General features: G+C 41.0%; 4 protein-coding genes across 9 annotated transcripts in view; 1 reads left to right on the forward strand and 3 right to left on the reverse strand.

The window, feature by feature from the left end:
- eno4 (enolase family member 4) overlaps positions 1-9,832 on the forward strand; it is a 13,499-nt gene extending 3,667 nt beyond the window's left edge. The window contains exons 3-13 of one of the 4 annotated variants that reach the window (XM_023963698.1): positions 957-1,138; positions 1,983-2,113; positions 3,333-3,493; positions 3,563-3,691; positions 3,861-3,926; positions 4,367-4,531; positions 4,640-4,765; positions 4,879-5,044; positions 7,223-7,284; positions 8,616-8,778; positions 9,220-9,832. In XM_023963698.1, the coding sequence (XP_023819466.1) occupies positions 957-1,138; positions 1,983-2,113; positions 3,333-3,493; positions 3,563-3,691; positions 3,861-3,926; positions 4,367-4,531; positions 4,640-4,765; positions 4,879-5,044; positions 7,223-7,284; positions 8,616-8,778; positions 9,220-9,287 (1,419 nt within the window). In that variant the 3' untranslated portion in view covers positions 9,288-9,832. The other 3 variants (XM_023963696.1, XM_023963695.1, XM_023963697.1) reach the window with 3 other exon arrangements.
- Positions 9,833-15,638: 5,806 nt separating this feature from the next.
- Positions 15,639-59,394, reverse strand: shtn1 (shootin 1). Of its 3 annotated transcripts, none has more exons than XM_011484069.3 (16): positions 59,268-59,389; positions 56,711-56,763; positions 54,256-54,316; positions 41,873-41,967; positions 34,646-34,805; positions 30,434-30,531; positions 30,073-30,154; positions 29,302-29,396; positions 29,034-29,180; positions 26,577-26,730; positions 26,045-26,165; positions 25,707-25,789; positions 23,133-23,236; positions 17,601-17,651; positions 17,187-17,313; positions 15,639-16,337 (listed from the first exon to the last, which is right to left on the reverse strand). In XM_011484069.3, exons 1-15 carry the CDS (start codon positions 59,320-59,322, stop codon positions 17,197-17,199), a joined length of 1,476 nt encoding a protein of 491 aa, XP_011482371.1. In that variant the 5' UTR covers positions 59,323-59,389; the 3' UTR covers positions 15,639-16,337; positions 17,187-17,196. The 3 variants fall into 3 exon arrangements, 2 of the variants coding, with proteins under 2 accessions (XP_011482371.1, XP_011482372.1); XM_011484070.3 differs by lacking the exon at positions 59,268-59,389 and adding an exon at positions 57,375-57,501; XR_002874798.1 differs by lacking the exon at positions 15,639-16,337 and adding an exon at positions 18,142-18,210 and having other exon boundaries at positions 17,295-17,313; positions 59,268-59,394.
- Positions 59,395-61,636: 2,242 nt separating this feature from the next.
- Positions 61,637-101,009, reverse strand: atp6v1ba (V-type proton ATPase subunit B, brain isoform-like; the record flags this gene model as incomplete). Its single annotated transcript, NM_001278849.1, is given in 15 exon segments — positions 61,637-61,805; positions 65,400-65,529; positions 65,604-65,708; positions 65,978-66,060; positions 67,179-67,329; positions 67,626-67,749; positions 67,994-68,091; positions 70,725-70,826; positions 73,239-73,378; positions 74,784-74,861; positions 75,566-75,659; positions 78,226-78,324; positions 78,412-78,467; positions 100,891-100,998; positions 101,001-101,009. Coding segments are annotated over 14 exon segments (1,511 nt in total), but the record flags the coding sequence as incomplete, so codon positions are not given.
- A 12,540-nt stretch (positions 101,010-113,549) lies between these two features.
- Positions 113,550-121,327, reverse strand: vax1 (ventral anterior homeobox 1). Its single transcript, XM_023963630.1, has 3 exons — positions 119,969-121,327; positions 118,532-118,719; positions 113,550-116,407 (listed from the first exon to the last, which is right to left on the reverse strand). The coding sequence occupies exons 1-3, from the start codon at positions 120,180-120,182 to the stop codon at positions 115,871-115,873; spliced, it is 939 nt and encodes a 312-aa protein (XP_023819398.1). The 5' UTR covers positions 120,183-121,327; the 3' UTR covers positions 113,550-115,870.
- Between the last annotated feature and the right edge of the window lie 12,654 nt (positions 121,328-133,981).

The following is a 133,981-nucleotide window of genomic DNA, read 5'->3' on the forward strand; positions in this document are numbered from 1 at the left end:
CCAGTGCCGCTTGCTGCTGCAATATAGCCTACATTATAACGCAATTCAAAGCATTTTTCACATTCTTATCAATATCTTTTGGTGTGTAATTGTATGAAACAGCAGGGTCTGGTACACACATCCATTTTTGTCCAAAAAGTGTTGATGTGGAACCAAAAATATGTCACTTTCCACAGTTTCTTCATTGCTAAAGAGAAACTTGTGAGAATAGAGACTGTCAGTCAGAGTCATTTGTGCCCCCCCCCCACCCGCTTGTGTCAAGCTCTTCACTCATGCAAGACACGCGAGAAAGAGGAGGGGATCGAGGGCGGAGCTCCTCAACTCAGCGCCAATGGCCACGCCCATGTGGAGGAGATTTTGGAAAACGAGGCTTTTAGATAAACATGAAATATGGCTTTTTGAGACATTTAGGTTGTGGAATTTTGGTTAGAAACTTGAGAATCATAAATGAAACACCTCTGGGAACCTTTTTATATAAAAAAATGTCATAGGGGGACTCTAGGTAGTCTGGGGCCTTTTCAAAGGTTTTCTAAAATCTGCCAATACTTGATATCTATATTTTTAGTACAACACCAACTTTTATTGTTTATAGATATTTTTCAATATTTTACACAATAATTTCACAACCTGAAACTGCACAAAAAAGTTTGTGTAAATGTGATGATTTTTTCACTGTAAGACACTGTAAACTGTTTCTGTTTTAAAAATAGGTAAAGACTAAATAAAAGATGCTTGCCACTGTTGAATTTCCTTTGGCATAAATAAAGACTTTTTTTTTTTTTCGTCTTCTTCTTTGTGAGGATCTCAAGAAGGTCAAAATGAGACACTTCATCTCTCAGAACCTGCTCGTTCTTTATCAAACGTGTGGTCAGAATGGTTTCTGGATTGTGAGTCGTTGTGCGGCCTAAAATCTTGACATCTACTTTTTGAAGAAGCTCCTCCGTCTGTGTGTTTAGAGCATTTCTTCAGCTGCTGTCTCCTGCTGTCTGGATCCAGAGAGGACTTCATCTGACACTGATGATGAGGAGGAGAGGACTGAGCACGTGAGGACTGCAGCACAGTGCATCAACGGCCCTCTCAGCAACATGCTGAAGGACAGAAACCCGTGTGACCAGTCAGAGGTCGACAAAATGCTCAGGTAGATTTTGCATGAAGTCAAAGTGGAGACTTTCAGATCAATTCAAAAACGTAATAATAAAACCTGTATTTATCCATGTTCAGATGTTACACTTCACTGTGTCACAAAGCGTCTCTCATAATCTATGACCAACTGAAAGTTTCCATTAGACTTTAGAATTTTAGAAAATTATGTTGTTAACATGTTCTTGTGGCATTTTTTTTCCAATAATAAAGAACATTTATTAAGAAAATTAAGATCAAAATGACATTTCTGAGGATGTTGTAATTCAAATTGTGGTGAATCAGGAACAGATAAAAAAATGCAGTTTATCTGAGATGTAGACGCTTGTCAGGAACGAGAGATGGAGGACGCAAAATGCAGAAGACCAGGCTTGGTGTCAGAAAATAAAACAATAACAATAAAAAAACTGAAACATGAGGAAACCATGGGAGCATTCTGATCATCCAGTCAGACAAATACATCCATGAAATTTTGTTTTCCTGATCTGAGCTGGAATCTGGATCTAAACTATACGACCTGAAAGCTCCAATTTTGCTTTGCCATTTTTGTTGTACTGATGATGGGTGGGGGGTGTGAGCTCTAAGCTAGTAGGAGAGAACATAAACTGATGGGTGACGGCTAGTGGAGACGGGGTTGCTCCACGCCAGCGGTCCCGCCCACAACTCAAGATGAATTTTTGCTGAAAATTTTGGAAGAAAATATTGTCCTTGGAAAACTAAAAACACCATAATAATGGCTAAAAGACCACTAGAAACAATTTGACAACAGGTCAAAGTTAATCGGAAGGTGACTTTAAGAGTCTGAAACCTGTTTTGTGTTGTAATATTGTGCAAATATGTAGTCATTTCTTCATGACTCGCTGCCTGGAGGAGATGGAGGTGAAGAAGAAGGTCCATTCACCCAGGATGGATGAAGAGTCCAGCCCTTTACCTCCACCTACACAAGACAAAGACAAGAAGATCAGAGATAAAGGTAGGAGGACAATGTTAATGTTGGGTCACAAGGTTTTGTCTTCAGGAATTACCACAGTTCATCACCTTTGTCTTGACTGCAAACAGAGCCCACATGCTCACCCCTCCACCACCATGCTTACCAATGGTTGAAGGTGTGTCTGTGTTCATTCTGGGTTTAGTTTTAGTCAAACACCCTGTTGTGATGTAACTCTGACAAATCTCCACTTGTGTTTTTTTCCAGTTGCCGTTTTGTGAAAGTCAGTCATGCTGCAGTCTTTTTTAGACAAAGGAGACTTTTTCTTGCCAAAAGTATTCTTTTAATTGTGCTGCCATGCATTTAAATGATTAACTCACTTGACGAGGCCTGCAAAGTCTGCAGCTTTTGTTTTTGTCTAAGCTTGAGTTTAATGATGGGTTTTTCCATTTTTCTTTTGGGTTCAAGTCAAGAAAAAACCTGTGTGTGAAACAATTTTAGATGTTTTTATTTGTCAAAACATATTTTTCCTGTTAAACATGTCTTTAGAAGGTTTTTGGAAGGAAACGTGACATAAAGCAGCCTTTTTTAAAAAGTTATTTTCTACTTCAGGTGGAGAGTGCTTCCATCAGAACTCCCGTTTCCTGCTGAGACTAACACCTGTCATCCTTTCTCTGCCAACTCTAATGTAATAAATAAATACTTGTCTGTATTATTTATACAATCTATATTAACTAAAAGGTATTAATCATTGGGCGGCACGGTGGAGCAGTGGTCAGCACTCTTTTCTCACAGCAGGAAGACCCTGGTTTAATCCTTGTGCTATCTTAGATGACCCCCCCCCTTCCATTGACGTGTTCTCCCTACCATGACAAAGGTGGATAAAGGTGGAAAGATTTCATGTAATCCATGGACACCAGTAAAGATCACAAATCATTGAAGAAAAAAGGTTCAGAGCACTGTCTAGTGGGTCTAGATGACCCAACTCCCAATGGTAAAGTGCCTAGGATAGCCCAAGGGTTACATCACAGCTGGGTTCTGTCTGTATGGAGATCTCCTCATGGATGTGTGAGATTTCCTCCCACAATCCAAAGACATGCTCTATAGGTGAAGTGATGACTCGAAGGTGTGGTTGTGTGGTCCTGCAACAGACCTGTTCAGGGTGCACCCGCCTTCGTCCAACATTAGCTGGGTTCTTAAAATGCACAGACGGATGATTTCAAGTATTCCTGACGTGGGTATCTTTTAAAAATGTGTTTTATAGGCAAAAAGAACAACATTGTAGAAACCCCAGCGGAGCCACTGGAGCCAGTTCTGCATGGGAGCACAGCTATTGGTTCAGTGTCGCTGGCTGTAGCCAAAGCTGGGGCTGAACTTCAGCAAATCCCCCTCTATCATCACATCGCAGCCTTGAAGAGCTGTCAGGTGTGGAGCTATTCTCATTAAGGCAGCATTAATGGGTAGTTCTCAACGCTTGCTTCCTGCTTTCTTAAGGACCAGGATAGGTTCCACATCCCCGTCTCCTTAGTAACCCTGATCTGCTGTGGGAGGACTTCTCCAGGAAAACTCAACCTCCTGGAAGAAGTCATCCTTGTCCCCAAACCAGGACAGGGAGTCAAACAAGTAATCATAAGTAGATCTGAGTTTCTTCTTGTTTTTTGTTTTATGTGTGCACTGCTGCTATGCTCATGGTTTCTGTGCCTGTCTCTGCTGTTGTGGGACCTTCTACATTTTAATAGTTTCAGCATTAAAACAAAAAAACAAAGTAAAGTGTGGATTTTTTTCCCATCAGATCGTCACCACGACCCTCAAGCTACAGAAGGAGATGATGAGAATAATGATGACAATGAAAGCTGGGGTGAGGGACACTGCTGCTCAATGGAGCTGAAATGTATATGTTGCTTAGATTTCTTAACTAATGGCTGTATTGTAAAAACTATCAGTGGATTTTGCTTCTATAGAGGAACGCTGAATGCCTGATCGTGGCAGATGAATGCTCCTATAAAAGCAGTCAGCACTTGCCCTTCGTCACCCTCATCTTCTTTCTGCTGATCATAAAAACTCATCTGGGTCATTGTCCTCCAGAATAAGCATAAATGACATGAAAATGTGTCACATTTAGCTTCTAAACATGCTGCAATGGCCTCATCACATTTTTAATAAAGACATACTTAGTATTGTTGTTTAAGTAAAGTCTAGAGTTGTTTTCAATAGATCCGTTTAGGGACATTTATCATGGTGGAATGAGTAAAATAACATGGCAGAAATGTTGATAAGAGGAGCTGTGTTTGCTTCAAGGCTGTCCAGGCTATTGAATGTGACAGAGGAGCGCCGGCCGTGAGCTTCGAGCGCCCTGAGCAGCCTCTGGATCTCATCACAGAGGCCTGCTCAAACCTTCAGCTCCAGCTGGGGACAGACGCTCATTTAGCTCTCAACTGTGCAGCGCACAAGCTCCTGGACCATGTAAGGCGAGGAAAACACTCTCAGGGTTACATGGCTTCAGCTGCAGGATGTGGACTCACAGACAGAATGCTGACAGAGCAGCAGAAGAGTTCACGCTGTTTCTCTCAGTCCAAAGGGAAGTATGAAGTCGCAGCAGGAGTTTTGAAGTCTCCAGATGAGTTAGTGGACTTGTACCAAACCCTCCTCCACAAACATCCAGCTGTGGTGACTTTAATTGACCCATTTAGGGGGGAGGTAAGTTCAGAGACATTTATGCAGCTTTCCAATAAGTTAGGATGTAAAATAATATTGTGAAATAACGCATACTTCATTCTCTGAGTATATATGAAGGCTGTTCTGTTTGATAGGACAAGGAGCAGTGGCAGAAGCTCAGCAATGCAGTTGGAAACAAATGTTCTCTGCTCTCTGAGGTCACAAACGTGTCCCAGCTTCCTGCAGGAGGGAAAAGACACATTTTGAAGCTCGTCAATGAAACCACAATCAGCGACCTGATCCGCATCGCATCACATCCTGGTACGAGAACCCAACAGTTTTTCTGAGATTCTTCTTCTCCTTTGCAGCTTTCAGATCCTGCAGAGCAAGCAGCTAAGTAAAGGAGGAGGGACGTGTGCTTGATCAGTGTAAAACCAGGAAATGTTTCAAGTCAATACAATCTGTTAGAGTCCCACTCTGATCATATTTTAAACTATTGCCAAAGCATTCCCAGTGGTCTCTTCATTCTGATTATGCCGTTTTTTTAGAAAAAATCCAAACATATGTGTCTCTTCCTAGGACATAGTTTCTGCAGAGCAGCAGGAGTTCAGCAGAAATTCACCTCTGAGTTGTGGGCTGTACTCTAGGCATAAAGCAACCCTGCCACAGCTTCCCATCACCTATCTTTTTGCCCTCTCTCCTGCTTGCTTACAAGCCCTTACACTCCCAAACTAACGTTAGCGCTGCAACTAAAATGGCGAGCAATATTGTTACCATCCATCGGTTCTGTTTAGATCCAGATTCCAGCTCAAATGAGGAAAACAAAGCCATATATGGATCAATTTGTCTGACAGTGGATGATCAGAATGGAGCAGAGCAGGGAGCTTGTGGCTCATCCAGTGTATTTTTTACATAAAAAAAAGCTCTTTTTTTAAATGACATATTTTGTCTGCTCCTGATTCAGAAATATCTGAATAAATAAATATTCAGGAATTCAGTTTTAAGCTTTATTTTCTTTACATATGTCCATCATCGTCAGAAAAATGCCATAAGAACATCTTAAAAACAACAAAAACACCATTTTCATTGGAGTGGTTCTTTAAGGGAGTGTTAGTCTGGTTTTAGACCACATTATTAAATATTTTACATTTCTATTGCTGTGTTAACCCTTGTGCTATCTTAGATGACCCCACCCTCACATTGCCGTGTTCTCCCTACCATGACAAAGGTGGATAAAGGTGGAAAGATTTCATGTAATCCATGGACACCAGTGAAGATCACAAATCATTGAAGAAAAAAGGTTCAGAGCTCTGTCTAGTGGGTCTAGATGACCCAATTCCCAATGGTAAAGGGCCTAGGATAGCACAAGGGTTACACTAAAAAGCCCCCACCATCAGGAAAACACGTGTTACCCTTGTGCTATCCCAGGCACTTTAACATTGGGAGTTGGGTTCTTTCCCCACTACTTACATTTGTAATGTATTGCATGGCGGTGCAAAGTCACTAACTCCACATCCGAATCATTTGATTCTAAGTCGATCGTATAAACGGTTAAGGAGTTACACTTCAAAGAGCGTTGTTAGTTAGGTGATGTTGGTAAAAGAGTACATTTTGGAAAATATCTCTGATGTACTAGATGAGCTACTGAACATATAATAGATAAAGTTTAACCACAAATTCTTTCTTATTGCCTCACGCCCCTTTTTTTTCACAGCAGATTGTTTACAACCCTGCTTAGCACCCCCGTCTGACTGTATCAGAGAACTGGAGTGATGTCAGACAGAACATGGTTTACTTCTGGTTCCAATGAAATAAAGTCGAATCAGTCGCCATTTCTTTAATGATGTGGATGCCGCCATAGAGCCAGATTACGTCAGTAAGCAGCGATTGGTCTAAATTAGTCAGTCATTGTTTCTATGGCAACCACTTTTATCAATCAGTAGTGAGCTTGTTGGAAGTCCACACCCCTTTCGCTGAAAGTGGGCCATACGAAATCTGTCTTTCAAACATTTCGAATGCTGGGCGTGGTGGCCAGTGGGGACCACCTACTTTCATTGAGGCATCTGATTGGTCAGTCTATAGCTTGAATAACTTTCACAACAGAAAAAATATCATGAAAATTAGATCATCAAGAAGATGTTAAAAAGGCGTCAGATCAAGAATGGTTGTTCTGACCAGTAGAATGACTGAGTAACAGCTGTTTATTTCTCTATAGATGTCTGTGGGTTTTGGTTTCTTGAACCAAGCAAGAACTTCCTGTTTGGAATGCCAGAGGGAGGGGTCACTCAGTCCAGTTCTTATACACAGCCCCAACAGAGCATGTCTGAAAGAGTGCTGTTTTTGACCACGCCCATTTTAATGCAGTAGTGGCATCATTCAACGTGCTTAAAGATCTCTGTTTTCACAGCTGCAGTGAGGCCTCAGCAGCCGTCTTAAGTCTGTGCCTCAGACAACTTTTTAATGTGTGTGTTTGTGTGTGTGTGTGTGTGTGTCTTGCAGGTTCAGTGATGCTGGGGGTGACAGAGAGTGAGCCCTGCAGTGACGCCTCTCTGTCAGATTTGGTAAATTTTGCATCTTTTGTTTCTTTACTGATTTTTTTGACTCGTGGTGAAGGTAGAGCGGTCAACCCATGATCGGAACATCGCAGGTTCAGTTCCCGCTTTGTGTTGAAGTGTCCTTGGGCAAGACACTGAACCCCACCTTGCCTCAGGTGGAAGGTTGAGGCCAGTGTTAGTCAGCAGGAACCTCCAGTAGCGTGTGTAATGTGTGTGTGAGTGGGTGAACGGGGCTGCGACTGAAAAACGCTTTGGACCTTCAAAAAGATAGAAAATTGCTAAATAATAAAAAAAATACCACTTTGAAATGTTTACAGTGAGGAAAAGTGTGTCATGTTTGAGCTCAGTGTCATCTCATCTCTAGATCAGTGTTTTTCAACCTTTTCTGAGCCACGGCACACTTTAACCTTAAAAAAAATCCCGCGGCACACCAGCATCCAAAAATTAAAAAAAAAGGAGAAACTCATAGTCTGTATTGATCTACAGCCCCTCCACAATCTCACATGCATTTTTGAGATAATTGTTACAGAAAAAGCTGGAAACTGCAGCTGTTTTTTTCTCTAAAAGATGCAATAAAAGATAAGTTAGAAGATTTAAAAACAGTTTGTGTGTTCGTTGGATTCAAGACGTTTAACAACAGATCTCCTTGTGCGCTGTCACTCTCACAACCCAATGCATCATGGGAGATGTAGTGCATAAAACGGCCGGAGATCGGTTTTCGGAGCTTCAGTGTTTTGTTCACTTGTTCCACGGTCTGATACCGGATTCTGTGGAAAGCTACACCGCTAAAGACGAGCTTTAGCTGGTATTTTTGTTGGAACTGAGAGACTTTACGAGCTAAATCGGGACAAGGAAGTGAAGACTTTAACCACTTCTGATTGGTCAGACTGATGACATGTGATTAAGCCTTCAAGAATGATTGGTGGAGACAGTTAAAGGGGCGGGACTTTTCCAAAATACAGCCGAAGGTGCAGCTGAATCGCGGTACCGTCATTCTTATCAAAATGTCTTTAATAAAATAAAATAAACGCAAAGAAAAAGTATTTTATGATCTTTTATATTCCTAACTCCTCAGTGTTTTATCAGGGCCTGTTTGGATGAACAGAGAGCTGAAATCATGGAGATGGTAATTGCTTTTAGATCAGTTAATGAGGGCAATTTCCCACGGCACACTTGTGTGCCGCGGCACACTGGTTGAAAAACACTGCTCTAGAGGATGTGAAGAATTGAAGCAGGAAGTGAAGCTCTCCATCTTGAGGGGAGTGAAAGTTGTTGCACCTTGGCCCGACAGGAATCATGACAGTTTTTATGGGGTTGCTGTTCGGTTTCGTTAACAGAGATTCAGTGGAGACACAGGTTCACAGCTGCTTTCCCCCCCTCAGGCTGTGGGTCTGGGCCTGGACTACATCAAACTGGGAGGTCTGCACGGTGCTGAGAGAATGACCAAATACAACCGACTGATTTCATTAGAAGAAGAGCTGGCCCAACGGGGAATCCTCGGTGGGTTTTTCTTCCTCTCTCTTCCTTCTTTTTCTAGCTGCCCAGAGAAAGAGCGGGCAGACAAAGCCAGGGGGAGAGAGGCAGGACGGTGGGCGCTTGAAAGCACACATCTCTCCCTGAGAGCTGCATTTGAAAGGAGGCTGTGTAAGAAATCATACAAATGTGTATTTGCCTGTGAGCACATAAGAATGAAAACCCCCTACCTTGAATCTGTTAATTGGCTGCCTAATTACACACAAGGACAAATGCTTCTCCATCCCTGGTTTCTATAGAGGCGGGCAGGCAGGGACAGGAGAGTCGATGAGAGATGAGCGCATGTCTGCCTTCAGGCGGCGGCCACGCTCACCCTGCATGTGCATCCCTTCCCATCTTCATGGTGACAGTTTTTCAGCGGAATAGTCTTTCACTGCAGCTTTTTTTTTTTTTCTGTCTTACCGACAGCGAACAAGGACAAACACTCGCCTCCATTCCCAGGAGCCGTCCTCCACAGCGGAGACACTCCAGTCTGAGGAAATCCTGGAACATCTTTCAGCATTTGGTCCTTTTTTGTCACATTAAGAGGCGATCTACATTGCTTTAAATTCTTTGTTATAATATAACATGGTAAAAATATAATTTGAGATAAAATAAATGAACCTGAAACCATTCAGAGGGAGGCTGTGGCCAAACACGGCCCTCAGAAGAATTTCCACTTCACCTTTGCAGCATAAAGCTCATATTGTGAGCTGCTGTGCTTTCTTATGCAAAAACAGAGCTGCTCTTATGTCGGAATTACTCACCTCCGCAAATGTTCTCCACACACAGACGCTCTTGTGAACCTTTGTGATCCTGTGCAGAGCAAAGTACAATGAAGATGCAGGGCTGGAGGTCGGCTCTGCTGCGTGTGACCGCAGCTCTTCAGAGCACGCTCCGTTCTGCAAGTTCTCTTGGTGTTTTTTTTTATTTTTATCAAAGAACATGTTTCAAGGAACATACTATTTCATTTCATTTAAATGGCAGGCTGCTTCTGTATTGTAGAATAAAAAATGAATAAAAAAATGCAGATTATGTGCAACTCTTGGTTCTCCTTTGTGACAGCAAGCTAAAATCCAATGAAAAGAACAACCAGATCGTATAGATTCAGTAACGAATGCATTCAAAACATTTAAGTGATGGAAGAAAGAATATGAATAAATATACCCTCTGCCAGGCAGGGCTTTACGGGAGTCAGGGACGAACAAACCGGCCCCTGACGGGCTGAACGTCATGACTGGTCAGCCCCACCCCCTGACCCCTATCATGACATCTCAGAGAAAGTTTAAAGTTTAAAAAAATGGTTCCAGAAGAGCTCCTCCTGCTGGGCTGAGGCTGCAACCAGAACCTCAGTAAACCAATACTGGCTTTAGACACTCATCCATACGTGAAAAGATGCATTTTCAAAATAAAGCTGAGCATTTTCTGTTTTTAGAGTCATTTATTTGGTGCAACAGAGAGAAACCTAAGGAAGGTCTTCAGGAATAATCCTTCTGAAGTGTTACAGATTTTCTGACAGAAGAGAAGGAGTTATTTGATAAAACAATAACATTTCACTTCTAGATATGAGTTTTGCTAAGTTAAGGACTTCAACAGCAAAGCAAAGTTTGGGCTGTTATTCTATATATGTTTAAAGAAAAAAGCTGTTCTGTGATTTTGCAGCATTAGATGTTTTAACAAAAACACATTTTTGCTCAAATTGAAGAAAGGAGATGAAAAAGGAAAGTAAGAAAATAACCAAAACCCTCTTCAACATCTGGAGAAGCAAAACTGTGATTAGTGTCAGCAGGATTCAGTTTCTTATATAATAACAGCTGTACCCATCAGCACAGGGCAGAGTTTTTTACACGAGAACTTATTCATACTTGGATTTATGTTCATTGTGTTTATGTCATTTCACATTTACTGTGAAATGACGTTTCTTCATCTTCTCGGAAGCTCTTCATGCTTTTGTTTCAAAAGCATCCGTTTGATGAAAACAGACTGAGATGTAGATTTCCTCCTTAAATGAGCAGGATGAGAAGTTCCTCCTTAACCCTTGTTCTATCCTAGGCACTTTACCATTGGGAGTTGGGTCATCTAGACCCACTAGACAGTGCTCTGAACCTTTTTTCTTCAATGATTTGTGATCTTCACTGGTGTCCATGGATTACATGAAATCTTTCCACCTTTATCCACCTTTGTCATGGTGGGGAGAACATGTCAATGGAAGGGGGGGTCATCTAAGATAGCACAAGGGTTAAATTAGCAGGAGGAAAGCTGGAGTGGAGCAGAAAGGAAACGGAGGTCAGCGTACGGTTTGGTGTTATTGTTTTAAGGATGTTCCACAAAAAGTAGCTAGAAGAAAGGAGAAGAAAAAGAACTGAAGCTTCAAGAATTCTGCACTGCAGAAAAGTCATAAGTCAAACTTTTTTACTCCATTGACAGATTTTCTTTAAAAAGACAAAAAAAAATCTGAATGAGGTAAGAAATGTTCTCTTACCAAGAATTCTCATTTTAAGGAAAGCATTCTGCCAAGAACTAAGATTATTTTGCTATTGAAAAACTTTCTTATGAGATTATTTTTCTTGCAAGACAGAAAATAAGACACTTTTTCTTAAAAGACGGATCTTTTATGCTATTCTCAGGGTTCAGTTTTTTCAGTGTGTAGGTTTTTCTTTATATCAGGCTGTCTTAGGTTTTCTTGCTTCCTCATTTGAGGAGCTTACTGGCCTTTTCTCGTTTTAGGAAAAGAGGTCAGAAGAGGGAAAATAGCCAAAAACCTTGGCGATGAAACTTTTGGAGGGTTAAGCAAATGCGCATTAAAACACATTCAAGACAAAAATGAAAGACATAACAATGCTTTCAATTACTGAATTGTGATCTACGAAGCATAGCTCTCATTTAGAAATACTAACTTTCATGACTTCTTGGCAAAAAAAAGAAAAGCTTAAGCGGAAACCTGGGCTTCTGCCTTCCATGCATCAGCTGCTGAGACAGAGAGTGAATAACTGTGATTTTCCCGTGAAGGTTCTGCAACTCCTGTTCTTCTACAGCTTAGGTCCCAAGGTTAAATCTACACACAATCGACTCTTCTGTTCAGTTCAGGCTGATTCAGTCACAGGAAAACTATTTGGTCAAAGACAAAAATGACAGCAATAATTGAAGTTTTCTCTTGGATTTGTTGTCTGGTGTGTGTCTACACGCGTGTGTTTGTATGTTCATGCTTTAACACATGAGATGACACATTAAGAGTCACTTTTCCCCACAATTCAGTTCAAATCTTGATCATGCTTTTATTTATTTTGGTTCTATATGTGATTTGTGTTTTACAACAAAATCAAAATCCTTTTTCTTTAAATTTGCTTACAAGCAAAGAAGAATAAAAATGAACCTTTTAGTTGGTTTTTTCCAAACGTGAAAAAAACAAAATAATAAATTCTTCTTGAACTTAGCTCAACACTTGTGTTGGAAACTCTCAACATTAACACATGTTTACCGTAGGGATGCAACGATTCCTTATGTTCAGCATTCAGCTCAATGGTGAAACAAACATTTTTGTTTCAGTCTAGTATTTTGGCATCCCTACTTTAAATCAGCTCAGGTTTTACAAAACATCCGCCCCTCTGAAAGAGATGAACACATTTTCACCTTTAACAGTGTGAGGCTTTTTGATTCATTTCATTCAAAAGTCAAACTCCTGGTTAACTGATAGAACTGATTTAAAGCGCTGTGGCTGTGTGCCGGTCCTAAGATATCTTCACAGACTTTTATTAAATTTTATTTTCAGAGTGGAAAATGTTGGTTTATTTTAAATATACATTTTTACCTCATTTAGATGCTTTTTTTCTCAAAAATTGTCTGTTTTTATTTATTTTTTGACACAGGCAGCTGCTTCCATGTGCACATCAATGGCCCCTTGTTGAATTCTGTATCTGCATGCTCACGACAAACGCATTTTTTTTTTTAAAGTCCAACAGAACAGCATCATCAATGACAGATTCTCCATTCTTTTTCCTCAAATGTCTTTTTTCAGACAAGAGAAATACTGAGTTTAAGAAATCAGGGGGGCCAGAGTAATCTGATGACTTTTTTTTTTAGAAATAATCTTGTTAGCTTAATGTCCTTCAAACAGCTCCAGAGGACTGCTCACTTTTTGGATGAAGTCAAACGGAAGTGCTTCAAACAGGAAGCCGCACACATGCTGCTACACACAGACATGTCTTAGGTCAACACCTGGTTTTTCCAGGCACAACCGTTTTAGTGAGCGCCTCACAATTTCAACAAGATGCCCTTTTACCATGGCTGATGGTTAAACAGTTGTTTCCTTTTAAACGGGAGTCCTGTGTCCTTAAACATCCGAACAAATGTCGACTGTCCGCTTGCTAATTCCTCCCGTAGCGTTTGCCTTCTCGTCTGCTGTTGGCGTAAAATGTCAGCGAGCGAAGACAACCTTTAATCAATGAAACGCGTGAAGACAAATGGAGGCTGGACACAAAGCAGCGGTGCCCCTGCGGCCCCCCAACGAGCAATTACAGCGACGGAGAAAATAAATAAAATGACTAACAAAACAGGTCGAATGAAGTGTTTCCTCCACACACCCAAAGGACCTCACTAATTGCTGGTCCCTGGTGGGGCAAAAACACAAAAATAACAAAACCTGACATTGTGCTGGGCGGCTGAGACGGAGGCTGAGGGTGGAGGAGAGGTCTGGAGAAGAAAGGGGCTCAACATGGTTTGTGTAATTGTGTTTTGCCTCGATCATGACAAGTGTACCATCTGATAATTAGAGTCAGTGAGTCTGGCCGCCTCAGCAGAGCCGAGGAAGGAATAAGAAAGAGAAAATCCAGAGGCGACCGATTATTGAGCTGCACTCCGACGGCCTTGGTGAGAAGAGCCTGATTAGACATGGAGGATATGAGGAGGCAGCGGCACAAATCAATACAAAGGCTTTCTGCCGTCCTCTTCCTCTGACTGTAGACGGACACCATATCATCCCGGACAAACCCCCACATCACCATGCTGCTGCTGCCGTGAAAATGCTCCTCGCCTGCGATTAGTGAACACAATCTGCCTCTAAATGAGTTTAGTGCGGCTTCCTCTGCAGCTCCAGGAAGGAAGCACCGGCTGGAAGAAGTCCTAAAGGCTGCTGCCGTAAACCCGCTTCAGAGCTCAGACTGAGTCCCTCTGACATTTCCTCTGATGTGAGGGAGGGGGGGGTAGGTGGAAATTGCACCTCAGTGCTAAATGAAGCATAAAGCTTTAATTAACAGAGCCACACAATGGGTGACAGACATCGGCCACAGTTCACAGCTCTCACGTTTCACTGCTCGGCGTGAGGAAGTGTCTGGGAAATGTGGGCAGGTGTCGGGACAACAAAACAACACAAAGGATGGCCGCCATTCTGGTTCAATCAGCAGCACATGAAAAGGCGCAGGCTGATCCTCGGCTCCTCACCTACAAGAACCACCCCTGAGCGTGGCTTTGGGGCAAATTCAGCTGCAGACAGTGACACTGTAACCAAACAGCTTGGCGGAGCTGCTCTTTGGACTCACTAAAATACTTGAAATCTGCAAAGTCTCCATCTGCCCTGATGTAAAATCATTAATTGTTTTACTAGTGATAAAACTACCAGAATGAGGAGAGGGAAATTTAATTCATTGAAATAAAGGTGCAGAAATGCAACACAACGGTGTGCATGCATCACATCAACATGAATCAGGGCTTGACAAACCTGTTGGTGGCTGAATGTTTGTTGCTGAGGCCACATCTGGAGCCGAAATGACGCCGTGATTGAAGAGCAAACAGGGTTCAGCAGGAATTCCCTTTCCCAGTTTGATGCCCGCCGCGCGTCCTGCAGTGAAGGTTAGAGGAGACGCCGCCGTCTGCAATCTGTCATTTGTGTAAACACTTGCTGCTCTGTGATTCTCTGTTGACATTTTCAAATCTCAACTATGGTGCCTGGAAAGAGCGCGGAAGTGCACCTCACCCTCATTCTTAGCTCCTCTAGAATGTCAGACATTTTGGCTTTAATGAGAAGATTTAAAGTGCTGTGCATTCAATCAGAGAAATCCCTTTTAAAAAGCAGCACATTTATCATGAGCTTAAGGTGGAAATGAGATCAACCATCAGTTACATCGCTGAGGATGAGGAAGAGGAGGCAGCAAGCTTAAAGTTTTGGTCTGCTTCTGCACTGGTTTGTACGGCGGCCCGGAAGTCACGCCACTCAATGCCAAAACACAATAAAGACCACAACAATTAAAAAAGCATAACAAATGATTAGGAAGTAACATGACCCTTTTTGGGGTCTTATTGTGTTTCTGTCCTGTTTCATTTTTTAACATTTCATTTCTGGAAATTACTTTGGTTTAACTAAATGTTTAATTTTGTATTTCATACCATTTTTCTTTACCAAAATTGTGTTTTGGTTTAAAGAATTTTGCTTTGATTTTGAAAATGTCACGTTTATATATTTTAATTTTAAAGTTATCATGATCTTTAAATTGTTTTTGAGTTGATTTGTTTGGTGTTCTTTCCCTTCAGGGCCACCATAGTTTTGGCTGAGCAGTCGGCACCAACCGCGCACCGCTGTTTGTCAAAGGCCACACTATAAAAAAACCCTCAAGCAAACAGAACATCACTTTCCTCAGAGGTGCAACCTAAAACATCCCTCTGGCTCTCCTGGTTAAGGTTTTAAGTCTGGTGTGAGGAATGCAACCATAGGCAGTCATCTACTCAATAACTGCATTTGTTAGCAAAAAATAAACCCTAATGGTGGTTTTGAGTCTGGAGCCTCTGAAGATCTGAGAATGTTACAACATGTGCACAAACATCCTGGACAATACCGCTCAGTTGCTCTGCAACACAATGATGACACAATTGTATCTTTATTTAAAGACTGACAGGTATAGATACCTGATGAGGCTGCACTGCTGTTGCATTATTGCTCATTAATAATAATAAAAATCTTCCAGTCACAAAGAAAAAAAAAAATCAAGCAGAGTTTGTTTGAATCAGTTCATAATTATTATTAATAATATCAGTAAAACTTTATGTGTCCGTGATTTCATTACATAGCATTATGAATTACTGAAAGAAACAAAAAATGCAGAAAAAAAATAGAGAGAGGCAGATACCACGGCTGGATGTTTCCTTTATTTTCTGACAGCAAACTGGTTCAATGTGAATGTGTTGAACCCAGAAAATGAAGGATTGTTGCTGTCGGAATGGCATGTCACCTGCTGGATTTTGGTTCATTTCTTAATTTGGTATCGTAAGAACTCTTGATTAAAACATTTAGAATAAACTTCAATTTTCAGGAAGTTAGTAACAATCTAAATAAAAAGAATAGCCAATAAGTCTCCATCATCGGATGATCAGCGTGGAGGCCTTGGTTTCCCTTCATATCCACAAGCATTAAAATCTCTTTTTACTAATTTTTCTGAAATTATATTACAAATTATTCCTAACCCACGGATATATAACTGGAATAAAAGTATGAAAGGATTTCTAGATTGTTGGAAAATTACTTCCAGCCGGAGGACATCTGCTACGCCGGAGGTGTAGATCTGCAAAATGACAGTTTCAGGTTAGTATCTCAGAAGGTTCTGGTAGGTATAGAAATATCTGTTCTGCTGCTAAGAAGACAACATTCTCAGTATGGGTTTCTCTGTAAAGCTACGTTCATATCAGCAGTACGGACATTTGTGTAAATGCGCATTTTGGGCTTCCGGGTTCGAAACTCTCATATTCATGAGTAGCTACACAACTTGCTATGACCGCGTGGCCTTAGATGCGTGATGAAAGACAAACCAGATGAACTTTAACCAATCAGGAATTCAGATTGCGTCCTATTTAATTCATGGAAGTGCCAACCGTTTGCAAACTACTTCAATGAAGTTCATTGTGTCTTGTGTTAAGAACGTCTTGGTTCTTCTGTTGTCAGTCACAGTTGTGTTTTTCACATACCTGACATGTTTCGACAGACGTCTTCCGTTTTCTTCACTCTGACAAAGACGGAAGACGTCCATCGAAACATGTCAGGTATGTGAAAAACACAACCGTGTCTGATAACAGAAGAGCATTTAAAAACTGATCATAACAGAGAACTGAATAATTATGGTTTATGCTCCGTTGTAATTATACAAGTCTTTCATGTATCAGAATAAAGCTGTGAAAGAAAAACCCAGAACAAGAATCACTAGATTTGTACCGCTTTGACATTTCACACCAATCCTCTTCTAACTGTACCTACATGCAATAGTTTTGGGTACTGACAATCAAGTGTGAACATATTATACCAAAACCACCTTCAACAACCCGTGTTCAGCGTGTCACGTTCCTGGTATGTACGTCGCATAGGAAACAACCACAAACCTGCAGATGTCCATGCAGAAAGGGAGGAATGTGGAACTTACTGGCACTTGGTCAGGATTCCAGAGCATCTCGTCTTCTTAGCAGGATTTTATACAATTCTTCTTCATCATTTGAGGAAGACTGAACAGGCTTTGGCCCAGGGATGTTTGGGCTTTTACTAAAGTTCTCCTGGTAGAGCAAAACAGCACAGACAGGATATCAAACACCTGCAGAGGAGGTCGCTCCTCTTCACTTCATAACTAAAACTGAGCATCCTCTTCCTTCGTATTCATCCGCCATCTTTTTATATGTTAAAAACAGATGTTAAAAGTCCAGAGTCTCACTAACTTCACATTCAAAGTGATCACATTATTTGAATAAATCCATTTGTGTGTTCAGAGAACATCAAAAAGTCTGTTGACATGAAAGAACGGAGAAAGTTGAAATAGTAAAACATGGCTTGAAAGTCCCATTACCATGATTCCTTTAAGTTCCTGAATGGCAGAATTAGAGGGCAGCTTCTCCATCTGATAAGAGCAAAATAGAAGGAGAAAATGGGTTTGGTAAATAAACAGCAATATGACACATTATACTTATTTTCCCTCAATCAGCACTTAAGGGATAAACTGCCCCTCTCCCCACAAAGAAGTGGTATTGTAGTCAAGCACGAGGATGTATGCTTTCCACAAGAGGCAAATATGTTAACACACAATCATTCTGCATCAAGTCAATTTTTCCATTCTCATTATTTGTAATTACGCTGCAGAGCAGGCCCTAATGCTATCTAATTTAGCAGAGCTGTTAGGGCGGAGGAACACGCAGACTAAAAGACGTCTTGACCACATGTTATGTTTTATCAACATAAGAAGCTCTTAGATAATCTCACACACTGATGGATTCAAAAGTACACCAGTGTTCCTGCTGAAAAGAGTACACTAAAAATACCGTAAGCATCAGACTACCAGGAGTACAACTGTGTTGGTAAAAAGTTTCACAAAACATACACACAACATTTACCTCTTAAAGTTAACTCTGGATTCTACATCTTTATCCACGTGTGACAGGGGTGGTGGACCTTTCCTGCAGCTAACAAAACAATAACCGGACAAAGCAGCAGGATAGATGTTTAATCACAGCCAGTATGACCGTTCCACAGATGAAGACTTGATGTTCACCTGATCCAAAGGCTAAATGGTTCTCTTTGAAGGCCCACTCCGATAATAATAATTCTTTTTTTCATGATGGAGGACATTCTGTGTTTAAGGAAAATGAAACTTATAATTGCATTTTTGAGTATTTCTTTATTTGAAAGAAAGAAACATTTTCCATTGGTTATATAGAAAATACGATGGGTGGCCAACAGCCTCCCTGCTTGGCCTCATTCTGATCATCCAATGTCAGACAAATAGATTCACAAATGTCTTTGTTTTCCTCCTCTGAGCTGGAGTCTGGATCAAAGCTGTACAGCTGCATAGCTCCAACATTCACCATTCGCCATTTTTGTTGCACTGCTAATGTTAGGCTACGTTCACACTGCAGGCTGAAACGACCCAAATCTGATTTTCTTGCCCCTATGCGACCTGTGTCTGATTTTTTCATGACAGTCTGAACTTGGGTATGTGGTCCTGAATCTGATACGTATCTGATCTTTTGAAATGCGACCTCCGTCTGAACGACCAGGCCACATGAATCCGACTCGTACGTCATTGATACGCTTACAAAAGTCATGATTCTGAAGTAGGCGGGAACGAGAACATAAACATCAACCATGGTGGACGATGCTGCTGAGACCAGTCAGTGGAAGGGAAGCAAAGTCACCGATTGAATTAATATTTGGGGTGACAGCTCTATTCAGGCCAAACTTGAGGCCTCTTATTGCAACCGGGCGGTTTTTGATAAAACTTCCAGCGAAATGGCCGAGCGTGGTGCTGAACCTTCCCCGCGATTACTTTTTCCCTTTCCGACATTGGTCAGAAGCGCGGGGGACAGAAGGCTGATCCTCCTCCGGGGTTCACTTCCCCATTCGGACCCTCAGATTCTCCAGAGCGGGTTAATAAAGAGTCCATAGCATTTAATCTGGGGGAAGCCTTCTTTTATTACCGTCCTCCTTCCTCCTTAACACAGAACAGGAATGCGTGCCCACACTGCCACCCTCATTCCCTACTGCGCTGCACGCTCTCTCCTATCTTTTAGACACACACGGGTGCAGCCCGAGCACATACACATCCCCATTCCACAACAGTGGGTACAGACGATCTCGGCTCCGATGCCTTCTTAAAATGAGAAGATTGTAATTAAGCTGGCTCCTTTGTGAAAATAAATGTAATAATGCAAAAAGAGCTCCGCTGTTGACAACACTGTTGACATCCATTGTCAACGTTAGCTACTTCTGCAAACAACGAGTGACATCATTCACTGTTGAGTACTCTTCTGCGCATGCCGGTCACTTCTGGGTCATTTCACGTTCACACAGGAGATCACAAAAGTTTACATTTAATTGGAAATGTAAACGGCCTTGCAAGAAAAAAAATCGGAATTTTTCAAAAAAATCGGAATTGAGCATTAAGCCCTGCAGTGTGAACGTAGCCTTAGGCTGGGGTTGTGAGGGGCTGTGATCTGACGTTTCTGAAGATGCAATTAACATCATTTTTTTTTAACCTTGGGTCACCTCAATTTTGTCAATATGAACTTAATTGACCAGAGCTCTCCAAGGGGCGGTGCCTGGACTTGCTCCAGGGGGGGGCGGCGCTTTCTGGTTTCTCTCTTTCTCTGTGGGGTGGGTGGTGTGGGGCCTGGGGGGTCGGAGTTTCGGGGTATGGGACCCCTGGGCTGAGGAGACCTGGGCCCTATGTTGGGGGCCGGCTGTCTGACCACCGGGGGACAGTCTACCAGCTGTCCCCGAGTTACCCTCTTCCTCATATAATCTTTTGTTAGGGTGATGGGGGGGAAGGGTTTGGCCTGTGATGCGCCTTGGGGGGAGGAGCTACTTGGCAGTGGTCCCCCTCCCATGGCTGCCGTATGGAATAGCCCCCCGGTTCCAATTGCACCTTAGACATGTAGGACTCTTGGTGGTGGTGGTGGTGGGGGGGGGGGGTGTGGACATCACCGCTAGCAAGCAGCAGATGTCCTTTTAGCGCACTACCCGCTAAATTTTAACTGCACCTTAGTCATTTACGGCCCCTTGGTGGGGAGGCTGCTTGGACATCACTGTGAGTAATCAGGAGATGCCCTTTCAGTGCCCTACCAGCCAATTTTAACTGCACCCCCTTAGAACACACACCTTTTACCCCTCAAAATATACACTCCAACACAAACACACATACATGCACACACACCCTCACAAACACACACACATGCATTTCACAAGGAAGGTGGAACCTCGGACCATCTGTCCCCTACCCCATCCCTGGTAGGGGGTACCAGGTCCTTGGCATGTTCCCTGAGCCCGGCAGCCCTCTCTCCACGCAGGGAGAGGAATCCCTGAGTTCTCTGGCAAGACCAGGAGCCGGGGATCCCATCACATCTGAGCCTGGGGGTGTCCGTGTCCCTGTGGTGGGGGTTCTGGTCCTTGCCCCTGAGCGCTGGGCCTCGCCAAATTTCCAACTGTGGGCGAGCCTGGTCGGGCCATGTTTACAACCTTCCTGGACCCACCGTAGGCCGGGTGGGTGGCTGCCTGGAGTGCGGGGTGGCTCGTCCCTGTTGTTGGGGCAGGAGGATGCCCAGAACTCCTGAGTGGTGGGGTGCTCGTCTGGGGCTGTGGGCGCTCCTCTGGGGCGGGACCCCACGTTGGGCCCTCTTGGTGCGGCGGTTGGCCCCCGTGGCGGTCCTGCTGGCCATGGCCTGGGTGGCGGATGTGATCACCCGGGGGGCGGTTGTTCTCTATCTGCTTCGTGCGGGTGTTGGGGGGTTCTGGCTCCCGCTGCTGCTACGGTGGGGGTCTTGCTGTGGGGATCGTTGGGTACTTTCCCTCCTTTTTACATCCCATTATCCATTTTAGAAGAACATAAACACTCACTTGAGCACAGCTGTTAGCTCACCTTTGCACAAATACTTTGCGTGATTGAATGAAATATTTCATACTAGTTGGTTTGAATGAATAGGTATGCGTGTGTGAACATTGTTTGTATTGTGTACATGTTGACATGTGAACATTTTTGGAGCCAACAGGTATGTTTATAACATTTGAGTGTGTGTGTGGACAGGCCCCGCCCTTATAGACTTGTGTTGCATCTAAACCTGGCTGTAATGATTATAACCTTCCAGCAACTTGTTGCTCTATGCTGCTTCAATATAATAAATCCTGTGGCGTAACTGTTGTTGTGAAGCAGCTCTACTACAGGATGATGTCAACAGAGGCTAATGTAGTAAATGGTAAAGTTGATCGAAAGCCACAGAGAACACTAAATACAGATACGTGTCGTCGATCTAGGCTTGGAAGTCTAAGTTGGATAAAATGTTAACAAAGGAAAAATATACTTTCTGTAAAGGAGACAGTAGTTGAGTTGGTGATCCATCCATCCATCCATCCATCCATCCATCCATGCATCCATCCATCCATCCATCCATCCATCCATCCATCCATCCATCCATCCATCCATCCATCCATCCATCCATCCATCCATCCATCCATCACTGTGGCTGAAATAACTTAGACAGGACTTCAGAGCTGAGCGAGGACTTCGTGGAGTTCCTGTAAGGACTGGTTCTTGCTTAGTAAACTGGTTTGGTGGTTTGTAGAAGGTGAGTTTCATCTACAAGCTGATGACATACAGCTTCATCATAGCCATGCTCTCCTTTAGTGGTGTTCTTTTGCAGTGCTTCTACAAATGCTGTTTATTAGGCAGTAATAAATGACAACTCTTTTTGTTTATTTAATCAGCTATTTAGCTCCATCAATACAAATACGTTTGAAACTGAGACTTACATTTCTGTTGCTAAGCAACATAAAACCAAGGGCAGACTCCTGCACATTAGCTTAACTACACAGAACAGCAAGATGCGCATGACAAACAGGGCGGGACAACCAGAAAATAATCACAGCTCTAAAAAAACCAGGAGTGAAGAGCACTGAACTTTGTACATCTGCGTTTGTTTGTCTATCAAAAGGAAATTGGAGAGGCTGTGAAGCAAATTGACACAGAGATATACAAGTATGGGTACATGTTGCAGTTTTGACACTCTGACATTGTGTTGCAGAAGGACACATCAAGGCTGGACACGCCAATCATGAAGGCTGCTCTTTAGTCAGCGTGAACCTGGACTCTCTGATGACAGTGGCAGGGAGGGGGACATTAAACCTGGACGTTCTGGACCAAGACAGTCACTCCATGCACACCATCATCAGCAACTAGAGGAGCCTTTACTGCAAAAGGCTGCTTCTGCTCAGGATGAGTACAGACTAAGTCACTCTTATGTGTCATCAAACTTTCCAAAGGAGAAGAGTTCCAAGTAGTTTTATATGTATCTGTTCTGTTTTTTTCTTTTTAACTTTGCCGTCTGTTTTCAAGATTCTAGAAATTGGATTTCCCTGAAAGAGTCACCCAAAGGAATTATTACATTTGATCTAAGTCTTTGTTGCACATCGGGAGGCTTTTTGAGTTCGCCGCAGTTTGAAATGACCTGGCAGTCTTATTTATTCTTGGTTTGCCCACAGGTGAAGTAGAGAAGATAAATGAAAAGATAAGGTGGAATAAGCTGAGATCTGTAAAATATATAAACCTTTAGCTTTACAACGTGCCATTTTATATCAACAGTGACATGCATGCATGTGTGTCATGACATGCTGTTTGTGGTGGTGAAACTTATAGAAATAGGAGAAAGTTTCCCCCAAACAGACCAGGTAGATGCTGGTTCCTTCACCTGGCCTGCCCTGGTGACTAGTCTGAGCTGTCCTCACATTCAACCAATTATAAAACTAAAAGTTTATGCAAACGTTTTGCAGTACAAACTACATTTTTGACTAAAATCATATCAAGACACCCCATGGATTAAAACATTTATACAAGTACCTGTCTCCTGGCTCTGCAAGGTGATTGGCGGACAGGTCGAAGTTGAACTCCTTTTTTTATCCTTTGCATCATTTCATCCACTGCCTGCTGCCTGATGTCCACTTCTAAAAATGACATCAACAAGAGCAAAGATTACATTTTAGAAAGCTCAACAAACAGGTTTTCAGTCCTTTATTCTTCTGCAGGACTTAGTGTGCTTCTGTATAGTCGGTTTTATGTCTTCAAACTTTTTGTTTTTTCATGTTTGCTATATAATGACCTTTGGAAAAAGTACCGAACAGCACAGGCGTACTTAGCACAGCAGTGATGGTGGTGCACTTCTTTTGACTCCTTTGAAAAGTCTTTTGACGGATTAAAATTAGTCAGATTCATTCAACTTAAACCCTGATCTTGACACACAGAGCTGAGGCGCATCTCCGTCCTCAAACAGGAGTTGGAGAAGGAGACTTCAGCTAGTAAAAGAATTCTTCTTTAGTGTGTGTGAAACGAACAGTAGTTCTTTAAATGTCTTCATCTAACTAGAAGTATATCTTTAACAAATTAGGCATTATGATTGATTAATGAAGGTTTTGTTAGACGTCACTAGGCTTTGCTCTTCTCATTACTGCTACTTTTGGCCTTAGTCAGAGAACAGCTAATAATTACTGCTATGGGCAGTAATTTTGCTGGAAAAAGTTCAGACTTTTTTTCTAACATGCAAAGCTCTCAAAATGGTTCAGGAATGACTCCTTTTATGTAAAGAGCCACACACCATTCATCAGTTTTTCATCCAAAGGTCTTTCAAGGAGAGTTTGAGAATGATGTGAACAAAAACATAATCCAGCAATAATGCTGCTTATTCACCGAGAAATGTGAATATTTAATTTTCCGACAGAGAACATTCAAGGGCTTGCACAATGGCATGTTTGCCACAATGAATTCTTTAAAATGTCTGACAAAAAGCGCTTTATTGCTGGAGTAAGGGTCAAATATTTCCTTTGATGCTTAAAAAGAAGCTATTATTTTGGCATCTAATAAGAAGATCCTTGGGTGGCAACCATTCATTCCTGCATGTTATTAAAGCACATACTATGTGCGTAGTGCCCAATTCAATCACTAACAAAATGAGGCTGCAGTGAGACCTGTTCAGTCAACGGGGACATCCTACCTGTTGGAACAAGTCAAGGCTTCCCTTTGTTTGATTGAAATTAAAGAATTTACATTCTGTCTTCCATTGCTTGATGTGAACATCTAGCATCATTATCGCCCATCGGCAGCAGTTGTCCACTACGAAGCTTTAATTTTTAAAGGAAAAAGTTCACATAATATAAACTTCAAAAAGGTTAGAATGGAAAACAAGTTGAAGTTAAAGGGAATAAAAAAAGCAAGCAGAAGAGCAGAACACGATGAAAAAAAGAACAGAAAAATGAGCACATTGCTTGCAAATGTTCAGGTTATAGGTTATAAACTTTTGCAGGGCTTCTTTTTTACACGAAAAAATGTAAAAACTAAAATTTTAGATGCAGACAAACATCTAAAGAAAACTGAGGAACAGAAACTGATTTATGTTTTTTTTGGTTAAAACAGACAAGTATTAAACCACATTTTATAGTTAAATGTTATAATGTTTCACCATTTTGTTCCTCCAAGTCCTCCTTGTATCTTATAACCTTTTCCTAATGGCTTGATATCTCCATGACAATCAGATGTACTTTAGCTCATTACAGAACAGCAGGAATTGTTCATTCTAGGTGTTGTCACTCTGTTGCTCCTCGTTGGTCCCAAAGACCAGATAAACTCTGACATCACCCCATCATCCATTAGTTGTCTCTTACTGTATACCACCCACCTGTCAATCAGAAAACCACGCCCGACAAGGCGGCCATTTTCAGAAATCAATGGAGCATCAGATATGAAATAAATATTCAATAATAGTAAATATTCATTCAGGTTAAGGTTGATGACCAGAAGGGGAGACAGAGCTCTGACTTCTGATATAGGTATGTGACCGGAAATTCTTTTTTTAGGTGTCCATTATCACTTTTTAATGGACACCCTACGGCCAATCAGAATGCAGCGTTCGCCTGGACCATGGTATAAGCCCACATTTGTAGAGGCCTGTTCTGACTTAAAGGATTAAAAAGTCTATTTCATATGCTTAGAGAGCATGAAGTGTTGATGATGTTTTGTTTGTAGAAAGCAGACCACTAAATTGTTTCACTAAAGAGGCATAAACGTCTTTTCTCCTTCAGTCTCAGCTTTTTCTGCTCGCATAAAAAAAAGTGAATCCCCTTTCTGTTGTATAATTTTTTGACAATAATTCAGGTGATTTTACTAATGTTAAAGTTCAGTTTACTTGAGCAATCCTGTTCTGACACACACCACTGGGGGATGAGATTCTCTGCTAACAATGAGTGTGCGGTGTTCCATCAAACGCTAACAGAAGAGTTTGACAAAGGGACACTATTCTCTCTGCTTTCATTCTTTCTTTTTGGAAAATTGAAGGAAAAAAACGTATGGGTGGTAGACTTCAAGCATCTGTCCTTGTTTGATCTGCATGCTCCCTCAATCCCAACATCGCTCCATCTGGTGTACCTGGTGTCTTGGTGGTGTTTTGGTCCAACAGTGGGATGTCACTCTCATTGTCTTTTTTCCTTCGAATGAGGGACAACAAAGCACTGTGGACAAAAACACAATCAGGTTTAGCTTCGGTTCTTGCTGCTTTCACTAATGAATCAGGATTACATCCAATCTGGATCAGTGACCTTTTGACAAGGCTTAGACAAACACTTTTATTCATTTATAAAGTGTCAATTACCAATGGAGCTTGTCTTATGGCACAACACAAAAAGAAGTTTATAAGTCAATCTTTGTACAAAAAACAAAAATAAAAAAAGCAAAAAGTTCTGAGAGGAGAAGCAAAACGAACCAACCTGAGAGGGTTGGATGCTGAAGATGTGGCAGGTGGGGGTGGGGGTGGGGGTGGGGGTGGAGCTGATGCCGGTGTGGGAGGTGGGTTGACGGCAGCTTGCAGCTTCTTTTGAAGCTCCTCAACTGGCCAACAAATTCAGGTAAATAGAGTTAGGAGGCAGAAACACAGAGGACAGAAAAAGGACGAAAGAGATCAGCATCACCACATTCAGTTCTCTGTACGTGCACCACCACGAGCAGCAGAGGGTTAAGCTTACAAAGACAAACTGTTCTAATACGTTCTGGGTCTGGCTTATTCTACGATCCCAAATACAACTGCCACCACATGATGGGGAGACATCTGCAGAATCTTCTAGATTTCATGCCGCCACCGTTATTTTGAAAATAATTGGCGTTCGAGGTGTCTGACTCATGGCTGACAACAAAGAGTTGCCGTCCAGAGAAAAGGCTTTTCCAAATCTCAGAAGAGAAGAACAGATATTTATTTCAGAAAAGCGCAGGACGAGCAGCTGTGAACTTGAGCATGAAACTCACCAGTGAAACGTAGATCCTTGACTTCCTGTTCAGCCTTGGAGCATCTAACGGTGTGCTCCTTCTTCTCCTCCTCCAGGAGCTCCAGTTTGAGCCTCAGTGCTGTCAGCTCCCTCTGGACCTCACAGCCTTTCAACTTTTCCTCCATCTGCTTCATCTGAGGATGGAGAACAGAGGAAGTAGTTATTGTCTCTATAGAAGGATGTGAGTAATCTCTGTTATTGACCAACACCTAAAGCAGATGACTGGTTCTGACTGAGCTCAGTCCGCTCCATTAATTCACCAAGGACCTTAGATGAATATATTTATATATTTAAGAACCCACCGATTCTTTAGCTCATGGCGTTCACACTTGACAAACAGGGGGACGCTTCTTCTTCTTTTTCTACTGTTTTACTAGCTAGCGCATGTCTGCCACCTGCAGTTGGAAGAGTCTTGGTGTGAAACGTCAAAGTGGTGCACATTTCGTAAATCTTGCTCCAGGCCTTTTCTTTCACACCTCTATTCAGATATACGAAAGACTTGGTGTCATAGAATTCCAGCCGGGCACAAACCGCAATTATTGATTTCTCCTTCATGATCAACCTTTAAACAGTTGATGCGGTCGACCCATGATCGTAAGATTGCAGGTTCGATTCCCGCCTTGCACGCCCATGTGTCGAAGTGTCCTTGGGCAAGACACTGAACCCCACCTTGCCTCTGGTGGGAGGTTGGTGGCAGTGTTCGGCAGCAGGGCCGCCATCAGTGTGTGAATGTGTGTGTGCATGGGTGAATGGGACTGTGACTGTAAAGCGCTTTGGGCCTTCGTAAGAAGGTAGAAAGCGCTATATAAGTATACGCCATTTACCATTTTGACCTGGTTTAACTTTCAACACATGTTCAATGGCTGCACGTTTTGTCAGTAGAGTCCAAAAAGGGTCGTAGAAACTTGGGTAGCTGTGGGTAAACACAAGTTTCTACACAAGCCCAAAACGTGCATATACACGTGTTTTTATTGAAGGTGGTCGCTTAATTGGCATTGCTGAGGTGGGTGTGATCGCAGCTTAACACTGTAGATTGAATGTCAATGTAAATACAAATGACTTAAATCTGACATCCCGATGAATGGAGAGCAGCTCCCTCCTGGGCGTCCATGTGCTGCAGATCCAGCAGGGATGATGTCTGTAAAAATGGGCCAGGAAACTGGGAGCTGACATCAGTCACTTCCTCCAAAAAGGCTGTTCCTTAGCTGGTGCTTTAATTGTTCCTAAAATAAAGGATGAGGCTCAGCTCCATCCAGAGCAGCAGAGATCAGCGATCCCACTCAGCTCTAATTGTCTTCCGCCGATGCCACCGGAGGAGGGGGGTCTTTTCATGCTTTTAATTATTCATCATTCCCCATTATAGTTCACCAGACATTTCCTCTGATGCACATGGATTAAAATAACCTCAGCGGTGAATCAGTGGTGACTTGAATGTCATCAAAATTTGTTGTTGAACATTTTAGATCCCATGTCGGCTGCAACACAGTCTTTTAGCAAGTGAAGAGGATTTATTACCAGCAACATTTGAGTTTTTTCTAGATTAAAAGAATAATTAAAATGGAATGAAGACAGACTATTTTGAAACACTGAGGAGCACAAAGATATTTTTTGAAAGTACCTAACATTGATATTGTCACAGTTGGTGGTGTGGCCTTGAGAATCCCAAAACCCATCATGATTGCAGGCAGAGAGTGGTGAATGTCTACCATTTATTTTCTTAAATTAAAAACAGGCCTTTCAGAGCAAAGCAGCAGAGACAAACCAAACATGTACCGGTAGAAAATAACAATAAACAGCAGCAGGTGAAGAAGAGTACAAAAACCTTTATGACCCTTATGAGTCAAAAACAGAAATTTCAGAATGCCAAAGTGTGGTAGAGTGACTACAAACTCTTAATTTGAAAGGAAAAAAATGTATCCATCTCCTTTATCTTCACACTGACCCATTCGCCTGTGATAACCTGGGATGAACTTCCTGCTGAAAAAAAGCTTTTGGCTGTTTACAGCAGCAGAGCTTCTCCTCCATCCCCCTCTCCACTGCAGGAGTTCCAGACCAACTACAGAATGTCACCGGGGCATTTTTCATACAGGTAGAACGTTACAAAGTCAGCTCAGAGGCCATGTGGTAGAGCATCCGCACTGTGACTGGGGTCAAATCCAGGTCGAGTCAGACCAATGACTCTAAAAATGGGACCCAATGCCACTCAGCATTAAGAGGTTGGATTGGGGGGGTGAACCACCAAATGGTTCCCGAGCGCGGCTGTGTCTGCAGCTCACCGCTCCCCCTGGGGATGGGTCAAATAAAATACATTTCACAAACTAAGGTGTGACAGATAATGGAACCTTAACAAATTCCAGCTGCTATGAGGTCCATGCAGACAACCATGAGGTTTGCTCCCCTTCCTGGTTCCCCAAACACTGTGTTGATGTGCACAGACCTGCTTCTGGTGCTCCAGCCTCTCAGTCTCCAGCTCCTCAGTCAGGCTTGCGATCTGACTCAGGGCGTCCTGCAGAGCCTGAGTCGTAGCAGAGTTCTGCATGAGGATCTGACTCTGCCTCTTCAGCTTCTTCTGCTCCACCAGCATCTAAAAGGACCATCAGCCCAACAACGGTGTCTCTTAGAGAAAGCTGACCTAAACCAATGAAATGTACAGGCCAGCACAATTTGGACTGTGCTTAACGTCAAAGAACTTTAAAGAATGTTACAGCTCTGGCAAAGTTCTCTGCTTCTGTCCTCAGGTTCTGTTCCAAGTCCAAGGTTTCCTGCAGAGCCTCGTATTCCTCCACAGCAAACTGTGACACTGAAGTACACATTTGTTACTCTTCAAAAAAACACACTATGATGTGTGAATTACATATTTAAAAAAAAAAGTTATACATTAATATATTAACCTTGGACTAGGTTCCTAAAAGGAACATTAGCAGTTCTTTAATGAATATTCATTTGGTGTTCTGATGGAACGTGTGTGGGATCCACATCAGTGTAGCACACAATGTCGCATGCTTTGGACGTGCAAGAGTGCACTTTATGGCCTCTCTAACTACTAGAAAACAATCTAGAACCTTTTAGAAGCAGTTCAGACATCATGCTCCCTAAGAACCTAATAATTACAAACATTTTACAGAAGACTATTTATGAATCCTCTGTGCTCTGATGATGAAAACTTGAACGGTTTAAGTAAATTAAAATACATTTTTTTCCTCATGAAAAAGGGTTCAAACCGAGTGCATTGTGGTCTTTATTCGCCAATCTAGTGAGCATCAGTGCACACTGGTTTTTTACAGAGAATTCTGTGAAATTTTTTAGGGGCACTGGATTTTGGATTTGTAGATTTAGACAACACAACAAAATAGCAATTTTGTACAGAAAGTGGATTAAATTGTAAAGGAAAACTGATGTGATCACTGATTATTAAAACTCCTGAAAAGCTTCTATAAATGTTTTCTCTTCTAGCCATGCACAACCCAAACCCTTACCTCTGTTATATTTCTGCAGGAGCTTCTTCTGCTGCATGATCTCAGCTATTAACACTGTGTTATCGTGCTTCTCTCTCATCACCTTCAAACATATGGAACACAAACATGGAAAACAGAGAAACAACAGTTTTTCTCTGGTTATGGAAAGGGAAAAAGAACAAAACCTTAACAGTCACTCTTTTCTATAGCGGCATGTCTCATACAGTCTGTCGTGCAAAACGCTGAGAAAAAAATCAGATTATACCTGTGTTGATGCACACAGATGAGCAAGAGTTCACCTTTGATTCTGTTTTTTTTATACCTTTTCTCCACAAAGAATCAGATTTTTTCCAGCTGGATACTGTCCCACAGCAAAACTCACTTCATCCTTCACGTCTCTCAGTTGTTGTCTCACTGACTTTAGCTCAGAAGTTGCTTGATCTTTTTCCTGTAGCACCCGTTCCAGTTTACGTTGAAGCTCTGGAAAAACAGACCAAAAAAAGCTTTATTTGAAGTTGTTTGTTTTTACAATGTGCTGCAGAAAAGTAACCGTCATGGTGGTGAATTCAATAAAACAAGATAGTTCCAGCGTTTTGCAGGTTGGAGTCAAACTAGTTTTGATTAAAGGGCCTATCGCATGCAAAATCAACATTTTGAGATTTTAAGTGTGTAATAATGTTCTTTCCTCACTATAAACAATCCAAAAGTGGTATTTTGATCCATTTACGCATTTTTGAGTATTCCTCTAAAAACCTGCTCTCTAAGCACCAGCCCCACGAAAATGAGCAGGTTCTCACATTATGGTTTAGACCAGGGGTCACCAACCCTGTGCCCGCGGGCGCCCATGCGCCCCCGAGCACCCCTTGTGGCACCCGCAGGGAATGCTCCAAAAAGCACTGCTCATATACATAGCAAATCAATACATTGTGGTGATCTGGGGGTTAGCCCCGCCTTCAGCTTTTAAGACTCATGGGAAGTGGGGAATCTCGGCTGTGTTAAATCGCTCACCATAAGTGAGGGAGCTGTGAGCAGAAGTGAGGTTAATGCTGTTTGGCTGGTGGTGGGTGTGTTCAAAATAGACAGACAGATATCCGTTAACTTATGCGAGTGTCGTTCTCAACTAACCAGGGTTGTGCTTTGCATGGGGCACGGGTAGCAGCTCTGGACATGTCCAGTGGGGCGGCTACTAAGTAAGAGGATAGTGAATTAAGACTTGGGCGTAACGGTACTTGCCTGGATAGTAGAGGGTGGCGATTCAGTGCTTGCTATTAGTCATTGTGGCACTTTATTTCTGCTGTCGTGAAATATATGGCAGAGTATGGAACGGCCTGAAACTTGCGAATCGGCGCTCCCGCCTTTGAGAAAGAGGCGCATGTCTGTGTGTGTGTGAGGAGAAGGGGAGGGGTAGTGGGTGCAGGTTTCTATGGAAGCGATTGCGTAGCATAATTAAAGATAAAAGTCAAAACCAGAAATGTTTTTTCAGAGTCTGCACTGCCAGCTCCGCCCCCAGGCTAACACACACGCCCACTTTCTCTATGGAGCTAGCAGTGATCGGCACAATGCTTTCTCTACATAGCACAATATGCACATCCATCTTAGCAAAAGCTTGGATGTTGTTTGTTTTCGTGGGCGAAACGCAGACACACTGCTGAGGCCGACTCTAGGATGACATCTTAAAATGGGCAGCACCCAGAAGGAGCAAAAGGCGGAGCCTAAGAGATCGAGTCGTCTTACTTTAACGTATAAAAATAAACTGTGAAAATAACTCATATTTCATTAAAAAAGGGTTCTTTAGTGTGTCAATGGTAATATATTATCCTATAGATGGATAAAGGTTTCTATGAAAGGCTTAAGAATAGCATGATATAGGGCCTTTAAATTAATGATTTGCGCAAAAAAGAACTGAAGACAAAGATCCTGTTATGGGGGAAAAGTGTAACAGTGGACATTAGGATAGCAACATTATTGTTGTAAATGTATGAAAACGATATTAAACAAATTTTACTGAACATTTGCTGGGAATGGAACTGCAGTTTCACAATCATTGAGTTGTAGGTTGAAGCACAGGTTCAACAACAGGCTGTGTCAGTGAAAATATGTGTCGCTTTAGGAAGAGGTTTGCCTTCAAGCTTGTGGTCACTGATGATGCAGTAGTAGAGCTAAGAAGAAAATCTCAGTGATAGTCGTACAGCAGCAAAGGTCTTTTCGAATTTGACTTTTTTCTTGAAAGTCCTGCTCCAATGAAAATCCTGTTTTTGTTGTTCTTGTGACGTTTTTCTCAAAATGGACATGTATAAAAGAATCAAAACTGCGTTTCTAAATATTTGTTTGTTCAGATGGAGTTGGATTGGGAGCAGATGAAAGCTCTGGTTTCCACTTGCAGACCAACAGATCTGTCATTTTCCTCGCCGGCATTTGCCTCCTAACTACACAGCTGGATAGGTCTGAAATTGCTGACCCTTTTTGTTGCTATATGTTAGCTTGGGTTTGTGAGGTGCTTGTCGCTAGTGGGAGAGAGTGTAAACAAAGGCATGTTGGGAAATAAGTGAAGTTAACTTCTGCGCCAACAGTCCCACCTAAAACCCCAAACTAAATTTCTAATGAACTCCAGCAGCGCTGCAAAAAATAAATCTTAAAAGTCTTAAAAAATGACTTTTTGATGCTAGCTAAAAATCGCATAATCAGAACTAAAAGACCACTGAGACTGGGTTTACAATAGAAAACAATTTAGTTTGAGTGGGACTTCAGAAACATTCTTTTTGGGCCTGACACAAGCAGCCAGGGCTGAGTGGTTTGGCTAGCAGTCAAATAAACAGCACAACACCCCAGCTCAGTCACCATGTGTTGACCACTGCCCCTCTGGGTCGAGGGCAGGTCTCTTCTGTGGTGTTAGCTTATAGGTCTAGCAGCAGCACAGAGTAAACCGCCTTCTTGGAGTCTCAAAGAGCGGTAATATGTTGTTTGTTGGCTGTAGTGTCCATTTTTCTCCTGGGAGACTTCATCATTGCCCACATGAGTGATTACAATGACCCCTGGGTTGAGGAGGAGCAGTCCTGATCTGAACCTGAGGGGTGTTTTGTTATTGGATGTACAGTATGTGCTTGGTCTTGGCATACTGGCACATTGCTCACCATTTTTGCTGTTCCGGTAATGTCAGATTTGGGGTGTGAAGGGCTGTAAGCTAGTGGGAGAGGGTAAACAGAGAGCTCTCAGCAACAGGGAAGGGAAGGGTCCGTGGCAACTGTCAAGCCCACAATTAAAGTTGAATTTCTGATGAACTGCAGAAACTATGTCCTAGAAAACAAGACAACTTTTTTTGGTTTTGACTAAAAATGGCAAAATTATAGTTAGAAGACCACTGGAAATGCTTTTACAATACACCAAAAGATGATCGGAGTGAACTTTAAGAGAAATTAAAGAACCCCACAGAATTAGAAATGTCCCCGGTGTCCTTCATCCTTCCAGCAATAACCTGATGATTCACTGCAGCAAAAGCCCATCAGTGAGACACCACCTTGAGAACAGTATGTGTCTATAGTCACATACTGATGATGTCATCAGACGCATCGTTGTTTTCTGTGCTGCTCGTTGCCACTTTGGCAAGTGGCAGACTTGGGGATCGAACTATCAATCTTCTCTCTAAATGAGTTGGTCCATTACCATGTAATTATGAAAATGTTATTGCAATAAACCAGTAATCTGAGCAAGTCAACCCTTCTGGGCTCAGCCAATCTTTTTCATTTACAAACAGGATAATTATCTGGGTCTTTTGATGCAGACAAATTTGAGCAGCGTGATGGCATTATCACCTGAGCTATAATTACTGGCTGACTTGAGGATCTGAAAACAGCATTTTCCTGAAGGGAGGGGCTCATGAGACCAAAAATAATTAGCTTGCATTAGCTGTGGTACGTTGGTAGATTTTTATGATCACAGAGATATTCTGTTACACAAACCATGGGACTGTCCTTTTATAGGGTTTGTGGATTTAAGCAGAAGGAAGAGGTGAGGGGTTACTTTGGTTCACCACTGCTGTCAGGTGTTACAGAGGGAAATATTTCTGGAAAAAAAAAACATTTATATTCGCAAGATAATTTTATTTATTGAGTTAATTTATCTCCAAGGCCAAAATAGTGAGGCTAAGTTTTGGCCAAAGCTCACAATTCTTCTCTCGCAATTTTAACTGTCTCTGACATGAGTGAATACTTACCATAATCTCAGTATTTCTGTATGTGTGATGTACCATCTCTCTTATTTGAGTTATAAAATATTCCTAAATTCCGCAACAGAAATTATATTTTAAAGCAGAAGCAGAACTCCTTTGGTTTATAGCCTGTGAAAATTTAAATCTTGGTACCAAAACAGATATTCTACTGTAGATTTTTTGTATTGTGAGTACTGGTAAATGTAATCTTAATATCTAACCAGTAAATTCTATCTACTATGAATTTATCTGCTTCCTCCTCTAGGAGGCGCTGAACATTAGAACATGATTGTGTTCTTCAGAGTAACTGGACTACAAAGATCTAAACAATGCTGTTTCAGTCCTACATGGAGTGCTTTGGACTCTGTCCCGGTTCGGGTCTTCCTGTACCTGCGATGTTGTTTTGGCAGTGACAGTCTTTGCTGTTGATATCAAGGTCTTCGCCCTCCTCTTCATCGTCCACCAAGCTGATCTCTGTGATGGTCTCTGGACTTAGATGAGACATCAGCATCATGCTCTTCCTTTTCAGCGAGCGGTTCTGCCGGTTCAGCTGCAGAGAGAATCATGGGAGATTGGGGGGATGTCACAGCAGACTCTCACAAAAGTTTGGAGAAAGAACATCAAGGCTCAGACTGACCCAAAGAGGTCGAAGTGGTCGCTTGTGACCCACTGACTGCATCAGAGAACACTAGAGTGTGACATCACCCTTGGAAAATGGTTTACTTACCGTTTCAACCAGTCGCCATTTTTGTGACAAAGACGCCACCATGTTGGAGCCAGACGTCAGTGAACAGTGATTGGTCTGAGTCAATGTTTCTATGGCAACCAATCTGTCCAATCAGGAGTGAGCTTGTTGGAAGGCCACACCTTTACTTGAAAGCGGGCTACACAAACTCTGTCAATAAAGTGCTTTGAATGTTTGACGTGAGAACACAGACTTTCGGTAAGGCACCTGAGTGGACAGTTTATAACTTCAATGACTTGCAATAAAGACAGTAAATATCATGAAAAAAAGAGGATTATTGAAAAAATGTTAATAAAAGGTATCAGAGCAAGAATGTTTTTTCTGACAAATTATTCTTGGAACCAGCGGATCGTACTTCCTGTTTGGAGTGTGAGGGGGGTCACTAATGTCCACTTCTCATATAGTGTCAATGATGTAGCCCCTCTGTGGTCTACCTGAAGGTTTTTTTTTTTTTACCTTTTGCAGACCCAAGCTTATAAACATGGATCCAAAAGGCTCCGGTAAAGCAGAATCAACTACAATGGTAATATAACCCAAAATGTGGCGTCCACGCATGAAGACGCTAGGTCTTCAGGGGTTAACACAGTTTCCATTTAGTTTGTTCTCTTTTTCGAATTCAGACCCAGCTGGCTGGGAAAAGCTTCATCTTCCTCACTCTAGGTCACATTGCTGTTATTCATTTTTCCACTGCAGAATCAGTTCATTTTTTGTTGGCCAACTTCAACACCTGTGGATGAATCTGTAGGCTCAGTGCTTTTTACCTGCTACTTTGGGCTGGTTGAGTCGGGCTGCAAGGGGGTTACTGGCAAAAAGAGGTCTCAGGAGGTAAACTGAGAAGTGTTTAAGACATAAAAGCAATTTGTATAACGTTACTTTTTTTTTTTTAGAGACTGAATTAATCCGACCACATTTCAAAGAGTTGCTGTGTCTCATTGTTGTGGTTTTATGGCATTGTTTTAAGATAATTCTCTTTAGGAACTACAAGGTAGCTTTTAGGATGACGTCATAGCAGCGCTGGGCACGAGCCGCATAACAAGACAAAGAAAAGCACGTAAGAAGCATTTTCAGCTGTGTTTAAACGTTCTAACAAACTTTTTTCTGTATGGAAACACGACGATCATTGCATTATATTTGTCTGACGCTCATCGGTTCCCTTATTCCTTCTCTGTTTACATCGACTACGGTGGCTGCTTTGGTTCAGTTGTTCCGCTCCGAGGACGGATTGTATTATGATGATTATGATGAATATCAGGGGAAATGAACTCTGGTTCACTTTAAGCAGGCCAAATGTGTCCAGTCTGAATGCACCCTAAGAGAGTTGAGTTTTCAAAACACAGTTCTGATTTATCTCTGAGATCCTAATCACACAAGGATGAGGCTCTGTCACCATTCACTACTTAGAAATAGAAACATCAGCTACCTCTGTTTAGGGGTTCAGATTTAAGTGTCTGTCAGCCTTTCGTTTTAGTAGCTTTGATTTATAACAATTTAAACAATCATCACTTTCCTGCTCATTTATAAATCAAATTTTAAGAAAATCTCAAGTTTGCATTAGAACAAAAAAAACTTCACTGCAAAAACTGGATCTTACGGGATAAAAAGACACGTTTCAAGAAAAATGTTTTATTTTGCATGATAGAAAATCTTATCAGGAAAGTTTTTCAGTAATAAAATACTATTAGTTAATGAAAACATGTCTTAGTGAGTAGACTTCTTGATAGGACCATTTTTCTTTCCTCATTTTTTTCTTAATTTTTAGCATTTTTGACATGTTTTTATTGGTGGCCTGTTGTTGAAGTGCTTGAACTGGTCAGAGCCAGCAGATCATTCCTGTTTATTCTTTCACTGACATTTCTTGGATTTAATTAAGCGAAAAATGTCTGTGCTAATTTAGAAAAACACTTTCTTTTTTTTTATGATTAATAGATGCTTAAATGCACCTCAGCGATGTGTTGCTACTGTTTAAGAATCAGGACATCAAGACTGGACAATAAGCACAGTCCACATTAGACAACGTTAGATCTCTGGGTGCAACAGCACATTCTTAAACATTTTGTCGTTTTCCCTAAAAACTGACCTGAATTCACGTAAAACGGACATATTTTCCAAACCAGCTTTGCCACAGAATCCCTGGGAATTAGGAGGGTGCAAAACAAGCAAATAAGTAAGACAGGAGGATGATGGAGAATCAGATGAGATGTTGTGATTTCCTCTTTCTTGGGTCTGCAATCAGTCATAATGGGAGGGGGACGTATGCAAAAGCAATACTAACGTGTGAAGTAACACACATAATTAGAAACACACAGGCTGCTGGGAAAAGGCGATCAGTGTCTGTCTCCACACACAATGATAGTTTTTTAATGCAAAACAGATTTGCATTTATGTTGGTTTGTTCTTTGGAACATGTTTTCTTTTTGCTCCTTTGGTTTAAATTTTCTGCTCAACATCTACGTCTATTTATTTCGTTTTTTTTTTTTTTTAAACATTTAAATCGTCACAAAGCAATATCTGTGTTTAGGAAAATCGACCCAAAACAAAACGCCAGTGAAGTCTCTGGAAAAGGGATTGATGCCAATTATTCGGGCATGTTGATGTAATCTGAAGCAAGAAAAGTGTCTAAGGAGAGAAAAAGCAAAGGGGAAAAATAAAAGGCAAACCATAAAAAAAAAACATTTATTAATGGCATCCTGGTGAGAGCAGATTGCAGCAATTCTCTCTTTTGATGGCACTCTTCAGGCTGCAACCCTTTCTCTGAAATGCAATCAACAATACACAACATGGAATCGCATTCTTTTGATAATAACGTGCAACTGGCGGGAGCCGTGCGTTTAAAATTATACACTTGCATGAATCAAAACTGACATAGCATTGGCGTGCGCTCTCTGAAGGTCCCCATTATGCAGTAACAGCCCCTCATCTTACCTTGATCACACATCAACACAGAAACATCCAAACCATTCCCAAACAAATGATCATCTTTTCAAACTGCTGTCCCACTTTTTTAATTCAAAAGATTTAAGAAACACTGAACTTTCTGTCACTGTGGTCCCTGCCACACTTAATGAGCAAAATGATTGTCATGCTAGTTCTGGTCTCCCTTTGGATTTCTCTCTCTTCAGCATTTAGGATTTGCTCTAAATTCAAATGAGTAAAAATATACCTTTTTAATGCAGAAAGGTTCTTTTTCAATTTAGCGAAGTTAAGACAGCAAACATATACCTTTAGGGACTGCACCCATAAAAGTCAATAGAAACAGGTGTTGTGTGTAACTTACATGGGTAAATGGCTGCTGCATGTTTATGAAAATGCTGACAGACGTCTGATCGAAGAACCGAGTATAACAGAGATGAAAGACGCTAATTGACAAGATCAAATAAAACGGAACAGATTCGATGCATTCGTTTTTCCTCTAACATGCTTAACAACAACAACAACTGCACACGGGATCATAAAACAGCCTCTAATGCTGCGTTCACATCAGCCTCGGCAGCACACATTAAAACGACCAAGTTCATTTAAATGGATGTATATATAGTTCGGGCTTGTGCGTCCAAAATACTCGGGTTCACTCAAAGCTACGAATTTTTTTTAGTCAGTTTTCGGGCTTTACATAGAAAACGAGCCGCGGTTAAACGTGCATTGAAAGTTAAACCAACTTTGACCAATCAGGGACTCTTATCTGGGTGTGACATATGGATGGCGTCTTTGTTAATTCACGGAAGTGCCAGCTGGTTGACAATTATTAATAAAAGAGAAAAGTATAAGTGCGGTTTGTGTCCGGCCGGAATTTTATGACACCAAGTCTTTCATTTATCAGAATAGAGCTGTGAAAAAAACAAAATTCCCCAGATTTGCACCGCTTTTGTATTTCACACCAAGCCTCTTCCAACTGTAGGTGCTTGCGCTAGTCGGGTGGCCGCAGTCCAGTGTTCAGCACACATGAACCCACGTTCCTTAAATTCTTGTACGCGTCACAAATGCTCTGTGTGTACGCAGCATTAGATGTTCTTAAAACTGGGATTTCTATTTTGGACAGAAGGCCTTCTGGTTGTTTTCAGTTTGAGGCTCAACCTCTCAATGTGCTCCCATTCATTCTGGATCTGACACATTATTCCTGTTTCCCATCACGGAGCCCGATTTCTGCAGTTTTCTGACGACAGCCGATGTTCTCCACATTCTCATGAGCCTCTGAAACATGAAGTGAGTGCTGTTCATAAAGGACAATGCACATTCTGACAGAGCTTCAAAGAAGTCAACTGCACAACCTGACCAGGATGGTCAAGTGTCCTGTGAGGCGTCACTAAAGGTCAGCCATTCAGCCAGTAAATATCCATATAAACAGACACAAGTCATGGTTAAAAAACGATTTTTGCTTCCTGTAAAAAAAAAAAAAACAAATCCCATTAAAGATGAGAACCCTATACCCCTGCACATTAAGCAACTTGATTTAAGTTTATTTCTTTGCAAAATGGATGGATTTCTGTCATAATGCTAAATTTAAAAGATCCACTCTAAAGAAAAGGGTAGTTTAATTGTTATTATATGTTCTTGTGGCATTTTCCTGACAAGAAAGGACATTTATAAAGAAAATTATTATTTAAAATTGCATTACTGGTTGTTTTTCTCACCATTCTTGTTGCACTGGTAATGTTAGGCTGGGGGTATGAGGGGCTGTCAGCTAGCGAGAGAGTGTAAACAGAGAGCTCTCAGTTATAGTTGATGGAAAGTGGGGGCGGGCTTGCCAACGGTCCTGCCCACAACTCAGGGGTGAATTTCTAATGAACTACTGCTGTTCTGCAGAAACTATGAAAACAACACCAACACAGGTTTTAGGTTTTGGCTAAAAACAGCATAATCATAATTAAAAGGAAGAATAAAGGAGAGATCAAAAGACAACTGGAGACAACTTGTTTTTGTTTCGGACTCTGATGCATGCAGGTGCTGATGAGACCGGGTCTGCTTGAGGCAGAATCAAATCCTTCTTTGGATTTTCTAAGAGTCGGTATATCAGTCCCCATTTTATTATTGACAAATGAATAAACATGAAGCAAAAATATATTTTAGACCTGTTTTTGATGGAATAAACAAGACATCTTTTTATTGAAAGCCTGAGACCTTGGTGCTCTCATTCCAAACGAGTTCATGCTACTGAGTTTTTCCTTCTTTCAACTTGTAAATACTTAACTTCTATTTGATGAGGAACCCAGATTTCCTGTATCTCCTCAGTGAGTTGTTGTCCTCACACTAAGATTCTTCCAGAATGTCATCAAATGTTTTCTTTAGCTCACCGGTGACTGAAGCCACCGATTGATTGAAGGTCCCAATAATCCAGATCAATAAAAGTTTGAAACCCAAACAAAACTGATTTTGATCTAAAATTGCTAAAATAACTTAGAATGTCTAGCAAACGTATAACCCCCCCCCCAAAAGATCAGGTGAACAATATAATCCAGCACTCCTAGAAAATCAAATATCAGTCAATCAATCAAACTTTATTAATCTAGCATTTTCCCCTTAAAAGCACAACACAAAGTGCTTTACATAAATTAAACAAAGTAAATAATATAAGAACAAGCATGAAAATTAAAATAGGACCCCCCAGCCCATACCTACATACAACCCCCACCCCACCCCTTTCACACCTCCCACTCCCTAACTAATGAGGATAGACAATAAGAAATAGGCGGAGCACGAAAACTAAATGTTTGTTATTGGAAACGCTAAAAACAATTGGAACCTCCCTCTCTGTGAACAGCTGTATAGCCAGCCAGATGCAGCATCACAGGCGGGGACCGCTCCACCACAGCAAGGCGGCAATGCAGACCCCCTCCTGGAGCTGCAGCGGCTGAACAGCAGGTAAATAATAAGTAATAAGTAAATAATAAATAAGTCAAATTAAAATATTTAATTAATAATAAAGTATAAATTCATAAAACAAGATAAAATGGAAATACTAAATTAAAACAAATAAGATAATAAAAGTAGTAAAATGAGCTAAAAGGCAGGTTAAAAGATGGTGTTGAGCCTTTACTTAAAAGCATTCCTGCTCTCTGCGGCTCTCAGGTCCTCTGGCAGACACAACCGAGGGCCGCAGTGCTGAAAGGATGTTTTGGTTTATCTTTAAAAACATTTTTCTCAGGTGTGATAATGTTCAGAGACGGGGTATTTTTGACAAAATACTTTATGAAATTTGACAGTTTGGGGATTTAAAAAAAAGGGTTTTGTCAGCAATCAGTTTGTGTCGGGTGTCCCACTGTGAATCACTAACTCCAGAAGCTGCAGATGCCACAGTGCAGAATGCAGATGCAGTCGGTTTGAAAGCATTAAGCCCTGCTGGAGTCTGAAGGTTTTTTTTTTTTAGACAACCTTGATGCCTTATGGTCATCTGTGCCAATAAAAATCTTTCTCGTCGCCCCGGAAACAAAGAAAGGAAAAACAGAAGCAGGCGCTGAAGCTGGAGATTTGTCGACCTTCATTTTGTTTGTCCATCAGTCTCCCACGGGCCGATTCTGCTGCAGCTCCGTGGACAGTGAGGGCTTTTGTACTGAGGCTGAATGAGCCATGATTACAGTGATGATCTCTGCAGCGGTGGGCTGTGAAATCACCGTGTGCCAGGCGCCCCCACTCTCAATCACAACCTACGGGGGAAGGAGCCCAAAAAGTGATTTTGTAAGACATGAGCACAGCAGCCGCGCTTGATTGTGACACGAAATTTGAAGATGTGGTGCTGTTCACGAAAGTACCGTAATGTCATCTCCAGAGTCGATTTCATTTGGTCCAATATTGAATTCAACAGATTCTTTTGGCTTCACGTTTTTTTCAAATACGTTTTCAAATTTCCTGGATTCAAATCTTCACATGTTGGAACAAACCTTGGATGCGAGAGCTTCAGCACTTTCTCTGCACATCCTCTCGATCTCCAGGTCCTCTTGAATGACACTGACCTCCTGGATGACCATCTGAGACACTGCAAAAGAAAAACAACACAATCACTGACATCACTCTCAAAGGCCTTAACCCTTGTGCTATCTTAGATCAGTGTTTTTCAACCTTTTCTGAGCCACGGCACACTTTAACCTTTAAAAAATCCCGCGGCACACCAGCATCCAAAAAGTTTTAAAAAAGGAGAAACTCAGTCTGTATTGATCTACAGCCCCTCCCTCCACAGTCTCACATGCATTTTTGAGATAATTGTTGCAGAAAAAGCTGGAAACTGCAGCTGTTTTTTTCTAAAAGATGCAATAAAAGTTAAGTTAGAAGATTTAAAAACAGTTTGAAGTGTGTTCGTTGGTTTCAAGACGTTTAACAACAGATCTCCTTGTGCGCTGTCACTCTCTCAACCCAATGCATCATGGGAGATGTAGTGCATAAAACGGCCGGCGGAGGTCGCTTTTCGGAGCTTCATTGATGTGTTCACTTGTTCCACGGTCTGACACCGGACTCTGTGGAAAGCTACACCGCTAAAGACGAGCTTTAGCTGGTATTTTTGTTAGAACTGAGCGACTTTACGAGCTAAATCGGGACAAGGAAGTGAAGACTTTAACCACTTCTGATTGGTCAGACTGATGACATGTGATTAAGCTCCCCAAGAATGATTGGTGGAGACAGTTAAAGGGACGGGACTTTTCCAAAATACAGCCGGAGCTGCAGCTGAGTCGTGGTAACGTCATTCTTATCAAAATGTCTTTAATAAAATAAAATAAACGCAAAGAAAAAGTATTTTAGGATCTTTTATATTCCTAACTACTCAGTGTTTTATCAGGGCCTGTTTGGATGAACAGAGAGCTGAAATCCTGGAGATGGGAAATGTTAAATCAGCTAATGAGGGCAATTTCTCCACGGCACACTTGACCATCTCCCACGGCACACTAGTGTGCCGCGGCACACTGGTTGAAAAACACTGTCTTAGATGACCCCCCCTTACATTGACGTGTTCTCCCTACCAATGCAAAGGTGGATAAAGGTGGAAAGATTTCATGTAATCCATGGACACCAGTGAAGATCACAAATCATTGAAGAAAAAAGGTTCAGCGCACTGTCTAGTGGGTCTAGATGACCCAACTCCCAATGTTAAAGTGTCTAGGATAGCACAAGGGTTACACAACATTTTGTGCCACTGAAAACTCGGACTCGATTAAAGGTCAAGTAGAAAGCAGGACTGAGCGAGAAATCCATTTTATTAATTAATTTGAATTTACTGTTTCAGAAGATTTATTTTGGGGAAAATCTGGAATTTCTCCCCCCCCCCCGCTCCTTCAGGTTGCTGTTGTTGGGTGGAAGGTCAGGCCAACCGTCTCTTGCAGGTGTCAAAATGGCAGCTAGCACAGAGGAGCTTGTTCCTAAAACAGGAACAGTTTCTCCACTTCTGTGGAACTGGTTCAGTTCTGTGAATTTAAACTTGGAGCAACAAACCGTACACAGCAAAATCTGTTTGAAGGCTGCTGCCAACAAAACTGGGAGTATGATTAATCTGTTTAAACACCTAAAACAGAGACTCTGCTGAGATGCTAAAGCTAGCGGCAGCACCCAGAACACAAACATTTATACGCCTTGTTTTACACTTTGAATTCAGAGTTTCTGTTTAATATATTTGCTGTGCCCATTTTTCACCCACAGACAGCTTGAATCCAGCCATAAGGCCACTGGTGACTAAAGCATGAGACAAAAACATCTGCAGATGACTAAACTAAAACCACAAATAAAACACAAAATAACCCCAGAGAAAGTGAATATTTACATAAAAACTTCAGAAACTAAGATAATCCTCAGAAGATTACTGTAGGAAATAAAACTATCCTCACATGAAGACACTCAAATGAAAGTGTGCTTATGACAAGTAAAGAATATAACACACAGCAAATGTCACCAGTCTGTCTCTACAATAAAATTATTCCCTCTGCTGCTTTTATACAAAAACTAACTGACAGAGAAGAAACACAAGAATGTTTGTAGAAGAATATCTTTACAGTTTTCAAAATGTTTTTGTAAATTTAGTTTTTCTTTCACCTTGTTATACGTTCTACGCATGTTCGTATATTTACATTTCTAAACTCCCATCGATTTTCTGAACCCGTTTTACAGGGTCACGGGGTTGCTGGAGCCTAACCCAGCCCCTGTTGGGCGAAGGCAGGTTACACCCTGGACAGGTACTCCTAAACTTCAAACAGAAGTTTCTATTCCAGTTTAAATCTTATTAAAACTATTTTTGTTGCAAGTCTAGATCAAACTGATGATTTAACTGTCTTCAACACGCAAAAAGGTTTTGCCTGATTTTCAGGCAAAAAACAAACAAATAAATGTGGGGAAAAAACGCACATTGACTGGCATAATGCAATCATGAAATGATAACACAATATTGATAATGAAACCCAAACAAACACCAAACATAATTCAGTAATCAGTATTCATCATCTGCAGCATCAAATCTGATTTATGACTTCAGGAAATCTGCAACATGAGTGAGGTGACGACAAAAGAGAAAACACTGTTTTTTTTAAATAAGTAAGTGCTGAAAAATAAACATGTGTGTGATAAATTATTGGGACAGATTATTTTAATTAAGAAAAATAGTTTATCTCGCCTTACAGCGGGGGAAGGCCCTGGTTCGAATCCCAGCTGGGTCCTGGCTGTGTGGAGTTTGCATGTTCTCCTTGTGCATGCGTGGGTTTTCAGTCCAAAGACCTGCTTCATATGTTGATGGGTTACTCTAAATGAATGTGAATGTGAGTGTATGGCCCTGCGAGAAACTGGCAACCTGTTTAGAGTTTATACTGCCTTCGCCCAACAGCTGGCACAGGCTCTGGTGACCTTGTGACCCCGATAGAGTTAAGAAAATGGATGGATAGATGGATTTTTTTGACTTCAGTAGTGTTGTACTACTTCGGAGCAGCAGGTTTTCACTGAGAGACAAACCAAAGAATCACACAGTCGTCACCCAGAGCCTCTGAAAGCTCAAGTTTGGGCAGAGCTATGGCAGCTTTATGGTCTGGACCAGACAGCTCTGAGATGCTTGGTGCTCATGTCACCCAGACACCTCCTTTTCACCACTAACATACATGTTAACACTATTTATTAGTCCGCAAATCTGATCTAAAATACATCAAAAGGCCCAACATGCATGTAGAAGTTAATCAACTCTTTTGCACTCCATAAATTTGAGTTTGCCCAGACTTCACTCTCCGCACCACTTGCCCCAGCTCCTCTGGAGGGACCCCGAGACGTTCCCATCCCAGACACATAATCTTTCCAGCGTGTCCTGGATCATCCGCTCTGCCCAGTGGGTCATGCCCGGAACACCTCCCCAGGGAGGCGTCCAGGACGCATGCGCACCACATACCCGAGTCACCCCAACTGGCTCCTCTGGATGTGGAGGAGCAGCGGCCGAACCACCTTCCACTGATAATACTAATAATTCTCCTCAACTTCTCCACCGTTGTGACAGAAATATCTGCAGTTCACCTGAAGACAATGGTGCCTCTTTGGTACTGGTGCCATTGACAACCTGCTGTTGTAGGCTAGCAAACGGCATCACGCAGAAGTAATGTAGAACATTGGTGAGAGGCCTCCATCAATGCAATCGTGTTCAGAAAGAATGGAGCCTACATGCAAACTTAATGGAATACCGCATTCATGTCACAAACTTATAAGGTCGACTCATGGTCTGAGAAAAATGTCATTAGGAAAGAAAGGACAAGCTTTGAATTAGTCAGAGAGTGGGTGCAGAACTCTGACTTCCTTTACTGTCTCAGTGGTTTGAGATAAGAGCGCCATGACACCCAGAGTGTTTCTGTCGCCTTTTGTATCTGCACTGTGAGTAAACCTGATTGCCCACATTCATCAATTGAGTTTCTTTCAAAAGAAAATGAACTAAATGTTTTCCATAGTTTATCTTTAAATTAAATCGTTCCATACATTTTTGTTTTGATGATTCAGGGCCAGGGTGCATTAAGTCTAAACTGAATACAAGCGTGCAGCTCAACAAGATGAATGACTGCTGTGCATACGTTGAGTGTACTGAGAGGATGTGGGCTTTTTTTGTTAACAAATGTACATGTCGCTTGAACATAACCTTGAGGGGGGGGGAGACATTTGCTTCTACTGCATTAACATGAACCAAGAGTGCTGCTTAAGGCGGCAATGTGATGAGCGGAATGGAAAATATTCTTTTCCAATATTGCATTAATTATCAGCACATTAAAAGCACATGTTCTTTTCAGCAACCACATAGATCTAAAGCTACACAGATTCAGTGAATATACTGTAGTAACATAATCCAACGGTCATTGTGGGGAAAAAAGCTGAATCTAAACACTTGTAATGGATTCACATGCAAAGGACCAGGTCTGGTCACCCCAGTGGACCCCCAGAGAAGCCCCTGTCCCCTTCAACAAATCATCTTCAATTTAAAGATTAGGAGTTGATCCATTAACAACTGTTGTAATACACCTCTGCTTCCAAGCAGATTTCACTTGGAAACACCTATTCCAAGTTCCACCTGGTTAGCAGGTAAAGAAGGCTTGAAGTTTGTCGAAAAACTGTTGAGGAAGTGCTTTTATAAGGAGCCTTTGAGAGTGATTTAGTTAAGTCGCTGCAGAATTTATGACCGTTTCTCCCTCTTTGCAAGAATTTTCTCTTTGCACAAATGCTGCACTACCTGTTCTCATATAAATATACTTTAACTGTGTTTTTTTTAAGCCTCAAATAAGAAGAGGTTAAAATAAATTGCTCTTCATAGTATTTTATTAATACATGTTTTTAGTTTAAATTATATACTATCAGTTTGCAATTTTCTCCAGATAGTTTCAGTTTGTTAGATTTGCAAAAAAAAACCTCTGACACACAAAGTTGTTTTAAAAATTAATTTAAATGTGTCTTTCTGAAATATTTTATTGCTAAAATTTTAAGGATCTTTTTTGTATTTCTGAGAGGACGGTAATAAATGTATGGTGCCACAAGAAGGATCAATTACTGTGCCACTCCAACATTTTCTTTAGACAATCTGCAACATGTCCTGGAGTTGTTACTGGCTGTAACTTGTAAAGAGCTCACATAAAAAAGTATACACATATATTTGTTATCTAGAAAACCCCTGATTTGCAAAGATTTTCCCCTTACCTAGAGAAACACATTTGTGTCTCCACTTTGAACATGTTAATCCAGAACAACAGTCCACCAGAAATCTTCTGGTAACAAAACAATGTCAAAGCTATAAAACAGCCACATTTGTCTGCTTGAAAATGTTGCTTTAATATTTGTGATTGTGGGCTACCTGTATGCCTTGTGCAGCTTTGCCCATTTTTCACCCATAGACATAAAAACAGCGTGTGTCCTGCAGGCTGGTGCAGAGATGCGTCAGTCCATCTCCATAAGGATGGACTTAAGTTTGATGCTAAGTTTGATACGTCTTTTTCCGAATGCATAACTGCTGATTGTATTGTTTTTGTGCATTATGCTTGCTTTGATTGCTTGAAATAAACCAGTTCCAATCAAATCAAATCAAAATAAACCACTCTGTGAACATGTAAGGCGAACATGTTCATGCACATTTTTCTACAGGCATGCTGCAAGCGACAGGTAGAAAGAAGTAAACACTTATAGAACAAGTAAAAGGAAGTAAGGGGGAAGTAGGCGAGACGCAGGCGTGTCATACAGATTTTACATTTTTTCAACCCCTCTGAACCCTTCAGTGCTGTTCAAGTGAAAAGGTGCACGCAGCCTGACCATTAGATATGAGGGTTAGCAATTGTACACGGTCAGTAAGGAGCCAGTTCACACAGCAATAGTGACTAGTATGGTTTATGGGCACTATATGACAGTGTCACTTGTATTTCATAAGTGCTTTACTTTAATTTCACGAAACACTTCCTACATGCATGACAATGCAGCGTTAGAAATAAGGAAAAAAGATTCTGGCAAGTAATATTTTTGGTTGTCCTTTCGATACCAATATTAAACAGTAACAAAACCTACTCAGATGTCAGTACTTACATCTTTATTTCTTCCTTACATCTAATATCAACTGCCTCTTATGATAGACATTTAAAAAATTCTTTAAATATTAAAAACAAACATTTTACTAAATATCGAAGCATCTAGTTACACAAAGTATTGCCCTGTAAATCAAATACTGTTACGGTCAAATGAAAATACTTTATCTTACCCTATAATATATCAGAAAATTGATTACATTAACCAACACTGTAACCTAATGAGTATTTTTAAAATTAAGAACACTTGTGTGGACTGGGACTAGTACAACATTCCAAATATAAAGTAATATTTATATGTGCTGAAAAGTTATAATATGATATAACATCTATTTCAAATAAACACATGTGTAAATGATACCATGTTTGTGCGCTGCAGTAGCAGTAAAGACTAATGTCCCTGATCTTTTAAACAACACATGCAGGTGCAATGTTGTCATTTTGCGATGTCTTCTGGCGTATTCTGTTCGTTCGGACGTCATGTGACATCATTCGTGTACATTCGGTTTTATCTTTAAAAGTCAGACGTCGGTTTCCCAAAAACTTTGAAAAATAGTGGAAAAATACCAAAATGTTGAATAAAAGACCAGGTTGTCACACGGACAACCATCAGGTTCATTTTGGGCTGTCCTCCGTGAAATCTGGTTGTCTCGGACATCAGGATAACCGCTTATTTCGAACGCTGCAATGGTACGTTCCATTTTTATGATGTTCCTGGAGGTGACTTAAGGGAACTGCAAGACACGTACGGGTGAAGTCCTGTATGGGTGCTGGTGACTAAGGTTTAGCCCTCAAGCCCTTTGAGTGGGGTCTGACCGTTTTTGGGCTTCTACTGAACACGTGTTGCAAGTTAAATTAGGTAGAACTTTGACCAATCAGCCGCTTGGATTTGGTAGTGACGTATGGATGACGCCCCCTTTAATTCACAGAAGTGCCAACTGTTTAAAAATTGATCGTGGAGGAGAAATTCATAATTTCAATTTGTTACTGGCAGAAATTCTGTGCAACCAAGTCTATTATGGGAATATAACTCCTGATTCAGGAGATTCGCATCGCTTTTTACATTTCTTAGCGAACCTTTTCCAACTGTAGGTGGCAGGCATGCAATAAAGAAATAGGGGGGAAAAAAAAGAAAAACAAGCCCATCCCTGCTTGTCCAGTGTGAATACCAAATGCTAAAAGCGCCTTCAAGAACACGCTTTTGAACACGCGCCACATGTATGAATGTAGCAGGAATACTGGATGCAAGCAATAAAACTACAATTTGCATTTCTGCTGTTCTAAATAATCTATCCAGAAATCTAAATAAACCAGAACATGTGTGAAAGTGTTAGAGGTGAGATGAGACAATCCTAAGCAGTCATGTTGAAGGGCTCAACAGAAGCGCTGTGAAGAGAGTCCAGCAGAATGCTTAAGCATGAACTGTTTAAGGCTGCAATCAACCCTCAGCAGAAAAACACACCTAGAGAATATCCCACCATTTAACTAATTAAACATTGTGGCTGAGCAGGGCACAAATTAAGCATTAGTGCTCTGAGCAATGCCTTCTCCCCAGAGAAACCTAATTAGGAACTTGGTGAACAGCAGCACCCGGTGATATCCACGCTCCTCTGGTGCCCTTCACATCAGTCAATCGACAGTACTCAGCTGCCAATTTTCAATCTCAACCTCTTCTCCTTTCTTCTCTGCCCATCTCAATGGTACGAAGGCCGCAGCGTGAAAGGACGCCCTGAACTAAATGACATGTTAATTATAATTACTGGCAGCCATGGTAAATAAACAGTGCTGGAAGAGTGATGCGTGCATGTGCATGAGTCTATGTGGGGCTGTGAGACATCACAACTGGAGGCCTTAATTGTAAGTTTCGGCCTCCTTGTCATCATCATCCTCATCATCACTCCACGTTTTTTTCCCCGCTCTTTTCCGTGCTTGTCTTTTTTCATTTCACCGTGGGGAAAGACAGTGATTACGCTCGTGCCAACATGCTGCATAATGGTATCAGCGCCTCCAACCGAGCAGAGAATTCAATTGTATCTGCGGCCTGTAAAGCCTTGATGAGAGGGGCAGATGCTTTTGTGGCGTTATCATCATAACACAATGGTCATGTTGTCATCAACCTTGCCATCTCTGGCTCAAAAGGCATGATTGTATGTTGGGGGCATTCTTTCCCAATCACCCCCCCCCCCCACACACACACGCACACAAAAACACCTCCACAGCACTGCTGCCCCACCCCCAGCCGTTTCACTGTGAATAGGAGCAATTTTCTAAGAGCTATGAAATCACGTAATAGGTCCTAATATGCAGCTGCTTGGCACAGGGAGGCAGCCTCTATTAATGCACGACTCAAACACAATATGTGTTTTGGCTGCAGAATCGGGGGACACACGAGCGCACGCCGCGTGGATTCAGTTGAAAACCCACACAACTGTCACCATTACAAAGACAAACTGTTGGCTCCGCTTTTTGACATTCGGTGCCCCATTTCCAATCCTGTCCTCACTGAGGCGTCCACAAAGCATTCCACTGGAAGGGGAACTATTTCAGAATATTCAGAGCAGAGCCAAATACATATCTGGAGTAATTTGGAGAGCGCAGAAAGAGAGCCCCACTGAAGCTGCTCAACGGTTGCTAATTTAAGTTTTTAAAGGGAATTATACAGTCATGGCCAAATGTTAGTACCGTATTTTCCATAGGACACACCGGATTATAAGGCGCACAGTCAATAAATGATCTATTTTTGCAAGAGCATGTCACATACAAGGTGCTCACAACTATAAAGCGCATTAAGTGAGACAAAAGAGTCAAAGATAAGTCCATCGGTCAATCAGGCTTTGTCAACTGTGTTAACAGAGTCAGAATTCCCTCCCTACTCACTAATACTATGTAGTGCAGGAATATCTACTGTCCTGGATTTTAAAGGCAATTCAGACATCATGCTCACTACTTTTTTTTAAGGGGGCAAATATGACATCACAGATTATACACAGTGAAAACTTACATCAATAAGAGCCTGTTTCAACGACTTTTTACGATAATAGTGTGTTCTGATGCTGAAAACGTTGATGGTTTATTAAAAATAAATTCATTAAATCCATTTTTTTCACCAAAATTATAAATCGCAATGCAATATGGACTATTTACTCCAATCTAGTGACCATCATTGGACACTGGTTTTACAGAGACTTTTGGGAAATTTCTAGAGCACTGGATTTTGGAATTGTGGGCTATGTCTGAATTCCCACCCAACTCCCTAACTATTAAACAACTATAGTGCAGGACTATCTAGTGTCGTGGATTTTAAATTTGGACACCATGCTTACTACTTTTTGTTTTTTTTGTTTTGTTAAACGGTGAATATTACATCATTGATTTCAATTAATGAAAATCTTATCGAAATTAGGATTATACAACAACTATTTATGAATATGGTTTATTTTCGCCAATCTGGTGAAAATCGATGCACAGTGGGTTTTTTTCCAGAGACTTCTGGCGAATTTTGTGGGCAGTGGATTTTGGAATTGTATATTCGGACTGCACTACAACATGGCGAACGCACTACATAGTGCTCATAATGCAGTGAGTAGTGAAGGAATTCAGACATAGCCAATGAGATTTTTTTCTTGTAACACGCAGCATGTTGGCTACATGCCAAGAGTTAGCCACATTAGCATATTTACCATACCTACCTGTAACTCCCAACGTTGTTTACACCTTATTAAAAAAACATCGAATACCATTAAGACAAATGTTTCAGTGACTATGCTAACTCCCATCCTTGCTGGGACCATGTAAAAAATAAAAAAAGACAGCTACATGTTAGCCACATTAGCGTATTTACAATGACACCCAACGTCGTTTAAACTCATAAAAACGTTTTGAAAGAGCGCAGTGCACCTCTTCAAATCTGAACACAACCAGAATGAATCCATCTATAAGGTGCTCCAGATTATAAAAGTTCACTGACATGTAGTTGAAGAAATGTAGGGCTTTTAGGTGAGCCTCACAGTGCAGAAACTATGATACATATTTGGTTTTCTGTGTGTTACGCCGTCATTCCTGAACTAAGCCCAGTTCTGATATCAACAGTTTTATGCAGGGCTTTTTTCCCCACAAACCCACTGACCAGAGCACATGCACCTTATTGTTTGAAGGATTTTGACTTTGTAATTGCACAGTAAAACAAAATCAGAGGACACTCACTAATCTGCATACCTAAAACACTGAAATTGAAGATAAACCTTTTGTGTTCTTTCACTGAGAGCTTTCCTTGACATTTTTCACTGATTGAAAAACCTTTTTTTTTCTTAAAAAATGTTTGGGTTCAATTGTATGTCTTTGTAAAGTTGTGCTCAGTGTCTTTAGACAATGTGTTCTGTTTTTCAGAGGGCAGCATTCACACACAGACTGCTGATCTGAGGAGCATGAAGAGAACTCAGTGCTTGTCCTCCAAGGCAGAACCAGGATTCAAAAGGACACAAATAACAATTGAATCTTTTTCTTTTCATCTGCGGTGCCCAGCTGGGACTCAAAGAGACCAGAAAAGAGACAACCCTGGAAGTGAAAACACTGGAACATTTCCAATGAGACAGAGCAAAGACAGGTCTGTAATACACTTGTGAAGGAAAAAGAAAGCCCACAGAGGAATTGAGAAAGAAATGTCCAGTGCGCTGTGGTATCAGGCGACGGGCCAGACGGGCTGGACTGAATATTTCAGAAACTGATAATCTATGGGATTTTCACCCACAACCATCTCTAAGGTTAACAGAGAACGGTCAGAAAAGAGAAAATATCCAGAGAGCAGCAGTTCTAATGGTGGAATTGCCTTGTTGATGCCAGAGGTCAAAGGAGAATGACCAGACTGGTTCCAGCTGATAGAAAGACAACAGGTACTCAAAGAACCACAGGTTCCAACCGAGGTCTGCAGAAGAGCATCTCTGAACAAACAACACGTCCAACCTGGATGCAGATGGACTACAGCAGCAGAAGACCACACCGGGTACCACTGCTGTCAGCTAAGAACAGGAAACTGAGGCTACAATTCACTCAGACTCACCAAAACTGGACAATAGAAGATGGAAAAACGTTGTCTGGTCTGAGTCTCCATTTGGCGCCAACAACATAAAAGCATGGATCAATCCCTCCTTGTAGTAACGGATCAGGCTGGAGGTGGTGGTGTCATGGTGTGGGGCATATTTTCTTGGCACACTTTGGTCCCCTTTGTACCAAGTGAGAATGTTTCCAACGCCACAGCCTACCTGAGTTTTGCTGCTGACCATGTCCATCTCTGTATTACCATCTTCTGATGCTACTTCCAGCAGGATCAGGCACCATGTCATAAACCCTGGAATCATCTCAGATTGGTTTCTAGAACATGACGATGAGTTCTCTGGACTCAAATGCTCTCCACAGTCACCAAAACCCAATAGAGAACCTTTGGGATGTGGTGGACCAGGAGATCGGCATCATGAATGTTCAGCTGACAGATCTGCAGCAACTGCGTGATGCTGTCATGTCAACATGGACCAAAACTCTATGAGGAAAGTTTCCAGAACCTTGTTGAATATGTGCCACCAAGGAATAAAGCAGGTCTACAGTCAGAATGGGTCCAACCCGGTACTAGCAAGGTGGACCTGATAAAGTGGCCAAAGAGTGTAAACACACACATGTAAGTGAAGCCATTATTATTATTATTATTATTATTATTATAATCCATTCAGAGTGAAGTTTGTCAAAAATGGTTTAATTAACTGCTTGAAAAAGGTGAGGGAAGAAATGAATCTAATCAACAAACCGAATTAAGGTTACAAAGTAATGGTGATAAATCTGAAATATTTTCACTTCTTGTTTTTCTTAATGGTTTGACCTGAACTGTCTGTCAGAAACTGCATTCAGCCCAGCTGGAGTACTTTCAAGGATGCATGAAGAGCAAGCTGAAGAGGTTTGCTTTTTATCTTGTTCATTTTCTCTGTATCTTCTTTATGAACTCATGATGGCACCAAAGAAACAGAGATTAAGGGAATTTGAGCAAAACTTGAGATCATACTTTTGCAATAAAAATATCAGTGTCTCCACATCATAGTGTTTACAGAAATAGTCCACAAAACACTTTGAAATACTCTTTCGTTTCATTTTCTTTCCTTTTTTTCCATATTAAAAATAATTACACCTTTAAATTTTTAAATCTCGGCCTATTGCTCACATCACAGCAGTATACAATAACTGCATTTAATCATGATAACAGTAGATGCTCTTCAGACGAAGTTTACCTTGTTGGATTTCAGAGAGTTTCTTCACGGCTGCATCTCTTTCCTCCTCCAGCCTCTGGCACTGATGAAAGAAGATGAAGATTATCCACTTTGTGTTCATTTTTGCTAATCTGGCTGCCCATTTTCAGGCTCTAACAGTTAAAGTTAAAGTTCTGATACTAACAACCTGCACTTTGTCCTCTGGGTTAGCAGTTCCACCACCAACCACTAGTTGGCAGCAGAAGTGTTGAAAGCACCTGACCCCTTGTGGAGAACACTTTTCTGTTTTTGCTGCTCTTCACGTTAAAAACAGATGAGAAACCGGAGCTGCAAATGACACAGCAGCATTTTTTAGCAGACCGCAGTGGAAAATTACATATTCACTTTTCTGTTCAGGTGAAAAGGTGAAGGGATAAGTCCAGAGCAAGTCCCAAGTCTCAGATCAGAGGCTAGAAAATGTTCTTCTTTCTAGTATTTGCTGCAGGTCAGACAGATTTAACTAGATAGTGTTGTCTTTTTAAGCTGCATTCACTCCGTTAATAAAGCGGATGAATGTGGGTCTTCACAAAGCCAGCTTACAATTTTACCTGAACGTACACAACCATGGGGTCAAATCAGGGTGAAAAGCCAGATTGTACATTTATTTCGTTTTTTTTAAATCAAAAAGGTTTTATACTCAAAAGCACATACTGTAAACATGAAAAGAATATTGAAAATTTGAATAAAAACTCTAAATTTGAAAAAATAAAATTTAAAGTTGAAGAAATTCTGAAATTTTAAATAAAAAAAAGCTATAAACTTAAAAATGTTTTATTGTAACAGCTGTTTTTTCCCTTCTTTTCTTTTTCTCTTCCCTTGCGGTAAAAACTGCTTTTTTCTTCTCGGATCAGAATTTGTCACCAAACTCTTCAAGAACAGATCTTTTCAGCCAAGATGTTTCAGAGCTGCTGTTTTCACAAAAAAGCCTGTTGAGAGGAGAGGAGGGAGGTGAAGAGAAGGATTCAGGTAACTAGTGAAGGTTCACTGAGAGACGTTAACTGTCACCATGAGGAAGTACTGACCCAGCACAGAGTACTAACAGAGTACTAACCCAGACAGACAGACGGTTGCTGTCTAAATGAAGTGTATGCTCATAGATAAAGTTCTGCACACTTTGGAGAAAAATGTAAGAAAAACAAATACATTTGGTATTATGTCTGTTTTAAATACAATCTTTCTTTGTTTTGAATATGAAACTTCCCTGTTAGATAACTGTCAAAAATATGTTGCAGGGTCACAGGCATTAGTATCAAACCCCGAAACATCCATTCAACAAAGAGCTTGTGTGTACTGACCACAACTATGAAAACGCCAATGCAGCAAACAACAATCAGGCACTGCTGAACAGTTGACATGTTTTCTAAACGACTTTACTTTTTCGTGTTTAGAATTACTTTGTTAATGCAGATTATTGACCACAACAAATTGCCACTAACATTCATGTCTCAGTAGGGAAAAAATAAACAAGAGACGGCATAGTTTAATGAATAAAAATACATTACAATAATCCAATAGACTACATAAAGAGCTGTGTAGATAAAGCTAAAACAAATGTCAGAAAAAGTAAAAAAAAGATGTTTTGACGAAAGTTTTTTTTGGTTTTTCTAACTGGCGCCGCAGTCGGGTGCTGCTTAAGTTAGCACAGAGTTAGCTTAGTTGTTTTTTTTTCATTATTCTCTCATGATCAACTTTCTTTGACGGACATGGACTTTTTTTAAAACCTATTTCCACCTCTTCTGGGTCTGAGACGGTGTGTAAACGATGCACCTGCATTGAATAAAGTCTGTTGTTGGAGAAGTGACCCCCCCTTCCATTGACGTGTTCTCCCCACCATGACAAAGGTGGATAAAGGTGGAAAGATTTCATGTAATCCATGGACACCAGTGAAGATCACAAATCATTGAAGAAAAAAGGTTCAGAGCACTGTCTAGTGGGTCTAGATGACCCAACTCCCAACGTTAAAGTGCTTAGGATAGCACAAGGGTTAATTTAAAAAAAAGTTTCCATTGAAGTTTTGCAAAATATGTCCATTTCAAAAAACCCTTCCTCCAAGCCCTAAAAGTTGTTTTTTTTTCGATAAATGCAAGTTTCAAAATTCTCGTGTTTCCATTAGGTGAATTTATTATGGCAAATCCAATCTGCGCAGTTTCATAGTCAATGGAAGCACAGCTACTGTTATAATTATCTGTTCCACAAAGTATTACTACACGCATCTTTCACGTTGACAGTTATCTTAACCTGCAGTTGTAAATGTGTTTTTCTGTAAAGCTGCCTTCAAGTCTAATGCTAAACATTTAAATCATTTTCTGTACAACAGGGCTACACTTGTGCGTGTGTGTGATGCACTGCTGCCCGCACACGTCCTGCTAGTTTCTACGACTTTGCTAGACTGAGAAACAGAAGGCTTCACGCGGAGTGGACAGCGTGGGACACTTACTTGCATGGCTGCTGCCTCGCTCCTCCTCTGCAGGTCCTCATACTCGTGCAGGGCTGTGGGGAGCAGAGGATGCCAGTGAGCCATTTTTCAGCACGGCAAACAGCAGAGAGGACTGGCAGCACTGAAGGACAGACTCATCCAGCATGTGATGCTTTCTCAGTTCCGTGTTACTGAACAGTCACCGCTTCACATGTTGGAAACTACAGCAGGTTTTAATACAAGACGGCAAACATTTCCTCCAATAAGTGTGCCATTGTTACATTTACATGTGTCGATGTGCAGAATATTTACTTTACTGAGTTTTGAATCATCCTCATATTTGAGGAACTAAGTTGTTCGCTGCATTTAACTTGTCTTATTTCGACTGAGGGGAACAAAAATTCATTGAGTGTTCGATTCAAACTGTGCTTTAACCCGTTTTTTTTTTCTCCAAATCTTTTGCAGAACAACCATGAACAATCAAACTGACCACTACAAAGAAACTGCAGTGAAATCATCGATTTTCAAGGCTTTGAAAGAAATTATGTTTTTTCTTGTTTGTGTCAGGTTAGGAGGGCTTGGGGCATGAAGGACCCAAAATGCAGAGACGGGAGCACAAGGTTCCAGGGCAAGGGATTTCATCTTAACAAAAAGCGCTGCAGAGCAGGATAAAACAAAAACTCACTGTGGGCAAACCATGAACAAGGCAGAAGGGAGTCAGGGATGAAGAGACAATAATGACGTTAAGGACGTTACATGAGAGACATTAATGGACCAGCACAAGAGGAAGGCAGAGACAAGACTTAAATACAGACAGGACTGACAAGACACAGGTGATCATGATCAGGGCTGATTGGGACCAAGGAAGTAAAACTCAATAACATGACAAAACGGGAAACCTTTCAAAATAAAACAGGAAACAAAACTCAACCATGACAGAACAAGACAGAAAGCAAAAACCAACACAAATAAACCCAAACCATGACAGTTTGTTTGTTTATTGTTTTTTTGGAGAAAATTGTTCTACATATTTTGCCTCTCCCCCACTCCCCAAACCTGCATCCTCTCCACTCCAGTTTGCACAAAATTCATTGCTCGCAGGAGAAAAAAAGACACTTCTAAGGACTGGAATGTTTTCTCCAGCTGAAAACAACCGGAGTTTAATGACTTTCCACTGAACCAAAAAAAAAAGAGACACATTTTTATGCAGTGTTTTTCCGAGCTGAACATAAAAATCCAGTGAGAAGGTGCAGAAAAAAAAGAGGATTATCAAGATGTTAAAAAAGGTAACAGAGCAAGAATGGTTATTCTGACTCACAGGATGACGGAGTAGCAGCTGTTTCTTTATTTTAGCTTCTTGGAACCAGCGAGTACTTCCTGATTAGAACGTCAGGGAGGAGGGGCCATTCAGTCCAGTTCTCACACACAGTGGATGGTTCTGTCAGAACCAGAACTCAGACTAAACCATGTGCCTGTAGTGTTTGAAAACAAAGTCTACAGAACAGGCTTCAGTAAGAAGATCCTCTCCCTCTCATGTATGTAGTGAGTGTGATCATGCACACCCAAAACCTGATTATTAGATTTCTTTAATTATTTGATCCTGTACCCGACACTGTCAGTTTTTGAGAAATCTGATGAAGATTTCCATAACCTGATTTCTCTGTGCATGTATATTTGTTCATCTCATTCATTTATTTCTTGTGTTTATCATTAAAAACAATAATAATAATCACAACCATCTTTTTGGTGTAATGTTGAGGTGAAACCAGCCTCCAGTGGTCATTTGAGGTAGTGCAACATTTGGCAGGCTTGCACACCGCGGTCAAGTGAGCCGACATCTGTGGAAGTGCGATCTCGCTAGCCGTCACTGACTTATTGCATGCACGTTTACATCGTAGTTTGCGGTACACACGCCCAGCAAGCAGAAAACACGGTATACAGCGCTAATATCACGCATTATCAAATAACATGTACTGTGCTCTGAAATGAATGAGAGCTATTGCAAGCCCTATATTGTTATTTGATGAATAAATTCATTTTGCATGTCTGTTCATTCCTTAATAAACTACCAGAAATAACGTGTTTTCTTTGAAATATGATCAATCAGACAGATTCTAAAAGAGAGCTTTAACACTGACAAGAGTGTTTTGTGGGTTGTTGAGCATGACATGGATGGGATCAGAACAGAAATGAAGAAACTCCACGTAAACGGGGAACATCTGGTCATGTCAACTCTTTCTAAAGTTGAGGTTAAGGTAACACAAAACATTCACTGGATTATTGTTGGTAATGTTGTTCATGATCATCTCAGATGTCGGTTCACTTGACCGTTGTGCTTGCACTAAACCAAAGCAGTTTGCTCTGGAACCCAGTGGCAGGAAGGATGACAGAAACGTGGCCCTCCGTCACGCCTTGCTTCCAAACCGGCGGGTCGCTGACTTTCAGACAGGTAACGTGGCGGGCAGCAACACCTGTGCTACAGCAGGGCATCTTTGCCGCCGCGGCGCGCGCCGCGATCCCGCGTGCTGCGGAGGGACACCACCACCAATCTAAAGGGAGCAGATTGTGAAGACATTACCTTGCTTTGACAGGTCTGAGACGACACTAACTCTGCCCAGCTCCTCCGCCGCCATGGCCAGAAATAAAAACAAGACAAAGTCCAACCGGAAGTGCTGTGGCGCCACACCTGTCCCAGGTAAACTGAGACATGCAGGTGGTCAAAGGTTCAAAGCAGCTGTCATTTGCAGATCAGTGAGAAAGCAGGTTCTCACACCCACAAGCAAACATTTCAAAACATGCAGTAAAACTGTCTTTCAAAAAATGTTTTGTCTTTAAAAAATAAAGTCAAAAAGTTTTGGGTATGATTGGTAACTGATTACTTTAGTAACTTTTTTGTGTGTGTGCCTGTATTTTTAGTTTTAGTGCCAGTTTACAAACGGTTTTTTAAATTAATTCAATTCAATTCAATTTTATTTGTATAGCCCAAATTCACAACAACAGTCGTCTTGATGGGCTTCAAAGTAAACATGAAATCAAAAGGATCACGAATACAAAGAGTTCAATAGGAAAATACTAAAATGAACTAACAAACTGACTAAGCTATACTGGCATCCCTGCCCTTAGACCCCCCTTCGCGGTAAGGAAAAACTCCTAAAAACCTGGATTCCGGAAAAAAACTCAGGGTTATCCACATGAAGGAGGGATCCTCCCCCAGGACGGACAGACGATTTACCAGAACTCATAGAGAAGAATTAACTTATCTAACTCTACAACTACATATATAAAGTCCAGCAGACGAGCTCCATCCAGATGGAGTTGGGGGGTCAGCCAGGGGTACGAGTCGACTCTAAAGTCCTAAATTTATGAGAAAAAGTCACAACTGTTAAATAACAAGAATAAAGTTATATATTTATGACTATAAAAGTCATAGGATACTTTTTTTTTAAATCGTAAATCTACGAGATTCAAAGTAACATAAATTAATTAATAAATTATCAACTTTCAATCTCGTAATATTACTTTTGGTCGTACTTTTATATTATTTCCTAAAAATAAGATAAAATAAAAAGTCTGGGGGTCAGTTAAAATGATCCCAAACGAGAGCCAAAGGAGCCAAATCCACTGTAGAGGCCCTCAGGAGCCGCTTGGACCAAACACCATCACTTCTATTCTTGTAAACAAGACAAACATCATTTTATTTTAATGGCCTTTAAATGAAACGGACCCTTTGGCGTTAGATGTCTGGTTTGGAAAAGCCGTCCAAGTTAGTGACAGATCTGTTATCTATTTGCTGCATAACATCACCAGATTCAGTCAGAAGAGCTGAAGAAGACAAGAGAGACAGCTGACACCTTCAATTCAAAACAACGATTAGTCACTTTTTCTTTCTAAAACCTTCTAACTTTTGTTTTAAAAAACAGATAAAGCTTTAAATCTTTTCAATGTGTAGTCTTTTTTATTTTCTTCAGATGTAGTCCTTTCCTTCTGAATATAAAAGTTTTCCCTTTTTTACCATTTGGTTCAAACGGTAACAGTTTTGTTTCAATAAAATCCTTCAATTCAGCCCTTTGGTTTATTTGATCTTGCAGGATGCAGATCTACAAGTGTCGCATTGCAAGCTTTTACTTATTTCTTAATGATTTTATTTTTATTGGGCAGCCAAAAGACTTAGTGAAAACAAGACAGCACTACTGCTGCAAATGCCTCAGTGTTTGCAGATGATATGATAATTACTTGGTGGCTCCATGAAGCGTTTTTCCAATCAAGACCAGAAGAGGAAAGCTTTCACATATAATTTAATTTATTCATAGACACAAACACTCACAAAACCTTTACGGTCACACAACAAAGAGTTTCTGCGGATAGTTGGGAATGTCGAATATAATCTCATATATTTATTTGTCAACAAAACAAAAATGTAAATGATGCTCCGAGAGGAAACAGAAGGGCCCAAACATCCAATAAACATAGAATCTCTGCTTTTGGCTCATGTTTGTGTGACTTTAAGATGCTTTCCTGATAAAAAAACAAACAAAAAAACGTGCCACTTTCTGTAACTCATGAGGAAAAATCTGTCCGCTGATGCAGATATGGGGACATAAAGCTGCAAATCTCTTCCTCTTAATTTAAGACTTTGCATGGATTTATTATTTAATGATTGTTCTATTGAAGTGAAAGCTTCAGAAAAAGATGGAGAGGAACACCCAGCTGCAGTGGGTCCAGACAAACCATAAATCTATGATTGATATGTTCACTTTGAGTCCAACAGACGACTTTAGAGCACAAATACACAACAGTACATCTAGATGATGGCGAGTCTTCCTGCCTGGTTCTCCTGGAGGAGGGGCCTGAAGGGATGCATGGAGAGGAAGAGGAGAAGGGACCTTCTAACACCTGCAGGGGAAGTGCTTTGCTGAAAGGTAAGGGGGGGTGGGGGGGTGGAGATGTTGAACCAGAGCATCCCTGAGTGGGGCTCAGTGGCGGGCGGCGGACTCCCTGGGGTAGAACTCAGCCAGCGTGCTCTGAGGAATCCTCTTCAGCATCTCCTTGGGGAAGATTCGCAGCAGCTGCCAGCCGATGTCCAGCGTTTCGTACACCGTCCTGTTGTCATACGGGCCTGAAGGGGGCGGAGCAGAGATGCTGGTCAACACCTGAACTGTTCAGAGGTGGTGTAACGCACACAAATGCATGCACCTTTAGTTAGAAAAACACAAAGAACTTTAAAACACCTTAGGTTCTCTAAAGTTTGAATTAGATTGTGGTTTAGAATCTGTTTAAAAAAAGCACAAAAAAAGCTCTGAGTTCAAATGAAACGCTAGAACTTTGGCATGACTCGGTAGCTTTAAACAGAAACATGGATAACTCCCAGATCTGCTGAGGCCTGAAAAAAACAGACAAACCAAACAAAAACCAGGGAGGACGTACTGGGAAAGCACTATCTTCTGTGCACGGCACTATTTGATCATCTCTGTGTCTGCTGGGTCAACAAGTCTCTGAACATGAGGCCTGAGCTTTGTCAGGCATGGTCAAGCTGAAAAAGGAACAGTTTTGACTGCAGTGGGAGATCGTGGAAAAAAGATCCACACAGTGCAAACCAGACCTGCATTATTATCAGGACTTGAGGGTGTTCCTGTTTTCTGACATGGTAAACTGGACAGCAAAAGCTTAAAGACCCACTCTGATGAAAATAGTGTTTTTGTAACATTTTCTGTTCATGATGGAGGACATGTATGAAGGTAATTAAGCTTAAATTCATTTCAATCAGGAGGTGAATCAGGAGAAGAGGAAAAAATGCAGTTTGAAAAGGATTGTAGTTATGTAGAAAAAAGCTATTTGAGCCAGTCTCTCTGCTCTGCTCCATTCTGATTCATCCACTGTCAGACCAACAGATCCATGAACGTCTTTGTTTTCCTCGTCTGAGCTGGAATCTGGATCTAAACTGGACGGATGGATACCTCTGATATTGCTCGCCATTTTTGTTGCACCACTAATGTTAGGTTGTTGGTGTGATGGGCTGTAAGCTAGCAGCAGAGAGTGTAAACAGAGAGCTCTCAGCAATGGAGCGAGGGAGTGGGGGTGGGGTTACTCTGCGCCAACAGTCCCGCCCACAAATTCAAATGAACTCCTGCCACTCTGCAGAAAAATAAGCAACACACTATATTATAGATCATTTTTATGCTTGGGTCTCGTTTGCTTCTTTGAAAAAGTGCCTCCAGAGTTTCTCCTGCTTCTGGGGTGAACATCTGAAGCAGCTGAACAGGAGAACAAGCTCTCCATCCTACCTGACAAGAGAGAGAAGCTTTACAATAGCTCGAAACAGGACTTTAAAATGTCAAACTGAAATCTTGAACTGGTTTTATACTCAGGGACCAGATGTGCCACCTCTGCTTCAGACCAACTTCTGTCATTTCCTGTAGAAAACTGCTGTGCCGTGAGGAAAAAATGACAGAAATGCTTCTCTTTCCATGTCCCATGGTGGTTTGTTGGTGGGGATTTTCCTCCTTTCTGTGCCCCACAGGATTCAAAAGAGGAAACATCTCCATGGAAACATTTACCAAAAAGACTGAAACATCCTCAGAAAGAAGGAAGCTTGGTGGACGATTATTTTCCAAGGACATATTCAGAATCACAAACGATGTGATCTCCACTTTGACAGCTTTTAATCACAGTAATGATTCAAATCAAGTATGCAAACTGCACAGCCGCCTGCAGGCTTGTGTATATTTTTGCCAAAGGGAAGAAATTCTGAACATCTGTTATTTATGAATGTGGCAATTTGCACAGTTGAAGGAGGCCGGCTCTCCCAGTCACTGGACCAGTGGACGTTTTCCTTTTTTCTTCCCCTTAAACCCTGAGAACTGTGCAAAGAGCTCCTGAGTTCTGTTCACTAGTTTGTGTGGACATCCTACAGGCACTCACGCATCACGTGCACGCCCACGTGTGCGGCGATTGCATGAACTCGGTGAGGAGCCAGTACAAAAAACGTACAAACAGCTAGAGTGTGGCGTGAGGACACCGCACAACAGCATCGCCAATGACTTAAATTTGTGAACTCCTACATTATCCTACTTCATAATGCACTTACCACATGCAGAAAATTGGTATGTTCAATTTTTAAGACATCCCTTAAGGTGGCTGTATAAGCTCCACGGGTCCAGACAGACCCAAAACACCAGAGCAGCTAAACCTCCTGTATGTGTGTACATGTACGGGTACATGTGCATGGCTTGAAAACTATGAATGTAGTTTTCATGTTATTAGAATTTATACCATGGTCCGGGTGAATACTCGATTCTGATTGGCTGCTGGGTGTGCATTAAAAAGTGATATACCACAGTGATAACCGCACGGTTAAAAAAGAAGTTCCGGTCAGCTAGCTTAAATGTTTTGTATCACTGCGCCGGCTTTTTTAAAACAACCTTTAGCTTCATTATTTGGACAAAAATAAGCAGTAAGAGGTGAACTTTCTCTCTGAACTGATGCTTTATGCAACCCATCGGAAAGATCAGCATAGATATATAGCCGAATCTTGACTGCAGCGGTGGTGCGGCGCGACACGGACCATTTGTTACGTGGTGCGGCGCGCATAACAAATAGTCCGCTTTTTGTGAGAAAAGAAATCCAAATCGGAAATAAAACAAGAATTAAGGACTAAAAACTGGTTAATATGTATTACTTTTGTAAGTGACCATGGTATAAGCGGGTTAATGGCCTTCAAAGTGTGCGTTAAAAAGTGATAACGCACACTTCGTCGCCCATTACATGAAACACAGTTCATAAGGATGGAAAATGCGGAAGATCACAACTTTGATCATAAACCATCAGACCCGTGTCCATGAAGCTTCAAGATGACAAAAAATAATTTAGAAACTGAACTAAAATTGTTCTGCGACTTAACATTCAGCTGACTTCTAAACGACTTCAGCCCACTAGCTGTGTTTCCACTACACAAACAAGGGGACGAATGTGAACAACACATTGATTTACAGCAGATACAGGGCATACGGCTGCAGAGCTCATCATCCTCTATCAAAGGAGATGTCAGCATCTTAATCTGGAGAGCTCCTTACACGTGGGAGCGGCTACGGATGAAGCGCTTTTGGGAAATGGTGGTTGGTGATTTTACAGGAGGAGCTGTGGATCCAACACTTCCACATGACACGCTCAACTTTTGATGAGCTGTGACGCTGTGGGACGTCTTGTGGCGCCTGCTGTGTAGTGCCTAAGGCGGCCAGTCCCTACCGGGAAGCGCATTGCCATCTGGCCGTTGGTCATGTGGCTCATTTGGGTCATGTGGCTAAAAAAAAATGTTTCTATTGCAGTTTTGCGTATTATTTCAATTTCAAAGCGCCTCAAAAAACACCTCCTCCAGACGCAAAAACTTTTTTTTTTAGGTAAATGCGATTTAAAAAAAAATGGTTGTGTTTCCATTATGCGACTTTACTATTGCAAATCCAATTTGTGCAATTTCATGGCCAATGGAAACACAGCTACTGTCAGCTTAGAGTGGCGAGAGCAAAGATTGCTGCAGTTCCTGCTGAAAATGTTGACCTTCTCAGCCTTTCCATTGTAGATCTGTTATTCTGTCAGATGTTGGCAGAAAACCGAAGGTACTTTATCATCAAAGCACACAAGGCAGAAGAGAACTGCCTTATACACGCTCCAAACACAACTTAAGATGTGAAACGTCTCTGCTTCCTCTCCTTCTTACCCTGAGCGATGAAGTTCTTCTCAAACTTCTGCAGGAACTCCAGGTAAAGCAGGTCATCCGAGGTAAGCGCCTCTTCTCCCACCACTGCCTTCATGGCCTGCACGTCTTTACCGATGGCGTAGCAGGCATACTGCGCATAAAGACAGGTGTCACCAGGGACGGCTGCTCGTCACAGATCAATACCCTCAGGGACGGAACTGTTACCAGCTGGTTGGACACGTCAGCGTGGTCCTTCCTGGTCATCCCCTCACCGATGGCAGACTTCATCAGACGTGACAGTGAAGGCAGCACATTGATTGGAGGGTAGATCTGAAAAAAAAAAGAAAAAGGATGTTTTCTTCCAAATGGTTTTCACTTAATGTGATGGAAACCCAAAAAAAGGAATTCCACCATCAACTGGAGGCAAAAACAACACAGCATCATCATTCTAAACCCCCAAATTAGGTTGTGTTTATACAGACCTGGAAAAACTGCTTCAAGACACTTCCTGTTCTCCCTTTTTGAGAGTTTTCAGTTTCTCAAAAGCTGAGTGGAAAATGACAGGAACAGCTCAGAGACTCAGTGGAGATGAACCCTACCTGTCTGTTGTGCAGCTGCCTGTCAACATAGACTTGGCCCTCTGTGATGTATCCAGTCAGATCAGGAATGGGATGAGTGATGTCTGTAAAGCACAGAACAATAACTGTGTTACATTAAGGCATGAAAGCCTGGCGCGTCCAGAAAATCCTTCTGAGATCTTAACACACTCAGAAGATTCAGCTGTTTCTGCTTTTCTACAACTTTCAGATAAACCTGAACATTTAAATCCTGGGGAAAAGAGCAACAACACCGACATTTTACTATGATGCTTTGTTCAGATCGCCCTCGGCAACGCGTGTACAAACTGCTTCCAATGAAAGGACTGGTCTTTTGCATTCCACACATCACTACGCAAGTTTCTACGATGTCCAGCTCAGTCTTTGGCTAACCAGGGACCAGGATTTGGTAGTGACGTATGGATGGCGTAATTCACAGAAGTTCCAAGCGTGTAAAAATGGATCATTAAGGAGAAATGAAGAATTGTGGTTTGTGCCCGGCTTTCATAACTCACCAAGTCTTTCATAAATCGGATTAAAGCTGTGAGAGAAAGAGAATGGAGCAAGATTCATCAGATTTGCACCACACTGACGTTTTACAACCACTGTAGTTACGTGCACTAGTATCGGGTAGCGACCGTCCAGTGTGAACGCCGCCGTGTTCAATAACCCTTGTTGACGCATGCCCGCTGTGTATGTAGCATGAGACTCTGGCTTCATCAATCTAGAAACCTGGATGAGCGTTTCAAAAAAAAAAAAAAGTCATTAAGTCCAGATGCCACTGCTCAACTTCAAGACAATGTCACCTGGAGGAATGAGAACCTCGATCGACATAACTTTTAGTTATGTATGTTGCTATGACAACAGGACACTTCTTCTAGAGGAGTTCCATTGTCAGCCTGAGCTGAAGCAGGCTCTTAAAGTTAAAGTACCATCAGCTGTCACACACACCTAGGTGTGTGAAATTTGTTCTCTGCATTTGATCCATCCCCTGGGGGAGCGGTGAGCTGCAGACACAGCCGCACTTGGGAACCGTTTGGTGGCTTAACCCCCCCAATCCAACCCCTAAATGCCGAGTGTCAAGCAGGGAGGCATTGGCTCCTATTTTTAGAGTCTTTGGTATGACTCACCCTGGATTTGAACACCTGACCTTGCAGTCACGGGGCGGACACTCTTCCATAAGGCCACTGAGCTAAGGTCTTACCATCATTGGGCATTGTAAGGATGGGGATTTGGGTGATGGAGCCGTTCCTGCCCTCCACTCGTCCGGCGCGCTCATAGATCGTGGCCAGATCAGTGTACATGTAACCAGGAAAGCCTCGCCGGCCGGGCACCTCCTCCCGGGCAGCAGAGACCTGGAACCAGAAGAAATCCAACTGAATACGCAGCAGGACCGCATGAAGGAGCTGCAGATACACTTTCACCAGACGTTTCATTTTGCTGCCTTTGTTTTTCAACAATCCTCTAATTTCTGTTCTTCTGATGATCAATCTAATCGCCATTCACACTGCAGCAGGGCAGTTCTGCTTAACCGGGACGACGTGTAGAGAGTTAACTCAAATATTAGCTCGGTTCTTAGGAGGTTAAATCAAGACAGCAGAGGGATCTGTTTGGGTTTGTGTGAAAACAGGCGCCATGACGATTGCTGTACCTCTCTCAGAGCTTCAGCGTAGGAGCTCATGTCGGTGAGGATGACCAGGACGTGCTTCTCACACTGGTACGCCAAGTACTCTGCAGTGGTCAGCGCCAGACGGGGTGTAATGATACGCTCAATGCTGATTGGTCATAGAAAATACAGAGGATAAAGAAAAACTTTATTTTAATGTACAAGAAAGAAACAGAAGTTCTTTAAAGTTCAGAGAAAATGTATTTCATGCATTAAAAAGATTCATGTTTTACTTAGATTTATTTGCTCAAAGCTTTTGGCGTCTTTGTGAAGTTTAGTTCAACAATAAATGTGCTAATAGAAAAAAACATGTCTGTCTGGCTCCAGTGGAGAAAGTAATATGCTGCTTTTACGTGGGGTCATTGGCCAGGTTGAGGAAAAGGCAGACGTTGTCCATGGAACCATTTTCCTCAAAGTCAGACTTGAAGAAGCGAGCAGTTTCCATGTTGACCTGAGACACAGAGGATGCAAAAGCAGGGATGAAGTTCAGGAATTTTAGTCATGTCCTTTTGTTTTAAAGAATTTGGCCTTGAAAGTTTGCTTTTTTAATCAAAACTGGTGATTTTTTAACAACCCGAAGGTGTTAGAGGTGCATTCACTGTCAGGGATTTATGATCACAACTCTATCAGAGAGACTTTTCTGCACAAATGTTCTCATCTGCTTATACTTGTACTTTATTTGGCAACACCAATATTGTGCTGATTTGAATGTGCATTAATTGTGTTGTTATGATAAAGTGTAAGTGATTGGCAGCGTGTGTGAAAGGGTGAATGGGACTGTGAAGCGCTTTGGGCCTTGGAGGAAAGTAGGAAAGTACTGTACAAGCATACGCCATTTACCATTTCCCATGATTATGCAGCAACTTCTAAGCCCCTACATCACAGTGACATATGCAGAGCTCCAAAGCACACCATCCCAGGACAGAAACGCTCTGGGATTGCCAAGTCACGCTTTTCCATCCTTTCATCTAATGGACGTCTCTGAGTTTGTTGGTTGTCAGGAGAATTTGACTTGACTGCATTGTGCAGAGTATTAAATTTGCTGGTGGAGGATGATAATGTGGGGTTGTTTTCCAGGAGCTTGATGCATATGACTGTGCATTGGTGCAAAGCAAGGTCTATGAAAACATGGATGAGAGAGATTGGTGCAATACAAAAACCTGATAGGCCTGAACAGAGATCTGGCCTGAACCCCAAAGAGGACCTTTGGGTTGACCATGTGTGTAGACTTTAAACTAGACCTTGACCAACCTCAGTGTCTGACCTCACAAATGCTTTTCTGATAGAGTTATGGCTGCAAAGGGTCAGATATATGAAACCCTATGGATTGGATTGATCCGTCTCAAACAGATGCGTATGAGTGTAAAGGTGATAGGTGACTTTTGGCTACACATTGTAATAAATATTTAAGGGATAATGCCCGATGAGATCCCCATGGTCAGAAATGAATGGATGAGGCAAAGGCATGAATTGTCCTCAGCTTTGGTTGGAAGTCCATTCATTTCTGATAATGGACACTTTGAACAGATGTACACCCCCCCCCCCCACACCTGGAGGAAGCCCATCTGCCGGACAATTTAAACATGTAATTCTTCTCTAAGAGTTCTGGTACATCGCCTGTCTGTCCTGGGGGAGGATCTCTCCTCCATGTGGACATCCCTGAGGTTTCTTCTTTTTTTTCGCTGAACCGTTTTTTTGTTTTTTTTTAAAGTTTTTCCTTACGGCGAAGGAGGGTCTAAGGGCAGGAATGCCCAGTTTAGTTTAGTCTGTTTAGTTTAGTTTAGCCAATACCTATTGAATTCTATGACTTTATGTTCTTTAGGATTCATGTTTATTATAAAATTACCAGTATTAAGCCCAGTGAGATGACTATAGTTGTAAATATTGGGCTATAAAAATAAAATTGAATTGAACTGAACCCATACTATGGTCATTTATACAAAAATTAATATTAAATCAATTGTTAGTCCTTAAATCTTGTTATTTTTTAAGTTTACACTCGTGCTTTATGAACAGAAATTCTTTTTCAGGTGTCCATTATCACTTTTTATTAGACACACCAATCAGCAGCCAATCCGAATCCAGTATTCACCCAGACTATGGTACATGTTGCTGTTAAGCTGAGACCATTTTGAAAGTTGAATGTATTCTGTTGGGTTTTTTAGGACACCAGCTGTTATTGGGTGGCCGTGGTGGCCGTGGTGCTGCGGTATGGCGGTCGACCCATGATCGTAAGATTGCAGGTTCGATTCCCGCCTTGCACGCCCATGAGTCGAAGTGTCCTTGGGCAAGACACTGAACCCCACCTTGCCTCTGGTGGTAGGCGGGCGCCTGTGTTTGGCAGCGGAGCGGCCACCAGTGTGTGAATGTGTGAGTGATTGTGTGTGTGACTGGGTGAATGGGTCTGTGACTGTAAAGTGCTTTGTCCTTGTAGGAAGAAAGGCGCTATATAAGTATACGCAATTTATTGAAAGCCTCTCTGTACACTTTGAGAGGCTGTTTACAAAAATAGTTGACCCAACTTTCAGACACGATTCATGAAGTCAGAGCAGTTTAATGATAAGATGTCAGGCTTTAATATACATTTTACTAACTATGAAAGTGGAAATCTGATAAACAGAAAAGAGGTTAAAGTTCATGAACATTAGCTGTGCACAAAACAGGCCGTCTCAGCAGTAAACATAAGCACTTATGCCACTGCGTATGCTGTCCTTTTAAAGAAATGATTATTCATGTGGCACACTGTGCAAACCCCTGTTCACGCAGAATGGTAATGCTTGTTCCACAGTAACCAGAATGGGACACACACTGACAATGCATAAGAGGCTGAGAACCTGATACTGCATGACCGGTGGTGCTGAAAGGTCTGCTGAATTAGTAACCTGTCTACATGGCCGGGGATATGCTCACAAGTGCAGAAGTAACAAGAGGGACTTAAAGGTTAAATCACCTGGTGAATAAAAGAATAGCAGGGCGGGAGTGAAGGGACTGGGTGTCACATAAGGGTTAAGAGGGGGATTAGAGGCTCCAGCTGGGTGGGGGTTTGAAAAACTGCACGCTACAAGATGCCATTCGTCTGCTCACCCCCATGGCTGCAAACACGATGGCAAAGTTTTCTGCGCTGTAGTCCATCACGTCCTTGGACTTCTGCACGAGGCCGGCCTGGCGACAGATCTGAGCGGCGATCTGCAGACGGGAGAAGACGAGAAGGTCGCCACGTCAGCACAGGATCGGCTAAAATGTGTGTGTGTGAGGAAAAGCTGATGATTTGAGACAGAGAAAGAACAATGAAAGTAAAACAGCTCAACATATCCATCAATGACCAAAATGATCGTGAAAATTTCTGATTGAAGCATTCATGCGGTTCATTCGGAGAAGCTGCAAGTACTTCATTTCAAGAGTTTCCCTAACAGCCTCACAGAAAAATTAACGGAGACAAAACGGCTTTGAGTTTGAGACATGAGTGAATGTCAGGCTGCCACAGGGTTGCTGGTTCAATTCCAGGGTGTCGCAGTCACATGTGGAAGGGTCCTTGGGTACCATTTGGAGCCTTTAGTTGGTCCTGGTGGGTTAGGTCAGTGTTTTTCAACCTTTTTTGAGCCACGGCACACCTTAACCTTGACAAAAATCCCGCGGCACATCAGCATCCCAAAAAAAAAAAAAAAAGGAGAAACTCAGTCTATAGTGATCTACAGTCCCTCTGCAATCTCACATGCATTTTTGGGATAATTGTGGCAGAAAAAGCTGGAAGTTGCAGCTGGTTTTTTTTCTAAAAGTTGTAATAAAGGTTCGGTTAGAAGATTTAAAAACTGTTTAAATTGTGTTCGTTGTTGTTTCAAGACGTTGAGAGGAGAGACTCATTGTGCGCCGAGACGTTGTCACATTAACACAATGCATCATGTCGTGCAAAAATATGCCGAACGCCAGAAAGACTAGCGTCTCGGAGCTTCATTGTTTTGTTCACTTGTTCCACGGTCTGACACCGGATTCTGTGGAAAGATACACCGCTAAAGACGAGCTTTAGCTGGTATTTTTGTTAGAACTGAGAGACTTTATCAACAGAATCAGAACAAGGAAGTGAAGACTTTAACCACTTCTGATTGGTCAGACTGATGACGTGTGATTAAAACTCCAAGAATGATTGGTGGAGACAGTTAAAGGGGCGGGACTTTTCCTAAAACAGAGCTAAAGCTGCAGCTAACTCGCGGTACTGTCATTCATATCAAAATGTCTTTAATAGAATCAAATAAATACAAAGAAAAAAGGATTTTACAATCTTTCATATTCTTAACTACTCAATGTTTTATCAGGGCCTGTTTGAATGAACGCAGAGCTGATATCCTGGAGATGGGAAATGTTTTTAGATCAGTTAATGAGGGTAATTTCCACACTGGTTGAAAAACACTGGGTTAGGTAAATGTGTGCGCTTTTGAAAGAAGGACCAGACAAAAAATAACTGTAAGAAGCTATAGGCCAAAATGTTGAACAGTCTGTTCAACCAAATGGTGGAGAACATACTGAACACATATTTTGATCTCAATGGCATTATTAAAGATACCATATTAGGGGGTTTAAGAAAATCACCAGGTAAAACATTGGTGGTGTGACTGGCGTTCACCTTTACTGTGGCTCAGAACAGCAACTTCCGGAGTTTTAGATTAAAAAATCTTTTTTAGACTTTTCTTTTTAGCTCAATATTTTTACGATTATGTTTTCAATCGACACAGTCATAAGCTCAAAGTCTTAGTTTCTTTTTAGTTTTTCGAGTATAACTATACACAGATGTTCTCCCTCCTATACCTCATCAAACAACGGTTTGAATCCCACAGGACTCTCTGAACCCTGATCTCTGGTCATCTTCATTGCCATAAGCTACACAGGGAGGCAGCAGAGCCTGCAGCACATTTAATGCTTTATTTACATGGTGACATGTGTAAGTGTGTCTGGTGTGCTGGTCAGTTGTACCAACTAAAATCTCTTTGGTCTGTATTTTTTGAACCAATATATATTCCAATATATTAACAGACTCCACCCCAAAACTGTGAGCCAACTGAGAGACAACCAGGATGTGATAATCTGAAGCTGCAGTCGACCCAAATGGGATTTATGCGTCAAATTTGCATTGGAGAGTGCGGCAAATCCACTGCTTCCTTAAATTGTTGAAATTGTTCATAAGATCCACCACTTCACCAGGAGCTACGACTGAATGATGGCCACTTCCGCCTCTCTGTGACCCGGTTTGATGACTTCCTGTCATCAAACCGCATTAGTCGGAGGAGGGAAAAAATAAAAATAAAATGAAAGGCTTGATTCAATTGTTGGCTCGATGCAAATTGCACTGCTGCCTGACCAACGCTCTGATCGCCCCTTTACATTGACTTGAACCAGGACGCCCTTACCTCACGTCTCTCTTAGTATGAATGCAGCTTAAGGAGTCTGCCAAACAAAAAGGTTATCTACAGCGGCATCCACTAAAATGTCTGGTTACAAACAGAACAGTACTATTTGTTTTTATATCCATAAGATGTGAATTCATGATTACGATTAGTCAGCCTTAACACACTAAACAGAAAGCGCAAAGTGGTGAGACACTTTCACCTCATTGTGGGGCAGTCCAGCAGCAGAGAAAATGGGAATCTTCTGTCCTCTGGCAATGCTGTTCATGCCATCGATAGCGGAGATGCCGGTCTGGATCATTTCCTCAGGGTAGATGCGGCACTGAGGGTTAATTGGCTGACCTATAATGAACACAAAGACTGTTAAGGGACACTTATTGAGGAAGAAAACAAATATTTAAGGTATATTTCACATTTTAGGAGTGTATGTACACGATAAAAGGCAGATTTATATGTCTACAGTTACAGATCAACCCATGTTTGTTCTTCTCAAAGACAAGAGTGCAGCAAACAGAAGAATGTCCCACTCTAGTAAAAACCATCTGTGGCACAGATCTAAACTTGTTTTCTTTCATTTCTCTTTGAAATCAATTGAATGAATCCATTTCACACTCCCTGAACTTCAGTTAATGAACAGTCAGCCTATTGACTGTATATGTGAACTGCACTGAGTGACTCCAAACATGAAGTACCCACTAATTTCTATAGAGAAATTAACAGCTGTTACTGAGTCATTCTATTGGTCAGAATAATCGTTCTTAATCTGATACCTTTTTTATCATCTTCTTCATAATCCTATTTTATTTCTTCATATTTTTTCTTTAGTTCAAGTTATTCAACTTACAAAACTGATTAATCAGATGCATCAATTACACCATGCTGTTCAACATTGGAGGTGGGGGCCCCACCTCCAATGTTCAAAACATTTGATTTACAGCTTCTTTCAGGCCCGCTTTCTTTATAGCGGGCTACATAGAACGGGCTTTCTGATAGGGGTGTGGCCTTCCAACAAGTCCACTCCTGTCGGGTGAGAGTGGTTGCCATAGAAATGTTTACACAGACTGACTCGAACTAAGCCCTGCTCACCAACGTCGTCTGGCTCTAACATGGCAGCGTATATATTGCCAAAAAAAATGGCCACAGAATGGACTTCCTTTGGTTGGAGCTGGAGGCAAGTCATTTTCTGAGGGTGACATCGCACTTATATGATCCAGTTCTGTTCAGCTACGTTCACACCAGCCTCAGAAAGAAGCGTTTAAGTCTACATTAAGGTAAATGAGCGTTTCATTCTTCAAAACTGTCCCATTCACGCATTGCGATGCAGGTTTCTACTGCTATTTTTGGACTCTACGAACACTTTTGACATTTTGCACCAAGCCTCTTCCAACGCAAGTGGCGGACATGCGCTAGTAAACTTTAGAAAAACAAAAACAATCTCCTCACTGGTTGTCCAGTGTGAACACAATGGGCTTAATGCACATTGAGGAACGTGCGTCACATGCCTGGTGTGAACATAGCATCATACAGTGAATGAGTCAGCCCAATTTTTTAAGTCTTGTTGACCTTTTTCTGGCTCTCTGATTTAGAAGGGCTTGTTTGTTTTCTAAATATATATATATATATATATATATATATATATATATATATATATATATATATATATATATATATATATATATATATACAGTTTTCTAGCTTGTTTGCCTTTCTACGACAGCAAGGAGAACAAAGGTGCCGAAGACTCAACCCATGATGTCCAGGTAGTCTTCAGCCAGGACATTCGGGCCACGGTCGATGGGTTTGCCGGAGCCATTAAACACTCGGCCTGTAAGGAAAAATGTCTGCAGTGAGTCAAGAGGAGCGCAGGTGTTCAGCAAGCAATCTGTCAGTTTTAAGTAAAAAATAATCAATCAAAACATAAAAAAAACAGCCTTATCAGATCTGATCTGCATCGTTTTCTGTTAGACTCTAAAAGACGTGGTGGAAGCATGCACCGATGGTTTGCTGCTGCTCCAAGTACAAATAATCATTAATTCAGGGGCACTCCTAATGATACTTCACAGGCGGAAGCAAATGTACTTTCTGCTTGTATTTAAATACAGGCAACCTTGTGCTGTACTGAGATAATCACATTGATGGAGATATTCAATGACATTCACACAAAAACCTATGGGCTTTTTTGTTTTTTTTTGCTCTTAATTAAAATTTGTAGTAAAATCAGTAGAAAGACAGCAGCACTTTTCTGCTTCAAAATGTTCATCGTAGCACCAGCAGAGTAAGGTGGTGGGAAACATCTGCTTCATTCGGGCCACAGCCAGTCGGTTTGGAGTAATCAGGGGTCCGCAAATCCAGGCCTCGAGGGCCGGTGTGTCCTGCAGGTTTTCCAGAAACCCTGCCTTCTTTGCTTCCGATTGGCTGGATCAGGTTTGTTTAGCCAATAAGGAGCTTCAATGGCAGGTTGGTTGGGAAACATGTAGGACACCGGCCCTCGGGGGGCCTGGATTTGGGGACCCCTGGTTTAGATCTTACCCAGCATGTCCTCGGACACCGGCGTGCGCAGGATGTCACCGGTGAACTCGCAGGCCGTCTTTTTGGCGTCAATTCCTGACGTTCCCTCGAACACCTGACGACACACAGAGAGCGCGGCCCGCATTATTGTTACATCACTTTCTAAAATCTTATCTAAGTTGCTAGATGTAATCTTTACGGAGATGTGACAGTCATCCTAGGGAACAGTTAGTGTAATTTGCCACTTCTGTTATTTAAGGAAGAAAACATGTATTTTGACATTTTAATGAACCTATAAACAAATCCAAACAATGACTTTACATGAAACCAAAGAAAACACCACAACGTTTATTGGTCTAAAATTCCAAATAACTTTATTTGAAAATTGTATATTTTATTCACAAAGGACTGTGCATCAGTCAAATTGTACACTTCTTTGCAAAGAGCTGGTATCAAATAAAAGCATCATCTTTTGTGGAGAACATCCAAGTTCCATTGATTTGTGTTGTTTTTTTTTGTGCCAAAGGAATTTTCTTTGTGCTTTTTTTGTATTGCATCTCTTGAGTTTTCTCAGAGTTTACTCAGAGGTCTGTTTAAAGCGCAGAGAGCATCATGAAGAACAAGAAACACAGCAGGCAGCTCCAAGATACTGTTGTGGAGAAATTTAAAGCTGGATTTGGATACAAAAAGATTTCCCAAGCTTTAAACATCCCAAGGAGACTGTGCAAGCATGAACGTTCAAATGGAAGAAGTATCAGACCACTGCAGATCTACAAAAACATGGCCGTCCGTCTAAACCTGCAGCTGAAACAAGGAGAAGATGATCAGAGATGCAGCCAAGAGGCCCATGATGACTCTGGATGAACTGCAGAGATCTACAGCTGAGGTGGAGAGTCTGTCCAGAGGACAACAATCAGGAGACGCTGCACAAATCTGGCCTTTATGGAAGAGTGGCAAGAAGAAAGACATTTCTGAAAGATTTCCATATAAGGTTAGCCAAAAGAAAAAAAAAGGGCTGCACGGTGGGGCAGTGGTTAGCCTCTCAGCAAAAAACCCCCCGGTTCAAGTCCCGGCTGGGGGACCTGAAACAGAATACCAATGGGGGACCTTTCTGTGTGTTCTTCCCTGTGCATGTGTGGGTTCTCTCCGGGGTCTCCGGCTTCCTCCCACTGTCCAAAAACATGTTTCATAGGTCAATTGGCAACTCTAAATTGTTGTGAGTGTGAGTGTGAATGGGTGTGTGATAGTGGCCCTGCGACAGACTGGCGAACTGTCCAGTGTGTCCCCTGTCTTTGCCCACACGTGGCCGGGATAGGCTCCGGCAGCCCCGTGACCCCGAAAGGGAATAAACGGCAGAAGATGAATGAGTTTGCCAAAAGCCATCTGGGAGACACAACAAACATGTGGAAGAAGGTGGACTGGTCAGATGAAACCAAAATCCAACTTTAGGGCAACGTTATGTTTGGCGTAAAAGCAACACAGCTCATCACCCTGAACACACCATCCCCACTGTCAAACATGGTGGTGGCAGCATCATGGTTCGGGCCCGCTTTTCTTCAGCAGGGACAGGGAGGATGGTTAGAACTGATGGGAAGATGGATGGAGGCAAATTCAGGAGCATTCTGGAAGAAAGTCTGCAAAAGACCTGAGACTGGGACAGAGATTTGTCTTCCAACCAGACAATGATCCAAAACATAAAGCAAAGTCTACAATGAATGGTTCACAAATAAACATATCCAGATGTTAGAATGGCCAAGTCAAAATCCAGAATCAAGAATCTGTGGAAAGAACTGAAACTGCTGTTCACAAACGCTCTCCATCCACCTCACTGAGCTCCAGCTGTTTTGCAAGGAGGAATAGGTAAGGGGGCCGAATACTTTTGCAAGGCAATGTACAAATGATCTTGTTTGCAGGAACAGGGAGACTGACACTGACCACTCAGGACTTAGATTTGGTAAAGATGACCATCAAGGTGTTGATGACCACAGGGGTTTGTGCTGTCCTGCCAGATATTGGCCTGAAGCCACATGGGGTGCGACTCAAGGGATATATCTGTGGAGTCCATTTTAAAGGTCTTTGTCCATCATGGTGAAGAACCAAAGTACTCTGTATGAGTTTCATCCAATTTTAAATTTTTTAAATTGCAATTGAGTTATTTGGTCACTTTCTTCCTAATCAACGAAGACAGTCTTTTTACTAGCTGTGTTTCCATTGACTATGAAATTGCGCAAATTGGATTTGGGATAATAATGGAAATAGACATATAAAAAAAAAAAAAAACTTATTTTATTTTATTTTTTCGTTTTTGTGCTTGGAATCGAGGAGGGAGCTTGTGGCTTGCCTTTGTAAATTCAAAGTCACACCTACAAGCTTTTTCCATCTGCATTGTTTCATCTTTTCCTGATTCACGATGATTTGAATAAAGAAATGCAGTTTTGAGCTTAATTTTCTTTATAGATGTCCTCCATCATCAGAAAATGCCACAAGAAAATGTAAAGCAGCTTTTTAGTCGTTGGTTTTCAGAATATTTTCAACTCAAACAGTTCAAACTGTCATATTTTGGACATCACTAATACCACCTTGAAAACACAAAGCCATAGATACACAGGACAACACCAGTGGGCAAATAAGCCCTTTTTTGACCATCTAAACCTCATGGCTCATCACACACCATTTCTTACCTGCACAACTGCCTTGGTGCCAATCACCTCCAGGACCTGCCCGCTCCTCTTGGTGCCATCCGGCAGCGTCAGGTGAACAATCTCAGCATACCTGGGGAACTGATTCAAACAAATCATATTATAAGGTGCAGGAGTGAGTCAACCTTTCCTTTTTTTTCTATGCAGCTTCAGAAGCAGCACACTTACCTTCACGTTGTCCAGGATCACCAGAGGTCCGTTCACTCCAGACACGGTGGAATAGGCTGAAACACAAGACAGGAACTTTCAAAGAAACTAAATTTCAAAATCAAAAAAATACAATCTACAAGAGCATCTGTGTCTTCTTGTTAAAAGTCTCACTCCGATTCATCTTTTGATCTAATTTACAATACCTTTTAACCAACTTAAAACATAAAAAATTAATTCAAATAGCTTTTAAGAAAGTGTTACTTTTTAGGGTATGTTTTTATTTTATGAGGAATATCCACATGGATTTCAACCAAACCTTAGCTGATGCAGCAGCTACAGCTACAGCTAGAGATGCCACAATTTTCGATGTTAAACCGAACTGTATGTCATACCATTGAACCACATTGTGGGGAAAGTGAATCATTCCATCTCTACTGCATACCGGCATGTTTACATTGAAAGTGTCAAACACGTAGTGCTAAAATTAAGAAGGATTTATTCTATGTTTCATTACATTACACCAGGGTTAGTGTCAGCCAACTAAAAGGTTTCTCTTTAGAGGTGTGGGGGAAACAAATCTGTGATTTATCGCGATATTTAATTTGGTCATAATAGTATCAGTTTAAAATGCTGTCAAGACAATATTTATTTAATCATTTATTAGCATCCTTCAGTTTTTCCACTTAAAACCCCGACGGTTAGTTGGCAGCACCGCACACTGAGCCTCTTTGAGCAGCTCTACACCGCATCAATGCAACAACAAGATCTCACGAGAAGCAGCTTATGTTGAACGCTAAATGTTCAGTCAGCCTCGCAGTTTTTGTTATGAGACATGTACTACTCAGTTTTTACCTGGGATGGGTACCGAACCGAAAATCTATGCCGCATTGCTGCCAGTACCATATGAAAAATGCGGATTGTGGTGCTTATAGTGGCTCCAGATGAGAACAAGTGACACGAGAAATATTGGGATACGTTTCCTATTGTGAGATGTGTATCGTGATTTGTATCGTACCCCTGGCCAATACACAACCATAATTTTCTTAATAGTTATTTGGTTATTAGCTCATTAAAATAATGATTTTTCTGATTTGTTGTTGTTTTGCAATACAAATGTCATGTATCAAACTAAAACCCTGACCCAAAAATTGAAATTTGAACCAATTTGTGGGGAAAGTGAATCGTTGCTTCCTTAGCTACAACTACCTGCAGTCCCAAGGGAAGACCGTTTCTGTTCAAAATTTCTGTAATTTTCTTTTTTTGCCTTCATGTCTTCTGCATTAAGATTTAATCACAGTAAAAAAAACAAAATCCCATGTTATTTACTGGAGTAATGCGATACGTCCGTCTCCCCACAGCATTTCAACAGCACGTTTTTCTCTAATCATCCAACAGCTGAGGTGGCATGAAATTCGGCTTCCACTTAGTGATGATTTAACCACAGCTCCCTCCCCCTGCACATCTGCAGACCAGGGAGGGGTAAAATCCAAGGACATAAGACTGAAGTAGGGTAGAGGTGGGGGACTGGCATTGTTGGGCTTGGTTTTCTATCCTCGTCTGGTGTTTCTCTTTATGTGCAACCCATCAATCCTGGGGCTGATATCAAAGGCACAGGGAAATTAGAGCAGACTGGTACGGACATAAAGCACTAAAGCTTAGTGGGGTGCATCCACTATGCCTCTAATTAGGCATGGGCCAACAAAATAACCTGTCAATGCGCTACAGTATTGCTGCCATTTCCTAAACACACCTGCATTTTACCCTCTATTAGCCTGATAGGCGATGTGAGCGCCTGAAAGAAAAAGACAGAGAGAATGTGTTCTTGCATGGATGGAGAACAGATTTGTGGTGGAGTGGCTGAAGGACAGTGGCAGCTCAGAAAGTGGGATAAATAACTTCTTAAGAATCATAATAATAATTGTTAAGACATTTTAGAGTTTAGCCTGTTTCTAGAAAAAGATCCAGCCCTTAGCAAAATGATTTCTTATTTGTTAACAAACCACCTCATCTTTTCTAGTAGCTCTTTGATTTAAATGACAACCTTAATTGAAATGGGTAAATAACAAAACACAAAATCTTTTATTGATTTCCTATAACATTTTATGAATATATAAATAAATATATATGCAATATATATGCTCAGTTGGTAATGTGCAGGACTGTCATGCGAGAAAACCGGGTTCGATTCCCAGGGCGGAATGAACAACTAATGGAAATAGCAATGACAATGCAGATGGGTCAATTACCATGGAAATGGGCTAAGAATGGTGAGCAATTAACATCACCCAGTGAGGGTCCTTGGGAAAGACCCTTAATGCTACAGCCTACCTCACAACATGAGAGACAATGAACCACATGTCATGCCAGCTCAGACGTCGCCCGGCCAAACAAGGTCTGTGTCAGGTGCTGAGGGACCAGAGCACCCAGATGGAAAGTGGGCTACTGGAAAAAGACGGAAATGGACTAGATGTGAGAACAAGGTTCTGTTAGAATGCTACTACTCAAGTAATCCCACCCAGAGGGGTTACATGCAATGATTGTGGAATGAATGGATGCTTCGAAACCCACAATCAAGGCTAACTGCCAAACAACTGGCAGCCCAATGCTCTAACATCCACAAACGGCAACTCCTATCACAACTTGAGATTGTAGCAATACAATACAATACCACGGGAGAGCCAGAACAGCAGGTCAGACAGGAGACTATACCACACTCCCACCCTGAGCTTGGGTACACAGCCCCAACAAATACAGATATGCTAGTGTCTAGAATGAACACTAGGCAACCCCGATACCAGCTACAACGGTTAAGTTATGTACCGCCTGAAAGTCTAATGGAAACTCTGAATGAAGCATTGAGGGCAATTCCTACCACAACAATCACAGAAACCAACGAACTGGTTTACACTTCAGCAGCAGTGATCCTTGAGATACTTGGCTATAAGAACAACCATGGAAGAAAACAATACCCACCATGGAAGCAACGGTTAGAGGCCAAAATCAAGGCAACTCGGAAGGATGTGAGTAAGCTGACAGAGGCTCAAAGAGGTACAATGAGAAAGCAAGTACCTAATAAATACAGCCAGATGCCCATACCTGAAGCACTGGAAACTGCCAAACAAAGGCTCCTAGCCTTGAGCAGCCGCCTAAAGAGGTACACAAGAGACAATGAAGCCAGACGAATGTTCGCAACTCAGCCTGTAAAAGTGTACGCTCAGTGGCAGGGTCAAAACAGCCGAGCAGACCCACCAAGGCTGGAAACTGAACAGTACTGGAAAAGCATATGGGAGAAAGAGGCAGCACATAACAGCAATGCCCAGTGGCTGGTCTCTCTGAGAACAGAACATAGCAACCTCCCTGAACAGAATCCAGTATCCATCACAGTGGCAGACATCCAAGAAAGAGTCTCAGGTATGAACAACTGGACAGCACCGGGCCCTGACATGATATATGCCTACTGCCTAAAGAAGCTTACTGCACTCCACGAGCGCCTGGCAGCACAAATGAACCAGCTGCTAAGAGATTGGACTCACCCCGAATGGCTAACGGAAGGGCGAACGATCCTGATCCAGAAGGATCCCTCAAAGGGTGCAGTCCCATCCAACTATCGGCCAATAACCTGTCTGTCCACAACATGGAAGCTCATGTCAGGCATCATTGCAACCAAGATAAACAGGCACATGGATCCATACATGAGCAACACACAGAAGGGCATTGGTAGAGACTCCAGAGGAGCCAAAAACCAACTCCTGGTTGACAGAACAGTCGCTCAAGACTGCAAGTCACAACACACCAACCTGTGCACAGCCTGGATTGATTACAAGAAAGCCTATGACTCAATGCCACACACATGGATCACTGAATGCTTGGAGCTGTACAACATCAACAGGACTCTAAGAGCCTTCATATGAAACTCAATGAAGCTGTGGAAAACCACCCTTGAAGCCAATGGGAAGCCACTTGCACAAGTATCCATCAAATGTGGGATATACCAAGGTGATGCTCTGTCCCCACTGCTGTTCTGCATAGGTCTGAACCCCCTCAGCCAAATAATCAACAGACTGGCTATGGATACCAACTCAGAAATGGGGCCAACATCAGTCACCTCCTCTACATGGATGACATCAAGCCATCTGCTAAGAGCGAGCGTGACATTGACTCCCTGATTCACACCACCAGGATCTTCAGTACTGACATTGGGATGTCATTCGGGCTAAAGAAATGCAACCAGATGGTGACAAAGAGAGGCAAGGTAGTCCACACAGGGGGGGTCTCACTCTCAGAAGGAACAATAGCAGACATTGAGGACAGTTACAAGTACATTGGAATTCCGCAGGCAAATGGCAACCTGGAGCAGGCAAAAAGGAAAGCTGCAACAGCTAAATACTTCCAACGAATAAGGCAAGTCCTGAGAAGCCAGCTCAATGGCAAGAACAAGACCCGGGCAATAAACAGCTACGCACTGCCAGTTATCAGATACCCTGCAGGAATAATAAGATGGCCAAAAGAAGAGATACAGACCACGGATGTTAAAACACGGAAGCTCCTCACCATGCATGGAGGGTTCCATCCCAAATCCAGCACCCTGAGACTGTATGCTAGCCGCAAGGAAGGAAGCCGAGGACTAGTGAGCGTAGAAGCCCCTATCCAGGATGAAACATCCAAGATACATGAGTACATCAAGCTCAAGGCCCCAACTGACAGTGTACTCAGTGAATGTCTCAGGCAATGGAGAGCAGAGGATACAGTGCTGGAGGACAGATCCTCATGGGAGGACAAACCCCTGCATGGGATGTACCACCGGACCATAACTGAAGTGGCTGATATCAAGAAGCCCTACCAATGGCTAGAAAGAGCTGGCCTACAGGACAGCACTGAAGCGCTCATCCTGGCAGCTCAGGAACAAGCCCTGAGCACCAGAGCGATAGAGGCTCAGATCTACCACACCAGACAAGACCCAAGGTGTAGGCTGTGAAAAGAGGTGCCTGAAACAATCCAGCACATAACTGCAGGATGTAAGATGCTGGTAGGGAAAGCATACATGGAGCGCCACAATCAAGTGGCTGGAATAATATACAGGAACATGTGTGCAGAATATGGACTGGAAACCCCAAGGTCAAAATGGGAAACACCTCCGAAGGTGGTAGAGAATGAGAGGGCAAAGATCCTGTGCGACTTCCAGATCCAGACTGATAGGATGGTAATGGTGAACCAACCAGACATTGTAATGGTGGATAAAGAACAGAGGAAAGCCGTTGTGGTGGATGTGGCAGTGCCATGCGATGGGAACATCAGGAAGAAGGAACATGAGAAACTGGAGAAATACCAGGGACTCAGAGAAGAACTGGAGAAAGCCTGGAAAGTGAAGGTGACATTAGTGCCTGTGGTAATTGGATCACTTGGGACAGTAACCCCCAAGCTGGAGGAGTGGCTCCATTAGATACCTGGAAAGACCTCAGACCTCTCAGTCCAGAAAAGCGCAGTGCTAGGAACAGCTAAGATACTGCGCAGGACCCTCAAGCTATCAGGACTCTGGTAGAGGACCCGAGCTGGCAGAGCATTCAGAAGGAGAAAACCCAGCATCTGGTGATGTCCATGAGTTCAAGACTTCAGGCTGTCACTGCCAACAAAGGGTTTTCAACCAAATATTAGTGATGACCATTGTGTTTTCAGTTATTTCATTTGTTCAATTACTTAGGAGCCCATTAAATGAAGGTATTGTGTTTAAAAAATGCTTTAGTTTTTCACATTTTTATGCAATCTTTTTGTTCAACACATGGAATAAAAGCTGAAAGTCGGCACTTCAATGGCATCTGAGCTGTTTATATAAAATTCACTGTGGTAATGTACAGAAACTAAATTAGAAAGAATGTGTCTGTCCAAATATTTATGGTCCAGGGCTCGACATAGCCATTTGTCCGCTGGCCCGGTCCAGCTCACTCGAGCAGTACGGACCACAAGACTTTATTTTTCACTTGTCTGCTCGGGCCACTAAAATACCTAACGGTTAATATATTTGTCACCTTTTTCAATAAAGTATATTTTGCGAAAACGTGTAGATTTACCTCGTCTTCATCGCTTTGAAAGTTTGACGTCTGCAATGATTGTTTTGGTCACGTGGTGCACACGCTCCCCAACAGCGAACAGTGTTCACTCTCTGCATCCGTCGGAGCAACTTAATGGCGCGAAAATAGCTTGGGAAGTTGGACAAGGAGACAACGAACGCACAAAGATGTTTCTCAAACATCCCCAAGATGGAGTAATGGGTGGAATTAGTAGTATGGACAGCAAGATATTTAAAGAATTCATTGAAGATAAAACTGCATGCACTAAGCTTTAAGCTGAATGTCAAAGAATCAAAGGCAACTCCAAATACCTGAATCTCAGACTCAAATGCAGTATAATGTCAAAGTACTTCATTTTTTTTTTTTACAACACTGTAAGCAGTATTTCTAGTCAAAAGCTGAAAGATCTCAGTAATTTAATTTTGTTTAATTTTTCAATTATTTAATTTAATTAAGTAACTAAAGTAACTAAAAAGTAAATGTAACTTTGCAACTTTAAACAAGTAACTCTGCAAATTTGAACAACATAAAAGTAATTAAGGATCTAAAAAGTATATATATATATATATATATATATATATATATATATATATATATATATATATATATATATATATATATATGCACCTATATCTATATCCATATCCATATCTATATCTATATCTATATCCACATCTATATCTATATCCATACAGTACAGACCAAAAGTTTGGACACACTTTGTCATTCAAAGAGTTTACTTTTTTTTAATGACTGTGAAAATTTTAGTGTCCCACTGAAGGTATCAAAACTATGAATTACCACATATGGAATTATATACATAACACAAAAGTGTGAAACAACTGAAAATATATCATATTCTAGGTTCTTCATAGTAGCCACCTTTTGATTTGATTACTGCTTTGCACACTCGTGGCATTCTCTTGATGAGCTTCAAGAGTTAGTCACCTGAAATGTTTTTCACTTCAAAGGTGCGCCCTGTCAGGTTTAATAAGTGTGATTTCTTGCCTTATGAATGGGGTTGGGACCATCAGTTGTGTTGTGCAGAGGTCAGGTGGATACACAGCTGATAGTCCTACTGAATAGACTGTCAGAATTTGTATTATGGCAAGAAGAAAGCAGCTAAGTACAGAAAAACGAGTGTTCATCATTACTTTAAGAAATGAAGGTCAGTCAGTCCAAAAAATTGGGAAAACTTTGAAAGTGTCCCCAAGTGCAGTCACAAAAACCATCTACAAAGAAACTGGCTCACATGCGGACCGCCCAAGGAAAGGAAGACCAAGAGTCACCTCTGCTGCGGAGGATAAGTTCATCCGAGTCAGCAGCCTCAGAAATGGCAGGTTAACAGCACCTCAGATTAGAGAGCAGGTCAGTGGCACACAGAGTTCTAGCAGCAGACACATCTCTACAACAACTGTTAAAAGGAGACTGTGTGAATCAGGCCTCCATGGTAGAATATCTGCTAGGAAACCACTGCTAAAGAAAGGCAACAAGCAGAAGAGACTTGATTGGGCTAAAGAACACAAGGAATGGACATTAGACCAGTGGAAATCTGTGCTTTGGTCTGATGAGTCCAAATTGGAGATTTTTGGTTCCAACCACAGTGTCTTTGTGCGACGCAGAAAAGGTGAACGGATGGACTCTATATGCGCCTGGTTCCCATCTAAATTTGTAATTTTAGAAAAAAATCATTCTAACCAAACAGTAAACTTTAAGAACATAACAAACTACAATTTTTTTGGGTTTAAAACTCTTAGTGTTGTTGTAGATGTTTACACATCCTATTTCCTATTATGAACTGAAATTACAGACAGGAGTTGGATGATATCTCCTTATTAGGATTAAAACACTAGTTATGTTATTTTTTTGTCAGGATGGAGTCCACACGTGTCATTTTCTAATTTCTAATTCAGCACCACCATAAAAGAAACATCTTTGTAGTCATTATGCTGCTAATATCCCTCTGAAGACTGCAGCAAATATAACCGCAGTTACTAAGCAACATCTTAAAGTAGATTAACCTGTTCCATTTTCCTGTTAAATCCACTCAACATAATGAATAAACAATGTCATCCGTGGCTTTATCTGTTATGTTGAAATATTTTCCCTATAAAAGCGGAATCTAGTTAATATTGGTGAGTAATTCAAATCTGCAGGAATGTTTCACCTTGTTTTTATTCACCGTGTCCATGAAACCCATCGAAACCCCAATCATGAAGCCTTCACACACATCACGCTCATCGAGGCCCATTATTCCCACCCAGTGCCTGGGAGGGAGTCCCTGTTCCAACCAGCATGAAGACTAGAATCTAATGAATCAGAGTCAAGTTTTTTTTTAAATCCAAGCAGAGTAAATAAGTCTATGACCTGGAACTGCAGTACCCATATTGTGCATCAGTGAAACAGATTTAAAAGGATACGACAGTTTCTCCCACAACTGTCACTTTTCTCAAGTTCATAAGAAGTATGAACATTCTACCACCCAGGCCCCAAGACCACAGACGCCTTTTCTTCCATAAAACACGTCAGTGGAGTTGAGAAGATCCTTCCACTAAGTGACAACATATAACTCCACTCTTGTCCCAGATGTTGATGAAGCATCCCTATCCTTTTCTGAGGTGCCTGATAATTTTCCACATCTAAGTAAGGCAGCACACTTGATCCAGTGTCTCAAGAGTTGTCTGAGTTTGTGTTGAAAGCATCACGATCCTGTTCTTGAGTCAAGGGTCAATGCTGTGGTGCACCTCTGCAAGGCCTGAAAGAGCCCAGGGACAACACTGGATAGATTAGTTCCTACAACTGCCAGACTCTAAAGGCCAGATGGACTTTGAAGCCAGGTAGACTGTGGGTCATGGCAGACTCTGGAATGGTCCAGCCGCTGTGCTAAGATCTTCCTCCCTGCCTACTTCAAGAGATGGTTCAAGGTCCTCTGGAGAAAACTAATAAACTGTTTGACAGGCGGATCTTCCTGATATTTCTTACAAAGCCTCATTACAAACGTGGGCCTATCTGAACTATCTGAACCATCTTCCCTTGTCTGATCCAGCTTAACCTGATGTGGTGTTTAGACAACATTATTCTGTTGTTTTATATATATATATATATATATATATATATATATATATATGTGTGTGTGTGTGTGTGTGTGTGTGTGTGTGCGTGGGTGTGTGTGTGGGGGGGTGTGTCTGCCCATTTTTCAGAAAAAGCTCATATTAGGCAAAAAAAAAAGAAAAATGATGAGAGAGAGAGGGTGCAGTTCAATACACATTCAATGCGATGATTAAGTATATGATGTGTTCTCTAATTTCACAAGGTAACAACTGCTCAATGGGCTATACATTCATGAGGTGCGAAGGAGCAACATTTCCCATTAGGTTTGGAAAACTTTCTCCACCCCTCTTTTTGCTACTTCAGCTCAAGTGCAGCGGTCCTCCGGCTTGGCATGCAACAGCAGCGTGGGTCACACTGCAGCCTGTTCAGCTGCCAGAGCCCTTTGTGTACAAAGATGTTAATTGGTCCTAATCCGCCACTAGAAGCTGTTTTGGTAGCCTGACCTCACACCCTGAAGGACACCTTGGTGTGAAATACTAAAGAGCCTATTGAAGTGCCAAAAGAAAAGAGGCGCAGAGCATTCCAACACAATACAATTTCCCCATTTGAAAGGGGGAGCAGGAGGGTGGGGGCTGAAAGGGTGGAGGGGAGTTTCAACTGGGATAGAGATGAGAGTGCATCATCCTTCTGAAAAATCACTAAGCACTACAAAGGAGTGGCTGCTAAGATGTTAAGCCTCACAGCCACATCTCAGCTTCCACAAGGTATTCCCACAATCTCACCAACATGGATATGGACATAAATTCCTCTGGACACAAAAATAGACATATTTGATGTCTTGAGGTGGAAAACAAGAAAAATATAGTTTTTTCTGGCCAAAACGGTATAGAACTCCAGGTAAATGTAAATAGGGGCCTAATAATCCAGTACATGAACCAAGCAATGTAACAACTACCCAAAAAACAACAATACCAGAGCAAAAGTGAGACAGCAGTTTGTGATGGAGGAGGAAGAGCGCCATGTTTGGAGCAGAGAATGGAAACTTCTCTGTTCTTACAGAACTGGTCATTATCAGTAACTGTCCTAACAACATGTAGATTACACAAACAATTCTTCTAAAGACATTGAACTAACAAAGCTAACAGGCCTGACAGATCAAACAGTCTTTGCTCCCAGGACGTTTGTTGTAGTTTTCAGACTATAAGTCGCTCCAGAGTATAAGTCGCAGCAGCAATAAAAAAGAAAAAAAAAAAAGAAAAAGAAAAAAGAAAAAGTCATAAGTCACACTGTAGTAGAAGTCGCACTTTTATGTGAACGCTTCCGAACACAACTCCGGTGTAATGCTGCATTCCCACAGAATGAGATTCATGCGTCATATTTGCGTCTCTTGCCTCTCCTTCAAATCTCATCCAATATGATGCTTAATACTCGTCAAAAACATTTTCACAAACTTGACCTCCCAGATGCAGGTTGGAGAAGCTACAGTTAAGTATTTAGCCTGATCCAAATATGGAAGCATCAATTGTATATCTCATTTTTAATGAACCCAGACATGTCTCCACGTCTGGGTTCATGAGATTATTCAGTCTTTTTTTCAGTGAGCTTCACCTTCTACTGCAGGAGCTGCGTCTGACTGACGCCACTTTCTGCGGTACTCGGTGGGACCCAGCTTGATGACTTGCTGTCCCACATTAGTCCCAGGAGGGAAACAAGAAAAATGTCTAGATGCAAATAAGAAAAATATTAAGTTCAGGGGGAGAACATCAAATTGTCCTCCATGTTGGTTTTGGACAACACGTCTTATTTTGCAGTAGCAAATTCTGATACAAAACATTGTCCTCTTAGTGAAAAACAACTACTAATGGGCAACCGGATGTTAGTAGAAAAACCGATATATGGAGCCAATGTTTAGTTTTTGAAATCACATTATTCGCATCCCTGGCCAAAATACCCCAAAAAACATGACATATACAAAAAAATATATAATATGTAAATAAGATACTTGCCATCTATCCCTAATGCCAGGTTATTGAAGGACAAGTTTTGGGCACTAACAGACTAGAATTCTTTGCAAACGACAATCCACCTACCACATCTCATAACTTTGTCTCAGTTTGATGCTATTCTGAAAGACCTGGAAATAAAATCTTTAACATGCTTTTGTTTTTAATCTTTAAAAATGTTTTCCTTATTTAAGCGTCTGAAATGTCTGTGTTGTTGTAATATGCCTCGTGGTCAGGACTCCCTTAAAAAAAGAGATCTGTGGATATTAATAGGAATTTTTTTTCTCCAGTTTACATGTTTTGCAGACCGCATGTTTTTTACACTTTTGCAGCTGTATTTATTTAATATTTAATATTTATTTCTTTATTTAATAAGAATCTCATTTTTGATAATAATTTTCATAATAATTTTAGTAATATTTTTAATTATTTAATATAAATGTCATTTGTGATGTCCTTTATTGATGTTATATTATATAGATTATTTCTGAATGTCATGTTGCTGCCACAGATAAATGAAATTTCCCCATTGTGGGATTAATAAAGTCATCTATCTATTTCCTAGTTAAATAATGGTTAAACAAAATAAATAAATAAATTAAAGCATCTTGTTGTCTAGCTTTTGGTCAAAGATTATCTAGCAAGAACTTCTGTAACTGTATTTCCTTTAATCTTGGTTTTATTTCCATTATCCCATGGTTAGTAAATGAATGGTGGGTCAGACGTGCATAAACTTGTTCAGTTTGTCTTGGGTTACATTTTAAAGTGAGACTCAAATAAAAGTCTTGATGAAGCTGTAGCGTTGCTTGACTGTTGTTTGTTTTCATAAAGACAGATCCTGTAACAAATCTCAGTACTTCATGGAGAAAAATGTTTTCAAATTATAATTTTTAAAAAAAGGAGAAAAGAAGACAGGCTTGTGAAAACAGCACAGCCAGTCATTTCCCAATGAACAATAATGGATGAACAAGGCTTCTATATGATAATAACTGAAATAGGTTTTTGATTATAGTGGGGAGATATTTTTCTTTGTCATCTCTTTGTCAATTCTGAGGTCAATTTTTCACTAACCACGACTGAACGATGAAAAATTTCATATTTAAAAAGTGAAGGTTACAAAAGCTGTAAACAAAACAGAAGGTCAGATGATACATGGGAAAAATGACCAAGTCTAACTAATGTGAATTTAAAAATATTACAGAGCAAGGATACGTCCTTCTGAGCAACACCTCCTCTCTTTGATTGCGGAGATAAACTTCCAAACACAAAGCAGATTCAAAGGTGCATTTAAAGTAAAATAATGCTTTTTCAACATGACATTGTGGCTTCATAATGTAGATTGTCAGTGTGCTGGACAAGTCAAAACGAAATTAGCGGTTTCAAGTGAAAAGCCATCAAAGACGACATTATTTGCCCAGTCCTTTCAAGGGCAGTTCTATTGTAGATAAAGATGCGAGCAAACAATAACTAAATTCATGGACTTTCAAAGGCAGCTTAATAACATTACAAAATGTATTATCAAAAGTAGAATGATTTGGGACCTTTTCATACTACTCCCCAAAATCAACAGTTTGGCCTTTTACCCCAGATCTATGAGAGGTGGTGGGTGGACTTAAACTAGCACCTGTAGTTTTGGAACTCACATGCCTTGCTTTCAACACTTTCCAAAGACAACGTTGACTTAAAAAAATGTTGTTGTAAAATCTATTGAGTAATTGGTCAAATATCAGAAGTGGAGATGGTAACACGAAAACTGACAAGCTAAGGACTTGTAAGGTTAAATAAGTGATGTATATCATCTCTGACTTCTATTGTATGAACACTGTAAAAATATTTGCTGGCTTCTTGTGCTCCCTGAGTAAAAGTAAGATTTTAATCTTACTTGCATGTTTTAACTTGCCAAAAATAAAGAATAGCACACCAGGGTTTACCTTCAGAGTCATTATCCTAATGAATTTGTATAGAAATTGAGACAGGACATGGCAGTCTAATTTCCCCAGTTTTGTTTCAGCAATAAATTGAAAAAAAAATAAACATCAAAACCAAAGCTTTGATGGGTTTAGATCAAACAGGTGCAACATGAAATGCTTTGCACCTCAGACTAAAGTGTGAACTGCCAGAGGAGCCCAAATACAAATGAGGCATTTCAGAAGACGACTCTTGACAAACTGTCAGCCACCTATTGAGGCAGACCTGTGGTCCTTCTAACCCTCCTACAGTCCTAATTAAGATTTTGCATCAATTCAATTTTAATGGAATTATCCTTAAAAAAGGGATGTGTGTACAGCTGGGCGATCAATCGATTCATTCAGCTAGTTCATGTGTTGTTTAGACTAATTATTTTTTGGGGAAACAGATTTTATTTCCCCAGCTCTCTGCGGTCTTGCGCTTCCGTTATTTGGAGTAAAGTCAGTCCGCCGGTGTCTCTCAAAGCGCAGATGTGAAGTTGTGAACAGCCGCAAGCAGAGAGGAGCTACTTCCACCCCCATAACTTCTGCTAGTTCCCTCTGTGCAGCTTCAGTTTCTGCTGATGAATCAGTGAAACATGGGAGGAATTTAAATAGGATCCAGACAGAACTGCGGCATATACCCGTTGGACTCACAGCAGCAACAGAAAGTTCAATCAAAAAGGGTTCATTTGGAGACAGCGGTGTTGTTAGACACTGATGCTACAATGCTAAATGCTACAATGCTATGATACTATGCTAACAAGGTGTTCTGTGTGTTGCCTGCATGTAATAACGGACCGATTTTAAAATGTGCCTTCTCTGTCAATCTGCTCCCCTTTTAGTAAATCTGTGCTTGTTTTCTCAACAGGTTTGAATTAGACTTTCCAGTTGGTTCAGACGACTGAAACCCCTCTTCTCATGGAGGCGTTTTTCCGCAAGAAAAACACAAACAACTCATTTAGGATTGAAAATCAAACATTTCATAGACGGCGTGAAAACGCCAAAGGAAGAGAATAAAAATTGGTAAGAAATGAAAACAGGAGTTCCTGTTTTTATCTGATGTTTTCATGATGTTGTCACTTCCTCTATGTTTGGATTTGATTTAATATCATTTTTTTAAATAACACCTATAGTTTTTCTTTGTAAAATAATGGAATCATTTGGTTTTTATCTACTGGTCATCTTGTCTGGTGAGTCTAAAATGAGATTTTGGTCTCTAGGGTTGTGACTTCACACTTGGAGCATCAAACCACAAACAGCAAAATCCGTTTCATGGGTGTTGCTACCAGAAATGCTCTGCCGAATGCGTTCTAGTATTTCTCTTTATGAGATGCTAAAGCTAGTGGTAGCTCACAAAGTTGAAGTTGAACTTTGAACTTTGTGTTAGAGCCAGATGTTGAAATAAAACAGTTTTTGTTAAATATGTTCCATCGCTTGGAATGTTTGTTCATGAAAGTAAAAGCAGGGACAAAAAAAATGATCAAAATTAAATTTGGAATGAAACAAATCAGAGATTTCGTTATTTGGCCATATCGCCCAGCTCTAGATGTGTGGATTAAAAGCATGTTTGTACAGAGTACAGTGGGGCTTTCCATCTGGTTACAGCAGACAGAACACTTCATCGTCAGACAGACAGACAGCTGCTCATCATCCGTCACAGAGATGGCACGAAACATTGACAACGTTCAGAAACAGAGGCTTTATTTATTTGAAGCTTTAGGAGGATGCTCTTCCTCTAAATTTGAATATGTTTCCTCATCAAAGAAAGGAATACAATTTGTTGTAGTACACAATACTAACAAACTCATCGATTAAAGCTCCAGCATTTATGAATTGAAAAAAAATCTGCTGCAGTGCAAATATCTATTCAAACAAATCTAGGGATTGTTTGTAATAACAAACTGACAGTAAAGGTTTAAAAAGTGGATATTTTCAGGTGATTCACTTTTGGGACTTTAAAATCAAAGATACATTTATGCTGCTGTTTCCAATGATATAAACAGGATAATTGAGAACCAATTACAACAACAAAGAACTTTACTGAGAAAAATTAAAAAGAATTTATTAATAATTACTTTCTTTTAACCTCTTTTTTATACAGCTGTGCTCTGGCCTGTGATGATCAGAGGCTTGTATAAAGCAAGTCAATGAAATGTTTGTACTGTATTCATTCAGTATACCTCTATCAAGTTAATATGGTTCATGGTGCTGTCATTAAAAGGGAATTTTCTATATGGAACTATTCTTTCCCAACATGTTTATGAATCCAGTGCCATTGTGGCACTGTATTTCGTCAGCTCAGACTCACTTCACAGGCTGAGCCTGCAGAGCCTCAAAAAGTAGAACCAGTCAAGTCCTGGGCTGAAGGGTGATTCTACTGAAATCATTGTAGCAAAACAAATACTTCTCTACAATGACCCACCGATTGTCAACATTAAGACTGTCAGGAAGTGAATTACGAGCGGTCAGTGAACAAACGTGGTATTCACTGAGATATGTTTCTCTTCATGAAACAGACAGAAATGGTGTCAAATCCTCAGCCTCCATTTAAATGTCCTTTCATGAAAAGAATGGCAAACACCCACGGGAGTCCTTTTTTCTACTGACAAGCTAGCTGCTTAAGCCTAATTAGAATGTGGATTATGGAAGTGTTTCAAAAATAACATTGATTTTATAGAAATTACTTTCATGGTGACAGATGAGACATTTGTTTATCTTGACTACATTATTACCGATAATTAAATCTTCACAAAGAAGTATAGTGCCTTGCTCCTTGTCTTTTCATAGCACTAAATGACAGAATGCACCACTAAAACAAAGACGAGCGATTCCGTGGGCTAATAGCTTTTGTTGCATTTGACATGAGAGAGACAAAGGCCTCTTAAAAGAAAAGACTAGGTCTGATGAGGAATCTCCATTTGTTTATTTTTCTGCTCTGTCTAAAGGGCTTTGGTGCCGCTTCTTTCAGGGCTTTGTCAAATTATTACAGAAAGAAAAACTCAACTCTGTGATCTTATAGACTAATGCATGGCAACCGAGTGTGCTTAAAGTTGTTGTTCAACGAAACATAGTTTTTGTCCACGCAAAACTGACCATAAATAGGTTGCATACAGTTGATAGATGAAAAAATATGCAAACATTCTGGCTCTGCTAACAAATCCATCTGTAAAGGTACATAAGTACTGTCTACAATAAATCGATAGATGTGGATTTATAAACTTCTGCAATATCAACATTGTGTCTTCACATGTGAGTAAGAAACACCACAGGAACTGTGATGTTGGTATGGTCATGAGAAATTAATGTGCAGATGTTTAGGACAGGAAAAGTCAAGATCTTTCTTTTTTTTAATCAGTTCCTTCAAAATAAAAGGCCCTTATTATGAAGCTTCAGTGATCTAATTAAAATAGTTTTAAAAGGAAATACCATAATGTTTATGGTGAAATGGCCACATAAAGTTTTCTATTAGCAAAAACAATCTGTGAGGTTCTTTATGAACAGCTGTCTCGTTTTCCTACCTAATATTTAGCCGTTGTGACTTAATTAAAAAAATAATAATAATTTTTGTTCCTTTTCTTTTATTTTTGACATTTTTATACTATATGTGGGAGCAACAGACTCTGCTGAGGGCACTGGAAGAATCCATTTCTCTATCCATCTATGTTCTTGCACATCAGGAAACAAATATGCTGAAACTATTTTCAAAAACCGACCAGCAACAAGATGAAACACTTTTAGCTAATGAATAAAATAATTGCTATATTCTCATCTGGTCATTGCAAGGTTAAAGCATGTTTTGAAAACCCTGCTATGACTGAGCAATAGCTGTTCATTTCTCTATAGAAGTCTATGGGATTTTACCTATTGGGACCAGCATTACTTCTTATATGGAGCGCCCGCGGGGGAGAAGATACTCAGTCCAGTTCTCTTAATAGTCAGTGGTATTGCTGCAATAGATGCTTTCAGTTTTAAAGAGGGTTAAGTTACAATACAAACAGTTTTGTTATGTAATCATCTACACATTTATAGGTTTGATTTGTTGGTATTTTTAGTGTGTTTTGTTTTTAGCACTGGTCTTCGCAGGGAAGGTCTAAATGACGGTAAAAAAAACGAGTGATCTTCGTGTTTTTCATTCTAATTTTTTTAAGAACTACAAAAGCAAAGAACTCCAAACCGGTTAGGCACTAACCTCATCTGCTTACGAACACTATAACATGAACTGCAGTTAAAAATTGAAAAGCCACAATGCGTCCGTGTCGTAGACATGATCTGTTTTGTTCATGTGCTCCTCACCATATCACCAGTCTGTTCTGTTCTTCCTACTGACTTTATCCACAACATTACAGAGAAAAACATTAGACCTAGTTCTATTGACCAAAATGAATGAAAACTGTTTATCTTTGTCTGTGGTGATGAAGGAAATTAAGTTACATTGAGTTTTTTGATCAATAAGATCCACATTTTCTGAAGACAACACCCCAGAACACCAACAGCAGCTTCTCAGTAAGTCACCATAAATAACTCCAAAAACATCACCAGTACTCATTATAGTTGAGTTTCACAGAAATTGTAACGCCATGACTCTTTTTCTAAGAGTGAACCAACAGGTTCAAGTAATGCAAGTTGTAGACGCGCCCTTATCTTCTCGCTTTAGGACTACAACAGCTGTAGTCCTGAAAAAGGAATTAAAATAAAAAACATTTAAAAAGATATCAGAAAAAAACAGAAAAAAATATAGAGAAAAACATGCATCTCAAAACAGAAAAAAAAATTACATTAAAAAATCAGTTCAAGAATATATCTTGAAAAAACAGACTTTGTGCCACAAAGTTAACCACACCCATAACGCAAGTGTCCGGGTCACCCGTGGATTTCGCCCCTTTATGCCCAACGTTATTGCCGGAATGACCCAAACAAGAATAAACAGGTCATACTAGTCTATATTTAATACTTTCCAAAGGTTTTGTGGGATGATGTTTGTGGATAAACTATTGACTGTGTAAGTAAATAAGAAGAACAAAACAGACTGGTGATGTTGTGATGAACACAAAACTGACACGGATCATGCAGTTCATCTCCTAGTTTTCATGAGCAGATGAGATTGGTGCCCAGACACTTTTGAAATACGGAAAAAAAAGATCACCTTTTTTTAATTGAATGTAATACGCTTCCATAGACTTTAAACAACCTTTTTATAAATTCGTCTTTTAAGTAAAGAAATGAGTTTAAGGATTAGATCATTTTAATGGTAATCATTTTCACAAGTCAACCTAGAAGTGATCTATACTAGGCAACAGATGTGCAGTACAGCCAGTGCTAAATTTGATTTTGATTTTTGATTTGAAATGGTTTATTTCAAGCAATCAAATAGGAACAATACACAAACACAATACAATCATCAGTTATACAATGATTAGCAAAGCAGAGAGTGCATTCCTTCATGGTTGGTAATTCCATTAAAAAGGTCTATCACACATTGTTCTCAACAATGTAGCTGAGATAAACTAAAGGTGGTCTGATGGTGTTAGGACTCATTTTCCTGCTTGCAGTTCTATGGTTTGTCGGAAGTCCAAACTACTCAAGCAGCCCAAGGCTTCTATAAATGGACCTTCCATGTAAAAGCAGTTAATTAAATATTAAAGAAAGCCACCAGCTGAGTGAAGCATATGTTCTAAATGTACAAGTTTGACATTTTTCTAATATTTAAGAAGTACATTGAAACTTTGCAAGGAGCTGGGTGAGATTATTATTTGGATATAAATTGCCAGCTCATCATTAGAATGGACCACTGCGGTTTGTTAATGTGTTAGATCAGGGAAAAGAGGTGTGCGACTCAAACAACAAAATTAGAGCATCTGAGAAGCAGAGTGGTTAGATGGTTTTAGGATGGCGGTTTTATCCAATGTTTGATTCTCTCTCCTTATTTCTCCAATAGCCTTTGCTCCATTAAGTCATTTCCGTCTAGAATCGCTGAGAGGCTTTTAGTCCCCGCTTACACCTCTTTCACTGGCACAAGGAAAAAAGGAATCCTCACCTTTCTGGCTTTACAGATCAGGCTTTATTCAGTAGAATACTTGACGCCATTGGGTAGCAGTTTATATATATATATATATATATATATATATATATATATATATATATATATATATATATATATATATATATATATATATATATGTATATATATATATATTATATGTATATATACATATATGAACTGCTACTTTTTATACTGTTACTTTTTCATATACATACAAATATTTTTAAGAGTTAGGCAATGTGATTTTCTAGATTTTGTTTCTCATAGTTGAGGTAAACCTATAATGAAAATTACAGGCCTCTATCGTCTTATTAAGTGGGAGACCTTGCACAATTGGTGGCTGACTAAATACTTTTTTGCCCCACTGTACATCTACCCTTTCCTCTATACCTGCCTCCTGCCAGACCGTGCACAGGGTGATTTCCTACCCCATCTTATAGACCTTTCCTCTGTCTGTTCACTTTGTTAGCCATTGACATTCATGAATAGATCATAAAAACAGCAATCAAATTCAATCATAACGTCAGGCAGTCTCCAGAGAAACTAGGCCTTGGGCATCAGCACAACAATGGGCCAAAAACAAATAGCAAAACGTGAGGAAATGGATATCAGACTGAAATGGTTTAAATTTTGCAGAGGCCCAGCCAGAGTTCTGACTTGAATCTCATTGAGAATCTGTGTAGGGAGCTAAAACTCAAGGCGATGACAAGGAAAACCCTGAAACCTGATAGAGTAGGAGCTTATTGCTAAAAGACAAACAGGCAAAAATACCAGTGGAGAGGTGCAAAAGGATCTCCAGCAACTTTAGGAAGGTGTTTGATGGCTGCAATGATGTCAGAGTTATTGATATGGATATGAATTCTTAGAAAAAGTGAAGTAAGATCCATGTTTTCCAGTCTAATCAATAGTGATATTCAGGATGAGGCATGAGGCATGAGTCAAAAAAACAAATTATACTTTCCTGATATGTTGCTATAAGAATTTTTAAAAAATAAATCATTTAAGACAATGTAACCAGATGCTAAAGTATCCAGAGTTTAACCCTAAAAAGGAAATGAAACACAGATTGCATATCTCATGAAATGAGTTTCCTTTATCTGGAAACATTTCTTGATTTGGAAAACCCGGAATTTAAAGATTAGAGACTGGATGAGAAGTGAAATACAACTTTTGACCAAAGCAAAGCAAACATAAGACAAATCTTAAAAAAGGTGGTGAAGTTTGACTTCTAGCCTATTTGAGTTGTTTTCATTATCTGCTGAGTCTGTGCTTTTGCAAGCTATTCTCCTAATGTCGTTCATTAATAGGGGTGTAACGATACGCTAAAATCTCAATTCGGTTCAGAATTGAACAAGGCTTGGTTCGGTATATTTCGGTTCGGTACTGCTGTTTAACATATCTTTTATGATCTATTATTTCATTGTTATTTATTGTGTGTGTTTTGCTGCCAGACACCTGAATTTCTCCCTTGAGACATTAATAAAGTTTTTATCTATCCATCTATCTATCTATCTATTTTCTCTGTACAAAACAGCAGTGAACCGAACCCAAACTGCCGTCGCAAAACGGTTCGGTTTAACTACGTGTATTGTTACACCCCTATTCATTACAAGTTCAGAAATTACCCAAAGTTTGTGTGTTAAATGCCAACTAAGTGCATTAAGTTGTGTGATTTGTTTAGCTGGCAAGGTTTATTAACTGTAAGCCTTTGTCCCAATGTATCTCAACATAGATAACAGCAGCTGAAGGGGAACCTAAAGATCCTCTCAATTTTTGAGTCATAATCAGGAAACAAACTTGAGAAATCAGCAGTATTTTTCAACGGTCCCTAACTAACATTACACTGCTTCCTGAAATCATTTAAAGTCAGCAGAAACATTAAGAAGATCTGAATTTATGGAAGCTTTGCTGCACAGCATCAAATCTGAACTTAATCTCTGCCCAGCATTTTGATTATTATTTAAAATACGATTTAAAAAACAAGGGAAAAAATGTAAAATGTCAGATGTTGAAAACAATATCTATTTGTTAAACTTTTGTCTGAGTACAGATTGGCATTAATAGCCTGATGCCTACATGATTTCATATAAACAAGGTATCAATTTGTCCACCGTGGTGAGATTAGTGGATAAAAATTAAAAAAGCATCAAGAAATAACAATAGAAACACATCTGGTGTTGTCTGAAGAGCTGCCTGCTTGAAAAAAATGCCAGAACAAATTTTTACTGATTTATTTACATCTTCTCACTGATCTGGGAACTGTTTGTTCCTTTACAGCAGCAGCAGGAGGAGGAGGAGGAGTGATGCAGTAAAGCTCATGTGATCCTAGAGTCACATGAGCGATCATCCATCTGTCACCTGCCTGCCTTCCTCATTATCAAGCTAACGAACCCGCTTTATAGACTCGATCTGCACCGTTTCAGCGGCGCTCTGGGTGGATCTTAGTCAACTTCATTTAAAATTGTCATGACCAAATGAAGTCTAGTTTCTTTACATCTCTGCGTGAATGCATATTTCATTCATTCATAGCCCAGAGCTAGCCAGCCAAAGTTAGCAAACTGGTGCGAACCTTCAACTACTCGAACTACAACATTAAACTTACAAAAATATATACAGTTTTGACTATTCTAAATACCTTCATCGTATGGGGGAAAATGGAACATGCCTAGATTAAAGACGGACAATGGAAATAAAATAAGATCACGTTTAGCCTAAGCTAAACCGCGGCGGAGGGATACCAGCTAGCTAAGCGAGATGCTATTTGAGACCAATGACATCAAGCTTTGACACTTTAAATTAACGACGCAGATAAACCTTTTTACTATTTTATTTATTGGATAAAGTCGCATATCCGACCAGCCATACAATTAAATAGCTAGTATTTTACAAACTGTTGTTTGTTTGTAATCGTGACTCTGGAAATTTAGCTTCATGTTGTAACATGAATCCCTGAAGATGCATTCATGTTGAATAGAAACGCGGAAATTGTGCTTGGGTGTTGAGAATCCCCCTTAAATAAATCAACGGAAGACAAATCCGATGCATTATCCGACAAGTTAATTCATTCACTGTCACACCTAAAGGCTTTTGCCAAATAAAACATCTATATACAACTGTATTTGGGTAGTTTGGGTAGTAACATGAAGTGCAGGAACAATAATCCCACATCCCAAATGCTACACATTAGCAAACCTTCATTGATCATTGCACAATATACTTTAACACATTTAGTTACGTTTGTATTTTAAGCATTTAGTGTCATGTTGAAAATCTTTTATCTATGATGAACTCGCATAGAGTCTTGAAATCTCCCACCGTGTGTTGTCAGTGAACGCAACGCAGCAACCTAGCTGCTACATTTAGCAGCTTGCTAACAGTCTTGAACATACTCAGCCTCGGTTGAGAGATGTAGTTCCTGGTCACAGCCTGGGTGTGTGTCCTCGCAGCTCCTGCCAGGCCGTTCACGTCCATTCCTCTGTTTGCCACGAGTGTTGCCATTATGCTAAACGAAAAAAGCCCAAGACAGCAGACGTTCCCCGATGTGCTGTGCTAACAGCTGCGGAATAAGATGTATGACAGCGGAGAGCAGGTCATGTGACCGGGGGAAGCGGATGTGTACACAAGAGCGAGGAGCTTGAGTCAACCTCGTTGGCTGTATTTGTGTTTATGGAACTAAATAAAACCAAGAAATATAAAGAAAATAAAGCCATTTAATGTAAACAACGTGTTGTTGAACTTGGTTAGTATGTAAGTATATCTTTTAGTTTAGCACTTTACTTCTAAAATCAAGTTCCTACGATTTAGAATGGTATTTTTTATGTTCTTTAGGATTTAATGCTTACAATAAGAATAGTGATAAGGACTGGGCATATATTGCATTGCTCATATTCAAAAAATCTTTCAGCAGTAATTATAACATGAAATGGAAGTTATAGGTTTTGTTTTTAAATGTGTATTATTTTGCTTTTAGAAGTTATTGTTACAATTAGTAATAAACCATCAAAGATACTCTGATTCAATGTAACAATCATCCCCAACATTGGGTAGGTTGTTCCTGAACGTCCCATTTTGAAAGATGATCTGTACATTTTTTGTTATTAAAGCTGGAAACTGCAAATTAGTTTTTTATATGGATACTTACGGAGCCTGTGTCCTGACATGGATAAAATATATATTGTTCCCACAAAATGATATCTCGTTCCCACAAAATAATTAAGTTGTGCGAACAAAATAGTATCTTGTTCCTACAAAATAATATTCTGTTCCTACCAATGTATTAATTTTGCGAACCAAATTATTATTTACGCCATAAGTTATTCATAAACACGGATTGCTGCTTCGACTACCGGACTTAGCTCCTAGCTTCATAAATACGGTTGTGAGCAATACTTGGATTTACAAGTGATACCTTCACATTTCTGTCTGTGTGTGTCTCATTACATTGCATTGAAGACACGGAGGATGTTTAGAGATCAGATTTGCTTATTTTAAAAAGCACAAAAGCATCGGTAGTCACGTTTTCATGTCTGGGTTTACATCCCTGTACGGTCTCCGTCCATCCTGACGCAAAAGCCGCTTTCTGTCGCTACTTTTGTGTCTGTGTGACCCACATTAGTTCAAGAGGGGGGAAATAAAAACAAGAATGATCGATGTATTATTGTTTCGATGAAAATCAAAAAAATGTCATTAGATTTTTGGATGCCCAAGCTTCCTGCTTCACCTCCCGGACATAGCTCCTAACTCCACCGCAAAGCTCTTTTGATTGTCAAAAGAGATACAGATGAATAAAAAAAGAATGTGTGCATTACATCAGAAAAGTAGTAAATGAGGGGGGAAACTGACATTATTTTTTTTATTGGGGGGGGGGGGGGTGTCTTGTGCGTCCTCTACCAAATTGCCCCATACGTGAAATCACTACTGGTTACAGTGATATGGAGCAACAAGTGTTGGCTGAGGCCATGTGCAGTAAAGTCATGATTAAATGTTTGAACCAACTTGTCACAAACTCAAAGAGTAGCCGCCCCCTTGATTAATGAAGCCAGGAGTCAATGATTAGAAAGGTTAATCCACGAAATCCATGATCCATATGTACTACCATGCACTGTAGCGATGTAAAAATTGATTTGAATAACCACTGGATTTATACCATGATTTGTGTTCAATGATCCAATTCACGGTTGACATTGGTTGATTTTGAACAATCTGATTTGATCCCATTCAATGATGTAAGATCAATTCAGGACATCTTTATCCAAACTTAAATAAAGGATAAATACCTGATGAATACCAGAGATAAATACCTGGGTACTGAACTGTGCTGGTGAAGTTTTCCCGATTCCTTGGATTTCTTGCAAAATAATCAAGTGTAAATTAAAGATGTGTACAAACAAACACGTAAACAAGAATGAATGTCAAAACCATTCACATTTTAGTCTGATAAGGTTCAGCCTACTGAGGGTGCATGGACATCACTGTGAGCAATCAGGAGATGTCCTCGCAGTGCCCTACCCACCAATTTTAACTGCTCTCTTTATTACACACATCTCTTCACCTCACAAAAATATACGGTACTCTGCTGCTTACGCGTTACACAAGAAAGGCAGGACCCGTAATCTTCTGTCCCCTACCCCATCCTGGCGGGTGAAACTAGGCCTCAGCAGCAGTGGCCGTATCTCTTGGGTGCTGGCTTTCTGGACCTGGCGAGGTCCCTCAGTTCTCTGGCTAGGCCATGGGCTGTTGATCATGTCACATCTGAGCCTGGGGGTGTCTGGCTCTCTGCGGTGCTGGTACTGGTCCTGGTCCTCGAGTGCTGAGCCTATCAAAAATTCCAACAGTAGGGGGGCCTGGTCGGCACATGTTTACCACACTCGCAGGGGACCCCCATTTCTCCTGGATGTCCCCCCCTGGGTTGGAGTGCGGGGCTCTCTACTGGACTTCCTGCAGGGTGTCGAATAGTTGAGAAAATGAATAGTTACACCCGTAGAAGAAACACACCCGGTGCCTCTGTGTGTGACATCTGTTTATGTCACCTGTGTAGGTATAGATGCCTAACTTGAAATGTTTTCTAAGCGCGGTCTCTGTGTTACTGCTCCAAGCATCTTCAATCTTGGTGTGATGGCTGAAGAGCTGCTGCATTACATGTGAATGTACTCCCCTCTGCTCTTTGTTTCTCAAACACAGTCACAGAGGCATGCATTCAAGAGCGCAACATCCTGCTGAGTGTGCTGTGTGGTGACAGGTAAATGACATGATTGCTCACACTTTTCCCCTCAAAAACTCTTGTTTTTTCTGTTTTTCATGTTTGAAGCCCTGATCCATTTTCATTTGGTGCGGCATGTGCTGCACAAAAGCTGCTATGCGACTGTTTGAAGGTGATTTTGAACCGTGCCCTCTGCACAACCAACACAGCGCGTGGCGTGCATTTCATACAGAGACATTCCGTTTTCTGACAGCAGAAAAGCACTACAGACTGAAGTGGTAAGCACTGCCATAGTGAGGCTGACAGCAGCCCCTGGAGAGCTCATCTAAACGTTTTAGGCCGCATGAAAAAAATAGCAAATTAATGCAAGTGAAGGGCTTCTGCCCATAGGAGCAGTGCCCTCTTTTTAGAAATGCCAATTTCTCCCTCTGAGTCACTAATGAGGAGATCAGAAGGTTGTGGTTTCCCCTCAAACTCCTCATACCCAGCCATCTAGGAAAATGTATGTCATAATACTCACCCAGTCCTGATGCGTAAACCGAATGTTAATTTCACACAAGTACCTTTCCTGTTAGTAAAATGATCATGAATAGCTTGAAAAGATTGCTTTTAGCCCATGAATGCACTGAGAATTATTGCTGTACTGTGCAGAGTTTAGCCACCTCTTTCAGCTTCCTGAAGAGGAGCAGACAGTGAAAAACTGCCTTTTAAGTGGCTGCTTTGAGGAACAGTGGTGCCTTATCGAGATGTGTTGGTGGCATTTGGGTTTGTCCTCAGTGATTTTTTTATTTTGAGTAAAGACAATGCACATATAAAGCTCAGGTAGCCAAAGTACTGTCCTTGGTCTTTTCACTGTAAATGCTCTGTTTGTGGCATAATGTGCAACCTGCCAGTGTGCCAGACAATTTTTTTAACTGACCTTGTTTCAGCACATTTTGGTTTGCAGTCACTGGTAATTTTGTAAAGACGGGGGAAAAAAAGCCCATTTTTGTTGTTAAAACCAATGTTCAAATACTTTGTCCAAATTTCCAACACCTTTCAGACTTTGAAAGAACATCATAGAATTTAACAACGTGGAAGAACTCCAATCACCTGTAGGAGAAGGTTTCTGTCTGGTGGTGAGGCTTTCTTTTCACTTCATGTTTTTTTATTCATTTTAACTTAATGTGTACCTATAAACTGTGTGATACATAATCAATTGACATTTGTTCATATCAATCATGTAAAGTGCTTCATGATTCTTGATTATAACGTTAAAGTGATTGATGGGAGGGATGATGGTTGTTAGAAAATCCATACAGGTGGGAACAGAAATGGGTTGTAAAAAATCCATGGACTAAAATACTGAGTGTAATTAGCAAAGAGGACACAGGAGTGGTAATAAAATATCAGACAGGTCATACAAGTCATGGAAAGACTAACGACATCCTGTACAGACATGGACAACATTTTATTACCCTTCTGTTAATGAGAGAAAAATACAACAACCTTCACTTAAATATCTTGACAGGGACAAATATATTACAACGCATGTATTCAGAATTTGGTAAATCAAAACTGGACAAAACAAGCTAGTAACACAGGCCTGGACAAAAGCGAAGGCACCCTTAAACAGTAGTTGATGTTAAATGACTAAATATTATGTGTAACAGTTGTCTCACAACCTTTGGCCTTAGTCACATGCATCAGATCAAATCGTACAGGGGTTGACCTGTCTAGTTGCTGCAGGTCTTTGGGTTGTTTAGGTCCATAGAGGGTTTTACAGAGGAGCGGCTGCATCTTAAAAGGAGTACAGGTGTGTCTTGCAGTTCCTTTGAGATTCATATGGCCACCTTAAGGGACATCTTGAAAATGGAGCATACCATTGCCGTATATGTGGCAAGTATATTGTGAAGTATTTGTAAGGATAATGTAAGTTTCACGCACTTACGACGCATGGGTGATGCTGTCGTACAGCGTCCTTTGCACAGCGTCCTTTGCACTTCACCATAGTGGTTAGTGGTGTTCACACTGGCTTTTACACTCAAAATTATTCAACTGGATGAACTAAGTTTAATTGTGGGCAGGATTTCCGTCCAATAAATATGAGTAGCCCCAACTCAAAGAAAACTCTTCCATGTTATGAAATATAATTGTACTGAGCCCGTGTCCTGACATTAAGATATAAAAATATATCTTGTTCCCACAGATTAATATCTTGTTCCCACAGATTATTATCTCGTTCGCACGAAATACTATTCCGTTCCCACAAGATACTATTGCGTTCCCTCAAAATACTCTGCTGCCAATCATTAGTCTTGTTGTTAGACCTTGGTCCCAGGGACACAGTGATTGGCCAATGATTGGCAGCAAAGCATGCTGGGAAACGTGACGTACTGCTTTTGTTGTTATGCTACGAGCTAAAAGTAAGTGCTTTGGGCGAAGCAGCCAGCTTAATACGATATTTTTCAGATTTTCATCGAGACAATAACAGATCGACCATTCTTGCTTTTATTTTTACCCCTATTGAATGCTCACAGAGACACGGAAGTAGCGGCAGGAAGCGGCTTTTGCAGCAAGATGACTGAGGGCGTACCAGATCACCATGTGAATGAACGTGAATACGATGGATGCTTTTGTGCTTTTTGAAATAAATAAATCTGTTCTCTAAACATCCTCCGTGTCTTCAATGCAATGTAATGAGACACACACAGACAGAAATGTGAAGGTATCTGCTGTAAATCTATGATGTAAATTAATAACAGGATATGATCGGCTAGTCAGTTAGCATGTATCCTTATAGCCTTCGAATGTAAAGCAACTGACTGCTAAAGTTAATAAAAGACAAGTCCTGAATATTATTATTCCTATTCGACCCTAAACTACAATATCAGCTGTCTGACAACAGACCAGCCAGTTGCCCAAATGCCGGCATACATCAAAGAGCTCTGCGGCGGCGCTAGTGGTAGCCTAGCAGGAGCTATCGTATGACAAAGCAGCCTAGTTATCATAAATCTTTTGATATTTTTCTTATATTCATTGAGACAGTAATAAAGTGATCATTTTTGTTTTTCATGTTCCTTTTTTGAACGAATATGGGTCACAGAGACACGGAAGTTACCGCTGAAAGCGGTTTAGTTTTGCCGGCGTCCAGAGAGCATATCCGCATGAATAACATATGACGTGATTAATTATTGCGTTCGAACGGATTAATTATTGCGTTCGAACGACATAATTATTGCGTTCGAACGACATAATTATTGCGTTCGAACGACATAATTATTTCGAGGGAACGGAATAGTATTTTGAGGGAACGCAATAGTATCTTGTGGGAACGGAATAGTATTTCGTGCGAACGAGATAATAACCTGTGGGAACAAGATATATTTTTATATCTTAATGTCAGGACACAGGCTCCGTATAACTGAGTTAGTCGAATTCAATTTTATCACAAAAAGCCAAACAGAAAGAAATCCATTAACTCAATGAAACTTACTTACTGTAAAAGAAATGCAAGGCAAAAAACATTGTGTGACGCTATTCTCAAACCTAGAACCTCAGTATGTAGATGTCATTGACTGATCCACTGAGCTAACTCTACTTTCAATTTCAGTATAATGACATAGAATCATTTTCTCTATAAATGAGGTTTGTCGTGTATAACCTTATTGGGAGAAACCGAGTTGAAACGATTCCAAGCCACAGTACGTTTTTTTACGTGGAAAAACACGAACAAAAGTTTTCTCTCTACGAAAAGTCGAAGGATTTGAAGGACCAAAAGTCATAGCAGACAATAGACGAAAGAGGTGAACATTTTAATAGTTGAATGGTTAAAATAGGTGAAAAATTGTAGCCAAAAACGGCGGAAGATACTATAAAAAGAATTAATAAAGAGAAAAAGGAAAAAAGCATTCAACCAATAAAAGAATAATCACCGAAGAATGATTTTGTACGTGTAAAAAGGAGTGTTGCAGCCATAGCACATGCGCACAGCATGCCCCCTTAATTGAACTCATTTATTTTGGATAACTGGAGTTTATAGGTGAAACTATTAATACATTTTATGTTAGGTCAATTAAATGTAGATACATCTTTTTAAAATAAATATATTTAAATAAAACAAACAGCATTTACTTGTGTTACATGAAAGAGGGGCTTGAATCATTTTTTTGACTGACCACACATGAATGCTGCACGGACGAGGTGTGCAGGTGACACCTAAGTGCTTGCAGGATGTCCGCACATGTGCACATAATCTACACTGACTAATTTTGATTTGACAGTGTTTATTTGTTTTCACATCCTTATCGTAGTTAGGCATTATGGGGATGTAAACAGAGTAGGAAAACATGGAGTAATGATAATACACAGCAACAAAGGGGCCTATAAAATGGCATGACTTAAACCGGATTAACGGATCCATCTTATAATAGAAACACCTAAAATACTGAACTGGTCTGGACTGGACTGTACCACTCAGTGGAAATGAGGCTTTAGCGTCCATTCTGCTACACTGCGAGGAGTAAGGAGCTACTACTTTTACTCTTATGACCCCGGTTACTGCGGACAGGCAATGATGTGATGAGGTGCATTATCAAAATCTTTTTTGGGGGGATGATTTTGGTCCTGTCGTTTTGTGTAAGTGCTGTTGTTGTTGTTATGTTTTGTAGCTTGCACTGTGCAGGACGAGTGTGTGCACGGAGGTTAAAACACAGTGCTGGTTTGGAGGTTTTTTCATACGACAGCAATGAGCTGGGCTTTTGAGCTGTACTTGTTAGTTGATTTACTTTCGTACTATTTAAGGTTGCAGTAGCGGTTGCAAGGGCACACATAAACCCTCAAAAACCAGCCTCTCCATAATGCTCATGCATGTAGTTAGAAGTGAATCTATAGAACCTTAAAAATCCCTTCCAAACATCAAGGCAATCTTATTTAGAGTCAGAACACTTGGGTAGCCTTGATAAACAACAGTAAACATATAAAAATAAAAAAACAGAAAATGTTAATGCAATGTGAAGGGTAAATATTAATTAACACATTACAATGTAATGTTATTGTGTCATTTGTTTGATCAATTAGGTATTTAAACGTTATCTCACAGCAGTAATTCTAACCTTCTACCAGAAGTTATATTTAGTGACCGTAACATGCAACAAACTTGAAAAAAGCGAAAATTGTAAATAATTATACAATTCAAACTGTTTAGCCTAAATTACACAAGGTGTTTATTTAAATATACACCGAGTGTGTCAAACGTTTCCTAACCCCTATTGTGACAGTAAAATATGGCCAACACAAGAGGCTTTCAGCTCTCATCTGTCTGCTCAGCTGCTGGACAGGACACGTTTAAAAAAAAAAAAAAGGACGGGTATCCGGGGTAAAAATCTCTACCAAAGTCACGTTGTGCCAAAAGTCGAACAACATCAAGGGTATTTAATCCCTCATGTGACAATAAACAGACAGTGAGAAAGATTTCCCTCTGACTGGTTTCTGTTTTGTGCTTTGGACTGTTTTCTTTTCAATGTAGGACATTCTTTGGCCATGCAGGGGCAGATCAGATGGCCATAGCAATGGGGTCCAGTGAAGCAGGCATTGGTAACTTACCCTCCAGCAGATTAGATGGGGTGAAGAGTGCTCAGAAACTTCCTTAGAACGGAAATAACAAGGTGTATCCTGAAGACCCCTTGAATGATGAAGAATGTCTCTGAGTCCCTTTTTTTTATTTGAAAATGGTTTGTTTCAAGCAATTAAATTAGAATAATACACAAAAACAATACAATCATCAGTTATACATTCATACAATGACAAATCAAACTTTGGATAATTACGGTAGACATATTAATAAATATTGCTTGAAAGGGAGTGGAAGGAAGCGAATTTATATAATCCCACCTCTGTTCTACCATAACCATTTTATTACATGATTTATCATTATCCGGTTCTTATCTTTAATCAGACAAAATTAAGAATCCTGAAGTATCAATAAAGCACATGACAAAGATGAATTACTTAAATTATTATGTAAAAAATAACTATTTTAGAAATCAATATTTTATTAAATTTTTCTTGGTTCACACTATAGTTTAGGTTAACAAATACAGATCCCGATGACAGATCCTCACACCAATATTACAAGTTTCTTAGTTTTGTGCACATATATTGGGATTATGGTCAGATTTTAAAATTAGATTACCATAAAGCAAATTCAAGCGTACTATTTATTCAACGGCATATAAGTGGCATGTCATAAAATCATGAACTATTGGGCTTTGGTCACCTTTTTGTATGCAAGACAACAGTTTTTTGCTTTTTGTTTTTATTTTGGTGGAGTATTGAACAACTTTTTTGACATAAAAGTTATGCGCTGGGAATTTTTAAAATGCATATGTACCAAACATACAGTATAAACTCAAATCAATATTTGTGTAAAATGTAAACGTTCATACACTGAATGAGGTTAGTTAGAGTTAGACGCCTGCTACAGGTCTATTGATAAATGAGCCCAAGGCGTGTTTATACGGTGGCCCTGAAGTGCAAATCACATCATCAAATCACTTGACACAACAACATTGTAAAGATCACGACGACAATTAAAAAACAAAACAAAACTTCAGAAACCAAAATGCAAAAATCAAAAATGAAAAAACCTTTTGACAAACAAAATTAAATGTTAAAAAATGAAAATGTTTTTTTAAAAACATTCCTTTTTTCCCTGGAAATGGATTTTGTTTATTGAAATGTTTTTTCATTTTTGCTTTTTACGTTTTGGTTTCTGGAGTTTTGTTGTGTTTTCTAAAATGTAATTCTGCTTTTGAACATTTACTCATTTGTCGTTGTGACGTTTAAAATGTTTTTGTGTCGACTGATTTGTTGACTGATTTGCACTTAAGGGCCACCGTATGTTTACCATCATGTTGTATCTATTCATCCATGTTCTCAGTAACCTGCCATCAGCTTGATTCTTGATCTTGATTTTATTCAAATATGCAGCTTGACTTAGAGTCATTTATTAAGTTACGCAATTTTAGAGTGGCTGCAAAAATAGTTTAAACTCTTCATCCTCCATTATCATGCGAAACCCATTTTAGGAGCTGTCTGTGCTAACATTCCTGCATTTGGTTGAGTTCCAAATCTGGTTCTGATCTGTCATATTCAATCACTTCTGCTTTTAGATTGCTTAAGGCCCAAGGCGCTTCACAGTCCCTGTCCCATTCACCCACGCACACACTCACTCACTCACACACTGCCCAGCGACACTAACACACCATGCCTCTGTTTTTAGGAAATAGTACCAGTGATCTTGAAGTCTGTTCATAGTACCTTTGCAGAATGGAGTTTTTTTTTTCTGCCAGTGGCTCCAAAGAGGCATCATTCTTTTTTAGAGTTGACAAACGTGATTTCTTTTTATGCTACCTGCCAAAGGTCCTTCAAGACTGAGAAGTAGAGCTCAAATGGATTTTGCCATTTCTTCAGGTTGTTTGGTCTGATCTTGGGTTAGAAACCCCAAAAGATCAGGTCCATGAAGATTGCCATCTGTCTTCAACCTCTTAAGACCGGCGCTCTTGTTTGATATGCCTTTTTTTTAGTTTGTAGTCACAGGGCCTCAACTAAGCAGAATTAACTACTGTGTTAATATAAACCAAAATGTGATGTGGACGTCAGGCTTTAAAGGGTCAAGGATTTTTTTTTGGTACAGCCAAAAACCAAACTATCTTTAGATTTATGTGCAGCAACATTTGTTTTTTTAAAGTGGATGTATTAAAAGACAGCTGAATATTTCATAGAAGCCAACTAGTTTAGCTTTAACATGGGTTTGTGCCCCATTGGTATACACTTGATCAATGCTAATGATTAGCTGCAGTTAGTTGGTACTATCTATAGACATACACACTGAATTGACAATCTCTGCCAGCACCCATTGGATTTTGATTGAATTGATTCAGATAAACACGCGTTCAAGCGACTACTTCAAATGGAAAGTCTATGCAAGCCCGAATGGGAATTGCCTCCCTACCCCTCTGGCTTCTCCATATCCCTGCATTTATCCCCCCAAGTGGAGAGATATGGAAAAGAATAGTGTCTTCAAACTCAGACGTTACCGCTTGATGACGTCAGCGACAGTCACCGGTGAGCCACGTTAGCGCTAAGAGCAGAAAGTACACAACAACACCAGTTCTATTACTTTAAAAAGTTGTGCAAAAACAAAAAACTGTTCTTACATTTAAGGGTAAACTATTTCAGAGCACACCCACGTGAAGAAATGCGTTTCTCCTCCGCGCTCAAGTGCGTCGTGGGAAACTCTACTGGCAGAGGGGTACTCAGTCCTTAGTCACTACACCTCCTCCTTAAAAAAAACACCGCTATAGCTTCAAATGCCCCTACTATAGGGAGTAGCCAGGGGTAGGGAAGCAATTCGGATTAGGCCTAAAAGTGCGAATATGCGCGTTTTGGGCTTCCGCTTTCAAAGGTCTTGCATTCAGATGTGGCTACGCAAGTTTTTAAGGCTGTTTTTTAAAACGTGCAACTGTTAAACCAGTTAAAATTTGACCAGTTAGGGACTCAGATTTGTCATTGATGTAAGGGTAGGAGCGGTAGGAGAATTTAATAACTGCGGTTTGTGCCCGGCCAGAACTCTATGACACCTAGTCTTTCATATATTCAAATAGAGCTGTGATAGAAAAAGTTTCACTAGATTTGCACCGCTTTGACATTTCACACCAAGCTTCTTTCAACTGTATATGAGCTAGTATCAGGCAGCAACAGTCAAGTGTGTTCACCGTATGCTAAGCACATTCAAGAACCTGCAGTCAGCGCACTCTGAAACGTGCATCAGATGCCCAGTGTGTACACAGCTTCAGTTTTTTTTCCTGATAACATTTATGCAAACTTTAAGTAAAACAGTCATAGTTGTAGTACAAACACTGATACATTTTTGTTCTATTAAATGAGTTAACCTATTTGTCAGTCAGCAGCTGCAAAGAGAAGACCTCTGTCCAAATATTTTGTCGATACCGAGCATTCCAGCTTCATTCAAGTAATTCAGTTTAACGCGTTTGAACTTTTTCCTGCGTCATCTGCTGGTTCAAATGCATTTATATAAAACCTTTGGTTTCAAGAAATGTAATGAAGAAATATGTTGATTTGGGTCATTCATGCTAATAGCAACAAACCACGTCTTATCGTGTAAGCAAATTACAGTTGCACTGAAAACCTCACACATCTCAGTGTATCCTTCAATTAAAGGTATTTCGTGGCTTTGTGTAGGGGTGTTTTACAGAAAGCCCCATGGAAGCCGTGCTTTTGTGGGGCTTTCCCTCGCTCCTTTGATTACTTAATGGGCTGGATTAATTATTCTGCAAGGAAGAGGAGAGAGTGAGCTCTGCAGCTTCTCCTCAGGCCTGTGAAGTTCGTGCATCCCAGTGTAGAGCACTGCTTTGGCAAGACTCATCAGCGTGTTAATCCCCGCATCCACCATGCGGCGCAGAAAGGACGCCCCCTCCCTTCACCCAAATTTAAAAAAAAAGGAGGAAAAAAACAGACACTAAATACCGGATGCTCCCTTTTAATTCACCTCTTAAAACCTGAGCTTAAAGAAGGGACCATGTGAGAGGAGAAAATGTGTTGGTGGTCTGCAGCAATGACAGCATACACACACATGGTGCAGCTCATCACCCCCCCCCCCCCCTCCTCCACAACCTTCTCTAATTGGACGGGGGGTGGGGAGGGGTGCACTGGTGGGGAGGGGTAGAAGGCGTGAATGTGACTTTCTTTTTTTCGCCCCGGGTATGTTCCCAAGGCTGAAATCCTGGCTTGAGTTGCTGTTACCTCTGTGTAGTGTATTAAAGAAAACATCAAAGTCACATGGAAACATTAGATAAGCAGAATTTTAATACGTCTGTCTGCAGCTTAGAGGGTTTTAATCATTCAGGATTTTTGGGTTTTTCAGATGTTCCGAAATCAGATGACTGTTCGGAACTTTAGCTTCAATTTTGATGCTTTTAGTGTTAAAATAATTTTGTTGTAACTTTTTTTTTAACGTTTCCTTTAACCCTTTGAGACCTTTTGATGCAAATATGCATTAAACAGCTTCTGCTCCAATTCATTTAGCATCTACATGAAAGCAAAAACACAAATGGCTTTTCTTCATAGCTGGAAGTAAATGTAGGCGTCAATATGTGGTCAGAAAAACAATTTTGACCACGAGCATCTTGCAGTCTGGATCCCCCAGACAGTCTGGGTTTTGCACATTCAACCAAATTAATCAATAATAATTCTTAATAAAGCAATATATTATTGTAATGGAATAACCTTTCATGCAAATATTTTTCCATATTTATTGACAGAAATCAACATCCATACCTGCCATAAAATATTTAGGACTGTTGTGATGCCTAGATAAAAGCGTTATAAGAACAAATAGAAACTGTGTACTTTGAGGAGTCATTTATTTTTAAAAAAAGAGGCGATTTCTTGAAGAAAAAAAAATCCTTTTTGAACTATTTTCACACTGTTGCCTTGAACACTTGTTGGCTTCGGTTTAATGAAACATTCTTATGCAGCCTCATTATATTCTTTTTGTCTACATAAAATCCTTTTATTGTGTGTTACTATGTTCTAATTTGAGGATATTGCGCTCTTGATCTTCCTTTAATGATTGACCTTGGAGTAGAATGTTTTTGGGCAGGTGCTTTTTGTGATATTTTAAACATCAAAATCAAGTTATTTTAACCAACAAACAAAAATGACTGGAGGTACAAATGAATTCTACTTGAGATTTGTTTGGGCTCATAGTACCTCTGGCTCTGCCACCACCGGCTTTGTGACTGCTGTGTTGAGTGTTTCCTCAAACCGTTTGAGTCCGGGTTGAAATCACTTGAGGACGTGGAGAAAAGCACGTGTCAGGCTGGTTTATCAGAGGTATAACAGTCAGTAAACGCATCATAATTTCATCCGCAGCAACATGTATGAAAGAAAGATGGAAAACACACTTGTCTTTGTCTGAAGCCGTATACGTAATATATATATATATATATGTATATATGTATATATATATGCACATTTGTACCGCACATTTTACAAACTTCAAGAGATATAACAACGACAGCACCAAAAAGCTTTTGACTCCTCAGCCTCACTATTACATTCATTCATCCATTATTTTCCCAAATATACTAATAATCTATTAATTACAGAGGTGAATAATTTACAATAAAATAACAACTTTAAGGTACAATTCTCAGTTCAGCATTGTTACACAATAAAACCAGTCATTCCTCTCACACAGCAGTCTGCCTCAGTCTGTGATAAAGGCCTTAAAGGTTCAGCATTTTTCACAGGAAAGCCTTCTGATTGTGTTCAATCCTGAAAATCTTTTCATATTGTTTTTACAAAGTCTGCTTAAAACCTTTCTCTCTTTGCCGTACAAAACTTCTGCACGGAAAAAAACAAAACAAAACACCGACACTCTGAGAAGTCACAGGGGCATGAAAAACTCTGACGGGAAGATGAGAAAAGAAGAGACAAAGGAAAGCGAACCCTCAGTTAGCGCATCTTGGAGACAGAAATACCACAGAGTGAAGAGAGAAAACCACACAGAACATGGGAACCACCCGACAACTCTGTCACCGGGTTACATTTGACCCTAAAGCAAAACGAGTTTAAAGGTCTTTTTGAGGCTTCATTCAGGCTCAAAAGGCAGCAGGTTCTGCAGCGGTTTGTCAATATCATTTTTGTTGCTGGGTTCCAAATTTGCCGATTGGACTTCTTGAGCCGCTCAGACCTTGACGTCCTGCTGTCTTTTCTACGACAATCCAGTTTAGACACAAACTGTCACGGGAAAAGTCGGCCCTTCCACGCTGCCTGCTGGTTGACAGCAACTCACCCCAGCAGGCTCAGAAAGGCGTTTTGGATTAACGGATCAAATGTAACCTCATATCAGCATGAGTCCCTCTGACTCGGTTTTTAAATCCTGCCTAAACATTGTGTGCAAAATCTTCCTATTTAACGTCGTGCGTCTGCAGATGAGCCCACGTGTCTTTGTTTCTCAAACAGGCTCCACGTGTGCAGGAACACATGAACTGCTACAGAGCAGGACAATCGACAGATGGCCAAACCAAACAAAGACAGGAACAGCCATGAAAATGCATCCAGAGAGAGAAAAAAAGAATCCACATTGTAGTTTTAGAAAAGCATCATTCCAGAATTTTCTTGTCCATGGGTTCTTTCCCATTGGTCCGCGAGTAAGGCTCGAAGGCAGAGGAGCTCAGGTAGCGCGCCGAGAGTTCCTGTAGGTTGCCGGCCAGTGAGCCAGCCATGGAGAGGGGGTTTGAGGAGAGCCGTGTGGCAACGCCGCTCAATAAGGACGGCATGGGGAAATTGAAGAGGCTGTGTGCCGCCGGCGAGCTCTGCAGCCCCGCCACTGTCCCCGAACTGGTAACGGCCGGCAGCGGAGGACTGCCACCTGCCGTGCTGCTGCCGCCGCCGCCTCCGCTGCTGTTCCCGTTGGCGGCCACAGCCATGGAGGGGGGCCGCAGGGCCGAGCCCAGAGTGCCACTGCCGCAGTGAGGCAGGAGCCCTGGCAGGCCGGGAGGGGTCAGCAGCCGGCCCTGCTCCAGCAGTCTGAGGACGCTGCAGGTCGCGGCCGTTTCTGAGACCACGGAGCGAAGGTCCGAGTCCTTTCCCTGGTCCTTCTTTTGCTTCGTGCGGCGGTTCTGAAACCAGACTTTCACCTGGATGAGAACACAGGAGAAACCCTCAGTTCTGGCTGCAAAAATACCAGGACAGTGGCTTCACACATCATCAGGGAGGCTGCTCATGACGTGACAACGGACTGATAAGGTCAGATCAAGGCTGTGTCAGTCTGCCTTTAATAAAGGCTGCCTTTATTAAAGGACTAAACTGTCTGTGGCCCCCCATCATATCCCACTAATGTATGGTGGCTGTACATAAAGCCACTGCACAAACCCACACAATGACTGCAAGACAACGTCAATTCATTCAGAGGCCAGTTTCCCCTTTGCACATGAGACGGGTGAGTTCGTGTGCGTCCTGATCTTCAGACAGCATGGAAACTGTTTTCGTTTCACGCAAACATCCCAGGTGTGAGCTCTTCCTGAACCAAAAGTGTGAATGGAGGTTTATTCAAACTATGAAGCAAGCAGCTGACAGGCCTTCAGATAACAGAGCAGCAGCGGATCAGGAGGTGCAAAAACGCTCTGCTGGGTTAGTTGGTGGTTCAATTCTCAATGTTGATAGCTACTATGTCCTTCACCTAAACCCCACTTTGACCTGTAAATACTCAACGTTGGATGAAAGGATGCACGTTGTAGAATTGAACCTCTCGTCTGAGGAATGTTTCAGGAAGAAAATGAAAAATTTAAGGCCAAAAATGATATACAATTTAAAAGTAAGCATAGATGAAGGTAACTGACAGAGTGAAATGAACATTTGAAATCCCTCTTTCTTCCTATTTTTGTTAATAGGCATGAAAATATGGATAGTGTTCATAGAATAACCCTTGTGTTCTCACGTGTAGTTTTTCAAACTACTCCCATTTAAACAGAAATTCTTACAAAGATGTTGACCGGCTGCATGTTTAGGTATATTGCATGTTTAGGTATATAATAATGAGCATTATTTCCTCCCATCCGTGTTGTCAAACTGTCAGAGAGGCCGGCAGGTCAGGAGACGGAGCGCTGCGGCTGCATCCACATGCCAGTGGAGCGCTCACGCGGAACATCTCCTTCAGCGCCGAGGAGTCATTTTCAGGGCAAAGCATGAAGCAAGGTCAGGCCGCCGGTTCAAACCAGGACGATTAGCCGTGCACGCAAAATGGCTCAAATTCCTCTAAGTCACAACCCGCCGGTGACTCAGAACAATACATGAATTTTGCGTTTGACATGAAAAAGGACGTCGCTAAAACCGGCTGTAAAGACTCGACTGACCCCTTGAGCAGAGCGGGTCGAATGTTTGTTTTTAGAATGTTTAAAAAAATTCATCAGCGGGTGAAGCAGCCGTTTGTTGCCACTTCTACCTCCGCTCGAGGTCAGCGTCCTTTGGCCAGGCAGCAACTCCAAAGAAGTCCAGCTTACGCCTGCTTTTGTTCAGCAGCAGTTTAAATTAATAGACACTGCGATGCTTTAGTGGCAGCAGAAAAGGAATGAAAAAAAAAAGAAAAAAAAAGGCTTGGCACAAAAAAACACAACAAAAACAAGGAAGACAACCAAAAATCTGCTCTCCTTTGGCATCCTTTGGCTCGGCCGGTGCGCTGCTTTGTGCTCATCACCTGCTCCCAGCCAGCCTTCACTTAAAAATGAAGGCCAACAGGTCAAGCTCCACTGAACACATTCACTCTGTTAGAAAGACATCTGTGTTCCCAGTGTAAAGATGAAGGTTTGTGAAACATTCATGTAATAGTTCTCCTGCCAGCCAAACGTTTTATTATCCATTTCCAGCACTTCTAACCCTTATCTAAAACTGTTGTAATGACCTATGACGATGGAAAGCAGTGCTTCACTGATGCAAACTGCTGTTGAGGACTTTTGTGTTTTATTCTTTAAGATGCAGAAAAATAACAAACGGACAGCAGTCTGATAACGAGCATCTTCTGAATTCCATTTTAACATTTCTGCTTGAGGTCATTCGGGTTGACCTTCACGTATGACAGAGCAAGCAGCTCTCGTGGCTTCTTCTTTGGTTTGAATAAAGACTGCGAGTGTTTGTCGTGCAGAGGGACACAAAGACAATGGCTGTGAGCAGACCTGCTGTTTTCCAAAAACATGTCAGAAAGAACCACTGCCGTCGTCAACTAATGAGATCTGATGGCAGCTGAGCCGGTCAGGAAGCAAACAAACCTGTGTTTCTGACAGATTGAGCTGCCGAGCCAGCTCCGTGCGCTCCCTGCCCACCACGTACTGACAGCGGTGGAACTCCATCTCCAGCCGGTAGAGCTGCTCCGCCGTGAAGGAGGTGCGTGTGCGTTTGGGCCGGTCCAGATCCAGGCCCTTCGGAAGGATGATCTCCCGTATGGAGCCTTTAGCATCTGCAGCAAGCAGCAGGAAACGTCAGAAAAAGCCCTCCCCTGACTCCATTTACTGTTTTTATTTTCACAACCAAAAACAAACCAGGAGCACAGGGAGCTCTCTTTTAAATACAAAATATTAAGAAGTATTTTTCACCAGAGCATAATTTACAATGCAGGGAATTTGATTTGTTTTTCAATTTTTAAAGGAAAATACATAATTGATATTTTAGGTTTCATCTTGTCAGTAAAAAATCTATTTTCCACAAAGGCCTAAAGACCAATCAGAATTTAATGTGCTGTTTCTTTTTTTTTAAATCCAAAATTACAGCCTACAAAAACAGACTCAAATTAACCTTTAAAGTAATAAAACTAATTCATGCGAAATTCCCTAAAACAATTTTCAACAGTTAAGAACTAAACTGAGTTTAGACTGAAAAAAATCAATTGCTGTTGTTCTAAAAAAAGAAAAAAGGTGAGAAAGAAAATCACCAAAATAAAAGGGAAAATGTTCAAACAAATTCACATTTGCCTCCATTTTTTTTTAGCCTGAATGTTTTGTGTGAAGCTGAGCGCAGGTTTTGTTGGATCAACACTGCAGGAAGGAAATTATATGAATTACTCTGAGTAACAGACTCTGATGCGGTTTATCCCAGAAAAGCTGTTTTAACATCAAATATAATTAAAACCCAGCCGACACTTGTCTTTTTAATTTAAATATAAATGATTTTATGAATATTTTTGCTCAAAAATTGCATTGAAGGCAATCTGGAAAAAATGATCATGCAATAATTTTGCCTTTATTGTATTAATTTTAATAAACACCAGTAGAATTTTAATATTTTCAGAATTTGGTGTAAAACACTAAATAGTTTATTTTTAAAAGTATTTTATTCGTACCAGAAAAGTAAGTAAAAATAAAAAATAAAAGAGCAGCACATGCTGCATATTTTAACTTTAAATGTATAAATATTTTAGCTGTCTGGTTTGTTTATTAAACTTAACAGCCTTAGTTGAATTATTTTTAAGTTTAAATGTTTAATTCTTACCAGAGAAAAAAATGTCGTACTGCAGCACAAAAATCCATCTATTTAAAACAACATACGGGGATATTTCCTGCAGAAATAGCATTTTTTTAAATTTAAAAGAAAAAGCAATTCTTTTTATAGCTGTAAATAATTTTTTTGTGTTGCAATTTTGTTTTTAACATAAAAAACTGGATTTGCTCTCACCAAACTGTCACGGCTGTAAAATGACAGTGAAGTTTTACCTCGGACGAGGATTCGGCGGCAGTAGTCCGGGTCCCCCGCGCTCGCCCTGCTCTTCTCACAGTTGTCTACACTCCCTGATGAGGAGAAGGAGTCCTGCTGCTCCTTCTGGAAGCTTTTGGACAAAATGCTCTGGGATTCTTTGCCGTCCTTTGGCTCCTTCAGCCCGTTCTTCATTACCATGGCTTCAGTTTCTTGGTTGTACCTGACTTCCATGCTTAGTTTATCCCTGTGCGATCTGTGCTTTGGCCGCTTCTTCTTTCTTTTGTCAATGAAGAGGGGGGGAAAAAAAGGAGATTAAGGAGAAAGCGGCTCTGTGGATCGTCTGAACTGCCCGGGTTTTAGTTTCAAAACAACACCTTCCAACAAAGCAGAGTCAGCTATCTAATGTTTGGCGAAATACTTCCGTCACCCGTCCAAGGAGCCTTATTGTCTCTGACCAAACTCCCTCGCCCAATGACCATGGAGATGTCTCTGAAAACTCGACAGTAATTCAGTGCCCCCCTTTCCTCGTTACATACACATCAGCCTGATAGATGATCTCCAAATAATCAGCGCCATGGATGCGCAATCGCTGTTTCGGCTGATTACGGTAATTTTGCTGCCTCTACATTTGCGTAACCTCATGAATACACTAAATTGTTTGTGGAAACAGATCAAGTCCTCATGGAAGGGTTTTTCTCGTCCCGTCCCCCCTTGCCTTGCCTCCTCTTGGCCCAGGAAAGCTAGACGGGTGATTGGATTTGTCTTGTTTCCAAGCGCCCCTGGACGCACGCAGTCACTGACGTCGCTCAGAGCTGAAAAAAGTTCCTCATTCCTCCTTTAATCGGGAAACCTGTAGATATTTCCTACCCCACTTTGGCCAGAGAGCCTGACCGGAGCTGCAAGTCAGCCAACTTTGATCTTCTTCTCCCTTTGGCTTTTTCAGCAATCAGCGGAGTTCTGTAATCGTCAGATGTCACCGCTATGCTATTGTCGGCAAAAAAGAGGCAGAGAGAAAGAGCCGCAGAGAGGGAGAGGAGTGAATACTAACAAATCTGCGTTGAGCAAAATTTATAAAGGCAGTGACGAGCTTGTCATGATCAGCGCTGCTGCTGTGCGCAACGCCTTTCCATCTGGAACAGTGCTGAAGTTGTCAGAGAGTGGCGCCATGAGCGGCGGCGGCGGCGGGCTGTTCTCGTCTCATCCAGCAGCATCCCAACCACTGCAGCCCGCCGGCCATGCTTAGCCCCCGTAATCTTAACCTGTGTGATTCAAAAAACACAAAAAGAAAGGAACAAAACTTGCCATTAGTGCTTCAGCTGTCTACACTCCCTCTATCACCCCTGGAATGGCCCCTGCCTCTCTCCACCACTCTCCCTCCAGCCTCCAACCCACCCACCCAACCACCAACTCTTAGCTATTTTCATTGTCAGCGCAACAATATCTCTGAACACAGCAGTGGCCAGTAATCCAATAAGACCATTGATTAGGCCACAATGATTCAATTCAAACCAGCGGCCTAGTGCAAGGAACATTCTGTGGCCCTTCTTGTCACCTTAGCTGGCCAGAAGCCCTCTTCAGGCTGCACCCCTCCTCAAGTACCATTCATGCCTTTATGGGAAACCAAGAGGAAAAGGAGTGAAAGATGGCAATTATCTAATTGGACTATTAACAAACAAATCTGCAGTGTGGCTGCCCGGCAGCAGTTTTGAGGTGGGTTTAAGGGCTTCATGTTGGACTAACTTTATTCACTCATTGTTTGGGGGGGCTCTCCTTGGAGTGGGGCCGGGTCCATTGTTTGAAAAAGGTAAAAAGGAGGCTAAAAAAGGAGCGACTAAAGAGGAGCCAGGCCTCGCAGGCTGCAGAGCACAGCTCCAGCCTGGGAAACGGATTGAGGAGTCTGTGCTTCTCATGGACACACAATGGCTGAGGAGGAAAAGAGACTCCGTTTCCCCCAAAACATCACAGGGCAAAGCACCATGTGTCAGCCAGTGACATGCTTTATGAAGGACACATTTCCAACTATCAACTTTGTTTTTTAAAGAGAAGGTTTTGCAAGTGTTATCGCTCATTTCTCAATGAAATTAAAGAGAATTCTGATTATACTGGTAAATGATCTGCACACCAGAGTTCGGCTCAAAGAAATGAAAGTAATATAACTGCATGTAAAGACAACAAAATATATGTATATTGTTTGGAATTGTAGAATGAGGAGACCTCTTATGCTGCATTCACACTGGGCATGTGTCGCACGTTCAAGAACGCGCTGAACGCAGCCTCATGAACGTGCTTTTAGCATCCAATGCTCACACTGGTCTGTCGTTACCCCATGCTAGCGCATGTACACACAGTTTGAAGAGGCTTGGTGCAAAATGTCAAAGTGGTGCAAATCTGGTGAATGCTGCTCCAGACTTTTTCTTTCACAGCTCTATCTCGATATGTAAAAGACTTGGTGTCATAGAAATACAACAAACTGCAAGGATTCATTTCTCCTGATCAATGTTCAAATGGTTGGTATTTTGGTGAATTAATACAAAACGTCACTACCAAATCCCAGTACCCGATTGGTCAAAGGTCAACTGGTTCAACTTTCAATTGCAGCACGTTTTGTATGTAGATCTGGAAAACTGACTTAAAAACTTGAACGGAAGAGTTTTTTGAAACAATGAAATCTGTCCAACACAAGGGAATTTCAGTTTGTCTGATTGCTCAACTACTAGGCTAGAGAACTAAGGAAAAAAAAAAAACTAAACAAGAAACTAAGAAAGCCAATGGCAGGTTTTCCAGAGTCCATCCTAGATCTTTGGGGCAAAGGCAGAGTACACCCTGGACAGTCTGCCAGCACATACAAGGTTATTTATCAAACTTGAAACAGGATTGCTGTTTCTTGCTGTTTTCTTTTTAGATAATTATTTTAGCATGTCTAAAGTAAAGGTGTTTACTTGCACAACTTTATCAACAGCCACTGTTTTCAAGAAGGACGTCTAGACACCATAACAGAGAGAGCATCTCTCCTGCTGGTATAAATGTTTTTCTGTTCTACAGGCAAACATTTTTAGAGCATCTCCTTTTCAATATGGCAGTTTTGCTATGTCCAGTTATAAAGCCTCAGTAGTTATCACACCTGGGTGTGCGAAATTTTCTCTGCTTCTGGCCAATCCCCGCCCACACTCGGTTTAACCTCCTAATCCAACCCCTTAATGCTGAGTGTGGGAGTCTCATTTTAGTCTTTAGTATGGCTCAACCATGGATTTGAACCCATGACCTCCCAGTCTTAGGGATGACACTTTAATACCAGGCCACTGAGCTGACCTGTTGGATCCGGAAACTTTTCCTTTCAGTCTTGGCTTAAATTTCATGACTATCGAAGGGAGACTAAAAACTTAACTGGATCAGTAAATTTATTGCTTTGCCTTATGGCTCACTCTCTTGACTGCAGGTCAACACTGCCATAACCATACTGAAAGCGCGGCTTTCAGTATGGTAAGCCTATATGCACACCTGTTTTACACTCTAACCTACCTTTAAACCTTTCTGTACAATCTAAAGAGAAAAAAACACACCTTTCTGGCCAAGAAACACAAACTCTGACTTCACCAAGCTCCAAACTGCCCCAAGTCTCATACTGCAGGCTGAAACGACCCAATTCTGATTTTTTTGCCCCTATGCGACCTGTATCTGATCTTTTCATGACAGTCTGAACGACACAGATCCGATCTTTTCAAATGTGACCCAGGCCACTTGGGTATGTGGTCCTGAATCCGATACGTATCCGATCTTTTGAAATGCTACCTCCGTCTGAACGGCCAGGCCACATGTATCAGACCCGTACGTCATTGATACGCTACAAACGTCATCATTCTGCGTTGAAGTAGGCGGGAACAAGAACATAAAAATCAACCATGGTGGACGATGGTGCTGAAACCCGTCAGTGGAAGGGAAGCGAGGTCACCGATTGGATTTATATTTGGGGCGACAGCTCTATTCAGGCCAAACTCAAGGGCTCTTATCTCAACCGTGCGGTTTTTGAAAATATTTCGAGCGAAATGGCCGAGCGTGGTGTTGAACCTTTCCCAAGATGACTTTTTTCTCCCTTTCCGACCGTGGTCAGAAGCGCGGGGGACCGAAGGTGGATCCTCCTCCGAGGTTCACTTCCCCGTTCGGACCCTCAGATTCTCCAGAACGGGTTAATAAAGAGTCAATAGCATTTATTCTGGGGGAAACCTTGTTTTATTATCGTTTTCCTTCCTCCTTAACACACAACAGGAATGCGTGCCCCCACTGCCCCCCTCATTCTCTACCACGCACTCTCTCCTGTCTCTTACACACACACGCGCGCTTGGCCCCAGCACATACACATCCCCATTCCACAACAGTGGGTACCGACTGAAGGCTCCAATGCCTTCTTAAAATGAGAAGATTGTAATTGTGCTGGCTCCTTCGTGAAAATGAATGTATTAATGCAAAAAGAGCTCCGCTTTGACATCACTGTTGTTGACATCCATTGTTAACGTTAGCTACTTCTGCAAACAACGAGTGACGTTGTTCCCCGTTGAGTACTCGTCTACGCATGCGGGTCACTTCTGGGTCATTTCACGATCACAAAAATTCGCATTTAATTGGAAATGTGAACGGCCTTGCAAAAAAAATTTGCATTTTTTCAAAAAAATTGGAATTGAGCATTAAGCCCTGCAGTGTGAACGTAGCCATAGAAGATCCTGGCTCCTGAGGCCCCCTAACTGGACCTCCTCCATACATTGGCTGCTTATAGAAATTCTGCTTTAACAGCTTAGGAACACAACCAGTGATAAAGATTATCCTCCTTGGAGTCAAACATGCCCTGGGAACAGGTTTGACTTATTGTTGGAGAGAAAATGAAGCTTCCACTCTGGTTGTACAGAGACCATTCCACGGTAAAGAACCTTGGACTGCAGAGCACCACCTCAGAACACCCTTAGGGACATGCCCACGGCCTGAGACGCAGACACGACTGAGGCGATGTTAACATTCCGATTGATAAATGAACAATCTACTTTTTTGTGTCAACGCAATACAATGGAGACGCACCACAGACGGACCAGTGGAGATCAGCCTTCACTCAACAAAATGGCATAGCCTGTCCTGATGGGTTTGGTCAGATTCTGCAGATTGAAGCATTGAAATACCGGCCTTTGACCTCCTGCCAAATTCTACAGCCTTGACCCCTTGAGGTCCTACTTGCAGGTGTTGGGCCTATTAAAAAGTGATCCCCTGTACAGTTTTCTCCCCTCATTCGTGGGGGTTAGGGTTAGTGACCCGTGAATACACAGAATCTGCTAATACAGAGACCCCCCCCGGCACCCAAAGAATGTCTGTCACCGATCCATGCTCAGCAAAAACCATTCTGAAACATTTCTGATGCTTTGTAAAACAGAGGCCGGTTTCATCATCATTCATTCATCCAGATGATAGTTTATCTTCATGATTATCTTCATCAGCGTATCAGGATTTTTTCCGGTCACGTCTGAGTCTGCTGGTGCCTATTCTCCACCCAGAGGCAAAAACTTTGGTTGGTAGCGATTCAGGAACTGGTGGAAATAGCTGTGAAATATTCCATGGCAGGCGAGAAGTAAGTCTACAGTATTGCACAGAATCTGTGCCCCCTGTTGTTTTACGTAAAATATGTGGGGGGAAAAATTCAAATATGACAATAAACTCCCACAAGTCCCACAATAGAGTATATTGTAAACATCCACCTTCTTTTTACGCCTTTCGGGGCAAAATATAAGTGGAACAGACTGAGGATGATCTTGTTGGTGAGTACTAGCAGAAGTATGCAGTGTGGCTTAACACTCACACTGGGTAAAATACAGGTCAAACGTAGAACAAGTTCGTTTTACAGTGTAGTAATCCAATGAACTCGGTTCAACTGAGCAACAGCTGTGATCATCTTTGAAACTTTTATGGGAAAACAGCTGAGGGCGGTATTTCCTGACAGCAGTAGGAGGAAAAAAAAGCTGACTGTAGGAAGACAAATTGCTTGGTCTGCTAGCCAAAGGACTATCTTATGTGTTTGTACCTCCTCACATGTTTAGGGATCATTTTATACTTTTTAAGACTTCATTAATATATTATATGCATAATGTGACGTTTTATAAAAGCTCTTTTTAAACGTTTAGCTGTTTTGATGGTTTCATTTCAATATTCCATTTCTTCATTAATCTCCTAAGACCAGAGCTAATATTTGGATAACCCTGTACACATAGTCACAGGGCTCCAGTTAACCCTTGTGCTATCTTATGGGGTCCAGATGACCCCACTCCCAACATTAACGTGCCTAACTGGAGGCACGTTAACATTGGGAGTGGGGTCATCTAGACCCACTAGACAGTGCTCTGAACCTTTTTTCTTCAATGATTTGTGATCTTCACTGGTGTCCATGGATTACATGAAATCTTTCCACCTTTATCCACCTTTGTCATGGTAGGGAGAACACGTCAATGGAAGGGGGGGTCATCTGGACCCAACAAGATAGCACAAGGGTTAAGCAGCATTAACTACTGTGGTAATATAACTCAAAATGTGATGACCAAACAGTCACCTCTTGTCATTCTTCCTTCGCCTCTGTGCTGATTAATCATTGACATCTTTAACATATAGAAGCATAACTGTGTAGTTTATAACTACAAAGAGTCACATGACAGCAAGCTGCTTTAAACAGACTCCTAGCAACAAAATGACATCATGTTTAAGATCTGGGGCTTTCATACTTATGTGCATTGAAATGACAATCATCTTCAAAGATGTATGCAAACACTCTGTTAGTCATTCAGAGTCACTGATGGAGTCAAATTGCTCGGTATATAGAAGCACTTGACCAGAAAAAAAATCTGTGTTTTTATTTTTATCTCATAATTACATCTCTCCTCCTCCATCCCTCTTTCTATCTCCACAATGATAAAGCAGCTTGAAGCTGCTCTCAGTCCCTCGGCCCTTTCAAAGAGCCAAATGCAAAATAATAAAGAAATATTTGCTGACATTTTTGGAAAGATTCAGTCAAAGTTTTATTTTTTGCATTTCCTGTGTCCTTTAAAAACATCTTAAATTTAACTGCAACAGATGCAGATATTTTTTTTTGTTATTCACAACTGCTTTGCTTTGAAAGGAATGAAAATGAATGTTCAGCAATGGAGCAGCCATCGGAGTGTGAATGTGTGTGCATGAGTGAATGGGACTGTGACTGTAAAGTGTTTTGGGCCTTCTAAGAAGGTACTAAGCCCTATATAAGTACACGCCATTTACCTTTTACCATTTCTATCCCCCTCGAATCCTGGTAGTGTTCAAGGTATAGGTGAGTGCCTCTTGCACACCTGTTGCATGTCCGTTGTTACTTAATCTGGCTGTTGGAAAAGAGAAAATTAGAGTGCAGTCTGTGTCAGCATCCTAGAAGTGTCTTACGGGCACTTACATATCAGCTGCACATCCCATGCGTGCACTGCAGCATTTTCACGTGGTCAGTAAAGAGCCAGTACACGCACCTTACTAATGACTTAAGTGCTGCTAAAAGATCTCCATACAACACCATCAAGTGTGTGCAACTTGCGCTTTCCTTATAAAATATTCACGGTTTACAATGGCTGTTCTTTAGGGTGGTCAAACAAGCCTCAAAGGGAACTGCCTTTAAGATGCAGCCGCTCCTCTCTATGACCCTCCACGAGCCTGGACTTCTCAAAAACCTGCAGCACCCATACAGGTCAACCCCCAAAAGCGAACCCATGTCAGCTCACTACTTCCATATTTCTCTGGACCTTTAAGGCGTCTGTCAAACATCAACTATGTGATCCTCTTTTTGTTTTAGACAGTGGTGTTTAATTGAGCTCAGACCGGATGGCTGACCTTTATGAAGTCAGTTTTGTCACGGTTTTAACCACACAGCAAACATAGGGGACATTTAGGCTCTATCAAATGTGTTACACAATGTAGACATTTCCAGTGCTGACCGACCAGTATTATCTTCATCAGTACAATCATTGCCTCAAAAAAGCAGGTTCCATCCTATAAAATAGCACCAGTTTCCACAATTTCAATCTGGAACTAGAAGATAGTGTGCAGATTTAAAGACCCCCTCCAATGAAAATGATGTTTTTGGTGTTTTTTAACATGTTCTTGTGGCATTTTTCTGATAATGGAGGAAACCCAAAGTTTAAATTTGGGTTTGAGAGTATTTCATGATTCAAACTGTTGTGAATCAGGAGCAGACAAAAAACTAGAAGCAAGCCACAGTCTTCCTGCTCCGCTCTATTCTGATCATCCACTTGCAGTAAATAGATCCATGAACGTCTTAGTTTTCCTCGTTTGAGCTGGAATGTGGATCTAAACAGTACGACTGGATAAATCCAATATTGCTCGTCATTTTTGTTGCACCGCTAATGATAGATTTGGGGTGTGAGGGGCTGGAGGCTAGCGGGAGTCAGTGTAAACAAGGGGATGATGAGAAGGAGATGGGCGTACTCCACGCCAGATGTCTCCACCCACAACTCAGAGGTGATTTTCTAATAAACTCCTGCTGCTCTGCAGAAACTACTCTATATCCTACAAAACAACAGGTTTTAAAAACCTTATAATTATAATATAATAAAGACCACTGGAAATACTTTGACATAGATCAAAAGATGATCAGAGGTGAGCCTAAGGCTCATTTTGCATCAAGTGAACGACCCTGACCCGAGTATTTTCAGGCAGGCAACTCGAACATTGCGTTTACCTGGTTACTCCTCCCTGCGGGCGGTTCAGTCTAATCAACTCACCTGTTCAGCGTCCTACTGAAGTCAAGGTGCAGTCCAATCCCTCTTCTTCTATTTCCGCAAGCTCTGCGTTTGTCTCCCCACCCTCCTCCCTGGCTTCCCTTTGTGAGCTCTGTTAGGGGTAGTTCAATACCCAAAGTTTTCTATGATCTTTGTTTTATGTATCTGAACGGAGCTTTATGCCAGACTAAAATAAATATGGAATAAATCTTCTGCCAAACTAAAAGAAACATGGAATAGATCTTCTTCACTGCATGAGTTGTCTAAATGAAATGTGTCTTGTTAGTCTGTTTAACACAAAAATGCACTTTAAGTTGCCAATGAGCTGCTTTCCAGAATAGTTTTAATTTAGCTTTTATTTTTTGAGTCTGACTTTAGCTAAACTGAAGCCTCATTGGTGGATTTTTAACTTCTAATTGGTTATTTTTAAATGTTACGACTATGATAAAACTGGAAAATGGAAACCATAAGGGATGCAGTGTTTTTTTTATATTTGATTTTTTTGTTAAGTCTAGATTCTCCATTTAAGTAGAGACTTAGAAGAAAGTCATGTACATTTCTCATATTTTCTTGTAACACATTAAACTGACTAGAGAAACTGTTAGTGCGTGCTGTAATTACTATGATTTGGCTTTTAGTGGTCCTGTTATTAGGACCTTAGGCTACTCGGCCCTTTCTGTTAAAGTCGTTTTGGTTCTCTAAGACATGGTGGGCTGCTGCGGAGAGCATGGGCCTTGGAGAGCCTTGATGTCTGAACAACAACATAGTAACTCAAGATGAATGGTTGTATTAAAAGCCCTGCTTTATGTTCACAAATGAGGAGATTGTGTTCCAGAGTAAGAGAGCAAGCTGTTCTTGAACCCTCAGTGTAGGAGGGCAATACTGACAACTGAGCTGGAAATTTGTCGAGTGCTGCTTTCAAAGCAAACGTGGAATTTCTATCCCGCTTTTCTTTCTTTGGTTCAGCATCCTTGCTGCCTTCACAAACACTGAGGCCCTGCAGTTCCTGGTGTTTTAGTGATAGTTAAACTTTTCAACCAACTAAAACTCACCAAAGCTCCCAGAGTTTACTCCAGAATTACATTTTCATGGCAGAGCTGAAAATTGGGATTATTTATGTATTCACTTATGTGTTTGTTTTATGAGTTGGTCCTGGGCCCACGAAGCATCTGTTGTTGGTGTGCTGTGAAGGTTTCTGCCAGCTAATGTTAGACAGATGCAGCACAGGGCTCCAGTCACCACAGGTGGTGTCTGGATTCACATGAACAAATTATGATTATATTATAAAACTGGGAATAAAGACTGACAATACTGCACTGCTAAAAGTAGTTGTAGTCTGTTGTTGCCAATGGACTGATGGTAGTTTCAGGAAGAAACAGTCTCTCTGAAATGTTAAATAATGTAGATAGAAGCTGCTGTCAGAGGAAGAAGCCAGTCATTGTCAATGAGGTGAGTCTCTCAGCCCCGCCCACTTCAGAGGTTGTGATAGGTTACAGAAAGAAAAAGGTCTAATCTGCTTCTCTGATGCTGCAGAACTTTTCAAACCTAAATTTAAAGTCATACAGGACACCTGTGTGTTGCAAACATACCTGTCTCCCTCTTTCCTCAGATTCTGGACACACTTTTCTCTGCTAGAACAGTAGAGAAACAGGTGAGCCATTGCTTTGAACAATTGCAGACAATATAATCTGCACCATCGGTGTCATCCACGTGGTCATCTCAACAGAAAGTCACATGATCCAGAGAGCCAATAAAGTCGCTATAACGCGGTTTACTTTTCACGGTTTCGCTACTTCATGGATTTGCATCGTGCATTGTGTTCTGCATTCTGATTGGCTAAAAAGTCACTCCGCTTCTTCTCTATCTGTGCGTCAATAACGTTGCAGTTTAATATGTAAACGTACGTAAAACAGCTTGCCAAATTTAGAACAGGTATGTGCAAATTCTCTAGCAATTTCGAGTTTCTCTAAAACCCATAGAAAAAAGAGCAACAACAACTGCCTATCACCATGTTCTTCCCCCGAACAAACACAGCTGCACCGCGGGCTTCAAAAGAAGAAAACACTGCAGAGTGGAGTCAGGATGCAGCGGCTCAGTCTGAAGAGCAGTGAAATACACCTGAGTCACTATTTGTCCGACTGTACTTTGTATTTTTTTCATAATCATTTGAAATTTTCTCCCGTTTAATCCAATTACTGGGGTCGCGGTGGGCGGGGCTAACCTCCGCAATTTGAAGCCTTCTGTTCACATTGATGATTCAAATTATTATTTGACAGTACAGTACAGAAGATATTTGTTGAAAAAACGTTTCTAAAGTATTTTTATTTGTGAAACAAATATGTGAGCCTGTAAAATGGTTTGTTCTTTCTTTTCAATGTATAATAGAGTATTTAATTGTATAATAATAGTTTAAAAAAAAAAGGTTTCTACTTCACGGATTTTGCCTAATACGGGTTCTTTTTGGTACGTAACCCCTGCGAAAAACAAAGGTTTACTGCAATACAATTTTAACCTTAATTTTCTTCATATATGTCTTCCATCATCTGAATAAAATGCTACAAAACTCGATCAGAAATATGTATGGAGATGTACCATATCACCCAAAAACTGTTGGATAATAAAAACCATGAGCTGCAGGTGAGGTTTAGAAAAAAACCTAAGATTCACAGCTGGTTAGTTCCCAAACAACAGTAGCATGTGGGCGTCCTTTGCCTGTTTTGCAAACTTGATCCCGTTCTTCCAAGCTGTCCTAGTTTCCTATTTAGGCCAGACTACTTTAAACAGTTAATGCTGACAAAAAGAGTAAATCCAGGACCTGTTGGGAAAAGTCAAGTTTAATGAGTGGATCTGATCAGGAGACCTCCGCGTTCAGCTGTTAGAGAGATGAAACCATGGGGAAGGACAACCCCAGACCTCAAGGGGCATTTTTCCTGCCTGGTTTCTAACTACCTCTAACTACCGCAGTGGAACCTTCTGACTGGCCAGATACACTTGATCTTTCTTGTCAACAGTGAGTCTGGCAGCCTGGGAACATGGATTTTGGTGGGGGCAGGATTGAGATTGGATTGGGCTAAACTTGGATCTTAGTATTAAAGTGTGGAGGATACAGGAAGGACACCATGGTGAGGGTACGGCTACACTGAAGAAATGAGACTCAGAGGAATTCTCAAAACAGATATCGATATCTGTCAGAATCTGGAAGTGGGCGGGGTGGTGGACCTCATACACGTGACATTCGCCTCAAGAATAGGAGACCACAGCTGTTTGGGTCCAGGTTACTGACCAGTACAAGGAGAATCCAGGCTCTTGAAGCAGTGTAAACCTTCTCACCTTATAGAGGTTTTGGCATTGCAGGATGATATTTACCAAATGGGTACAGAGGTGGCGCGGTTGAATGGTTCCCACCCTTAGTGCCCGTGTTTTGAAGCATCCTTGGACAAGGCACTGAACCCCACAAGCAGGTAGAAAAGAGCTATACAAGTACACATCACCTACCAAATGTTTCACGGGTGTAACCCGGAAATGCAGCTTTTCCAATAACTGTACATGAGAACTGGACTGAGTGACTCCTCCCCCCTCCTCATATTCCAAACAGGAAGTACCTGCTGGCTACAAGAAGGCAAAGTCCCACAAACTTCCATAGAGAAATATACTGATGTTACTCAGTCATTCTATTAGTCAGAAGAAACATTTTTTCTATGATATCTTTTAAAAAAAATGTATTTTAATCCAATTTTTTTTTTTCATTTTTGTTTTTTGTAGCACAAGTTATTCAAGTTATAAAGTGACCAATCAGATACCTCAGTAAAAGTAGGTGGTCTCACGTTTGATTGACAGATTCCCCTGAGACCACTTTCAAGTAGTAGAAGTCACTTCTGATTGGTGACAGTGGTTGCCATAGAAATGTTGACTCAGACTGACCCGGACCAATCATTGCTGACTGATGTCATCTGGTCCCAACATGGTGACAGCCACATTGTGAAAAAATGGCGACTGAATTGATTTTTATGTGGTTGGAGCTGGAAGTGAACCCCTTCCTGTGGGTGACGTCACACTCAGTTGGTCCAGTTCAGCTATGGTGCAATTCCCACATTTCCTGAACAAATGTGGCTCCTTTGAAAAAAGAACAGGAGTCTTATTTCCAGAGGTTTAAGAGAATTTATTGCCAAAAATCAATATTATGACTGAGTTAATTTGAGTGGAGAGCCGTTTTTCCAGACAACATTCATTCCAGAGTCATGACGTGTGTGGGCAGATTTGAAAGGAGAGTTGTGCGGTCAAAAAAGTCTAACATTTCTCTTTACGTATGAAATGTTCAAATTAGCTGCTCTTAAAGACATTTTTTTTTCTGCCTCTGTAACATTACCGGAATCCCTTTAGTCAACTTGCATTTTATTTATGACAATGTGAAGAAAAGAGATTTTGTGAATCTGTGTAGAGAAGTTACTGAGGTAGAACTGAGAGGTCTTTTGTGTTTATAGGATTACATGCACTTTTGTCATTTAACAGACAGGAAACGTCTCCGTGTTATTGTACGAATCTGCTGTTGACACACCAGACAGCTTAAAACCTGCAACAAAGCGTGAGCAGTAATTGATTTTTTTCTGTACGTTCTCTGCGAGGAGTTTTAAATGACAGTCTATTGTCCGTGCGGACAGCAGGCCTTGCTGTAGTAATTGTCACAGGTGTAATTTGAGCGGCTCCTTTGTGTCTCTGCAACTGTTTCCTCCCCGTCGGCAGGCTTGGCGGGCACAGAGAGGAGGGACGCATGAAGGGGAACAATGGAGTGCATCAGAAAATAAATCATATTTTCTCTTCAACTCTTTCACCTCGCAGTTTGCCAAAAAGCAGATGGATTAAAATTTTAATCGGAGGTAATGTTTCGGGAGTGTTTGGAAACAGGGCGGTGTTGACTGTGAAGCTGCGCTGCTCTCTGTTTAACCTCAACTTAAGTGAAGTGGCTGATAAAGAAAGCACATTATTCCTGTGGGGAGCGGTAATGATGAGGTGGCTTACAGCTGCTGAACACACACCTCGGAGGAACCTTGAAGCCTAACATCTCTGTCTTCAAGAGAGCTTGTCAGACCTCCTTTTTATGTATGTGAAAGGCTTCAAGGAGAGGCCAGGGCTGACGCGAACGCTGCATCATGGGAAAACCACAGAAAAGCATCAACACTATAATGGACGACAAACTGCTCGATGTATCAGTAAAAATGTGTGTTTCGGCTTTTGACTCGATTCTGGTTGAAC

Source organism: Oryzias latipes, chromosome 15, assembly GCF_002234675.1.
Source record: "Oryzias latipes chromosome 15, ASM223467v1".
In the NCBI taxonomy this organism is placed as follows: Eukaryota; Metazoa; Chordata; class Actinopteri; order Beloniformes; family Adrianichthyidae; genus Oryzias; species Oryzias latipes.

Coding starts and splice junctions, on each gene's coding strand:
- shtn1 (XM_011484069.3), bottom strand. CDS start 59,322: ATGGCGGCGGAGGAGCTGGGCAGAGTTAGTGTCGTCTCAGACCTGTCA. Junction 30,155..30,433: donor TGAGAGACGTGAAGGATGAA/GTGAGTTTTGCT, acceptor ATATGTTTGAAG/GTGATGAGAGAGAAGCACGA. Junction 26,166..26,576: donor CAAGGATCTACGTTTCACTG/GTGAGTTTCATG, acceptor TTTGTTGGCCAG/TTGAGGAGCTTCAAAAGAAG.
- vax1 (XM_023963630.1), bottom strand. CDS start 120,182: ATGGAAGTCAGGTACAACCAAGAAACTGAAGCCATGGTAATGAAGAAC. Junction 118,720..119,968: donor CCGCCGAATCCTCGTCCGAG/GTAAAACTTCAC, acceptor TGCTTGCTGCAG/ATGCTAAAGGCTCCATACGG. Junction 116,408..118,531: donor TCAATCTGTCAGAAACACAG/GTTTGTTTGCTT, acceptor GTTCTCATCCAG/GTGAAAGTCTGGTTTCAGAA.